Source organism: Mixophyes fleayi, chromosome 3, assembly GCF_038048845.1.
Source record: "Mixophyes fleayi isolate aMixFle1 chromosome 3, aMixFle1.hap1, whole genome shotgun sequence".
Taxonomy (NCBI): Eukaryota; Metazoa; Chordata; class Amphibia; order Anura; family Limnodynastidae; genus Mixophyes; species Mixophyes fleayi.
The window spans coordinates 63304581-63448759 of record NC_134404.1 but is presented as its reverse complement, the minus strand read 5'-3'; the positions used below and the strand labels follow the sequence as shown (position 1 = coordinate 63448759).

The 144179-nt window shown below is 41.8% G+C and overlaps 2 protein-coding genes across 4 annotated transcripts; one reads left to right on the top strand and one right to left on the bottom strand.

The window, feature by feature from the left end:
• The first annotated feature begins 77312 nt into the window (after positions 1–77312).
• On the top strand, positions 77313–105342 carry CEP63 (centrosomal protein 63). 3 transcript variants are annotated; one of them, XM_075201575.1, is made up of 14 exons: positions 77313–77525; positions 78656–78715; positions 79258–79435; positions 89351–89446; positions 90091–90207; positions 90546–90659; positions 92547–92759; positions 93304–93449; positions 94602–94851; positions 95996–96193; positions 98477–98563; positions 98818–98936; positions 100184–100245; positions 100365–100463. In XM_075201575.1, exons 2-14 carry the CDS (start codon positions 78672–78674, stop codon positions 100382–100384), a joined length of 1644 nt encoding a protein of 547 aa, XP_075057676.1. In that variant the 5' UTR covers positions 77313–77525; positions 78656–78671; the 3' UTR covers positions 100385–100463. The 3 variants fall into 3 exon arrangements, with proteins under 3 accessions (XP_075057676.1, XP_075057674.1, XP_075057673.1); XM_075201573.1 differs by lacking the exon at positions 100184–100245 and adding an exon at positions 104005–105342 and having other exon boundaries at positions 77319–77525; positions 92550–92759; positions 100365–100596; XM_075201572.1 differs by lacking the exon at positions 100184–100245 and adding an exon at positions 104005–105342 and having other exon boundaries at positions 77321–77525; positions 100365–100596.
• Positions 105343–108408: 3066 nt separating this feature from the next.
• On the bottom strand, positions 108409–138889 carry LOC142143601 (uncharacterized). Its single transcript, XM_075201571.1, has 10 exons — positions 138559–138889; positions 136812–136877; positions 130668–130742; positions 128258–128329; positions 126774–126856; positions 123940–124048; positions 120406–120523; positions 118359–118547; positions 113958–114148; positions 108409–113548 (listed from the first exon to the last, which is right to left on the bottom strand). Exons 1-10 carry the CDS (start codon positions 138671–138673, stop codon positions 111141–111143), a joined length of 3426 nt encoding a protein of 1141 aa, XP_075057672.1. The 5' UTR covers positions 138674–138889; the 3' UTR covers positions 108409–111140.
• Between the last annotated feature and the right edge of the window lie 5290 nt (positions 138890–144179).

Genomic DNA, 144179 nt, shown 5'->3' with positions numbered 1-144179 from the left:
ACACCCACATTTCTCAAAGACCATGCCCTCAATCACTAAGCTGCATTGCCTTTGGACATGGAAATCATTGCTGTTAGGGGTGTGCTGGGAAGATATCACTGGATGCCAGAGCCGTAACTAGACATTTTAGTGCCCTGGGCAAGACAGAACACTGGCACCCCCCTCCCCCTCTTGCATCTTGGTGGGAATAAATGCTGCCTCTCAGCGCAATGCACCACCAGAGGGGGTGCACATAGCTCTTTACAAGCACAGTGCCATTCCCCTACACTGTGCTGCGTTCTCCTATCTGTTCTGGCAGCTTTGGCTACTGCATGATGCTGCCGTTGTCTTAAGCTCAGTTGCTGCTTGTTGGGGCCCTGTAGAGATTATTAATGCTTACTAGACATGACCACCCTTTGAATATATTACTGATTTATTTTTTATAATGAATTACTTATGATTTTATAGTATTTATGTAGCATATATTTATTTAATCCCATAAAAACCCTCTCTCCAACCCCTGTCCCCCTGAATCTCTTTCTGTTCCCCCCCCCTCCATTCTCTCCAGCCCTTGTACTAAATTAATTACCTGAGGTCTCCTGAGCATCTTCTTGCTGTGCCTTCTTCCAGCCTCCGCTTGCTTCATCATCATCATCATCATCATTTATTTATATAGCGCCGCTAATTCTGCTTGCTTTCACGGTGGCTCCTCTCGGCTCTTTTACACTGACGGTGTTCTGACATCATTTTTGTACATCAGCGACGCTGCAGTGAGCAGTGAGCTGGTCGTCTTCCTCATTGTGCTGACTCACTGTCACTGGGCAAGTCCAGAACTATGGAGCCGCCCTGTGGCATAGACCACATTAATGTTTACCTGGAAGGCTGGGTTACCCATTGGGAGCTGACCCAAAACTCAACTCTCAAGTACATGTTAAATATACATTATGTGGTATAATGTATATTTCACATTTAGGCGATACTCACAGTGCCTGCTGCACACACCTGTCTCCTTGTCCTGGGTCACATTAGACCCCCTACATTCTTCCCTTGTAACATATGTCCCCTATTCTCCCCTTGGCACATACGTCACCCAAGAAACATCAACAAGAAACAGGACTAATTTTATGAAAAACCTACCTCTGCAATAGTGACATTATTCAGTACCCCATTCTTGAGACTCAGATAGCATTTTCCAGCACTGCATGGTTTGGATAACATGGACCTAGATAAAAGGTTATAATGAACGCAAGTTATTGCAGGAACATTGTGTACTCTGGCCACACGTGTATGCCCAAAATGACTGGCCACGTTTATTGTAAAACTCTGGCTGTGTTCCTTACAATCTGTGCCTGAGTGCTCTGTATACTGTACAAATATTGCAGGCATTTCCATCCAGAGGCAGTTGTTTGTTTTGGCAACACAATCTTAGTATTTTTCTACAATCAACAGTTTGTAACCCTGTTGCATACTAGATAAAAGTTGAGTGTTCATCAGATTGTGCTGCCTGAAAACACCAGTTAAAGGGCAACAAAGTAAGGTAAAGTCTATTACATATTTAGAAAATATTTGTAACTTGGTAGTTAGTGGTCACCAGGTTTGTATTAGGGATATCCTGTCCAATGACTGAATATAGGAAGGGAGGAATGTGGGAGAAAGGAAATAATTCAGTTTTGCAGCCTTAAGAGTTTGATTTAACTTAATTTTAAAAGCATTTACACACACACATATATATATATATATATATATATATATATACATACATACACAGTTGGCTTGAAAATCTCCTTCCAATTGGCTTGAAAATCTCCTTCCATGCTATGAGCAAGATTGTCCCTAGCAAGAAAGGGTTTTAAAACCTCTGAGTCTTTAGTGCACCTCACCAACGCAGATATATAGCAATACTCCAAAAACATACTAGTAGGTTAATTGGCTGCTATCAAAATTGGCCCTAGTTTCTCTCTGTGTGTGTGTTAGGGAATTTAGACTGTAAGCTCCAATGGGGCAGGGACTGATGTGAATGAGTTTTATGTACAGCGCTGCAGAATCAGTGGCACTATATAAATAAATGGTGATGATGATGATACTGTGTGTTAAATATGCATATTTGGTAAACTAAACTGCAGTGGACATGTCCAAAGAAGATCGCTGCTTTATTGTCATTGCAGCATATATCAATGTCACTTTAGTTAAGTAAATCACTTCCTGCAGTATTTTTGCCAAGTTTGAGTCTAGGGTGAATTGTTTTTTGCATTGGTTTATTTCAATCAAAAGGTTTTTCCCTTGTAAAACAGGTGCTGTGCTCTCTTGTATGCAGCCTAACATATGATATGTGTGTCTCAATGAGCTGTCAATGTTAACTATACTTCCTATCAAGTGAAAAGTGCAAATGAGCGCTCTGGATTCCTGAGTCAGGCACAAACCTCTTGCACTGTCACTAAATGATGCAACAGATGCACATTTACAAATCAGAGAAATGAATGCAAGTAAACAAAAAACGATGGAAAGAGAAGAGCCATCTACTTAGAAATAAGGTAAAACAGACAGAAGCAGCTGATAACAATAACATACCTATAATCATATGTAATTATTCTGAAACCCAATACCCAGATATAAACATGTGAAGGGGGAATGAAATTGACCGCAAGTTAATTTTTTTTCCACCGGGTTAAAAATAAAAAAGGCCCTGCGTGGGTTTTGACCCGCTGGCGTGACTATTTTTTCGCTAACCCCGCGTAAAAAATCATGCAATTCAATTGAAAACCAGATAACGCTGCCCCCACGCATTAATCATTGGTGCTTGTGAAATTTTAGGGTTTAACGTGGTCATGTATAAAAAAAAAAGGATTGGCATACATTTGCATACATTAGAATGCATTACACAACCTTTCTATTTTATAATATCTATATACAGTACTTTCTTTTAGGCATATTTTTTTACTTTACTATTTTTTACTATAGAATCATCTATACCATGTCAAAACACATTAGTACATACATATTAGTACAAAAAACATACATAAATATAATTAATTAGTGATTTTTGTGTTTTTTTTATTTTTATGGGTTTTTTTCATTCTTTTTTTAAAATAAAATCAACTTTTTCATAAGTTGCATAGTTTATCTTTTTTTTTCATTATTACATGATTTCAAACAGTTTTCTTAGGTTTTTTATGTTTAGTACACCCCAAAGATGTGCGAGATAAAACAGCATATTGGCCTGTTTAACGCACTGCGTTAAAAAACAATTGAATAGCTTTTAACGCGGCTGCCTCTCGCACACCCTATACTTTCAATAGATCTTCTACTTGAGCACGATAGGACCATTTGAGCAAAAAAAACCCGGTGCGATAAAAATTGAATTGAATAGCGGATAAAGTTAATGCGCTCCAAAATGAAGAAAAAACGCGTTAAAATGATTTAATACGGTGTAAAAAAATAAATTGCGGTCAATTGAATAACCCCCTAGGGGGTAGTAATTATGTATTAACTGAAGAGGAGGAAACCCTAATAAAAAGGGCTTAAAATGTTTCCCTGTGTGTAGTCTAAAGCCCTTTCATTTTTTTATTGACGTCCAAAAATTTCTTAGATAGTTATCTTTAAAAAAACAACAACAAAAAAACAGAATGAAGAGAATAATGTAGAAATATAGGATCTATGCCTAGAGCCCAATAAATTCAAGAAAAAATATATGTTTAATCCCATTCATATGAGAAAGGGTCAAATAGGGTCAAATATAAGTTTTTGGTAAACTAGTACTTGATGAAGTGGGAACATGGAATGATACTCTGAAGTATACTAATAACCTTACAAAGAAAGAGAGATTATCGATAGATTTCCTGATATCAAATAAAGAAATTGTAATTAAGCCCGCCGATAAAGGCGGAGCTATTGTAGTCATGAATCGATTTGACTACACGGAGGAAATTTATCATCAATTAAAGGGAAAGACTTATAAAAAATGAAGAGGTGATCCCAATAAAAGAATAGAAAAAGATCTTTGTGCTCTAGTTGAGAAATATAGAAAGAACATAACGGATGGAAATACACTTGATTTTATTATTCTTACTAATCCAAGGGTGCCATCTATATATGTTTTCCCGAAGATACATAAAAGTGTCACTGCATCTCCTGGTAGACCAATTGTAGCAGGGGGAATTCAATCACATCAAACCTCACTATGGTCATTTATTATCTGTTACAACCTCATGTTTTGGACATTAGATCTTACCTTAAAGATGCAAGAGATATTCTAGAAAAATTTAGTAAAATCACATGGCAGGAGGAGTGGTTCACAGTTGTTACATCAGATGTGTCCTCTTTATACACCATTATTGAACATGAAATAGATGTGAAAGTGATTAAAATCACCTTACAAAAGAAAGATATATCAGCTATGGGCACCGGGTTTGCCCCTTGCTATGCCAATATATTTATGAGTGTATGGAAAGATCAATATATTTGGAATGAGGAGGGGTGGGGGGCAAGCCTGGTGTCTTGGCATAGGTATATCGACAATATCCTCTTTATATGGAGAGGGGATAAGCAGTCATTAGATTCTTTGTCAACATTTAAATCAGAACCCCTTTGATATTGAATTGTCATATAACGTCAGCCAGGAATGTGTTAATTTTTTGGATTTAACCATTTACCATATATTAAAGATAATGAATTGCATACCAAGACATATTCTAAACCTAGTGACAGCAATTCATATATCAATGCGAATAGCCATCACCACCATAATTGGTTAAATAACATTACAGCTGGGCAATTCATGAGAGTAAAACGAAACTGTACTGAAGAGTAGGTTTGTGAAGAGCAAATTTCCAGTATGAAGACCTTATTTCTCCAAAAAGGATATGCAAGTGAAGTAGTGGAAGGGGCTCGTCAAAAAAATTAAAAAGATTGAGAGAATGTCATTACTACAATCTAATAATGATATGAAGAAGAAAACATCTGATTGCAATTTAGCATTAATTACACAGTTTAATAGATATAAGAAACATGAGTATGTTGTGTCAAAGCACTGGAAAGTGCTTTTGAATGATCCCTTTGTGAAAACAATACTACCAGTGTGTCACATGCTGGTCCCATAGACAGGTACCGGCACTGTTACCTTCCTCTCGTAATCGGTGATCAAGGCTGCTACTTCGTTATTCATCACCTGTAGTCTCTCCTGCACACGTGCTACCTGTTACCTTTACTATGACCTCCACCTGTTCTCATTGGTTCTAGCATGTTGAAGCGCTATTTAAACCTCCCATGGTTTCCTGTCCTTTGCCTGTTCTTCGAGTTACCCACTCTCAGTAGGATTTGGCTTCCTGAGATCTACTCACCTGTTGTCTGCTGTACGTCTGAATCAGCTATACTCATCGCTGTTACCGCTTGTTTCACCTGGATTCATCTCTGCTCCGTTACACCCTCATCTCTCTCCAGCCAGCTAATACCTCCATTACCTCGTTATTGGGATTGCTGCTGAACTACTGAAGCACGGATCAGCTAAGTTTCACTCCTCCGCTACTTCCACACATTGAACTGTTTGATGAACGGCTTGTTACACCTGTGCTCGTCTCTGCTGCTCTAAATTGCCATCTGGGGATCAACGTTCAACGCTGCTGCTCCTGCTACATTTGAACCGCTGCTGTACCAATACTCATTTGCCGCTTTGAATCACCATTCACGGATCAGCTAAGTTGTATTTCTCGTTATCTGTATTATTGAACTGCCGCGGTACCAATACTCATCTGCTGCTTTGAATCATCATTCCGGATCAGTTAAGTTCTATTTGACGTTATCTATATTATTGAACTGCCGCTGTGTCACGGGCACTAGGAGTCTTTACCCAGGGATCACCAGGTGGTAGGCTTACCAGAGCAATGTAGATGGTAATAGGGTACTCTGGTAGCTAGGTGATCACGGAACAGGAAACAGCAGATGATGAGATGCTCAGGAAAGTCTATGACTAGCAGCACTGGTAATATGGAGGTAATAGTACACGAGGAACTGTAGGACAAGGACACGTGAAGGTAGTCAGTGGTCTGCGATAGCAAGTTGTACCACTGCTATAGTGAGGAGGAATGTCCAACAGAAACGAGGAGGTGATGAGAGTCAGCGGTCTGCGGATAGCAAGTGGTACCGCTGTCTGAGTGAAGGAATGGAATCCAAGTGGAGGTATCCGGGGAGTCAGTGGTCTGCGAGAGCAAGTTGTACCACTGCTATGTGAGAGGATACTGGAACAGGTGATACTGGAAACAGGGATCAGTGGTCTGCTACTAGCAAGTTGTACCACTGAATATATATGTGAGGAGGTGCACGGGGAGAGACTGCAACACAGGATATACACAGGCACCTTATACACGATCCACAGTAACATGCACAATATATATAAATGACTGAACAGGTCTGCAAATATAGAAAGTCTCTTGAAGTAGTCCAGCACAAGTTAACACAGTCAATGATGGCAATAGACTCAGCGGATAGCAGACTCCAGAGGAGAACCAACACAGTCCAGCAAGATATGCAATACACCAGCACAGTCAATGAGAAGTATGCATACCGTGGTTCAGAAGCAGGCAGTCAGATAGGAGTGCAACGATACCTGAGCGGCAGGAGGCCGGCTGGATGAAAAGTCCCAGGATAGATGAGGCAGCGGTCTAGTAGGTGCAGCGCACAGATAAGTAGACCCACAGGGACACGAATCCACAGGAATCAGTAACACGTGGAACTGGACTCAAGGAGGGCCCAGGAGAGTGAAGATGATCCAGCAGAGGAGTAGTTGATGAGATATAAATCCAATGCTGACAGGAGGGTAGACCAGCGGGGCACGTGAAGGCGTGGAGAGCGGGTCAGCGGTAGATGGGTGATAGCGCGGTCAGCAGCAGCAGGACTCTGCGGTACAGGAGGTAACCAGTAGCAACCAATAGGTGTCAGTAGCGATGGAGCACGGGAGAGCAGAGTAGACCAGGAGCTGTTGATCACGGAGAGTAGCGAATGGCAATGAGAGCAGCAGTCTCGAGGAAACACAGGAGAGCTGAGAAGAGCCTGCAGTGCACAGGGGCAGCGGAAAGGAATCAGCTAACTTGTCACGATGATGAACACAGGCGAGTTGTAGGCTGGAGGCTGTAGTGCACGGAAGCAGCGGATAGACATCAGCTAACAGTCACGATGATGAACACAGGCGAGTTGTAGGCTGGAGGCTGTAGTGCACGGAAGCAGCGGATAGACAACAGCTAACAGTCACGATAATGAACACAGGCGAGTTGTAGGCTGGAGGCTGTAGTGCACGGAGGCAGCGGATAGGAATCAGCTCACGGACTTGATGAGGAACAGGTGAGTGGATGTAAAGTAACGGTTGGAGTGCACAGAGGCAGCGGGTAGGAACCAGCAAACAGTCACAGTGAAATATAATAGCGTGATGTGGATTAGAGGACTGTAGTGCACGGAGGCAGCGGATAGGAATCAGCAAACAGTCACAATGATAAGTAATAGCGTTGAAGTGGTTTGGAAGACTGTAGTGCACGGAGGCAGCGGATAGGAATCAGCTAACAGTCACGATGATACAGATGATGGTAGAAGTGGTATGGGAACCACAGAGGTAGAAGTGGTTTGGAAACCACAGGAATCAGCAGCGCTGAAAACACGAGGAATACAGGAACACCTTCAGAGACTCATAGGAAATGAGACTCCAAGATCAGGCAACGTGGTGTTGACCACAGGTGCTTAATATAGGCAGTGTTGCCTGATCTGCCAATTGAGTTAAAGGGACATACACTGAAGTATAGGAAAGGGCTGCGCATGCGCAGACCCTCAGGATGGAGGACGGCCACGGTTCCTAAATGTCCGGGAAGAGGCACTCACAGTACGGTGAGTGACAGTACCCCCCTTTTAAAGGTGGGCACAGAACGCCTGGAACCGGGCTTGTCCGGATTTTTGGAGTAGAACTTCTTCAAAAGAGCAGGAGCATTAAGATCTTCAGCTTTGATCCAAGAGCGCTCCTCAGGACCAAAGCCCTTCCAATGAACGAGGAAACGGAGGACTCCTCGCGAAATTTTTGCGTCTAGTACCTCAGTAATCTCAAAATCCTCCTCCTGATGAACTTGAACTGGCTGCGGAGCTGAGGGAGGATTTGAGAAACGGTTGATAATAAGAGGTTTGAGTAAGGACACATGGAAGGCATTAGAAATCCGAAGATTCTTAGGAAGAAGAAGTTTCACGCATACTGGATTGATTACTTGAATGATCCTATATGGACCAATAAAACGAGGGGCGAATTTCATAGATGGAACCTTCAAACGAATGTTTTTGGTAGATAACCAAACACGATCTCCAATTTTTACTGGTGGAATAGCCCGCCTCTTCTTATCTGCGAAAGATTTATATTTGATAGATGTCTTCTTTAAACAGGTTTTGACCTGAGACCAGATATTTTTAAAGGTCTGACAAGCAGTCTCCACCGCAGGCACTTGGGTGGGCGGGAGGGCAGGAAATTCCGGAAAGGACGGATGGTGACCGTAGACCACAAAAAATGGAGTTTTGGATGATGACTCATGGTACATGTTGTTATGGGCGAATTCAGCCCAAGGAAGCAACTCTACCCAGTTGTCTTGATTGGCTGAAGAGAACATCCTTATAAAAGTCTCAAGATCTTGATTGACACGTTCAGTTTGTCCGTTAGATTGCGGATGGTAAGAAGATGAGAGTGCTAATCGTATGCCCAAGGTTTTACAAAGGGCTCGCCAGAATCTGGAAACGAATTGTACTCCTCTATCCGACACGATCTCAGAAGGACATCCATGGATACGGAAGATCTCTTTAATGAAATGTTCAGCCAGAGTAGACGAGGAAGGCAAACCAGATAGAGGAATGAAATGAGCCATCTTCGAAAATCTGTCCACCACGACCCAAATAGTGTTATGATTCTTACTAGGTGGTAAGTCAGTAACGAAATCCATACTAATATGGGTCCACGGTTTGGACGGAACGGGTAATGGTCGCAGCAACCCTGCTGGAGTTCTGCGGGAGGATTTGAACTGGGAACATAGCTCACAGGAAGCAATGAACTCTTTGACGTCTCTCCTCATTGAGGGCCACCAGTAACTTCGAGAGAGGATCTCAAAGGTCTTGTGTTCACCGGCGTGTCCAGAAAAACGAGAGGCATGGAACCACGAAAGGATTTTCCTCCTTAGAGTAGAAGGCACGAGGGTCTTCCCAAATGGTAGCGTTTTGGTGGATGAAGCAGCCAGTGAGATACATTTGGGGTCTAGAATGGTATGGTTGGAAACCTCTTCTATATCAGAGGACATCACAAAAGCTCTAGATAAAGCGTCAGCTTTTTTGTTCTTGGCAGCTGGTTTGAAGGTTATTATTAATTCAAAACGGGAAAAGAAAAGAGACCATCTTGCTTGACGAGGGTTCAAGCATTGGGCAGACTGGAGATATGACAAGTTCTTATGATCCGTGAAGATCGTCACCGGATGGCGAGCTCCCTCCAATAAGTATCTCCATTCCTCTAATGCAGCTTTGATAGCTAGTAACTCCTTGTCCCCGATAGTATAATTCTTCTCTGCGGGCAGGAGGCCCCGAGAATAGAAGGCACAAGGATGGAATTTTTGCTGTTCCGAGCGTTGAGAGAGAATAGCTCCTAAGCCCACATTAGAGGCATCTACTTCCAGGAAGAAGGGGAGTGTCACATCAGGCTGTCGAAGGATTGGAGCCGAAGAGAAGGACTCTTTTAGTGTTTGAAAGGCTTGAAGAGCCTCAAGTGACCATTGCTTAGGATTAGCCCCCTTCCTAGTCAGGGCCACAATAGGAGATGCAATGGAAGAAAAGTCTTGAATGAAGCGTCTATAGTAATTGGCAAAACCTAAAAAACGCTGGATAGCACGAAGAGTAGTTGGCTGGGGCCAATGTAGTACAGCATTCACCTTGTCTGGATCCATCTTCAGGCCAACTCCGGAAACTATATACCCCAAGAATGGAATCTGGGGTAATTCGAATGAACATTTTTCTAATTTACAAAACAATGAATTTTTCCGTAGCCTGGAAAGGACTTCTGCCACATGTTGGTGGTGAGAAGGCAGGTCCTGTGAAAAGATCAATATGTCGTCCAGATAGACGACGACACATACATATAATAAGTCCCGGAAGATCTCATTGATGAAACCTTGAAAAACAGCGGGGGCATTACACAGCCCGAAAGGCATTACCAGATATTCGTAATGCCCATCTCTGGTGTTAAACGCTGTCTTCCATTCGTCACCGGAACGGATTCTGATTAAATTGTAGGCACCACGAAGATCCAACTTAGTAAAGATACGGGCTCCCTTGATGCGATCGAATAGCTCAGTGATCAGCGGAATGGGATACCGATTCTTGATAGTAATGGCATTGAGTCCACGAAAATCTATGCAAGGGCGTAAAGATCCATCCTTCTTTTTAACGAAGAAGAACCCAGCTCCAGCGGGAGAGGTGGAAGGTCGAATAAACCCACGCTGGAGGTTCTCCTGTATATACTCAGATGTAGCTTGAGTTTCAGGTAACGAGAGTGGATAGACCCGACCCCTGGGGGGAGTCTTGCCAGGTAGAAGATCGATCGGACAATCCCAAGAACGATGAGGAGGAAGACGTTCAGACTGAGCTTTATCAAAAACATCAGTAAATGAAGCATATTGAGGCGGGAGTCCCGGTGAGGTAGATGAGATGGAAGATTGCTGTACTTTGAGAGGAATGACTTGGGAAAGGCAACGATGGTGACATTCAGACCCCCAAGACGTGACTTGAGGGGTGCGCCAGTCAATCTGGGGAGAGTGACACTGAAGCCATGGAAGGCCTAAGACAATTGGACTAGTCGTAACAGGGAGGATTAAAAACGATATTTCTTCATGATGCAGGGCACCAATCAGAAGGGTTACTGGAGACGTACTCTGAGTGATGAGACCGTTGATGAGACGTGATCCATCTATAGCCGTCACAGTAATGGGTGTTTTTAAGGTAATCACTGGTAGGGACCATTGATTTACTAATGATTTGGAAATAAAATTTCCTGCTGCTCCGGAATCAATCAATGCCTGTGACTCAAAGGTTTTGGTAGCACAGGAAATAGTAACATCAAAGGCGCAGACTTTAGATTTCATGGACGATGGAGAGGACTCCAGGGACCCTAACTTCACCTCTCCAGAACTAGTTAGGGCCTGGCATTTCCCGATCTCTTAGGGCAAGAGCTGAGCATATGAGTGGAATCAGCACAATAGATACAGAGTCTATTCTTTACTCTTCGTTTCCTCTCCTCTGAAGATAATTTGGAACGTCCTATCTCCATGGGAATCACAGAGGGTGAAACTGGACGAAATTGAGGGTTAGAACGAAGAGGTGCTTTAGCAGAAGTTGTTTTCTCAGCCTCTCTTTCACGAAATCTCATATCAACACGATGGCAAAGAGAGATCAGATCTTCAAGTGACGAAGGAAGCTCCTGGGTAGTCAGTGCATCTTTAATTTTATCGGAGAGCCCCTGCCAGAAGGCGGCAACTAGGGCTTCAGTGTTCCACTGAAGTTCAGAGGCTAAGATCCTAAATTGAATGACGTACTGTCCTACTGTATGAGATCCTTGTCGCAGACGGAGGATGCTGGAAGCAGCGGAGGTCACACGACCTGGTTCATCGAACACACTTCGGAATGTAGAAATGAATTTGGCACTATCTTGCAATATTGGGTCGTTTCTTTCCCACAGAGGGGAGGCCCAAGCCAGGGCTTGTCCAGAAAACAAAGAGATAAGATAGGCCACTCTGGAACGATGGGTAGAAAAATTTTGAGGTTGGAGCTCAAAATGGACTGAACATTGGTTAAGGAAACCCCTACAAGTTTTGGGGTCCCCATCGTACTTTGACGGAGTAGGCAGGTGAAGCGTAGAAGCTGTAGACACCTGGGATGGCACTGGGGAAACGGAGGAAAGCACAGGAGCCTCAGTAGTAGCTGTCACAGTCTGTCCAGATGTTCCTTGGGAGGTTAACGATTGATAACACTGAAGTAACAGCTGTTGGCGGGCATCCTGTTGCTCCACACGGCTGACCAGATGCTGCAGCATCTCTTTGGCTGTAGGTTCCGTATCTGGGTCTGTCATGGCCTGATCTTACTGTCACGGGCACTAGGAGTCTTTACCCAGGGATCACCAGGTGGTAGGCTTACCAGAGCAATGTAGATGGTAATAGGGTACTCTGGTAGCTAGGTGATCACGGAACAGGAAACAGCAGATGATGAGATGCTCAGGAAAGTCTATGACTAGCAGCACTGGTAATATGGAGGTAATAGTACACGAGGAACTGTAGGACAAGGACATGTGAAGGTAGTCAGTGGTCTGCGATAGCAAGTTGTACCACTGCTATAGTGAGGAGGAATGTCCAACAGAAACGAGGAGGTGATGAGAGTCAGCGGTCTGCGGATAGCAAGTGGTACCGCTGTCTGAGTGAAGGAATGGAATCCAAGTGGAGGTATCCGGGGAGTCAGTGGTCTGCGAGAGCAAGTTGTACCACTGCTATGTGAGAGGATACTGGAACAGGTGATACTGGAAACAGGGATCAGTGGTCTGCTACTAGCAAGTTGTACCACTGAATATATATGTGAGGAGGTGCACGGGGAGAGACTGCAACACAGGATATACACAGGCACCTTATACACGATCCACAGTAACATGCACAATATATATAAATGACTGAACAGGTCTGCAAATATAGAAAGTCTCTTGAAGTAGTCCAGCACAAGTTAACACAGTCAATGATGGCAATAGACTCAGCGGATAGCAGACTCCAGAGGAGAACCAACACAGTCCAGCAAGATATGCAATACACCAGCACAGTCAATGAGAAGTATGCATACCGTGGTTCAGAAGCAGGCAGTCAGATAGGAGTGCAACGATACCTGAGCGGCAGGAGGCCGGCTGGATGAAAAGTCCCAGGATAGATGAGGCAGCGGTCTAGTAGGTGCAGCGCACAGATAAGTAGACCCACAGGGACACGAATCCACAGGAATCAGTAACACGTGGAACTGGACTCAAGGAGGGCCCAGGAGAGTGAAGATGATCCAGCAGAGGAGTAGTTGATGAGATATAAATCCAATGCTGACAGGAGGGTAGACCAGCGGGGCACGTGAAGGCGTGGAGAGCGGGTCAGCGGTAGATGGGTGATAGCGCGGTCAGCAGCAGCAGGACTCTGCGGTACAGGAGGTAACCAGTAGCAACCAATAGGTGTCAGTAGCGATGGAGCACGGGAGAGCAGAGTAGACCAGGAGCTGTTGATCACGGAGAGTAGCGAATGGCAATGAGAGCAGCAGTCTCGAGGAAACACAGGAGAGCTGAGAAGAGCCTGCAGTGCACAGGGGCAGCGGAAAGGAATCAGCTAACTTGTCACGATGATGAACACAGGCGAGTTGTAGGCTGGAGGCTGTAGTGCACGGAAGCAGCGGATAGACATCAGCTAACAGTCACGATGATGAACACAGGCGAGTTGTAGGCTGGAGGCTGTAGTGCACGGAAGCAGCGGATAGACAACAGCTAACAGTCACGATAATGAACACAGGCGAGTTGTAGGCTGGAGGCTGTAGTGCACGGAGGCAGCGGATAGGAATCAGCTCACGGACTTGATGAGGAACAGGTGAGTGGATGTAAAGTAACGGTTGGAGTGCACAGAGGCAGCGGGTAGGAACCAGCAAACAGTCACAGTGAAATATAATAGCGTGATGTGGATTAGAGGACTGTAGTGCACGGAGGCAGCGGATAGGAATCAGCAAACAGTCACAATGATAAGTAATAGCGTTGAAGTGGTTTGGAAGACTGTAGTGCACGGAGGCAGCGGATAGGAATCAGCTAACAGTCACGATGATACAGATGATGGTAGAAGTGGTATGGGAACCACAGAGGTAGAAGTGGTTTGGAAACCACAGGAATCAGCAGCGCTGAAAACACGAGGAATACAGGAACACCTTCAGAGACTCATAGGAAATGAGACTCCAAGATCAGGCAACGTGGTGTTGACCACAGGTGCTTAATATAGGGAGTGTTGCCTGATCTGCCAATTGAGTTAAAGGGACATACACTGAAGTATAGGAAAGGGCTGCGCATGCGCAGACCCTCAGGATGGAGGACGGCCACGGTTCCTAAATGTCCGGGAAGAGGCACTCACAGTACGGTGAGTGACAGTACCCCCCTTTTAAAGGTGGGCACAGAACGCCTGGAACCGGGCTTGTCCGGATTTTTGGAGTAGAACTTCTTCAAAAGAGCAGGAGCATTAAGATCTTCAGCTTTGATCCAAGAGCGCTCCTCAGGACCAAAGCCCTTCCAATGAACGAGGAAACGGAGGACTCCTCGCGAAATTTTTGCGTCTAGTACCTCAGTAATCTCAAAATCCTCCTCCTGATGAACTTGAACTGGCTGCGGAGCTGAGGGAGGATTTGAGAAACGGTTGATAATAAGAGGTTTGAGTAAGGACACATGGAAGGCATTAGAAATCCGAAGATTCTTAGGAAGAAGAAGTTTCACGCATACTGGATTGATTACTTGAATGATCCTATATGGACCAATAAAACGAGGGGCGAATTTCATAGATGGAACCTTCAAACGAATGTTTTTGGTAGATAACCAAACACGATCTCCAATTTTTACTGGTGGAATAGCCCGCCTCTTCTTATCTGCGAAAGATTTATATTTGATAGATGTCTTCTTTAAACAGGTTTTGACCTGAGACCAGATATTTTTAAAGGTCTGACAAGCAGTCTCCACCGCAGGCACTTGGGTGGGCGGGAGGGCAGGAAATTCCGGAAAGGACGGATGGTGACCGTAGACCACAAAAAATGGAGTTTTGGATGATGACTCATGGTACATGTTGTTATGGGCGAATTCAGCCCAAGGAAGCAACTCTACCCAGTTGTCTTGATTGGCTGAAGAGAACATCCTTATAAAAGTCTCAAGATCTTGATTGACACGTTCAGTTTGTCCGTTAGATTGCGGATGGTAAGAAGATGAGAGTGCTAATCGTATGCCCAAGGTTTTACAAAGGGCTCGCCAGAATCTGGAAACGAATTGTACTCCTCTATCCGACACGATCTCAGAAGGACATCCATGGATACGGAAGATCTCTTTAATGAAATGTTCAGCCAGAGTAGACGAGGAAGGCAAACCAGATAGAGGAATGAAATGAGCCATCTTCGAAAATCTGTCCACCACGACCCAAATAGTGTTATGATTCTTACTAGGTGGTAAGTCAGTAACGAAATCCATACTAATATGGGTCCACGGTTTGGACGGAACGGGTAGTGGTCGCAGCAACCCTGCTGGAGTTCTGCGGGAGGATTTGAACTGGGAACATAGCTCACAGGAAGCAATGAACTCTTTGACGTCTCTCCTCATTGAGGGCCACCAGTAACTTCGAGAGAGGATCTCAAAGGTCTTGTGTTCACCGGCGTGTCCAGAAAAACGAGAGGCATGGAACCACGAAAGGATTTTCCTCCTTAGAGTAGAAGGCACGAGGGTCTTCCCAAATGGTAGCGTTTTGGTGGATGAAGCAGCCAGTGAGATACATTTGGGGTCTAGAATGGTATGGTTGGAAACCTCTTCTATATCAGAGGACGTCACAAAAGCTCTAGATAAAGCGTCAGCTTTTTTGTTCTTGGCAGCTGGTTTGAAGGTTATTATTAATTCAAAACGGGAAAAGAAAAGAGACCATCTTGCTTGACGAGGGTTCAAGCATTGGGCAGACTGGAGATATGACAAGTTCTTATGATCCGTGAAGATCGTCACCGGATGGCGAGCTCCCTCCAATAAGTATCTCCATTCCTCTAATGCAGCTTTGATAGCTAGTAACTCCTTGTCCCCGATAGTATAATTCTTCTCTGCGGGCAGGAGGCCCCGAGAATAGAAGGCACAAGGATGGAATTTTTGCTGTTCCGAGCATTGAGAGAGAATAGCTCCTAAGCCCACATTAGAGGCATCTACTTCCAGGAAGAAGGGGAGTGTCACATCAGGCTGTCGAAGGATTGGAGCCGAAGAGAAGGACTCTTTTAGTGTTTGAAAGGCTTGAAGAGCCTCAAGTGACCATTGCTTAGGATTAGCCCCCTTCCTAGTCAGGGCCACAATAGGAGATGCAATGGAAGAAAAGTCTTGAATGAAGCGTCTATAGTAATTGGCAAAACCTAAAAAACGCTGGATAGCACGAAGAGTAGTTGGCTGGGGCCAATGTAGTACAGCATTCACCTTGTCTGGATCCATCTTCAGGCCAACTCCGGAAACTATATACCCCAAGAATGGAATCTGGGGTAATTCGAATGAACATTTTTCTAATTTACAAAACAATGAATTTTTCCGTAGCCTGGAAAGGACTTCTGCCACATGTTGGTGGTGAGAAGGCAGGTCCTGTGAAAAGATCAATATGTCGTCCAGATAGACGACGACACATACATATAATAAGTCCCGGAAGATCTCATTGATGAAACCTTGAAAAACAGCGGGGGCATTACACAGCCCGAAAGGCATTACCAGATATTCGTAATGCCCATCTCTGGTGTTAAACGCTGTCTTCCATTCGTCACCGGAACGGATTCTGATTAAATTGTAGGCACCACGAAGATCCAACTTAGTAAAGATACGGGCTCCCTTGATGCGATCGAATAGCTCAGTGATCAGCGGAATGGGATACCGATTCTTGATAGTAATGGCATTGAGTCCACGAAAATCTATGCAAGGGCGTAAAGATCCATCCTTCTTTTTAACGAAGAAGAACCCAGCTCCAGCGGGAGAGGTGGAAGGTCGAATAAACCCACGCTGGAGGTTCTCCTGTATATACTCAGATGTAGCTTGAGTTTCAGGTAACGAGAGTGGATAGACCCGACCCCTGGGGGGAGTCTTGCCAGGTAGAAGATCGATCGGACAATCCCAAGAACGATGAGGAGGAAGACGTTCAGACTGAGCTTTATCAAAAACATCAGTAAATGAAGCATATTGAGGCGGGAGTCCCGGTGAGGTAGATGAGATGGAAGATTGCTGTACTTTGAGAGGAATGACTTGGGAAAGGCAACGATGGTGACATTCAGACCCCCAAGACGTGACTTGAGGGGTGCGCCAGTCAATCTGGGGAGAGTGACACTGAAGCCATGGAAGGCCTAAGACAATTGGACTAGTCGTAACAGGGAGGATTAAAAACGATATTTCTTCATGATGCAGGGCACCAATCAGAAGGGTTACTGGAGACGTACTCTGAGTGATGAGACCGTTGATGAGACGTGATCCATCTATAGCCGTCACAGTAATGGGTGTTTTTAAGGTAATCACTGGTAGGGACCATTGATTTACTAATGATTTGGAAATAAAATTTCCTGCTGCTCCGGAATCAATCAATGCCTGTGACTCAAAGGTTTTGGTAGCACAGGAAATAGTAACATCAAAGGCGCAGACTTTAGATTTCATGGACGATGGAGAGGACTCCAGGGACCCTAACTTCACCTCTCCAGAACTAGTTAGGGCCTGGCATTTCCCGATCTCTTAGGGCAAGAGCTGAGCATATGAGTGGAATCAGCACAATAGATACAGAGTCTATTCTTTACTCTTCGTTTCCTCTCCTCTGAAGATAATTTGGAACGTCCTATCTCCATGGGAATCACAGAGGGTGAAACTGGACGAAATTGAGGGTTAGAACGAAGAGGTGCTTTAGCAGAAGTTGTTTTCTCAGCCTCTCTTTCACGAAATCTCATATCAACACGATGGCAAAGAGAGATCAGATCTTCAAGTGACGAAGGAAGCTCCTGGGTAGTCAGTGCATCTTTAATTTTATCGGAGAGCCCCTGCCAGAAGGCGGCAACTAGGGCTTCAGTGTTCCACTGAAGTTCAGAGGCTAAGATCCTAAATTGAATGACGTACTGTCCTACTGTATGAGATCCTTGTCGCAGACGGAGGATGCTGGAAGCAGCGGAGGTCACACGACCTGGTTCATCGAACACACTTCGGAATGTAGAAATGAATTTGGCACTATCTTGCAATATTGGGTCGTTTCTTTCCCACAGAGGGGAGGCCCAAGCCAGGGCTTGTCCAGAAAACAAAGAGATAAGATAGGCCACTCTGGAACGATGGGTAGAAAAATTTTGAGGTTGGAGCTCAAAATGGACTGAACATTGGTTAAGGAAACCCCTACAAGTTTTGGGGTCCCCATCGTACTTTGACGGAGTAGGCAGGTGAAGCGTAGAAGCTGTAGACACCTGGGATGGCACTGGGGAAACGGAGGAAAGCACAGGAGCCTCAGTAGTAGCTGTCACAGTCTGTCCAGATGTTCCTTGGGAGGTTAACGATTGATAACACTGAAGTAACAGCTGTTGGCGGGCATCCTGTTGCTCCACACGGCTGACCAGATGCTGCAGCATCTCTTTGGCTGTAGGTTCCGTATCTGGGTCTGTCATGGCCTGATCTTACTGTCACGGGCATTAGGAGTCTTTACCCAGGGATCACCAGGTGGTAGGCTTACCAGAGCAATGTAGATGGTAATAGGGTACTCTGGTAGCTAGGTGATCACGGAACAGGAAACAGCAGATGATGAGATGCTCAGGAAAGTCTATGACTAGCAGCACTGGTAATATGGAGGTAATAGTACACGAGGAACTGTAGGACAAGGACACGTGAAGGTAGTCAGTGGTCTGCGATAGCAAGTTGTACCACTGCTATAGTGAGGAGGAATGTCCAACAGAAACGAGGAGGTGATGAGAGTCAGCGGTCTGCGGATAGCAAGTGGTACCGCTGTCTGAGTGAAGGAATGGAATCCAAGTGGAGGTATCCGGGGAGTCAGTGGTCTGCGAGAGCAAGTTGTACCACTGCTATGTGAGAGGATACTGGAACAGGTGATACTGGAAACAGGGATCAGTGGTCTGCTACTAGCAAGTTGTACCACTGAATATATATGTGAGGAGGTGCACGGGGAGAGACTGCAACACAGGATATACACAGGCACCTTATACACGATCCACAGTAACATGCACAATATATATAAATGACTGAACAGGTCTGCAAATATAGAAAGTCTCTTGAAGTAGTCCAGCACAAGTTAACACAGTCAATGATGGCAATAGACTCAGCGGATAGCAGACTCCAGAGGAGAACCAACACAGTCCAGCAAGATATGCAATACACCAGCACAGTCAATGAGAAGTATGCATACCGTGGTTCAGAAGCAGGCAGTCAGATAGGAGTGCAACGATACCTGAGCGGCAGGAGGCCGGCTGGATGAAAAGTCCCAGGATAGATGAGGCAGCGGTCTAGTAGGTGCAGCGCACAGATAAGTAGACCCACAGGGACACGAATCCACAGGAATCAGTAACACGTGGAACTGGACTCAAGGAGGGCCCAGGAGAGTGAAGATGATCCAGCAGAGGAGTAGTTGATGAGATATAAATCCAATGCTGACAGGAGGGTAGACCAGCGGGGCACGTGAAGGCGTGGAGAGCGGGTCAGCGGTAGATGGGTGATAGCGCGGTCAGCAGCAGCAGGACTCTGCGGTACAGGAGGTAACCAGTAGCAACCAATAGGTGTCAGTAGCGATGGAGCACGGGAGAGCAGAGTAGACCAGGAGCTGTTGATCACGGAGAGTAGCGAATGGCAATGAGAGCAGCAGTCTCGAGGAAACACAGGAGAGCTGAGAAGAGCCTGCAGTGCACAGGGGCAGCGGAAAGGAATCAGCTAACTTGTCACGATGATGAACACAGGCGAGTTGTAGGCTGGAGGCTGTAGTGCACGGAAGCAGCGGATAGACATCAGCTAACAGTCACGATGATGAACACAGGCGAGTTGTAGGCTGGAGGCTGTAGGGCACGGAAGCAGCGGATAGACAACAGCTAACAGTCACGATAATGAACACAGGCGAGTTGTAGGCTGGAGGCTGTAGTGCACGGAGGCAGCGGATAGGAATCAGCTCACGGACTTGATGAGGAACAGGTGAGTGGATGTAAAGTAACGGTTGGAGTGCACAGAGGCAGCGGGTAGGAACCAGCAAACAGTCACAGTGAAATATAATAGCGTGATGTGGATTAGAGGACTGTAGTGCACGGAGGCAGCGGATAGGAATCAGCAAACAGTCACAATGATAAGTAATAGCGTTGAAGTGGTTTGGAAGACTGTAGTGCACGGAGGCAGCGGATAGGAATCAGCTAACAGTCACGATGATACAGATGATGGTAGAAGTGGTATGGGAACCACAGAGGTAGAAGTGGTTTGGAAACCACAGGAATCAGCAGCGCTGAAAACACGAGGAATACAGGAACACCTTCAGAGACTCATAGGAAATGAGACTCCAAGATCAGGCAACGTGGTGTTGACCACAGGTGCTTAATATAGGGAGTGTTGCCTGATCTGCCAATTGAGTTAAAGGGACATACACTGAAGTATAGGAAAGGGCTGCGCATGCGCAGACCCTCAGGATGGAGGACGGCCACGGTTCCTAAATGTCCGGGAAGAGGCACTCACAGTACGGTGAGTGACACGCTGTACCAATACTCATCTGCCGGTTTGAATCATCATTCCGGATCAGTTAAGTTCTATACTATTATTATCATTGTTTGAACTGTCGCTGTGTCAGTGATTCTACTGCTTGCTCTGAGTTACATCTATGGATCAGCTTAGTTCTAACTTTCCAATACCTTTGTCTGAACTGACGCTGTATCAGTGATTCATTTATTGCTTTGAGTTACTAACTCCAGTCCAGCTGAGTTCTACCTCCGTTACCATCTCTGTTGCTCTACTATATTCCCTGCAGTTACCATGAGTTACCAAATGTGGAGTAGTGTGTTGTGATCTATTATTTCTATCTGTCCAGGCATCATGTTCCCGTGCTTGCTGTTGCCCTGAGTTACCGCCTTCATTTAGCTACATTAGTGTCTATTGCAATATTCCTGTCGCATCATCATACTGCTGTTATCATTGAACCAAGTCTATTAGTTCCTGTATCCAGATTCTCTCCGATCATCTGTATCAACTTATTGTGTCCTAAGCTCCACCATTACCCTAAGCTCCACCATTACAGGAGTGGCAAAGTCCATATCCCCTTGCGGGGGTCACTGGCGAAGACCACCTACCCGTTAGACTCCGCACTCCTGAGTGGGTTCCATCTTGGCAGGAACAAGGGATCCTCTAATACTACTCTGAGCACAGTGAAACCCAAATTCATCTATAGAAAACCCCCGAGTTTGAGGGACAAGATTGTTAGAAGTGTTTTACCTAAGAAAGAAACAACTAATCTTGTAAAAACAAGAGGTTTTCATAGATGTGGCACATGTCTACCCTGCAGAAATATTAAGAGTAAAGATTCTAAGATTGTGGAGTATGTATCTACCACCACTGGGGTGAAATATCATCATCATCATCATCATTTATTTATATAGCGCCAACATATTCCGTAGCGCTTTACAATTGGGGACAAACGTAATAAACTAATAAACAAACTGGGTAAAACAGACAAAGAGGTGAGAAGGCCCTGCTCGCAAGCTTACAATCTATGGGACAATGGGAGATTGACACATGAGGTTAAGTATCCATTTTGCATCTTGGCCCAGCCAGACTGCAAAGGTAAGGTGACTCATAAGCTAAATGATCCTGTCACACAACAATGTTGGTCCGGGGGTAGTTGTCTTGTGTGAAATTGTGTAACAGGCTAAAGGTAGTGAGGTTAAGATGGTGGTTGAGGAATATTATAAGCTTGTCTGAATAGGTAGGTTTTCAGAGAACGCTTGAAAGTTTGTAGAACAGAGGAGAGTCTTATTGTGCGAGGGAGAGAGTTCCATAGAGTGGGTGCAGCCCGAAAAAAGTCCTGTAACCGGGAATGGGAGGATGTAATGAGGGTGGATGAGAGACGCAGATCTTTTGCAGAATGGAGTTGCCGAGTTGGGAGATATTTTGAGACAAGAGAGGAGATGTATGTTGGTGCAGCTTTGTTGATGGCCTTGTAGGTTAGTAAAAGTATTTTATATTGGATTCGGTAGAAGACAGGCAGCCAGTGTAGAGACATACAGAGTGATTCAACAGAGGAATAGCTATTTGCAAGGAAAATCAGTCTTGCCGAAGCATGCAAAATAGATTTTAGGGGTTTGAGTCTGTTTTTGGGAAGACCAGTAAGGAGGGAATTGCAATAGTCAATGCGGGAGATGATTAGTGCATGAATTAAGGTTTTAGCAGTGTCTTGTGTGAGATATGTGCGGATTCTGGAAATGTTCTTTAGATGTATGTAACATGATTTAGATATAGAGTCAATGTGGGGAACAAAGGATAGGCGTGAATCAAGGATTACACCTAGGTAGCGAGCTTGTGGGGTGGGATTTATGGTCATGTTATCAACAGAGATAGAAATGTCAGGTATGCTCTTGTTGGCGGGTGGGAATATTATTAACTCTGTTTTAGAAAGATTAAGTTTGAGTTGACGAGAGGACATCCAAGATGAAATGGCAGAAAGACAGTCAGTTACACGGGACAACACAGATGTCGAGATATCAGGAGAGGATAGATAGATTTGGGTATCATCCGCATAGAGATGATACTGAAAGCCAAATGAACTTATTAGATTTCCAAGAGAAGCGGTATAGATAGAGAACAGCAGAGGACCTAGCACCGAGCCTTGTGGTACTCCAACTGATAGGGGAAGCGGAGCAGAGGTGGCTCCAGAGAAATTAACAGTGAAAGAGCGATTAGAGAGGTAAGATGAGAACCAGGATAGAACTGTGTCTTGAAGACCTAGGGATTGCAGCGTTTGTATGAGAAGAGAGTGGTCAACGGTGTGAAATGCAGCCGAGAGATCAAGGAGAATTAGGAGAGAGTAATGGCGTTCAGTCTTAGCAGTGATCAGATCATTAACAACCTTGGTCAGCGCAGTCTCTGTGGAGTGTTGAGAACGAAAGCCAGACTGAAGAGGATCCAACAGGTTGTTTGTGGAAAGAAAGCGTGTGAGGCGAGTGTAGGCAAGTCTCTCTAGAAGCTTGGAGGGGCAAGGGAGCTGAGAGATGGGACGGTAATTTGAGAGAGAGTTTGGGTCGGAGTTTTGTTTTTTTAGAATAGGAGTAATCACTGCATGCTTGTATAGTGATGGAAAGATGCCAGTAGAGAGTGAGAGATTACAGATTTGAGTTAGAGGTGAAATGAGCACAGAAGACAGGGATCTACCAATTTGCGAGGGAATAGGATCAAGAGGACAGGAGGTAGAGTAGGAAGATAAGAAGAGCGTAGAAATTTCCTCTTCATTTGTGGGGTCAAATGAAGAAAGGGTGTCAGAGGGTAGTGGGAAGGAAATGAGCTGATGGCTTGTTGAGGAAGAGGATACCATTTCTAGTCTGATCTTGTCAATCTTGTCCTTGAAGTAGGAAGCAAGATCCTGAGCACTGATAGTAGATGGAGGGTTCGGGGTGGGAGGATTGAGAAGATGATTAAATGTATTGAAAAGGCGTTTGGGGTTAGAAGCCTGAGCATAGATAAGAGATTGAAAGTATGTTTGTTTTGCAGTGTCCAGAGCATTTCGATAGGAGTGGTAGACAGAAGTATATGTGAAGAAGTCATTAGAGCTTCGAGATTTACGCCAGTGACGTTCTGCTTTACGGGACAGTTTTTGAAGATTTCGTGTTGCTTTGGTGTGCCACGGTTGACATCGAAGTCGACGTGTAGTATGAAGTGTCGCTGGAGCCACTTGATCAAGGGCCGTTGCTAAGGTTAGGTGAAAATGAGGTACTGCCATCTCAGGGGATGAGAATGTAGAGATAGGGGAGAGAAGGTGTTGGAGAGAGGTGGAAAATTGTTGAAGATTAATAGAATTAAGATTTCTACGAGTATGAGGAGGCTTGGTTGAGTTAGACAGTAGAGAGGTTAGAGCAGTGGGGGTGAGAGTGTAGCTGATAAGGTGATGATCCGAGAGGGGGAAGGGTGTATTAATAAAATTAGAAACTGAGCATAGTCTAGAGAAAACAAGATCAAGGCAGTGGCCATCCTTATGAGTAGATGATTCAATCCACTGGGAGAGGTCAAGTGAGGATGTTAGAGAGAGTAGTTTGGAAGCAGCTTTGGAAGGTGGGTTATCAATGGGGATGTTGAAGTCACCCATGATGATGGTGGGGATGTCTGAAGATAAGAAGTGAGGGAGCCATGCAGAGAAATCCTCAATAAATTGTTGGTGTGCTCCAGGGGGACGATAGATCACCGCAACACGTAGGGAGAATGGATTAAAAATGCGAATAGCATGTACTTCAAAAGATGTGAACGTGAGTGATGGGACATTTGGTAGAACTGTGTATGTGCACTGTGGGGAGAGAAGTAGTCCAACCCCACCTCCTTGTCTGCCTTCAGGTCTGGAGGTGTGGGTGAGATGGGGGCCACCATGTGAAAGTGCTGCAGGTGAGGCAGTGTCTGATTGCATGAGCCATGTTTCTGTTATTGCCAGAAGGTTGAGGTTTTTTGAGAGGAAGAGATCATGAACGGAGGTAAGTTTGTTACAAACAGAGCGTGCATTCCAAAGGGCACATTTAAAGGACTTGGGAAGAGAGGGGAGACAGGTGATGTGTTTGAGGTTTGCTATAGAACGGTAGTGTTCTGATGTATGTGTGTGTGAGGAGTGTGGGGGACCTGGATTAGGTGATATATCACCAGCTAATAGAAGCAGAGTGAGCGAAAGATAGGCAAGGGGATTGTAAGATGTGTGGCCTTTTATCTTCTGGCGACAGGTGGAGGCTGTACTTGTTAGAGATAATAAATAGGATAACAGTTCATGGGTGTTAAATAGAGGTGAGTGGAGTAATGCAGGTGCAATATGAACAAATTTGTGTGTTGGTGGAGGGTTGAAAGATGACACAGTCCTAAAGATCATGCCATGAAATGAGACTAAGAAAAGCAATTTGTGAAACATTGTGATAAAAGGGGTAAAAGCAAAAAGCAAGGGTATTTTAAGAATTACCTCTTAGCAGTCTTCCATATAAATAGACAAGTAGTGCAGAAATAGGCTGTGGCAGATGCAGCTTATTGCTGGGAGTAAAATCAAGTCAAATGTAGTCCAATGTTTGTCCAAGTGTGTTGTCTAACTGTGCATTTTCGTCCACTTTGTGAGAAAATCCCACTTAGTGTAGAAATCACACACGTGTAACCCCACATACGTCTCCCCATAGAATGAAGCTAAGATGTAGTCAGTCTAATTTAGGAATACACTACAGATGTGCTAATTGGTCAGCTAATCAAAGGAAAAGAAAACATTTGTGGGAAAGGATAGAGGAGGCCAGATACCTATCATAAATTAGGCAGCAATAAAAGACTGTGCCAACCTAAGTTTAAACAGATAACAGTTTCCTATAACATACTTTTAAACACAGATTGCAGGGATGAATTTCACAGAATAATGATCAGAGTAGTAGTAGCAGCATGGATGAACATACTTTAAACACAGATTGCAGGGATGAATTTCACAGAATAATGATCAGAGTAGTAGTAGCAGCATGGATGAACATACTGGATGAAATATGAGATTCGGGATTTCATCACGTCATTCAAAGAATGTTATTTATCTGATTCAATGTATATGTGACAAACAATATGTAGGAAAAACTAGTCGATCCTTGAAAATACAGATTGCTGAACATCTCCACAATATAAAGAAGGGTTTTGCAAATCATTCCTTATCAGCACATTGTAATGAGAAACATACATGTAATGTTGAGTCTATAAAATTATTTTGTGGGATTAAACAAGTTAAGTAAAATTGGAAAAGTAATGATTTGGATGTTAGACTAGCTAGAGCTGAAATGGATAGAAATTTTAATCTAAAGACCCAAATCCCTGATGGGTTAAATACTGACTTAAATTGAATTAAAATGTTTTTTTTTTGCGTTTTTAAATATATGTGCCCATTGGAAGTTGTAATTATGTTCTATTAGGTTTACTGCACGGAACAATGGGGCTATGATAAAAAGTTTATGTATAAATATTGAATGTAGAATTTTTATTTTTTGGATAACGTCTCAAAAAGAGGACTAGTTATTATCTAGGAACAGAGATAACGAGAGTTGTTTTGTCAACAGGTATAACATATATCGGAGAAGTATTTTAACTTCGTTAACATTCTAAACCAGAGTCTGGTTAATGTTTTATCACGAGCACCCCCTTAATATAGATGGGAGGTATATATGAAGAAGGTTTTCATCATAAAGAAATTAATCTGTCAATATCGTTTTTTATGTATTTTATTGGGTTTTTTATGATGTATTGTATATATATATATATATATATATATATATATATATATGAGTAAGTACCTTACGATTCAATATTATATTGTTTTTTTAACCTTCTTTGAGATGCGTGTTTTTGTCCTCGGTGGGCACATAGAAAGCTTGATGTTTTTTATATTCATTTATGTAACAATTATGAATATTTGGTATGGTCTATGTATTTGTATAGAAATAGTATATATTTATTATGGAATATTATCTTTTTGAAGATTTACAAATAACAAATTGTTATCTGCTCTGTGATTGGTTGTTCCTGATATATATACCAACATCGGATGACCGAGTTACATTTACCTTGAAAAAGACCCCAGGAGTTGGGTCGAAACGCGTTGGTGTTCGAGCGGAGTTGTAAGATTCCCTATCCGGACGGGGATTGAGAGAAACATCAGATTAAACCCGGAACTGTTTTGACATAGTATTTATGCTGACTACGTCTCATGTCTCCGGTAGTAATGAATTACCTTATTATCTGAGGATATTGTGAATGTTTTTATTTCACCAGTTTAAGGTTTTTTATCAGTGTGTTTGCATTAAATGATCATTTAAAAGGTTAATATGCCAGATCGAGATATTGTCTTGTTTCATACATGATCCATTAGATACTGAGTTTGGAACTGAAATCAGCTGGAAGAACTAATGATTGACATGAGAGTAAAAGGAATTGAACTCTACACACAAGCAGCGTAAGCATATTGAATGGGGCGGCTGCCCCGATATTGATGTTTTTATGGTGAAGCACGTTCCACATTGCTGTGTTTGGTTTTGGTTCACACATGGGAGTTTGACTCCACATCACAAACACCATAAGGCTATACCTGTCTTTTAGAACTTTATGTGTGCAGTTCTATTAGTTAAAGCTGATTACCATTATTTTTCTCTTTTCTCTCCCTAATATATGAGATCATCGGGAGATCTGTCTTTCAGGATTTCAACTCCACATGAAACGATTTATGAACTTTTCCAAATTAAGACTTTTTGGAACTAAGCCGTTGTATACTGGACATACCTTTGTTTAATGGATTATTTTATCGATCAGTATTGTTATACTAAGATATGTGTTTCTTTGCGCCTGAGATACATATGGTTTTTGTCTATGTGATTCTAAGAAGCCTAATTATCCCCCTACAACCATTGTTATCAACAGGGAAAGTTCTTATTTTCATTTCACCCTGTATACTAATGGGGATAAACCCACCAGCGCAGGTATAGCCGGTAAAAGGCTTATGTACATAGTATGGTAACAATGCTTCTACCTCTGCAAGCCTGTTGACACTGTCTCAGAATGGCACTAACCCAACAAAAGTATTTAAATTAATATATTTTTTAATACAATAGGGCCACTGCATTGCCTAAAAGATGGACGAACTGATAGTATATCTACTGCTGTATTGTTATGTATAAACGTTTAATTAAAAAAAAAGAAGCTTTTATTTAACTTTTTCAGTAGTGAAGCTCAAGTCTAGGCTTCCAGTTCCACGCATGGGCCACCGTGCATGTCCAATAGAGTGTGAGCCTCTGGAGCAATAAGCCTCTCATCACATCATCATCATCATCATCACACCACGCTTTGTCTCACTCTGCTGCCAAGGTGATCAAATATTGTTAAATGCTGGCGGAAAATAATCAGACTGGTTGGATAATGATTCATTCAGTAATGAGATTTTGCATAATAAATGGAATTCACATATATAGATCAGACATTAGTATACATTGGTTAAGATGTAATTGGAGTGCTATAGTTTTGACTATTGTGGTTGATTGAAGCAGAGGTAAGTCGCGAGTGACTTTTTCAAAGGAGTGGAGCTGTAGACTGCCTTTGAGTGGTAGGGTCCGCTTCCAAATCGTACTACAATTTCTAGAGCGATGCTTACATATTGGTGCATATATTGTGCCTCTTGTTGCAGCTATATTATGCCAAGATGCGTCTGTCAATACACAGTTTTTGTAATTTTATAATTAAATGTCTATAGCACATGGCAGAAGTTCACATGGGAGCACTCGCTGGCAAAATGTTATGTGCCATATCTCTGCTTATGGTTATGGCCGACACCAGAGCAGGTTTTTTTCTGGAGCCCCACAAAATTGGTGCCCCTACAAATTAAATGGCCCCCCCTTGCCATGCGGCACACAACGCCCTCCTTATGGCGCAGCAGACTGGTGGCAGAGAGCTGTGTTTGCTCAATGCCGGCGCTCTGGCAAGGCCAGACCACTCTAACTGTAGGCACTTTAGTCCAGTGCTTGTCAGGCTTGCGCATGCGCGGCCTGATGGCAGCACGAAGGCTTCATGCAGGCAGAGCTATACATGATTTACATAACATCCTTGGTACTGAGTTAGTGTGTTTTGCTGCTGTTGTGAAACTGTACAAAGCCAGGTTATATGGACTGTTCTTATAGAGAGTTCTTGTTGAGAAATATTTAAAAGCAACATTTTCAAATGCTGAAATTCGTCTGACAATATACTTGGCAGTGGTTGAAGTGGGGGTGTGTATGGTGGTATACCATACCGCAACTTCTCCTACTACCTTAATTGTAAAATTATTAAATTGTATTCACTTACATTCCCATTTTATTTTTCATACTGCTTCTTCTAACATTCCGTACCCACTCTTCTAAATTTCTACTTCAACCACTGATACTTGGCAATAATTGTGTCAAACAGCAGTGGTGAATAGTCCTTTTCCAAGGTAGAGATAATGAAGAACAGACTGAGAACAATGAATCAAAGTCATATTTCATGACTCACATTAATGAGCACTGAACGTGATATACTGCATGTACTGGATTTCAAACATGTCATTGACATATTTGTTTCTTAGAAAGTTTGGAAGCGCAGTTTGTTTTAGTTTAAAAAACGTAAATTAAATAAGTAAAGGATATTTGGCAACTGTACCCAATTACAATCCGAATTCTCAGAATGGGAATGGAAATTTTTCAAGTTCACAATTTACATAGGGGCGCAACCGAAATTTAGGCCATCTAATTATTTGGCCCAATTATCTTACATGAGTTGAAGGTTAAATTAAATATATATCATAAAACTAATCAATTAACAAATAATTGAAAGTTTTATTCTTAAATGTTTAATATTGTAAATATGTGTAATTTAAGAAATATTCATGAAAAACTAAAGTATTGTGTAAAAGAGTATATACCTATAACAAATAGCATATACCTGCTATTAGAATACTGTAAATTGAGAGAATCCTCTTTTGGACTTTATATTTGCATTTTCATGGCCCGATAATTATTCTGGGGTCTATTTATGACCCTTCATTTTTTTCTGTAGAAACTTTTCAATCCTCATCGCATAGATGCGGATTGAAAAGTTTCTCATATGTATTAAAAATCAACACAGGAACAGCCGTTCCGAAAAACGGCTGCTCCTGTGAAGTCTTACACTTACCTAACACTGGATTCTTCTCTTTTCCTCCCTCTGCGGTGCTGATCGTCCCTCTTTCAATCCCTGTGCGCATGCGCCGACCGGTAAACTCGGGCATGCGCACAGAGATCCGTGTCTGCAGGAACCTGAAGCATGTGATGGAGGGATCATGTGATCCCTCCACACATGCGCTGTGCAGCTCTGCTCGTCAGAGCAGCGCTGTTTTCAGTGTAATGTTTCACTTATGTTAATGTACGCCAGCTTCAGATGGCGCCAGCTTCAGATGGCGCACATTAACAAGTAAAAAAAAGAGAAATACTTCACCTGCCAGTCTTTAATACAAAGCGTTACTGAGCACTCCCCATACATTGTTATGGGGAGTGCTCAGAAAAACGCTAATGGGTGCAAAGCAGCAGATATCTCCGATATCTGCTGCTATGCTAGATTAATACATAAGGATTTTAACGGTAAAGCTCCGAAAACGTTGTTTTCGGGGCTTTACAAGGGGGAAAAACTTTAATAAATAGACCCCTCTGTCCTTTCGTGACCATAGTTCATGTATCAACAAGAATACCTGTGACTCAGCACACTGTACTGCATACATGCCAACTCTCCCGGAATGTCCAGGAGACTCCCAAATTCCAGGTAGGTCTACAGGACTCCCAGGAGAGTAGGGCAACCTCCCGAATCTGCCCACTTCCTAGTGAATTGGGCAGCATTAGACCCGCTATGATGTGATTCTCATAATCGTGTCATTTTGACCTGCCCCTCGCTGTAAAATGATGCGCATACATCGTTACATCGAGGGGGCAAATTGATGCAATTTGTCAAGCTCCACCCCCTCTGCCTATACCCCCACCTCCCCTTCAGAGCAGCAACATATGCGGCAAGTATGCTCTACTGTAACCTAGCTTTGTATACAACTAAAGTGGAGAGATTGTGCAGCGCTCATGTACTGAAATTGGACCACTCATGTTGAGATGTTGTCACATAAATGGTGAGATTGATCAGAGGCGGAACTAGGTTGCTGGGGACCCCGGTGCAGGGAAGCGGGGAGGACCCGCTAGTTCCCTGTGCAGTGGGTCCCATTATCTCCATAACCCGGTGCACAGCACCTGCTGCATCAATGGTAGTTCTACCACTGAGCTTAATACTGCTCAAGACGTAATTGATCTATTGTTAAACTAGATGGTTTATATAGGAAAACTTGTTTCCTTAGGAGAGGGTCACTTATTTTTCGGTTATCAGATATTTGTTTAAATCATTCACATAACTGCACTCACACGTTCTTCTTTTATGTCACTCTATTCCCAGTCACATGACCACTGTGTGATCTCTCCCCTTTAGCTGTGTCTGATTCCAGGTTATGTAGACCCCCCCCCACACCCCTTCAATCACCTGTATTTTCATTAATGGAAGCTGTCAAGGACACATACTATAATTAAAAGGTTGGGTAAATGCAAATATAAATCCTGTTGTTTTACATTGTTCCAATAGAAGGTATATTCTGTTCATAATGAGTAATTACCCTTTTTACAATAAATGTATTTTTAAAAACCACCAGGACCAAGTGAAGATGAGTGGAATGGAGACATGACTGGATTATCTAGTAATAAGCAGGTTTTAAGAAATTACATTGGGAGAATAGTGATAGTGATCTAGGGTTTAGATAAGTCTAGCGGTTAATTTGTGTTAAGCAGGTTGGGGCTAATTAGTTGTTAGTTGAGACTGAACAACATATTGCAGTAATACTTTTCTTGCCTGACCTTGAATATATTGTATTGAGATTTTTGGATTGAGTATTGAGATGGTGCGTATTGAGACTTCGGCCCAATTGAGAGCAACTGTATTGGAGAGAGGAGAGTGGCTTCAGGCCATCGGATGCGGTTTGTATGCCATAGTACTGTATTGGAGAGAGAAGAGTGGCTTCAGGCCACCAGATGTGCTCTGTATGCCATAGTACTGTATTGGAGAGAAGAGAGTGGCTTCAGGCCACCAGATGTGGTCTGTATGTCATAGTACTGTATTGGAGAGAAGAGAGTGGCTTCAGGCCACCAGATGTGGTCTGTATGCCATAGTACTGTATTGGAGAGAGAAGAGTGGCTTCAGGCCACCAGATGTGGTCTGTATGCCATAGTACTGTATTGGAGAGAGGAGAGTGGCTTCAGGCCACCAGATGTGGTCTGTATGTCATAGTACTGTATTGGAGAGAAGAGAGTGGCTTCAGGCCACCAGATGTGGTCTGTATGCCATAGTACTGTATTGGAGAGAAGAGAGTGGCTTCAGGCCACCGGATGTGGTCTGTATGCCATAGTACTGTATTGGAGAGAGGAGAGTGGCTTCAGGCCACCAGATGTGGTCTGTATGCCATAGTACTGTATTGGAGAGAGGAGAGTGGCTTCAGGCCATCGGATGCGGTTTGTATGCCATAGTACTGTATTGGAGAGAGGAGAGTGGCTTCAGGCCATCGGATGCGGTTTGTATGCCATAGTACTGTATTGGAGAGAGAAGAGTGGCTTCAGGCCATCGGATGCGGTTTGTATGTCATAGTACTGTATTGGAGAGAGAAGAGTGGCTTCAGGCCACCAGATGTGGTCTGTATGTCATAGTACTGTATTGGAGAGAAGAGAGTGGCTTCAGGCCACCAGATGTGGTCTGTATGCCATAGTACTGTATTGGAGAGAGAAGAGTGGCTTCAGGCCACCAGATGTGGTCTGTATGCCATAGTACTGTATTGGAGAGAAGAGAGTGGCTTCAGGCCACCAGATGTGGTCTGTATGTCATAGTACTGTATTGGAGAAAAGAGAGTGGCTTCAGGCCACCAGATGTGGTCTGTATGTCATAGTACTGTATTGGAGAGAAGAGAGTGGCTTCAGGCCACCAGATGTGGTCTGTATGTCATAGTACTGTATTGGAGAGAAGAGAGTGGCTTCAGGCCACCGGATGTGGTCTGTATGCCATAGTACTGTATTGGAGAGAAGAGAGTGGCTTCAGGCCACCGGATGTGGTCTGTATGCCATAGTACTGTATTGGAGAGAGGAGAGTGGCTTCAGGCCACCAGATGTGGTCTGTATGCCATAGTACTGTATTGGAGAGAAGAGAGTGGCTTCAGGCCACCAGATGTGGTCTGTATGTCATAGTACTGTATTGGAGAGAAGAGAGTGGCTTCAGGCCACCAGATGTGGTCTGTATGTCATAGTACTGTATTGGAGAGAGGAGAGTGGCTTCAGGCCACCAGATGTGGTCTGTATGCCATAGTACTGTATTGGAGAGAGGAGAGTGGCTTCAGGCCATCGGATGTGGTCTGTATGCCATAGTACTGTATTGGAGAGAGGAGAGTGGCTTCAGGCCACCAGATGTGGTCTGTATGCCATAGTACTGTATTGGAGAGAAGAGAGTGGCTTCAGGCCACCAGATGTGGTCTGTATGTCTGTCACTCACCGGACTGTGAGTGCTTCTTCCCGGACATTTAGGAACCGTGGCCGTCCTCCATCCTGAGGGACTGCGCATGCGCAGCCCTTTCTATACCTCCAGTGTATGTTCCTTTAACTTAATTGGCAGATCAGGCAACCTCCCTATATTAAGCACCTGTGGTCATCACCACATTGCCTGATCTTGGAGTCTCATTCCCCATGAGTCTCTGAAGGTGTTCCTGTGTTTCCTTGTTTATTCAGCCCAGCTGATTCCTGTGGTTTCCAAACCACTTCTACCTCTGTGGTTTCCAAACCACTTCTACTACTGTGGTTCCCATACCACTTCTACCATCTACTGTATCATCGTGACTGTGAGCTGATTCCTATCCGCTGCCTCCGTGCACTACAGTCTTCTAATCACTTCAACTCTACCATGTATCATTGGGACTGTTAGCTGATGCCTATCCGCTGCCTCCGTGCACTACAGGCTTCAACCACATCCACTCACCTGTTCATGATTGTGACTGCCAGCTGATTCCTATCCGCTGCCTCCGTGCACTACAGGCTTCAACCTGCAACTCGTCTGTGTTTCATCATCGTGACTGTTTGGCTGATTCCTATCCGCTGCCTCCGTGCACTACAGTCTTCAACCTGCAACTCGTCTGTGTTTCATCATCGTGACTGCTAGCTGATTCCTATCCGCTGCCTCCGTGCACTACTGTCTTCAACCTGCAACCCGTCTGTGTTTCATCGTGACTGTTTAGCTGATTCCTATCCGCTGCCTCTGTGCGCTTCAGTCTTCAGTCCTTGTCAACTCTACCGTGTTTCCTTGAGTCTGCTGCCACTATTGCTACCCGCTACTCTCCGTGATCATCTGTTCCAGTTCAACTCTGCTCCGGTGTCCCATCGTTACTGCACCTGCTGGTTGCTATTGGTTACCTCCGTGTTCCCGCAGAGACCCGCTGCTGTTACTTCTCAGCGCTACTCATCCATCTACTGCTGATCCGCTCTCCACGCCTTCCTGTGTTCCCTGCTGGTCTACCTACCTGTGCGCTGCACCTGCTAGACCCCCGCTTCACCCATCCAGGGACTTGTATCCTGCTGGCCTCCTGCCCTTCAGGTATCTCTGCACTCCTGTCTGACTGCCTTCTCCTGAACCACGGTATGCATACTTCCCATTGACTGTGCTGTGTATTGCATACCTTGCTGGACTGTGTTGGTTCTCCTCTGGAGTGTACTATCCGCTGAGTCTATTGCCATCATTGACTGTGTTGGTTCTCCTCTGGAGTGTACTATCTGCTGACTCTACTGCCATCATTGACTGTGTTATCTCATGCCGGATTACTTCAAGAGACTTTCTATATTGGCAGTGTTGTTCAGTCATTTATACATTTATATTGTGCATATTACTGTGGATCAAAGTCAAGGTGCCCGTGTATATATTGTGTTGCAGTCTCTCCCCGTGCACCTCCTTACATATATATTCAGTGGTACAACTTGCTAGTGGCAGACCACTGACTCCTGTTTACAGTTTCACCTGTTCCAGTATCCTCTCACATAGCAGTGGTACAACTTGCTAACGCAGACCACTGACTCCCCGGATACCTCCACTTGGATTCCATTCCTTCACTCAGACAGCGGTACAACTTGCTATCCGCAGACCGCTGACTCTCATCACCTCCTCGTTTCTGTTGGACATTCCTCCTCACTATAGCAGTGGTACAACTTGCTATCGCAGACCACTGACTACCTTCACGTGTCCTTTGTCCATACAGTTCCTCGTGTATTATTACCTCCATATTGCCAGTGCTGCTAGTCATAGACTGTCCTGAGCATCTCATCATCTGCTATTTCCTGTTCCGTGATCACCCTGCTACCAGAGTACCATATTACCACCTATACTGCTCTGGTAAGCCTATCACCTGGTGATCCCTGGGTAAAGACTCCTAGTGCCCGTGACAGTAAGATCAGGCCATGACAGACCCAGATACGGAACCTACAGCCAAAGAGATGCTGCGGCATCTGGTTACCCGTATTGAGCAACAGGAAGTTCGCCAACGGCATTTACTGCGGTGTTACCAGGCGTTAGCCTCCCAAAGACCGTCTGTGCAAGATGCCACAACTACTGTTGATGCTCCTGTGCCTTCCTCCGTTTCCCCAGTGCCATCCCAGGTGTTTACAGCTTCCACGCTTCACCTGCCTACTCCGTCAAAATACGATGGAGACCCCAAAACTTGTAGGGGTTTTCTTACTCAATGCTCAGTTCATTTTGAGCTCCAACCTCAAAATTTTTCTACCCATCGTTCCAGAGTGGCCTATCTTATTTCATTGTTTTCTGGACAAGCTCTCGCATGGGCTTCCCCTCTGTGGGAAAGAAACGATCCATTGTTACAGGATAGTGCCGAGTTTATTTCCACGTTCCGAAGTGTATTCGATGAACCAGGTCGTGTTATTTCCGCTGCATCTAGCATTCTCCGTCTTCGCCAAGGATCTCGCACTGTGGCTCAGTACGTCATTCGATTTAGGATCTTAGCCTCTGAACTTCAGTGGAACACTGAAGCACTAGTTGCCGCCTTCTGGCAGGGGCTTTCCGATAAAATTAAAAACGCACTGACTTCACAAGAACTACCCTCCTCTTTAGAAGATTTGATCTCTCTTTGCCATCGGGTAGACCTGAGGTTTCGTGAAAGAGAACCTGAGAAAACAACTTCGGTTAAAACACCTCTTCTCTCAAATCCTCAATTTCACCCAGCTTCATCTCCGGGGATACCCATGGAGATAGGTCGCTCCAAATTAACTTTAGAGGAGAGGGACCGAAGAATAAAGAATAGACTTTGTATCTATTGTGCCGATTCTACGCATATGCTCAATTCTTGTCCCAGGAAATGCCGGCCTCTAACCAATACTGGGGAGATAAGGTTAGGGTTCCTGGAGTCCTCTCCATCTTCTACGAAATTAAAAGCCTGCACTTTTGATGTTACGATTTCCTCTGCTACCAAAGCCTTTGAGTCACAGGCATTGATTGATTCCGGAGCAGCAGGAAATTTCATTTCCAAATCATTAGTGAATCAATGGTCCCTACCAGTGATTACTTTGAAAACACCGATTACTGTGACTGCTATGGATGGATCACGTCTCATCAATGGTCTCATCACCCAGAGTACGTCTCCAGTAACGCTTCAGATTGGTGGGCTACACCATGAAGAGATTTCGTTTTTAATTCTTCCGGTTACGACAAGTCCGATTGTCTTAGGCCTTCCATGGCTTCAATGTCATTCTCCCCAGATTGATTGGCGCACTTCTCAAGTTACATCTTGGGGAGCTGAATGTCATCATCGTTGTCTCTCTCAAGTGGTTTCATTCAAAAGACAGCATTCGTCTATTCCACCAGGTCCTCCTCCACAGGATCCTTCATCTACGGATCTGTGTGATAAGGTTCAGTCTGAACGCCTTCCTCCTCATCGGGCGTTCGTGAAGTCATCGGACGTTGAAGATGGATCTCAGGAGTCATCTTCAAAAAGTCAAGTGCTGGTGGTTCACGGTCACCATCCGTCTTTTCCGGAATTTCCTGCCCTCCCGCCCACCCAAGTTCCTGCTGTGGAGACTGCTTGTCAGACCTTCAAAAATATCTGGTCTCAGGTCAAAACCTGTTTAAAGAAGACATCTAACAAATATAAGTCTTTCGCAGATAAGAAGAGGCGGGCTATTCCACCACTAAAAATTGGAGATCGTGTCTGGTTATCTACCAAAAATATTCGTTTGAAGGTTCCATCTATGAAATTCGCCCCTCGTTTTATTGGTCCATATAGGATCATTCAAGTTATCAATCCAGTATGTGTTAAACTTCTTCTTCCTAAGAATCTTCGGATTTCCAATGCCTTCCATGTGTCCTTGCTCAAACCTCTCATCATCAACCGTTTCTCGACTCCTCCCTCAGCACCGCAGCCAGTTCAAGTTCATCAGGAGGAGGATTTCGAGATTACTGAGGTATTGGATGCAAAAATTTCGCGAGGAGTCCTCCGTTTCCTCGTTCATTGGAAGGGCTTTGGTCCTGAAGAGCGTTCATGGATCAAAGCTGAAGATCTTAATGCTCCTGCCCTTCTGAAGAAGTTTTATTCTAAAAATCCGGACAAGCCCGGTTCCAGGCGTTCTGTGCCCACCTTTAAAAGGGGGGGTACTGTCACTCACCGGACTGTGAGTGCTTCTTCCCGGACATTTAGGAACCGTGGCCGTCCTCCATCCTGAGGGACTGCGCATGCGCAGCCCTTTCTATACCTCCAGTGTATGTTCCTTTAACTTAATTGGCAGATCAGGCAACCTCCCTATATTAAGCACCTGTGGTCATCACCACATTGCCTGATCTTGGAGTCTCATTCCCCATGAGTCTCTGAAGGTGTTCCTGTGTTTCCTTGTTTATTCAGCCCAGCTGATTCCTGTGGTTTCCAAACCACTTCTACCTCTGTGGTTTCCAAACCACTTCTACTACTGTGGTTCCCATACCACTTCTACCATCTACTGTATCATCGTGACTGTGAGCTGATTCCTATCCGCTGCCTCCGTGCACTACAGTCTTCTAATCACTTCAACTCTACCATGTATCATTGGGACTGTTAGCTGATGCCTATCCGCTGCCTCCGTGCACTACAGGCTTCAACCACATCCACTCACCTGTTCATGATTGTGACTGCCAGCTGATTCCTATCCGCTGCCTCCGTGCACTACAGGCTTCAACCTGCAACTCGTCTGTGTTTCATCATCGTGACTGTTTGGCTGATTCCTATCCGCTGCCTCCGTGCACTACAGTCTTCAACCTGCAACTCGTCTGTGTTTCATCATCGTGACTGCTAGCTGATTCCTATCCGCTGCCTCCGTGCACTACTATCTTCAACCTGCAACCCGTCTGTGTTTCATCGTGACTGTTTAGCTGATTCCTATCCGCTGCCTCTGTGCGCTTCAGTCTTCAGTCCTTGTCAACTCTACCGTGTTTCCTTGAGTCTGCTGCCACTATTGCTACCCGCTACTCTCCGTGATCATCTGTTCCAGTTCAACTCTGCTCCGGTGTCCCATCGTTACTGCACCTGCTGGTTGCTATTGGTTACCTCCGTGTTCCCGCAGAGACCCGCTGCTGTTACTTCTCAGCGCTACTCATCCATCTACTGCTGATCCGCTCTCCACGCCTTCCTGTGTTCCCTGCTGGTCTACCTACCTGTGCGCTGCACCTGCTAGACCCCCGCTTCACCCATCCAGGGACTTGTATCCTGCTGGCCTCCTGCCCTTCAGGTATCTCTGCACTCCTGTCTGACTGCCTTCTCCTGAACCACGGTATGCATACTTCCCATTGACTGTGCTGTGTATTGCATACCTTGCTGGACTGTGTTGGTTCTCCTCTGGAGTGTACTATCCGCTGAGTCTATTGCCATCATTGACTGTGTTGGTTCTCCTCTGGAGTGTACTATCTGCTGACTCTACTGCCATCATTGACTGTGTTATCTCATGCCGGATTACTTCAAGAGACTTTCTATATTGGCAGTGTTGTTCAGTCATTTATACATTTATATTGTGCATATTACTGTGGATCAAAGTCAAGGTGCCCGTGTATATATTGTGTTGCAGTCTCTCCCCGTGCACCTCCTCACATATATATTCAGTGGTACAACTTGCTAGTGGCAGACCACTGACTCCTGTTTACAGTTTCACCTGTTCCAGTATCCTCTCACATAGCAGTGGTACAACTTGCTAACGCAGACCACTGACTCCCCGGATACCTCCACTTGGATTCCATTCCTTCACTCAGACAGCGGTACAACTTGCTATCCGCAGACCGCTGACTCTCATCACCTCCTCGTTTCTGTTGGACATTCCTCCTCACTATAGCAGTGGTACAACTTGCTATCGCAGACCACTGACTACCTTCACGTGTCCTTTGTCCATACAGTTCCTCGTGTATTATTACCTCCATATTGCCAGTGCTGCTAGTCATAGACTGTCCTGAGCATCTCATCATCTGCTATTTCCTGTTCCGTGATCACCCTGCTACCAGAGTACCATATTACCACCTATACTGCTCTGGTAAGCCTATCACCTGGTGATCCCTGGGTAAAGACTCCTAGTGCCCGTGACAATGTCATAGTACTGTATTGGAGAGAAGAGAGTGGCTTCAGGCCACCGGATGTGGTCTGTATGTCATAGTACTGTATTGGAGAGAGAAGAGTGGATGTGGTCTGTATGCCATAGTTCCTTCACTGCACACTGAGCAGTTCTGCCCTCATTGCCTCAACCCTTGCACCCTGGGATTAGTTTGAGGCCCATCAGAGGGGACTCTCCAGGTGCCTTTGCGAAGCAGGCTCATGATAAAGCTGGTAGGTGTCCTAACAATAGCCACGGCCTGTGCAATGGGAGGACTTCAGGAACAACTATGACAGCAGACAGGACCAGTACATCCCAATTGTTTTCATCTCTTGGGATGTGCGTGGGAAAAGGGAATTTACAAGGATAAGTGTCTTCCCATTGGGTTGTTTGATTTCTTGCACCTATTTTCAAGCTTATAGTATGTTTTGGGAATGGGTAGTGAAAGGGGAGACAGGTATAAAATTGCTACAGGTATTTTTGGGCAATCTTTCATGGTTATACTAAAATTTGCCTTTAAGATAATTTCCATGGGACTGATTCCGAGCCGTTGCATTGCAAGGAGAACAGCAGGATACGGGCTCCACATAATTTTATTTGAATGCTGATGGAAATGATAATAAACATCTGGTTATTAGATAATTTATTGGGCACTTACAATGGGCAGTCGGTGAGGTAGATTATAATGTGTATATACATTTATTCATACATTGAGTTTTGGCTCATTCTTCTAGTGTAATAGGTCTAAGATTGGCCTTCAGAATGTCAGGAGAAGGATTGGACAAGGAACCTTACATTTTTTCCTATCGTGGAAGTGGTAAAGCTGTGGGTAGAGGTTTTTTTGTGACATACAAGTAAGTTTTCATTGTGATAGTGTGAGTGTATTTTTAGTTATTAACCATTTATATTTACCCCCTGCCTTCAAGTTGATGAGGCATTGGGTTCTCATACATGTACCAGGAGTTTGTATTGTCTTGCTTCCAGGCGGGCAAATTCCGTAGAATGTAGCCAGACACAGATGAAAGCGGTTAATCCTGTTCGGTTTAACTTTGGCAGATGGTTTACGGGAAGTAGTTGTGCCTGTGGGACGTTTCTTTGTGGACAGCACATGGTCAGCATACAGGACAGTGAGGCAGGAGTGGCAGTGCTGGATTGTGCAGGTAAGTGGATGTTCTAGCAAACAGGGGGCTGCTGCTTTGGTTTTTAGGGTATTTGTTTTGAAAAATGAGCATTACTGGTGATGGGGAACAAGTGCCTTGCAGCTTTAACTCTTCTTGTCAAGCTGCAGGAGATCTGGGAACTGACTAAGGACAAGCCATGACCAAGCCATACCAAGGACCAAGCCATGACTAAGAACCAAGCCATGACCAAGGACCAAGCCATGACTAAGGACCAAGCCATGACCAAGGACCAAGCCATGACTAAGAACCAAGCCATGACTAAGAACCAAGCCATGACCAAGGACCAAGCCATACCAAGGACCAAGCCATGACTAGGACCAAGCCATGACCAAGGACCAAGCCATACCAAGGACCAAGCTATGACTAAGAACCAAGCCATGACCAAGGGACCAAGCCATGACTAAGGACCAAGCCATGAAGGGGCATAGATGGGGTAAGATGAAGAGGCACGTATGAAAGGCCAGCCTCTTTTGATAGTCTGTTAGGAATGGGTTCTGTGTTTGGGCAAGTTTGTGCTTAAGTGGTTGAAGAAAAACCGATCCGGTTGGCCTGGGCTATTTAATGAGTTATTGCTGGCAAGCTTTGAGAAGTAGGTTATTATGGGATTAAACTGTTTGTTAACTAATTGCTTCTACATTTAATGATAATAAATGCCAATTTGTGTCCTTATCATGCATTTGAATCATTTTGTTGTGTGAGCATTACAGGTCACACCGTGTGGGAGCAAAGCAGATTCGATGCTGGACAGTCATGATTTCCTACAATTACACATATTTACAGTGTTAAAAATGATTTATTTGGTTTCATTTTTTATTTTTTATAGATCTCTTTTAATAATTAAAAAACGACTAGTAATGTAATAAAGTTGGTTATAAGATATAATTATACCTCACACTCTTGTGTCTTTAAATACAATGTCTCAAAGGATTAGAACATAGGATTAGTAATAAAGTAGCAGCTGAGTTATATTTGTTCTCAGTATCATACGTATTTCTCAAGAACATTATAAAGGAGATCAGCCTTGTGGTTATGGTAGATAAGAGACTAGGCTGGCTTTGTGGCATTCGTGGAATTTTTTGAAGGGGGAAGTGATTCTGTACTTGTACAAACCTTTGATCTCCGCATTTTCATGTACTGGTGAGAAATTCCACTGTTTTCAAGCATTTCCAGGCTGCACTGGTATTGAGAACGGAAGCTAAAACCAAGCCAAAACTGTGCTTTGCCAAAACAGCAACAAATATATAAAAAGTAGGTTATATGCACATTGGTGATGTACAGTGCATGCAAGAAGAACATGACGAAAGTGGTAATTAGTGGCATAGAAACAAGCCCCTCTTTATCCAAAGAGTGATCACATTATGGAACTTCCTTGAATAGGAAGTGGTGACGGGAGAGATCCAGAATGGGAATGTAAAGGTGTAATTGGAGAGGCCTCTTGCGAGAAGGAGAGTTATAAGAATGTCAAAGAAAATATGTTACTCTGCAATACAGCACGGAGATCCATTACAGCATCGCTAAACCAGTTTTATAGACCCATTAACCACGGCTGAGGCCTGGATGCAATTTTTGGATTTAAGTTATGCAGTAATCCCAAGTGAAGAATTTATATTTAACCCCATCAAACACCACAGAAAAGCAGCCTTGTTTTTCAGTTCCCCCTGTATTATTAGAATAGCTAGCGCCGATAGTAGTTTATTCAAAGGACAGATGTTTTAACATAATATTTTGAGAGAGGTACATCTGTAAGGGTTCTTGTCATTGGGAACCCCATTGCTATTGAGAGCGAAAGCCCATTGCTTTCTAGTTGATAGAAAAATGCAGATGATCACCTTCCTTTTAAGTAAAGCTGTGCATGAAGATTGAAATGCTAAGGGCCAGATTTATCAAACATTCTGAAAAGGAAAAGTGGAGGTGTTGCCTATAGCAACCAATCAGATTCTAGCTATCATTTATCTAGTACATTCTAGAAAATTATAGCTAGAATCTGATTGGTTGCTATGGGCAACACCTCTACGTTTACTTTTTTAAGGTTTGATAAATCTACCCCTAAATCACGTAACTGTTGTAAACTCACTGGGTATGAGCTTGTCTCCATTCTGATCAATTAGGTAAGAGCACAAAGAAAACATGATTGGGTACGACAGAGCCAAACTTGGATATTCTGAGCTTTCCTTGCAAGACTAATATAAAATAACATATCATCGATATATTTGACTAGAGTCACAGCTCCTATCATAATATTTTTTCAAAATTGGATATGGAATTAGTGGCGGTATATAAATAGCTGCTGATGATGATGACGCACACAAATGTGCAGAAGATGAAGGCACAGGGCTTGAACCACCTATAGTTGAATAGGGCATTACAAGGTTCGCCGTAATACAGATTATTTCATCCTTGTCTCTCCATACGTAGGCAAACTTGAAGTGGGAAGAGCCAGGCCGTTATGTAGCCAATTTGCATTGCCAACAATACAGAACTGTGATGTGAGGCTTCTGTTAAAACAATGACGAAAGACTATCATCATCAGCTATTTATATATATATTTATAATTCTGCAGTGCTGTACAGAGAACTCACTCACATAGGTGATATCAGTAAGACATCAGGTTATGATGTCATACTCAGCTTTACGAGAAACAAAGTTCATACATCCAATTTCTTTCAAATAACTAGTATTTAAAGCATACTTGCCAACTTTTCCTTGTTGGCTTCACAGAGATCTCGGGGGTGGTGGGCGTGCGGGGGCAGGGCTTGACTAATCGCGTCATTTTGGCCTCACCCCCCCAAACGATTTTGTCACAATTTTGGCTAATTACAGCAGGGGGTGGGGCTAAGATTACGCAATATTTGCGTCATTAAGTCCCGCCCCAACACTTATCTATTGCAGGGGCAAGAACCAGGAGGTTGCCCTGCTCTCCCGGGAGGTCTCCCAGAAATACGGGAGTCTACCGGACATTCCGGGAGAGTAGGCAACTATGCGTTAAAGAAAAGCAGCTAATGAATCTCTAGAGACTGAAGTGTCTTTTACATTTCTGTCTCCATTACTGAAGTCATGTTGTCTTACCTGTCAGTCTTTGATTACATCTTGGTCTCCATGAAAATGGCCACCTCCATAGGGATCAATACATGAACATAGGACACAATTTCTGAACAGTTTCATCATGTCACAGATGGCGATGCCAACCACGTCTTGTACTGGCTCAGCATCAGGGAGAATACCAGACTCTTCAGGGAGCGAGGGAGATCACCCCTATTTCAGGGAGTCTCCCTGACATTCAGGGAGAGTTGGCAAGTATGATTTAAAGGCTCAGTAAGTCCTGCATTTGGTAACATTTTAGGTTCTATAAATGCATATTTATATGCATTTGCCAACATTTAAAAATGCTTTCCTGGGACAATTTGCCGGTGAGCAGGTATATCCAAACATGTCATGTGGGGAACTGTCTATATTGACCTTCATGTAATATAAGTCACATCATGACTTTACTGAATTAGGCTGTAATGTTGTTTAAATGTTCCAACAAATAATTTTTAAAGGCCAGATAACAGGAACAGATAGTGATAGTGAATCACACACAATATAAGGAACCAGAACATTTTTATTGTACAGATGTTACATATTGAAAAGTAGGGACATTTCCAGTAGCAATGATTTTGAGAGACAAATCTTGTAACCCTGGCCCTGGGCCTGGGAATTTATGACTGTTTACAACTATGCAGATAGAGAAAAATGCACAAATGGATAAGCTGTGAGGTCTAATTTGTACATCTCTACCTTACATGTTGAAAGCGCTAGTTCTCACTGTGTCGGAGGAGAACTGCTATATTTAATATCAATTTAAATCTTGTCTAGACTGGTATCTGCCTATTACATGCCTGTGTAAATATTCCTACTCTTTGCATTTTGTAGCTTGGATTTATTAACAGAGAGAAATTCCTGAGCCGTTCTTTAAGGATGGTTTATAAAAATGTCTACAAGCATCTTCCAGTCTGATAAATCAGTTGCAGAGAATAGCGCAAGACACAGGGAGAATTCCTGCACCGAGTCTGCATTCTTCTCGCACCATAAACATATTCAGCCAAATGCTCTCTTGCTCAACTTTCCATATCACAATAGATAATACATACTTTTACACATCACCCCAAAACAGCGATTCGTAACTATTTCCTATGCAAGTGGAGAATCAGCTAAAATACCATCTGCTCCCAAATCCATATATAGCATTTGTAAATACTAACAGGGATATTTAGTGAGGTCAGATACGTCTCTCAAGGCATTCCACATCCCCTAGCAGCAGAAGACATCAGGCAAAGTGATACCTGTTCTCCCTGGGCATGCTGTTGGAAAATTACTTCTGTTGTGTCGTTGGCACAAGAGGTTTGATGGGGGATCTTGCAGATGTAATAATATCAATGTTTGAGTCAGTGCTACAGCAGCAGTGTCTGACTGGAGTACCATGTGCCCAGCCCAGGAATTTATCATGAGGACCCAACCGTAATTTAAAGTGCTGCAAATGGCAGACTCCTATTTTTTACATTAACCCTAAAATATATACAGTGCCAACATACACCTTGTGCCCAGCAGTGTACACATATATATTATTGTGAATGATGTCAGGTCATTGTGCCCAGCAGTGTACACATATATATTATTGTGAATAATCTCAGGTCACTGTGTCCAGCAGTGTACACATATATATTATGGGCACAATGACCTGACATTATTCACAATAAGTGCTCACATACATATTTCTGCCCAGCAGTGGCCACATACACATTACTGTACACATATTGGTGCTGATGCAGAGTTGGAGGCAAAATGGGAGTAACTTACTCTTTGGGGGAAAAAAGAAAAAAAAAAGGAAAGTGAGCGTCTTCCTGCCCATATGCAGAGCCGTGCAGTCCCGAGAAGCGTCCACCTCTACAGCATATACACCTGATTTTGATAAGTCATCAGCACATACATGCATCTGCCCTATAGCAGATGCAAAACACACATCTCTTAACAGGCGTATATGTGTGGTGTGACAGGACCCGCATTTGCAGTAACACGTCGTTAGTGTTCTCGCCCTGTGTTTACACACCTATTTCCTCCACGTCCCACCTCTCCAGATGCAGACAAGATTAATCACGTATTGGAGTATATGTGTTGCTTTCTGGACATATGAGATTTCACTAAAGAGACACTGAGCAACCTGGCATATGTCCCACTCTGCATGAGCCCCAGTGTGTCCAAATACATGCTGCACCCAGCAGTGCCCACACACACATTGTACACAGGGTATGGTCACAACATGTGGAGGCATTGCTTGTGTAATGTGGGCACATGCAAAAAATGTGTAATATACCACATTTAGCAGTTTCTCATTGGTTCCCTGCTCCCATCTGTATAGGTGCATGCCCCTGCCCCCACATTTTTCTGTGCACCAATGAGTGGGATTGTGTTTGCTGGGCAGCACGGTGGCTTTGTGGTTAGCACTTCTGCCTCACAGCACTGGGGTCATGACTTCAATTCCCAACCATGGCCTTATCTGTGTGGAGTTTGTATGTTCTTCCTGTGTTTGCGTGGGTTTCCTCCAGGTGCTCTGGTTTCCTCGCACACTTCAAAAACATACTGGTAGGTTAATTGGCTGCTAACAAATCAACCCTAGTCTCTGTGTGTGTGTGTGTGTGTGTGTGTGTGTGTGTATAATTGTGTGCTGTAGCTTGCTTATTCTACAAACTACCCAATACTGACCTAGTTTTGTCTTTGACCTTTCCTATATGCTTGTGACCTTCACCTTTTTGCTTTTTTTTTACATTGCACCAGTGCAGCCCATCCTGACCTCTGACATATCTCCCAACAACGTGTGTGCCCTGTCCTCAGATATACTCAACATCAGCAGCTGTCTAGCAGGGCCCACCAAGGGGCCACAGCCTGTGGGTGCTGCTCAGCAAAGTCCATCACCTCCTTTTTGCGGTCCCTGGTGAAGAACAATCACCCATTAGACAGGTGAACAGAGCATGAAAAGACTTCAGAATAGTAACTGATAGATCACTATGATGAATGCACTATCATTACTCACTGTACTGAAATAACACTAGGCGGATTAAAAATACAGAACGTCGTGTCTAGTGAATGTGATGCAAGGAAAGGCACAATATGTAGTCGTACAACGGTCAATGAGAATGTATCCTTACCAAATTCTGTTTGCAAACACGAGAAAGTTATGGAAGATGCTGGAACTCATCCTGCAGAAGTTCTTCCACAAGTGAATGAGAACTAGGAAACCTGGCCGCTAGCGCCTTAACAGGGCAGTCAGAGCCACAAAACGATTGTCAGTTGCATGTTTGATATCTACAAGAATCTCAGTCCAGTATTATTACAGATGCTAAGACAGCAAATTAATATGCTCTGTTGGCATCTACGGGTGTGTTAGTTGCAATGTCTTTTATCCTGGCTGGGCACAAGACTGGCACTTGCTATGTATAAACACATCTATGAATTTATGTGAGCTGCAAAGTTACAACATTGTTCTGACATGATTTGCCCATAGACAGATTGAATGCTTGGCTTCATTGTCTGTAGCGTGAACTGTGGATCAATTGTACGTGTTTTAGGTGAGCACAATTCATTTTAGAATACAAGTAATTTCTGACTAAATGAAGCCCCAGAAGTGTACTATAGAGTTTTAATGTTACTACTTATCAAGAATACGTTTCAACAGTTCAAAAATATCCAGGTTATTATTGCTTGGTTCAAATGTTACAAGATCCTCCACAGCACTATCCACCATATGACTCATCACGGCATTATCTATGAGCCAGACCTATTACTTTTTTTTTATACAGCAGCTTAATTATATAGTTATGCACTCAGATTTATTACGGCACAGTTTACCTGCCAAATGTCCCAAAAGCTGATGCTGATCTTCAGCCCTGTGTCTCCAGCCAGTTTCCCATTGTCATTATTATAGGTCATTGTGTGTGCATAAAACACATAGCCATATCTAAGGTGGTTTCCAGGTCCCTATGTGCTGCTAGGCACATCAGTCAAGGTATGGGTTCTTCAGCTCTGTATAATTGTGCTGTTTCTGAGTCCAAACACAAACACAGAAGTAGTAGTTCTGATCTCTCTCTTTAAACTTTGGTCAGTGTTACAGAAATGACACAGGGAGCTAGATTTACTAAGCAGCGGGTTTGAAAAAGTGGAGATGTTGCCTATAGCAACCAATCAGATTCTAGCTATCATTTTGTAAAAGGTACTAAATAACTGAAAGCTAGAATCTGATTGGTTGCTATAGGCAACATCCCCACTTTTTCAAACCCGCAGCTTAGTAAATCTAGCCCAGGGAGTTTTTTAAAGTTATGGTTTAATACTGTGTAAATTCAAGGGGTTATATTTACTAAACTGCAGGTTTGAAAAAGTGGAAATGTTGCCTATAGCAACCAAATAGATTCTAGTTATCATTTATTTAGTAAATTCTACAAACTGATTGCTAGAATCTGATTGGTTGCTATAGGCAACATCTCCACTTTTTCAAACCTGCAGTTTAGTTAATATACCCCAAGGAGTTTATTTGCAAGAGCTGCATGGTGGCACATTGGTTAGCATTGCTGCCTCACAGCACTGGGTTCATGAGTTCTCTTCTGACCAGGGCCAGATCTGTGTAGAGTTTATATGTTCTCCCCATGTTTGCGTGGGTTTCCTTCCACAGGCAAAAAACATACTGGTAGTTTCATTGGCCTCTGACAGAAAAGACCCTCGTGTGCATTTGTGTGTGTTAGAAAATTTAGAATGTTAGTGCCAACTGGACAGGAAATTATGTGACTGATTACACATCCTCTGTATAGTGCTGCGTTATATGATTGGCGCTATATTAATAATCAATAGTAAAATTACAAATTAATGATTCATGATTCCCTCTGAATTCATTCATTACTGCTGAAAATCTCTACTCCAGAGATTCAGGTTCTTCAGTTGATTGTCATACAGTGGAAAAAATGCTGCCTAACAAAGAAGTGACGTTCTGTGTGACAGATATTTGACTCGTTCAGTAGAGTTCTGTCCGCTGGTCTAAAGCTCTGACAACAGCGTTAGCGAGTGGATTGCAAGAGCATAATCCCTGGTGACCAATCTATGGATGTCTACGGCTACATCATTTCAGGTGCAGGTTTTACGAACATAGGTGCAGCTGGAAAATTGCCCATGTGACGTAGGGGAGAATAAGGTAGAGAGAGAAGAAAAGGACAAGCATTTCTAAACAAACAAACAAGTACCATGTGATTTCCTCTATTAAGCAGCTGGGCAATTACATTTTTGGCTGTCATTTTTTTTAACTGAAAACTGGAGCCACACCTTGGCACAGAGAGAAATCTGTTCTCAAAAATTACATGTGACAACATATTTTACTTAAGGTAAAACAATCCATAATATAATGTCAGACTCTCATACCCTTTTGCGAACACCAATAACCACGACTACTCGTCATTTACATCTATAGCTAGATATCATCAGCAGCTATTTATATAGCGCCACTGATTCCGCAGCGCTGTACAGAGAACTCACTCACATAAGTTCCTGCCCCATGGGAGCTTACAGTCTAAATTCCCTAATATACACACACAACAAGAGAAACTAAGGCTTTTAATAGCAGCCAATTAACATATTAGTATGTTTTTGGAGTGTGGGAGGAACCTGGAGAAAACTCACGCAAACATGGGGAGAACATACAAACGCCACACAGATAAGGCCATGGTCGGGAATTGAACAGAAGTGCTAACCACTAAGCCACCGTGCTGCCCACTAGATATGCTCACCCATAGGCAGAACTAGCGAGCTGTTGGCCCTGGTGCAGTGAGGCCATGAGGAGGGAACCAGGAACCCCAACCCTCTGCATCTGCCATGCAGGAGGCCCTATTATCTCCATAGGCCTCTGTGCACGGCACCTGCCGCACCAACGGTAGTTCCGCCACTGTGCTCACTGGTACTCTGTTGCCTCCAGGACTTTTGCACAGAGCTATTGATGTTTATTACTTAGGTATAGAAAATAGACAAAAATGGACGGAAGACAAAGCCACAAAACGAACCAAGGTCAGGAACCAGGCCAGCAAAATCAATACCAAACAGGCTAAGTCAAAGGAAACAGGGTCAGGAACCAGAAGGGCAGGAAAAACAAAATCATCAGGCTAAAGCAAGGACACACAGCACAAAGGTTAGGATTGGAGGTTCTCAATCAAAGTAAAAAATTCAGGCAAAAAACAAGCATAAAACTTAACAGTAGAAACGAGCACCCAACCGAATCACACACATGATAGTAATTGGTATGCAGGGTGCCCAGCTCTGTCACGTTACTGAGGCTCATGATAGGTGCATCTGTCTAGCAGCTTGTACCCCAGAGACAGCGTGCCCATGGAGCCCATCTTACAGATGACTTCCTAAAGTATTCACACTCTCAAAGCTATCTTATAACAATCATTATTTCCCAGAACCAAGCAGTGAAATAATAAACTTCGCCCTGGGAATAACTGATGGAGTATTATACAGAAATACAATTTTCAAAGTCCACTACCTTTGTGTTTACTGTGATTGTACAGTAGTATTCTTTTGATTTCAGCATCTTGCTTTTAGCCACCCCATAGACATCATTATGGTAGTAGAATTAGTTTGTTGATTTTTTCATATGGGCAGCACAGTGGCTAAGTGGTTAGCACTTCTGCCTTACAGCACTGGGATCATGAGTTCAATTCCTGACCATGGCCTTATTTGCGAGGAGTTTGTATGTTCTCCCCGTGTTTGCGTGGGTTTCCTCTGGGTGCTCTGGTTTCCTCCCACACTCCAAAAATATGCTGGTAGGTTTATATGGCTGCTAACAAATTGACCTTAGTCTGTGTGTGTGTTAGGAAATTTAGACTGTAAGCCCCAATGGGGCAGGGACGGATGTGAGCGAGTTCTCTGTACAGCGCTGCGGAATTAGTGGCGCTATATAAATAAATGATGATGATAGAAGCACTATTGTTGGTTTGCAGACCTAGATTGACATAAGTCACTGTACAACAATGGCTTTGTACATTGAATGTGACAAAAAGTACACAGCGGTTAAGTACTTCAGCACCCTCTGCTGTCAGAAGTGAGAATGTGCTTTGTGTAATTCTGGGAGAATGATGCACAAAGTCATGCATCATCTTAAAAAGTTTGGTATAGCCTCAATATCTGTGACCTTTTCATTAGCAATAGGATGTAAACAGTAGTCATATACTAATTGAAAAACAAACAATATTTTCTAAAATTCGGCAATCCATGTGCTGCAAAAAGAGAGCAAGGCTAATCCCAAAATATTTTTTAAGTACATAAACAGCAACAAAAATGAGACTTATAGTACAGGGTCACTAAAATGACGAAGTAGGAGAAATAATCTAGAAAAAAGAAAGCTGATAGTTTAAATTATTTTTTTTCTCTAAACAACTTCAAGTTCACAAAGGTGGGAAACATACCAGGGGGGAATTCAATTGCTGGCGATGTGGAATGCGGACATAGCGCCATGCACATTGTCGGCAATTATCGTAGAAATCTCCACTCATTTTTCCATACACCTCTATGGGCATGAGGAAAAATCAGTAAAGATTTCTGTCAAAATCTCCGCTGTGAAGTGACACTTCGTTGCTAATTGAATTCCCTCCTACAAAAAACGGGTTGTGTACAAATACCATATGCAAAATAATAAATGTTACTTGCCTAACACAGGATAAGGTATAGCAATACATTAATAAGATTAAGACAGATAATGCAAGTGGAAAACATTCCATCCATCCAGGTGTGCTAAAGGAACTAAGTTCAGTAATTGATGGGCCATGATTCCTTACATTTATGACCTAATCGAGTGAGAAGTGGAACCAATTTTTAATAAGGGAATAAAATCAGCACCTGTTAGTTATAGACTTGTGAGCCAGAATACTGTCGTAGGTAAATGATTTGAAGGTAATAAGAGGGATGTAAAAAATATTTTGATAAAAGTGTCACCATGGTTTCATGGTGCCTAACAGTTATGGTTAACAAAGCAAGTTTCATAGTGGATATTAGTAGAGAACTAACTAAAAGATAGAGGACAAAGGTTAGCGATAAATGAAACATAATTAGACTGTGCTAAACCATACCTCCCAACTGTCCCGATTTTAGGGCCCTGTCCCGCGGGTGGAAATGTTGAGGGAAGAGAGGTATGTAATGGGCAGCAGCCCTCTGGGGGGCGTGGCCACACCAACATCGCAGCATGGCCACACCTCTTTGTGACATGATCCCTGTCGAGGACAGACATGTTGCTAAACTTATTAGTGGTGTTCCACAGGGATCACTATTGGGTCCCGTCCTTTAAATCTTTTTATGTATCCGCTTGACATTTTTTTTAGTAAATGTTTTAATTTTCTATCTCTGCTATAAGCGACTATAGGAAATCAGCCTTATCACCACAGATAAATAAATAGGCCCCTAAGCAATGGTCATAATAAGCATAGCCCCAATCTTTCCTGACTGTTCTTCTCTTTCTCTCCTGCATACTTTGATACATTTCTCCCTCCTCTTTGTGCTTCATTCCTATTTTTAAATTCCTCTTGCCTTTTCCAGGCCCTCAGAGACCTGCTCATGAATTTAAAGCATTCATATCCACCAATGTTTGTTGCCATCCCGAAATACAGTTGCTATGGCGATCCAAATTCCACTCGTGCTGGACGCGATCCCAGATTCACTTCGTAATATCTCGAACGCCAGAGAAGGAGAAAGGAGAAGGGGCGGCGGTGGTGGTGGTGGTGGGGGAGAGAAAAATATTTAAAAACATAATAAATAGAACAAATTAATAAATGGCTCATGGGACTTTGTTTCATTTACTGCTGTGGTGTTTGGTTTATAATATTGCACATGTAATAGGCCAAGCTCGCCCTGGCTCTGCGTGTCCCAGGAATTCTTGTCATTGGTATGTGTACATACAGCGCACATATGGGACAAATTAAAATACCATCTCGTGCTCTCAAAATTAACCCATGTGGACATCAAGTAAAAGAATCCATTGTGCTCTAGGGTACTTTTTGAAAATATGCTGTTGTAGAGAGGGAAATGTGTACATTAAAAATATTTACATTTTTTGTTTCAATGTAATGCCGTAAAATTTCTGTTTCAGTTGACTTTTTTTCCCACATTGTTTTTGTGTGTTTGCTCAGTCGCTTAACAATCCAATATATATATATATATTTAATTTTCATATAATATCTATATACATCATTACCTATATTTATCTCATATCTATCCAATATATATGTGTCTATTATATATCCCATACCTACCTATATGTATTAAATATATTTGATCAATGTCATTTTCTATGCATCAATCTCATATTTTTCAATGTATTTATCTACAAAAAAGGATTTAAAATGTAGCAATGTAAATATCTGCACAGATAGAAAAATTGTAGTCTCAACTTCTATAAATATCATTGTATTTGCTATATGCATGGCTGGTCTTAGGAGATGAGTGTGTCACAATACACTACCACCGCAAAGTGCTACCAGTGCGATTTCTTACTTTATCGACTGGTGTTAGAACCCATTAGAAGGAAAGAGAATCTGATTAGAATTTTAAAGAAATTGAACTTGATGGACCGGTCTTTATTTGAACTGTACTAAATATGTATTTTTTGCATACGTTGAACAGACAGGCAGTGTATGTAGACTTAGAAAATGGTAGAACCTTATAAATTACTTCAACCAAGAGTTCAAACGTATTTCTAGCGCTCCTCTTCACACACCTGCTTCAATTAATTTACATAATGTGTCGGCTTTGTATGAATCTTCCACTTGAGGGCCATTTACTGTGACACAGGTACCTTTAAGATGGCGCTCACAAAGTATTTCTGGTATAACAGTCTTCTGTTCATTTTTAATGCCAAACAATTCTAAATGAACATCAATTTCCTTTTGGTGATCTGTATCACTAATCTAACACAGACCATCTGTAGACAGTCCAGCTTCTCTGGCATCAATCCTGTTCCTGACTGACAGATGTCAAACTGCATCCCCTCCCGAGTTTGACACAACCTACCTTCCCTATATAAATCTGAGTAAACAGGCTGATTAGATTTGCCTGTCTGTAAGGCCTCATTACAGCCACACTCCAACTCCTGCTCTGCTACACACATGGTAAGTTACTCACTTTACCACACTTTCCTCCCCCTTGTGGATTCAAGTTCCACAACGCAGACTCCACGGGGCGCACACTTTTTTTCATATTGGGGCATCAGTGTTTTTATGTTTGACTGTGAAGCGGAATGACTGCAGAGCTTCTTGTTTACCTTGTCATTGGTCTGCATCCACCGTAGTGGCGCATTGTAAGTGACCAGTGTGAACGCTCTACCCAACAGGTAATATCAAAGAGATTCTGTAGCCCATTTCATCACTATACATTTTATTTCTACCATAGCACACTCCTGATGCCAAGGAAGTAGTTTGCGGTTCAAGCACAAAACTGAATACTCTACCCCATCTCTAACTTTTTACAAGACAGCCTCCAAACCCGCACAAGATGCATCTGTTTGAAGGAAAAATCTTCAACTAAAATCTGAGGCTTGCCAGAGTTGAGAGGAGCAGAGCACAGATTGAAGATCTGAAAATGCTGTTTCAGCGGCATTAGACTAAATTAATCAATCTGGACAGCCCTTTTTTTAACATATTTGATAATGGAGCAACTCTAGTGGAAAAGTGTTTTACAAACCTTCTATCATAGCCCCAGAAAAGTACAGAGTTGGCTATTGCTGCCTAACACCAACACTTTATCCCTTGGTTGAAATTACTGGACCACTGCTGACCTGTCATAGTTTTCCCGCTGCCTTACTTCTGCCTCTTCTAGATATTGCCACAATACAGGGGCTATCTTAACCTCTCTTGCGTGCAGGCTACAAACTGCACAAGACTTGGTTCTCTTGATGTATATTGCTCCCATCCGTCTTTTACCAAATCCAACAGTCTTCTTGGCTCTCTCCCATACACAAATTTAAAAGGGCTGAAGCCTGTAGACATTTTGGCTAGCTGCCATATCGCAAACATGTTGGGCAGGAGGGTATCACAATCTCTTTTCATCTGTGCTACAACTTTTCCTAATATATGTTTCAGGGTTCAACTAACGTGTTCTACCAAGCCATCAGTCTGGAGATGGGAAACTGAGGTACGAAAAGCTTTGACATGTCTTTCATTAACTTGTCCTTCAGAATCTCCTTGACTATTCCAAAGCATGTGAACATCAGTACCAACTCTTTAGTTATGGTACTAGAGTGTATATTTCCTAGAGGTACTTCCTCCGGATAGCAGGTGGCATCGTTTACCACTACTATATGATGTCCAGCTGTTTACTTTTCCAGCTGACCAACAATGTCTATGGCAATGCATTTAAAAGGGACCTGCAAAACAGGTATAGGTATAAGAGGGGCCCAGTAAGCAGGTTTAGGACAGGTTCCCTGATAGACGGGGCATGAATGTCAATACTTCATAGCTGTCTCATATATCCATGGCCAGAAAAACCTATGAAACACCCGCTTGCATGTTTTGTCTTCCTAAAGATGACCATGCATATGTTTATAACACCACTGTGAAATGTATTTATGGGGCCAACAGATGCTCTATTTTCTCCACTTAGTGGGTACAGACCCTGTACAGCAAATTATTTTTAACTGCAATATAAATTGCAGCTCCAATAGATTGAGAAGTCTTTTCTACCTCATTAACCTCAACCACAGCTTTAAATGCATTAACTAAGGTAGCAATGTTGAGTTAATCCTGTGCAAAGTTCTACAGAGGAAACTCAACAGGCGCCATGTTTCAGTACTCTTAGCTTCCCCATAAGGCAAAACCTCCAAGATAGCTTTATGTTCTGTCTCTAGATCCAGTAGGATCTCCTCCTCAAAGTAGGGAAAGTCCTGTCCTAAAATGAGTGGGTGTGGTGGTTTTGTCACTGTGTTGGCTACTACAGTCTGTCATAGGTTTCGGTAGTTCCATGTAAGCAGGGAATTCAAACCCTTGGTAGTCGTTTCATCACAGTCTTGAGCAACACATTTACTTCGCAAATACACTAAAGCAAGCACTACTTTCCTGTCTGCCATTATGGTTACCCAGATCAATTGAGGCTTTCCTGTACCAGGTGCATAGCTCAGTAGTGCATGTAAACTGAACCAGAGCAAGACAGGTTACAGTCCATTGGTTCTTGTAATGTTGGACATTGGTCCTGTTCATGCATTCAAAACACTCCAAACCACTTATTTTCCGTGGTTGAGCCCTCTCCATTTGAGCACGCCCAGCCGCAGGGGGCGTGGTATGGACTTTGTCGGGAACAGCAGTAGTTTTGACATCTACTGCATAGTCCCAAATCTACCCACAATTGTGTTGTGACTTCATTAAACATTTGTGGGTGGGCTTTATATAACCCATCACTCCAGAGCTCTTTCAAGACCTTGGGTTTAAGTTTGGAGCCATTTCATAAGGAGTTAGTTAAAATATACAGTTGTGGCACAACTGGTCTCTCTCTCTCTCTCAAACTGCTAGTTATGGAACTGTTGAGCTCTAACTGCAGTAATAACTAATTCCACACAGCTTTTCAGTCTATACTCAATGCTGCTGCCATAGCCATAACTTAAAATTTTAGCACCTGGGGCAAGAAAAATAAATGCCGCCTGGCCCTCAATTTTAACCAACTGAGCATAAAATATTTATAAACTGCGCCCCTCCTTCAGCGTTGCACCCTGGGCAGTCGCCCCTCTCGCACAGCCCACCTTATATTCCTCTCTTGGGGCTCTACCTCTCCCTCTCTACCAGTTGCAAAACTGTCTCCAACAGAATGAAGCTCAAACTCCTCACCAACAAACACTCCTCTCCCTTACATCTCCAACCTCATTTCTACCCACCCTCCCATCTGCTCTGTCATCACCGCAGCCGCATTCATCCAATCTGATTACCTCTTAAAATTTCTGCCCCCAGGATTTTACTAATGCTTCTCCTGTCATGTGGAACATACTCTCACATCCTATTAGATTAGCCACTAGGCCCTCAAAATTAAATTCTTCATTGAAGCCTATCAGTCTTCCTTCACCAAACTCATCTGAACCTTTGCTTCCACCTTTATTCCCCTCAGTGCCATACTTCTGTGTCTCCCCCTGCCCTCTGGCGTGTAAGCTCTCATTAGCAGGGCCCTCTTTCCTTGTGTTTTCCTTCCTACCATTGCACCGCTAGGCCTGTCTCCCCAGTCGTTTCTTGAGCCCATGCTCATGGGCACAGGCCTACTTCATGCGGATGCTACTTACCACTTGTGCTCACTGTCTTTTCAATAGCTGGATTGGCGATTCTATGTTATCTGTTTATACTGTTAAGTTGTTGTTCACTGGTCATTGTATAATGTTGTATTGTGTAATTATGTACAGTATTATTTGTACATGGTTGTGCATTGTGTAATGCTGTTAGATATGTACTTAGTTCGCCTCCTATGTACGGAGCTGTGGACCATCTGTGGCACCTTATAAATAAAAGATAATAATAATAATCTCTTGCTAAAAGTGTCAGTAGTCCAAGGCCTCCATTGCAACTAAATCCATGTAACATAGAGCTAGACTCTCAGCCAACCATTCCTCTTGCCATTTTGTACATTTAATGGCCCGGGGGAGGGGAGATACACTGCTACACATAAATGGTAAGCTACTCACTTTGCCACACCATAACTACAAAATCGGTGGATTCACAATGTGTGTGTCTATGTCAGACTGTCTATCTGTCTTGTGTCCGTCCGTGAATACTGGTGTATGCAGGGCTGAAAAGAATTCAGGGCCCCGCTAAAACATCTTCATGGCCCCCCCCCCCCCCTTTATAGTTGAGCATGGCAAAAAATTTGCAGCGGCGCAAAAGTGTGTATGGGTGTGTTCATACAATTGGAAGTGTGGGCATGACGTGATGAAGTCACACCCAACATTCAGTGCGAACAGAGCAGGGAGGAGGGAAGAGGAATGCCAGCAGGATCATGATTTTTTTGTTGTTGTTTCTTTAAATACCCAGCTCCCCACTCCAACGAAGGACGGGGGGGAGGAGCAAAAAAAAAAAAGAAAAAAGATAACTATTTAGGATTAAAAAAAAAAAAAGAAGTCAGTACTAAAGGGCCCGGACCGGGCCCCCTGGCATGTTGGGGTAATTAGTACCCCCTCCCTTCTCGGCGGCCCTGGGTGTATGTATGTATCTGTGACCACATATACAACTCATGACTAAGTATGCATCTTTGTAAACACAATCCTAATTTAGCTGTACAATGGGAGGATCAAGCCAATCAATAGGTGTTGCTTGCTATGCAAATGTACCATTCTCTACTCAATGTGAAAACTAAGATGCTGATTGCTCATTTAAATATCGGGCTTGCACAAAGGAAGGGTTGAGAGGATTGACTATGCAGTAATCTATTCAGGTCTTTGGAGCTGCATACTGTAACTTTTCAGAGATGCAAAAACAGCCTCATTTCATCACTGGTTTGAAGGTCTTAAGTATAATTTATACTATCGTAAGTTTAAATGATATCGTTCTATACGTATATTGTTACAATGCAACACATTATAAGAATATACAGATGTAGCAACTTTACATTGACATTTGACACATCACATGCCATTCATTTCAATGGCACGCGTTGCATTAAATGTCAATTTAAAGTTTGCTATTAGATCTGTAAAAGATTCAAACTGAAAAAATTAACCCATGAATGAAACACATCCATCTACACTTATGTCCAGTGGTCAAAGTGGGCCGGTATACGGTGGTATGCCATAGCGATACTTTTTCTACTGCCTTCATTGTAAAACTGTCAAATTCCATTCACTTATCATTTTCCATACTGTCACTTCTGAATGTCCACGTCGACCACTGCTTATGTTCCTGGGTTTCTTAACATGTCAGTAAAATCTAGAGTAAATCACCGTATCATAGCCACCCTTTAAATGTACCCATCAAAGAGTTTTGAAAAATCATGCATTAATTGTAGTCTGAGCAAAAGCCAAACTGCAATGAAGAGTTATTAATACACATACTAGTGTTGAGGAAAATCAGATATACAGCTGTGTCCCTTCCACTGTATGTCATAAATAACTTAATCATTATTTAAATGAGCCATTGTGGTGGGCGAATGTTCCTGCGACACTTAGCTCATGTGATCATCCAGAGCCAATGAACTGAATGGAGGCATCTTGTTGATGGTATTGGGTTTCTCAGGAGCACATGCTCCCGCCAGTACATGGGCTGCTCACTAATAACCATGAATATGTATAACTGACCAGAGATAGCCAACTCAAGGAAGACATGTAATAATGTAAATATAGACGAAACTATAGAGCTGGAATACACATCTTCATCCGGGCAGATGAGCATGCGCAACAACACTGGAGTCCTTCAGCATCTGATGACATTTACATACAAGTTCAGCTTCCAACTGGCATTGTACACTGCAGAGTTCCAGGGGAGAAGTCCTGTAGTGCAGTGGTTGTACTGTGTGTAACCTTGTTACCCTGGCAGGGCTTCTAATGGGGGAGGAGGTGGGGTTATGGGGTCAAGTGGACAACCAAACATCAAAACTATGGTAAAGTTGATTTAATAAGGGGGGGTTGGCCAGAGGAACGGGGGCAGATGGTGCTTATCCAGACTTTGCACCCAAAAGTAATATATGTTTGCCAAGTAAGCAAGTATGTTACAAAAATCAATACTCGTACACGTCTGTTGTGAAGGGGCTCTCAAACATTGTATGACCCATCTTTCCCTCTAAAACAGACTTCATGTTTCAATTAAAAATAACAGCAAAAAGTTTTTTTCATACCCAAAACTTATGTTCTACAGAAATATATAATGAAAACGGTATTACCAAGTGCAACTCTACACCATAAGTTTTACTAAAAAACTGGCATTGCAAAAATTAACAGCTAAATAGCAAATAGAAGGTTGGCAATCTGCTATAGCCAGGTTAAAAGTCTTTGTTGAAAATGGTTTGTCAAAGAAAGGGTTACATACATACTGGCTGAAATTCCCCACATAACTCCCATCTTTTTACATAATATTTCTACATTCTTGCAGGCAACTGGAATGTTTACAGATAGCATAACTTGGTTTTTACTTCTTTTAGACTTAAAAGAAATGTATTTTTTTTTTTATCAGATTTCGTTTTTTAAAATATCCTTATCTAGGAATGTTTAAAACCACAGAAACATAACTAAAATCACTGATCACAAAGCTAAGAACGGTCAGGTTTCCTTATATCCTTGTTTTAGTCTACAATTGTACAACTTAATGTTTCATACCTTATCATCATCAGCTATTTATATAGTGCCACCAATTCCATAGCGCTGTACAGAGAACTAACTCACATCAGTCCCTGCCCCATTGGAACTTACAGTCCAAATTCCCTAACATACACACACAGAGACTAAGGACATTTTTTTACTAGCTGCCAATTAACCTACCAGTATGTTTTTGGAGTGCGTGAGGAAACCGGAGCACCTGAAGAAAACCCACGCAAACATGGGAAGAACATACAAACTCCTCACAGATAAGACCATGGTCAGGAATCGAACTCACGATCCCAGTTCTGTGAGGCAGAAGTGCTAACCACTAAGCCTCCATGCTGCCCACATACCATACAATACACAATACATTTTGTCACATTTACAAATACATATCTAACGTTTCTATGGGATCTATTTATGACCCATCACATTTTCTTCACGTTAATTATAATTTCATATCACAATATCGGATAGGAGCCTGTCCTGGAAGTCTATAGTAGAGGGATAACAATTGCAATCGCTGACCTGGCCTTTGCATAGCACATGCTCAGAATATACTGCTATAGGAAGGCGAGTACAAGCACAAGATCTACCGGGGAGGGAAGATTCCTTTCCTGTGATACTCTGCGCATAGGATAAAACGGCTAGTGCCATCTTCAGCAAAGCTTTTCGGAGCTTGGTAAACACCTATGGGGACTGCATCTGTGATGGCCGATGCTGGGACCGCAGCAGATATCTCCGATATTAGTTATAATACTTTAATCATGTCGGGATAAAAACCTTCGGAGGCTCAATAAATATCTTGTGGAGGCAACATCAATTATATCACTATTTTCATTTGGAACCAGCTATATATATGAAGCACAAGGTAATAATTCTGAGTGAATTTGTTGAATAAATGTTTTAGACCTCAAAAGGGCGACCTCAACTGTTTGTAGGCAACAGGGACACTTTACTATATATCATTTTTAGGGATAGATTTATCCTTCTAAAAAGAAAAAGTGGAGGTGTTGCCCATACCAACCAATCAGATTCAAACTATCATTTATCTGGTTCATTCTAGGAAATGTATAGAACGTGATTGGTTGTTATGGGCAATACCTTCACTTTCCCTGTTTAGAAGTTTTTATAAATCTGCCCCTTAGTTTGGATGCTCTGGTTCTGGTTCCTGTACAATGTAATGCCCTTTGGCTTCATAAGCTTTGTAAAAAAAAAGTTAAACAATTTGATAAACTGATTAAAGCGGAACCAATAACATATTTCAAATTCTTATTCAGATTCCCACGTGAAACCAGAATGACTGTCTATTCATGTTTTTACCCTTGAAAGTTAGTAAACTGAAGCTGCAATCTGCTAATGTAAAAGCCCATCGCGTTTAGCACCATCCATACTGCACACTGAGCAGGCGCGGGCTGGCAGATACCAGCCTGGGGGGTGCGCAGGCGGCCGCATCGCATGACACGGGATGCGGCCGCCTGTGCGCTGCTGCGGCCCTATCAATGGTGAGCCTAAGCGGCCCGGGGGGGGGGGAGCGCGATGCCCCCCTGCCTAGCCCGCGCCTGACACTGAGGATTGATTACTGACAGGGCTATTTACTAACAGTCTCAAAGAAGGTGCAAAACTGAACTAAAACCATAACGACCAATCAGAAATTTACTTTCATTGTTTAACTTGTACTTGCCAGATAAATGATAATTGCTGTTGGCTGCTGTGGTTTTAGTGCATATTTGCACCTTTGAGCCATATTATTAAATAATACGCACTATGTTCTTCTTCTGTTCTGGTGTAAATGACATATTGTTGCTTTGCCAGTGTGTGGCACGTATTTCTCATTATATTCTGCATTTTTCCATACTATTAGTGAAGATAAACAAACATGCAATCAACACACCCCACAGTTGCTCTGAAAAACAAAATTTATATGTTTCAATAGATGAGTGGAGCGGGCTAAAACAATAGTGGGCTTATTTACAGTTTGTACAAGAGAGTCCCCTTTTAGACGAACGAAATTAAATAGTGACAGTGTTGCATTCGTGTTTGCACTTACCTGAAAGAGTTAATGTGGGGTGTGGGTCTGGCCAGTGATGCTGAGGGGAGGTCCTTGTGGCTTTGTAGGCGATGCATTTCCTGGGGGAGTCACTCGGCTGGCAAAATCCCTCCCACCCACGCCAATTTTAAGTAAGCTTTAGTTTATAATGGTGGTTTAGCATAAAACCGGTTGGTAGGTTACAGTTTTGGTGGAGAGGAAGGCACTGTGATCAGCGGCTGATATAGACGGCTCTATCGTGATTGGTCGCAGGTATCTGTCCCCTTACAAGGCAATCGGTTACTCTTGTCCCTTCCGTGGGGAGGGGCCTCGCCCGACTCAGTGAGGGAGGGGGAGTGAGTAGTGAGGTGAGTGCAGTTTACTCTGACGCCAGGTTAGGGCCGGCCAAGCAGTGGGGTTTTGAGAGAAGTGGGTGGACTTAAGGCTATATTGCCATGTCCACGCTTGGTTGGGTTTTGCTGGAGCTGATCTTCAGTGCCCTTTCTCCGCCACCAGGTTTTAATAGGTTATAATAAAATAGTTTTTAGTGCCACTTTACTCAAATCTATGTGTCTTTATTTTATATACCGTAAATACTCGAGTATAAGCCGAGTTTTTCAGCACATTTTTTATGCTGAAAAAGCCCTCCTCGGCTTATACTCGAGTGACTGACCTGTGTCTCCGATCTCTCAGCTGTTAACTTCTGCAGTGGAACGCATGTGCTACACATACTGAGCACAACATATCAGTCAGCTTAGAGTGACAAAGGTCTGTTGCTGCTCCCACCACTACTTGACGTTAAAGAAAGCTTGTGTGCTATTATGGTGTGCCATGAGGATGAAATAACCATTATTGATAACTAGGGGACCCTCGTTCAATGCCTGTGCCCTTAGCTCCCAACCACAAGGGACAACCCGCTGTCTCCTCCTGGCTGGCGTCAGTCACAGAACAATGCACCCGGCCTCCTCCCCCGTCCCGCTGCCAGCACTCACCGTAACACGCTCCTGCACTGTTACTCTTGACACGATTTAAATCCCCCCCGGGGTCGCTGCTTTATATGCCGCTTCCGGGTTGTGCAGGTTGCAGGGGGTGGGGCCAGCTTGAGGTTGAGACCTCGTGTGGACGGAGTCCCATGATAACATATCACCGAGGCTCATCCATGTGTGGATACAAAACATTTTAACAGTGGACAGCTATGAAAGAGCCAGGTGGGTGATAACTTAGAGATTATAAACCTCTGCATCGGTGTTTGTATCATTTGCATTTACAGAATATAAACAATTGCATAATTTTTGGGTTTGGTGGCTATAAATAGTTTTTGTGTGTTTTTCTTTTTACTAAGGTGTAAGCATAGAAAATAAGCACTTCATAATAGTTTCCCATCCTCTTTTTTTACAAACTGGAATGTTTCCTATTTAATTTTCTTCTTTTTAAACAGCCAATCACCAAGTGGAAAAAGCTTTGCATACAATATAGATGACAGAAAGAGGCACAGTGTTCCTGCGATAATTGTACCGACAAGAAATGCCCATTGTCACACTCAGCCACTTACGCTCAACTCCTGTTTGTGTCTGTTAAATATACAAATGTTTACTTGACAAAAGCTAAACAAAAAAAAGTGGCTGAGTATATACATATATAGGTAGATAAATACACAGGGATAAATAATTTTAAAACAGAAAACAAGTATGCTTTCAATTTAATAACATAATTTCAGCATGTATTGATCAGTAGCTGCAGCATTTCCCACCCTAGGCTTATACTCGAGTCAATAAGTTTTCCCAGTTTTTTGTGGCAAAATTAGGTGCCTCGGCTTATATTCGGGTCGACTTATACTCTAGTATATACGGTAAGTTGTTTATATTATTTAAGGTATTGTGTAGAACGAAGAGCATACACAGTGAACTATTTAGATGCGTTTGCTCACTGAACTTTTTGAAGAAAGGACACAGGCAAGAATAAGTGTACTTATGTGTACATCAGGGGCGGGCTGGCCCGGGGGGCAGGGCCGCGCGGTCAGGTTGCTATTAGGGCCGGGGGGTAGGCTGGCCGGCCGCCCCCCGGATGCAAAATACAATACTTTCCACCGCGGCCGCATCTGATGACATCAGATGCGGCCGCGTCAGCGCACAGGCGGCCGCATCACATGACAGGGGATGCGGCCGCGTCATCAATGACGCGGCCGCATCCCTTTTCATGTGATGCAGCCGCCTGTGTGCCCCCCGGCCACGCCTCTCCCAGCCCGCGCCTGGTGTACATGTTCAAAAACAGTAGCGTCAGACATAGTCAGGCTTACACACATGTATACTTACGCCCCACAGTAGCATAGGGATGTGGGTTGATAGGGTTTGCATTAAATACGTATCTGCAGATGCATCTGTATAATTGTGTCACAGTTACATGGGCACACCATTATTACACCTGGCCTATGCTGATACGTCCTCATTCCGCTTCTCCAGGCGACTGTCAACAATAACCAAAAAATGTATATTGGAACATATGCATAAACGTTATTGGTGCACATGCGCAGTACGAAAATGCAAATCTTACACACACAAAAAAATACATATGTCCGCCTCTAAACGAGGGAGTGTTGTTACATTTCTGCTGTTTCAAATTATTTTGAGGAGTGTTTCTTCCATTTTTAGGATTTAATATTGGGAAAGGGGGTGGGGGGTAAGATATGAGCATTGTTAGGATAGTTTTAGAGGTTCAGTTCGATTTATGTGTATGCCTTGGGCTCGGATGGAAACGTAGATTCACAGGATGCAGGATTAAAGTTTGGCTTAGATTCAAATGACATTGGCTACTGATAGGTTTATGTAACAGTTAGAATTAAGAAAATGAATCAATATTAGTGATAAAATTGTTAGTTTAAGGTTAGTATTATCCTTCTTTTAAATTTTTACATTTTGTTCAGTTTCACAGACATACTTTGGGATCATTCTGGTCTAACAAATCTATTGAAATAGAGAATTCCTATATTTAAAATAATGGGACACTAGGGAGCTGAAATAAAAGTCATTTTAGGTCCTCTCCTATTCAGATGCCGTTACTGTGGAGTGTAATTGAGTGAAATGCCCCTTTACCCTCTATTAAAACACATCCATTTCCTCCTAAGGTTGACATTTGTTTCCCACAATTCCCTGCATATCTGCCTCCATTACGAATAAAAGTACTAAATGAAACATCCTATGGCATTATCAATTAGGAAAGGAGTCATTAATAGTTTAACTGACTCATTTCCCACTAAGCGGTTGAATAACTGAAATTAAATTCTGAATATAGCAGGAACACACTACAATGTTGTTTACAAACTAAATTTAACCCTATGACTCAAATACAATGACATTATCCAAACACTCATCTGTCTCTTTCTAATATTGGCAGATAGTTTTGTGGGGGGGTTTTCAATATTTTTTTCCTCTAAAAATAGTTTTCCTTGCATATTAACCAAGAGGCATAAAAAAGTAATATACTATGTAATTTCTGGAAAGAAACCTAATATGGATTTTCTTCATATGTACCAGGTACATAGTACAGTATGTAATACCCGTTTCCTGTAGTGTGACAGGAGCTCTCTGGCATCATATGTAAATGTTACCCTGAGTAACCTGTACTATGTCCCTTATAACCGCATAATCTCTAAACATTTGCCTATATTGCTAATAGGCCGCATTGTCCTCTTCTCCTGCAGTACACAACTACTTGATGTTACTTGCTGGTATGCTGCTTTAGGATCTCTCAATGGAGAACATACAGCGGCATTTTCATAAGTAATGTAGGCAAATAAGGAGGATAAATTTGCAGGGTTAAAAGTAGAATTAAAGATGGGGCCATTAACTTGGGATATAAACCTATTGGAGGTTCAGTTCTGCATTGGTACATAGTGCCTGTGTTCACTGCACTGTTAACCACCCTTTAGACCCAAAGCCAAAGGTCCTTCTATATTTTGGGTCTGATGTATTATTAAGACATCTATAGATTTCCAAACTCCTATTTCTGGGTGCAAAATTTGTAGTAACATTCTCCATGTGTATTATTAAATATCAAAGTGCTTTGTGACATTTATGGGTCCAGTAAGCCATATTTGATATTTCTTCGTATCAGAAAGTCTGCTGCACCACACACAAAACATTGTGCTCTGTAATAACCGGTTTAAAATTGCCGCTCTCTGAAATGTTGGGAGTATGAATACATTGTCCCCCTGTGGCAGTCTAAAGTTATTGCCATGTAATTGTCTGTAGTCACCCATCAATCACACTGTGGAGCTTAGTCAATAACATGGTACATGTGCTGTAATACACCTTCTAGCAGTCTAGTGTACTCCAACCAAACAAAGAGAACTGATCCTATGGGTTACAACACATGTTGTACTTGCACTTTTGTATTTATAAACCATATTGGGCCTGATTCACAAAGGAAAGGAAAGAAAAAAATGAGTAACTTTGCACCTTGGCAAAACCATATTGCATTGAAGGGGGAGGTAAATTTAAAATGTGGGGACAGATTTATAGTTAGTGTAGGACATGTCCCTAGATCAACTTTCAATTTCAGTGCAAAAACAAAGCTATCAAGTATTTGTGTGCTACATGAAAAATCAGCCAGTAATTAACTTGTTGGCAAAATAATAAAGTAATTTGCACCTCTTGTATTCTAACATGGTTTGTCCAGGAGAAATCTTACTCCTTTTTTTTTACCTTACTTTACTTAATGACTCAGGCTCATTGTGTATAAATCACAGATACGTTGTAACAATAATGCAATTGATATAAAATAATATAAAGTGCATATAAGAAAAAGCAACCATTCCATATGTGTTCCAAATTAACCGAGGATAAACTATGATCCATCTGCCCTCTGGTGGACTTTCTATGAATAAACATTAATACAAGAACCTTTTTATAATTTTCTTATCAATGATAATTATTATCCTTATTATGATCCCTCATGATGATTATTATTATCAATGAGGGATATGAATTTTAATATATATAAGTATATGGAATTTCCTTTTCAATCGTATGCACTTGTGTGATAATAAAAATGATAAAGGTCAGCATGAATACACTGGAAATTCAAGACCACAAACTGTAAACACCAACCTGTTTTAAACCTGAGAAGTAAAATAAAATATGTTACACATCACACGTGTTCCTTAACAAATTAAATGATGCTTTTTTCTGGCCATATCACTCACAAATCTACACTTTCCAATGTATTTATTTTTCTTACTCTGTGTCACTTGTTATGCCTCTTTAAGCTGATTTTGTTCAGAGCCAAAAATGAATAGCAAACAGTGAACGTCCATGCAACATGTAACTATAGAATTCATAAATGGTATCAGAGTCACACACCCAGAAACACAAAATAGTTCAGAGCTAAAAAATCATTCTTTATACAGCATGACCCTTATAACAGAAAAGCTTAATATTATATTTACACCTAATTGTAAAGCGCTATGGAATCTGCCGGCGCTGTATAAATAAATGCTGATAATGATGATAATACACCTGTACAACTCGGATGTAATAGCAATGTGAATGAACTACTGTATCTCTTAGAAACACTTCTGCATTAATACCAATAGATATTAATATTATTCTTGTTTATTTGTAAGGTGCAACGATGCTCCACAGTGCTGGACAGCGGGGGAAACTGAGCATACATAAAACAGAGACATACAAAATAGACCAGTGGTCGAAGTGGAAATTTAGAAGTGGGGGTATGAAAAATGTAATGGGAATGTAAACAAGTGAATGGAATTTGATACTTTTACAATGAAGGCAGTATGAGAAGTAGCGGTATGTCATACTACCGTCTACACCCCACTTCCACCACTGCTTACCTTTCAATTTACAAGAACTGTACCTTCTTATCTTTAACTAAACTTAGGTAATAATCATAACTAAAATGTCAAGAAGCTGCAGCTCATGGTTAGCAAGCCCAGTAATAAAAAAAACAACAGTCTCCTATCGCTATGTCACAGATCGTCTGCCACTACAGTTACTGACTGCAGCCCTCTATCTACAGAAACATATTAACATGGATTATTACATTCTAACACTTTTCATGTCAGTCTTCTGCATGCATCCCATAGTGCAGCATTTAAACAAGTCAGATCTTCTCATGATATATATCCCACCAGATTCAGGACAGTTGGCAGACTGTTCTGCTCTCTCCTACCTGTTCTTGTCACTTTCACCACCTTTGGCTGCTGGTGTCTTTAGATCAGTTGTTGCTTGCCTGGATCCTGGAATGTTGGGGACACTATCTGAAAAAAGAAATGGGTACATGAAATTTATAAAACTCCAACAAGTCCCAGTGTTAAATCAAAATAGCTCCCACATTTTATAATTAGGCCTCTCTCCAGCCCCAACGTTAAAATTAATAGCATACACATTAAATAAATAGACCTATTTCCCTCCAACCAGCCCCAACATTAAATTAATAGTTTTCCCATTTAAAAAAATAAACCTATTTCCCTCCCTCCAAACAGCCCCAGCAATAAATGAAATATCATTTACGTTTAATAAATATAACCACATCCCAGGCATTAAATAATTCTTAATCATATTTAATGATTAGACCTCATTTTCCCCAAACAGCCCCACATTCAATGAATAGCCCCCAAACCACCCCAGCATTAAATTAAAGGTCCAATCACCCCATCTTAAATTGATAAGCCCCACTATTAAATTAAATTGTTCCATCACCCCACAAATAAAATAGCACCCAATAATTAGCCCCCACTTTCACTCCACGATTAAATTAATAGCCTACCTCTAACATTATATTAAGACGTCCCCCCTCTTCTTTCACATATAATATAAACTGGCCCCTCTCACACACATATAACATAAATACACTGGTCCCTCATACACACACATAATATAAATACCCTGGCCCCTCACACTCACATAATATAAATACACTGGCCCCTCACATTCACATAATATAAATACACTTGCCCCTCAGACTCACACACATAATATAAATACACTGGCCTCTCACACATAATATAAATACACTCACCCCTCAGACTCACACATAATATAAATACACTGACCCCTCAGACTCACACACATAATATAAATACACTGAACCCTCAGACTCACACATAATATAAATACACTGAACCCTCAGACTCACACATAATATAAATACACTGAACCCTCAGACTCACATATAATATAAATACACTGGCCCCTCAGATACACACACACACATAATATAAATACACTGGCCCCTCACACTCACACGTAATATAAATACACTGGCCCCTCACACTCACACATAATATAAATACACTGGCCCCTCAGACACACACACACACACACACACACACACACACACACACACACACATACATAATATAAATACACTGGCCCCTCAGACACACACACACACACATACATAATATAAATACACTGGCCACTCAGAGACAGACACACACACACACACACACACACACACACAAACACACATAATATAAATACACTGGCCCCTCACACATATAATATAAATACACTGACCCCTCAGACTCACACATAATATAAATACACTGGCCCCTCACACACACACACATAATATAAATACACTGACCCCTCACACTCACATATTATATTAATATACTACCGCCCCTCCCCACATCTTACCTTGTTCCATCCATGAGCGCTGTGCAGTCTTCTTTCTCTCTTTACACATGGGACGGCACCTCTCACGTGCTGCACGTCCCATGTGACACTGAGCATGCCACTCATAGGGGAGGGAGGAGGGAATGGATCGTATGGATTCGCCGCCAATGAGAGGAGGTGGCTGGTTCCATAGAAGGGGCCAATACCTAGCAATAGAATCTAGGGACCGCCCCAAAACAGTCTTTATTTGTCCGGCCCAGCCAGCCCCTGCACCGATGTATCTGTCAGAGTACCAGTCACGATCTGTGCTCCGTCCCCCCCGCATCTCGCAACACCACCCACACCCCCCTGGACCTCTCCCTCCACCTATAAAGCAAAAGAAACAAAAAAATTGTCAGAGCCCTGGAACTGGAAACAGTCTGCGAGCAACATACTTGCTTGCTTGCTTTAGGACAGTACCAGTTTAGAAGTGCCGGTATGACATATCGTCTCATACCGGCAGATTTTGAGCACTGAAATAGGCAAGATAAATGCAGACATGAAAACAAAGGGTAGGGAGGGCCCTGCTCACGAGAGAGCCTCACTCTAACTGGATGAGGGCACTGCTGAGACAAGAGAAGCGAGTCTGGCTCAGAGTGGAGATTGGGACAATTGTGAGCGGTGATAGTCACTTTTCCGATTACAATTATCGCAACAATAGTTATAACTAACTAAAAATGGCGATTACTATAAGGGCGACATTGAGGAAATACAGATTTACCATAATTCAGATAGACACTATTTTCGACACGCCTAATAAACGGCTGCTATAAACTGCAACTGTACAAAACATCGCAAGTGTGATTCTCGTTACTACCAATGGCCAGAATGAGATTGTCGGTTTTAAGGCAGTAACGGCCGGCCTCACCGCCTGTATACATTATATATGTCTCTTTCCATAGGCAAATTGCAAATTATTTCAATGTGGCATCTCATAAATGTAATTTGGTGGTCTGTGGTGGTGTTAGGCTCAGTGAACTTCAGCTGCAGACGCGGCAGGGCTGCACCCAACCTCCTAGAGCAAAATAACGTTTGGAGGTGGCACTAAACCTATGCTGCATACATATGAACCCTGGAATAACCAGCTAAACCCAGACTACTCATGTGTTTCTCCTATAGCAGCCCCTTTTCCCTCAGAGCTCAACAGTATTCTATTGCCCCTAAGACTTCTGCACAGTTTTGGGTGTTTTTCGTACTAGGAACGAGCCTCTAAAGAAAACTAGGCAGCAGCACCTATTTTAAAGTGCCCATCTCACTCATAAAGAGCGTCCGTGGAGATCGAGCAGCCAGCAGGTATCAAAAGGAAGAATGCAGTGAGGCACACCAGGCGCCATATTTAACACGTGGTGCAGATTGGGTGGACAATTTAAAAAGATTAACTCTCCCAGCACAAGGTTGATTAAGGGGGCTGACTGCTGATATACCCACCACTACACCTGTGTAAAACATTGCATAAAAGGAGGCAGAGTGGTCCAGGTAAAGCACTACAATGTGGTGGTATATGTACATGCACTTGAAGGAATTGCCCTTATAAAAGCTAACTGAGTTCTGCTACCCTGCAGTCGCAATATACAGTTAGTGTTCAGGAAGGATTCTGCCAGAGCAACCATCAAAAAGATGTTGCAGCAGTGACATAATGTGCAAGAAAAGAGAGTAGTTCCAGGTGCCAGGGTCTGATGGTAGCAGCCGGCATTTTCCTTTGACTGTACAACTAGAGTAGTTGACTGGCTGGCTTGGACAAACAAAGTCAGTAGTAGTTAATAACAACTGAAACCAGCGGAACCCAAAAAAAGCTTGTTGGAGCAGAGTGGAGTAGAAAGCCTATCCAGTCACATTTCTAAAATGCAATTCACCCCTGCGAAGTTTGCTACTCCATTGTTTGTTTTATTTTTATGGTAAACACTGGCTGCAACTGTAATGATTAGTATTTGAGCCAAGATGATTAGCATCTATGGGCATAATATACTTGGTTTTTGGGAACTGACTTTTAGAAATGTGGATGTACACCGATCAGTCAACATTAAAACCACTGACAAGTGAAGTGAATAACATTGATTATCTCATTACAATGGCACCTGTCAAGGGGTGGGATATAGTAAGCAGCAAGTGAACAGTCAGTTCTTAAAGTTGATGTGTTAGGAGCAGAAAAAATGGGCAAACGTAAGGATCTGAGTGACCTTAACAAGGGCCAAATTCTGATTGCTAGATGACTGGATTATCATCATCAATTTATATAGCGCCACTAACTGCAGCGCTGTACAGAGAACTCACGCACATCAGTCCCTGCTCCATTGGAGCTTACAGTCTAAATTCCATAACACACACACACACAGACCGAAAGAGACTAAGGTCAATTTAATAGCAGTCATTTCACCTACTAGCATGTTTTTGGAGGGTCAGAGCATCTCTAAAACGGTAGGTCTTGTGGGATGTACCCAGTATGCAGTGGTTAGAACCTACCAAAAGTGGTCCAAGGAAGGGCAACCAGTGAACTGGCGTCAGGATCATGGGCACCCAAAGCTCATTGATGCACATGGGGAGTGAAGGCTAGCCCATCTTGTCCAATCCCACAGAAGGGCTACTGGTGACCAAATTACTAAAAATGTTAATTTTGGTTGTGACAGAAAAGTGTCATTGTTGCAGGCAAAGTACATCCCTTCATGGCAATGATATTCCCTGATGGCAGTGGCCTCTTTCAGAAGGATAATGCGCCCTGCCACACTGCAGACCATCTATGGGTTATGCTGGAAAAACAAGTCTGAGCCATGGACTTACAGGAGTTAAAGTATCTGCAACTAACATTTTGGTGCCAGATACCACAGGACACATTCAGAGGTCTTGTGAAGTCCATGCCTCGACGGTTCAGAGTTGTTTTGGCAGCACGAGGGGGGCCTACATAACATTCGGCAGGTGGTTTTAATGTATAGTAGGTATGTCATATTTTGGCACTACAAAATGTTTATGAATAGGAATCTGAAAGATCGTTTTTGTTTCAGAACTCAATCCTTAAACCAGCAATCCCATGAAAAAAAGAAAATTTTTTTTTAACAGAAATCACTAAAGCAGTCTATAAGAAGCATGCTAGTATTTCAATTTATTTTGTGTTTTTGTTAAGGCTACTAACAATGATTTAATATTCTAAATATGGCAAGCACAGTCACATGGCACATGTGAGTGAACAGAGAGGTTTTGGAACACCCCTCTGAGCTCTGTCTTGACTATGACATCCTCCTTTTATCCCCTCTGTTATCACATGACATTCTACGAGCCTCTGTATGTGTAGCAAACTATCTGTCTCTGTGTGTGGCACCCATTTTTGTTTGGCAATGAGAGCTTTTGAAAAAGAGATAATGATTTCTAGGATGAAACCTGAGAAATTATGTATGCCTAAAAAGTTACTTAACTTGCTAGTGAAATAAAAATAAATCTTCTGTGTTGGATTGCTGATTTAACTACAATTCATGCTACACAAGCCCAAGAATACAACACACACCGCAGCGCTAGTGTCTAATAGTTTAAGATTTTTACCACTGCATATACTGTTCATCATTTGTGCTCACAGTTATATAGGTGGTGAAAACATATAGTAGACCAAGAAGATTCCAGTAAAGAGGAAAGTGCCTGTCTTTAGTGTGAGCACAGGAGTTAAAACAAGCATCTACTTAAAGCAGAGACTTGGTAATATGACCTAAGTGCAGAGCATTGCTTGTTGATGGGAAAGTGAGGGCTTGTGAGTTTTTAAATGTATTTGGATTCCCTGATTCAATTGTATATTCTTTAAATAAAGTTATTTAATTCACCAAGTACAATAGGTCAGTAGTTACTTTCCACGTACATTTCTGTTGGGATTGACTGAGCTGAGTGTTTTCATACCCCAGATTCTCACTCACATGAAGATTTCATTTTCAAGGACACCAGCTGGTGAGTACCACTATTTGGAGGAAGCTGGTAGACACCAGAAGGCTATATAGACACACACACAAATCACAAGATGAAAGAAAGTGAAGAACATACCACTATTAACACATGGGACATTCCCCCTGCATAGTTGAAAGCTGTAAAGCAATTTAATACTGCTGGGTCAAGTCATTTCCTGAATAAAGATAATGCAGTGTGTTAAAATACCTTTCAAATATATTTCCCATTACTTATAACGGCATGTTTTGTTGCTGACCTAAGCTTAAAATAACATGATGAAAGGTTGTAATTGCATTATGCACTCACCAAATATGCATGCTATACCACTGAGCATGTCTTAGCAAGCCATAAAAAACAATATTATTATTAGTTACATTGTGGAAAATTAATATTAATACAAGACCTTATATAAGCACATTGCACTTACTTAGCTTAAAGAAGCACTTCCAGGTAGAGGAGTTTAAATACCCCAGTGAGCGTGGGTGGTGCGTTGAAAATCGACATGCAGTCGTGACAACATCTATACACCAGAATTAAAATAACCTTTATTTAGTTTGCATTAAAAGACTAAATTTGTCTATATAAATAAGAGAAACCAGCAAATTATTAAAATCTGTGAGTGTATATATTAAAAATCATACGCTGAGCAAATTCAACTACACTCATATATATTTAGTATTTTCGGTAAATATTCCTTTCACAGTAATATGAGAATACTGGGAGTGTTTGTATTAATGCTTAAATATGTCAAATGCTCCTCTTAATAAACAATATCGGGAAGTTGTTTTTAAATAACTGTCCTTGCTCTGGAAATCTCTTAACTGTATTGATCCTAATCTAATGTAAAGATGTATCAGAGTCCTTATCATTTACACATAGTAGTCTTATCAATTACACAGGACCGAGAGTATCTATAAAGGGATGGTATATGAATAACCTAAAGTTACAGCAGAGTAAGGCATGCTCAGAAGCCTGAGGATTTCAATTATGTGACAGGACAGTTAAGAAGTAAGAATGTGGCTCAGCAGCCGTATCGAAGTCTCTAACGCGTTTCGCTGAAGATTGTCTTATCAAGCATGTTGATTCCAGTTAAGTGGTAGCACCTCCCTTGCACATAAATATATAATATATCCATAGAGAGGATTATTTATGGAATTTTGATGGAGATAACAGTATAGCTCTATAGAATTCAATAATCTGGTGTGGTAGTAATATTTTATTTTTCAGGATTGATGACTTGTAAGATTTTGACTGGTCCAAATCCTGGTTAACTCATTCAGATTTTTTCGTTGGACTGGGGGAGATAAGTGGAGGAAAAATCAAATTGAATACCTATATGTTTACACAAGGATCTTTAAAATCAGATAACAGAATAAAAATCTTAAAAAATCTTGGCAAACCGAGTCCCAAGCAGAAATGTCAGTTTAATGTGGGAGAGTGAATCTGGAGCCAGGCTAAACACAGATTAACTGGACTAGTGGCTTAGGGAATGAAGAAAACTAAGATAGTATGCAGGGTCCCCACTTGGATCAATAGAGCAGCATGGAAACTGATGGTGGCACCAGGAATTCTGTTGACATCAATAGCGGTCAGGAAAACTGTGGGTTTTATTGGAAGCATTGGAAGCACCAGTTTGGATTCCAAATAACAGGCAATAAAATTTCCAGAAGCACCAGAATCCAAAAGTGTCCGTACGGATACATAATGGTTACCAAAATAAACAGATTATTCCTTGGAGCAGATTTAGAAGGAGAGTGAAATACAATTCCTAATCTGGCCACCCCTGAACTGGCTAGGGCCTGGCATTTCCCAGACGCTTAGAACAAGTGGCAATAAAATGGCTGACTCAGCACAATAAAGACCCAAATTGTTCTTGAATCTCCTTTTATGACAAGCGTGCACATCCCAGTTGCATAGGTTCTTCTTGGGTCTGAGAAGGAGGCAGAAAGCGTGGAGCCAATTTAATTGCCACTGTTCCTTTTCTTGGGAATTCTCAATGAATCGGATTTAAACCTTGTTACATAGAGAGATCAGGTCATCAAGAGAAGGAGGCAACTCAGGTGAAGTGAGTTCTTCTTGAAGTCGGTCAGAAAAACCTTGCCAGAAGGTATCCTGACGGACTGATTGGGAGCTTTGGAATAAAAGCAAAATGCTTGATGCTGCAGTAGATGCTTCTTCAGGCTTATCAAAAATCTTCTGGACCGTCTGTTAAGTGCTGTTAAGTAGAAGACAGTCATTGCTATCCCAAAGGGGAGAGGTCCATGTCCTGGAAAGCGAACTGATATAAGCAACATTGGCCCCCCCCCGAAGTTAAGTTAGCTGGGAGTAATTCAAATTGAGCTGCACACTGGTTTAAAAATCTGCTGCAAGTTTTTGGGTCACCACTGTATTCAGCAGGAGTGGAGATTCGGAGCGGTGAAGGCTCTGCCGAGGAGACGTAGCTTAAGGTGCAGGAGCAGATGGAACTGGAGCCAAAGTGACTAATGTGTTTTGTTGCCAGATGAGAGAAAAAGCCCTGAAAACATTGCACAAGTGGTCATGTGTCGGCATCTATGAATAGTTGGTATTTGCATACCAGAATGGCAGCAAGACACAGCATCTTCCTTGAAGATTTGATAAAGAAGCTCGCTGGACGCCGGGAGCAGTGAGTCTGGCATGTGCCAGTTGCTCTATATGAGTTTTATCATATTGATTAAGAAACAGCCAAAGCAAATCTGAGAAAAGATCACTGAAAAGTAATAGTCAATGCAAGGATATAGGAATAAGATTTGAAATATATGTTAAGCTGACCAACTCACGCTAAAGTCTATTATGTATTTGGAGAGTGCAGAGTATCCCTGTTTTTTGTCTATACAAAGTGGGCAACCCCCTCTTGCAGAGGGTCTATGTCTGTTTTTGCCTCTATATATATATATATATATATATATATATATATATATATATATACTGTATATTGAACATATTGCATCTCCACCTTCCAAGCTCCAGGGGAGATCTACAGGGAGGGCACCTGACATCACTGTTAAGCATAATCTTGAGCGATGTAGCTTATTCACTGTCGGTGACGTTGAATGCTGCAGTCCCTCTTCAGTCACAGGTTTTCAAATCTGGTGAGGAAATGGGGAAGGTGGGAAAGTGGCATGGAGAACATAAACAACGGGAAGGAGATATTCCAGTAATCTCTAAAATAAACATAACCATTATGTTTATTTTACCATTAACCACACAATTTTTTTTTGCTATTTGACTTGTTAAAGTTTTTCTGAACCAGAAAACAGTAGGAGGCACAATGTGAGGAGCAGGAAACACAGAGTTTCAGTTTTAATCAGTGGTCAAAATGGGGGCGTATACAGTGGTACACCATACTACTTCTCCAATTGCTTTGACTGTAAAACCATAGTTGCCAGCTTTTTAAATCTGTACTCCGGGAGATCGGAGTACAGATCATATGACAGAGGGTAGGAGAGGGAGTGACAATGTATATTCAAGGCCGTGAATTTCAGCATTTTACAGGGTCCAGGAGGTTTGCCTACTCTTCCGGGAGGACTCCCTGAAATTCAGGAGCCTCCCAGAAATTCCGCGAGAGTAGGCAAGTATCTGTAAAACTATCAAAATAAATACACTTACATTATTCATACTGCCACTTCTAATTTTTCACTGTGCTCAATGGTAAATTGAGCACACATGCAAGAAACAAGAGTATAGACTTTGCATATGTCATAAGTGAACAATTGTACACTATTCTGACCATCACTTATGCATTAGGGCAGACCACCTCATAATTATTAACAACCTCTAAGAACACATACAGCGTGAGTACAATCCTAATTATTACATTTGTATGTGTCCTGGAATCTTAACAATCTATTTGGTCAGCCTGTAGTTTCCAGCTGTGATAACACTGCCATCACCAATGCCTGTAAGCCTGCAACACTGCAGCCCGTCCGGTCTAACCCCGCCCTTTATATAGCAGCAACCCAGTTGTGACTACAAGAGCTCGAGCACTACGTTACCTCACTGTCTCCTCTTGCAGGCGCCATTTTTGCATGGATCGGAAGCCTATACTTAGTACAATCGGTCTCCTTGTAAATGGCCACTATTCTAACGTTCTGTGCAGACATTAACATACTGAAAGTTAGGTGTCCTGTAATTAGCGCTACAATATTTTAAACAACACTAGACTTATCTGGACGTCATTTATAGAGGACTGAAGGTTTATTGTTGGGTCTGATCCGGGGATTCCTGGACAGTTGTAGGTTAGTGTTATATTGTAGTCATAGTGTAATGCTCCTGGATTAGCAGCTCATTAACACCATCCCTGCAATGCTGGCTCATAATGCTTTGTACTTGTGAATCGGTTTACTCGTTGCTATCAATCTATTTTCCATAGTGTGGTAATACCCTGTTTTTGTTTCTTTCTGTTAATTCAACACATACTGTATATTAACCTGTCTTTATCTGAAGTAAATATTAATAAAATTATTTATTTTACATGAATAATCTAATTTTACCAGATTATTGGAGTTAAAGTGGGAAAAGTTGAAAAGTCTCATTGTGTTTAATAATATAAAATAGGTTTAGGATAACTTGATTTTCTAGTTACTGTGGAACTGCAGCACACCGCATGGTTGCCTGCATGTGACAGGCAGGGAATGTTGGGAGTTGTAATTTCACAGCAGCTAGACAACCACAGCTTGCTAACCTGTGGAATAAGTATAATGTTTTGTTTTCAGTGGACAGTGTAAGCCTGTTCTGTGTTCCCTTCGGGCTTATGGTGCTAAATTAACTTAGATCTAAGGCTGGATACACACTATAGAACATTTCTGATACAATATTGTTAATGATTTTACCAACGACTACAAAAAAATAGTCTAGATCAGCATGCTGATTCATGTGTACACATTAAACACGTTTAACATGATTTACCTTCAGAACTGCGCTCTTCATCTGTCATAATCATCAGCTGAAAAGATTGTGACTGTGCACACTCCATAGAGATCTATGGACACTGCCGGTCCTAAGTGCATACACATTGCAGAATTGGAACGACATTGTTCCATCGTTGAACGTCATTTTTAGTCCGGTTTAAAAATCAAATGATACGATGGAGTTTGGAATGATAATTGTTCCTCATTGCAGCGCACACACTCATGTGATATCGGCCCAAATGGTCGTTTATCGTGTGATTGGCCCAATAATCGTCTGAAAACATTGTAGTGTGTACCCAGCCTAAGTGATGCTTTCTAGTGTTTTTATGAACTTATGTATTGATTTAGGAAACTGATGCATTACAGTTATACAAGTAGTTGTGGTGCTGTAGCAGTAAACATATAACGTTCATTTCTATTTCATATTCCTTATATATTGTATTTTTTTGTTATTGGAGGCGTCCAGTGCCCAGGATGGAGGCTTTGTTACAAGAAATGCAGAAGAAGGAGAAGATAGGGTGAGAATTCATGATTTAGCATACTTAATATGTGCCTCTGTCCACGTATTGTTTGATATGGGGAGGAGGTTGGTGTTTTCTTCCTAGTTTGACTATACAGGCTGTTGTTTAAAAATATTTGCAGATATAATATTGTTCTGACTGCAATCCTATAATATATAAAAAAAACAGAAGTGTCACATATAATGACAGACTGTCCCGATGTCTCCTCACTCATGATTAGTGTGAGCCATAAATGAGGCCTAATGAAGCAGTATTTCAGGAGAAAATAGTAAAGTTTAATTTAATGAATGGGTGGTTCTAAGGAGATAGGAGGTTGGATTTTTTATGTGATGTTTGCACTCTTGCACAGTGTGTCACTTTGGATTTTTGCACACCTAGGTGCATTTCTTGTTGGCACGGCAGTCTATTGTGAGCAGCGAGTAGGCATGCACCGTGAAATGTGCTCAGGGGACCCTATAGGCGTGATGGTGCAAAACTAAGATGTTTTGCAGTGCACTTCCATTATGCTTTGTACATTATTATTCTTCTTTCTCTGACAGAACAATTTTTGGTTCCTGTGAATTGGAGCTGCAAGAACTCATGAAGCAGATTGATATCATGTTGGATCACAAGAAGTCAGAGTGGGAAGCCCATACTCAGACGCTCAACACTGTGCTACAACTTCGGGACCAGGAGCTCCGTTCTGCCAGAACACGAGAAGAATGGTTGAATCAGGAGGTAGAGAAAGGGAGAGTGCACGGAGGGGCCATACAGGATACCACTTTGTTTTCTGTGTACAGACAAAAACCCAGGGAAAGTTCCAGATTATAAGGATCAACTATTTAAGACTGCTAGCAATAATAATATATTGCAAGGATTATTTATAAGGTATACTAGGTTTATGCCTAGGGATGGCAGAGGCTGAGAGTGAGTATTTTTCTGTACAGTGCATATGTCAATCTTTTTCCTTAATTGGCAAAGAGGTAATAAGAGAATTAACTGATATTGGTTTAAATGAGGAGGTCATTGCTAAAGTGTGGTATATTTAAATTAGGGGGGTTTGGGATAATGTAAAGAATATGATTTTACTGGTTTGGGCTTAGGTAGGAGAAAATCCCAGTGGCACCTTTAAAAATACAAAACAGCTCATATTTTTTCCAGTTTCCCCAGCCCATGCATTAGTGGTGTCCTGTCCATAAAAGCTTATTGTTCATTGCATTGGATGGGTACCCTTAGAACTGCTTCCTGGCATTCCCACAATGTTCTATAAAGCTTTGTGGTTGCTTTGGTGAAAGTCTCATTTACACGTTCCATGTAGGCATTCCGAAAGTAATAGCCTGACGTTATGTGGTGCAAACATACAGCATGCTTCGTATTGTTCATTTGGCAGGTTTGAATAATTCACTGGGAAACCCCCTGACAGCATAATCATTAATTCTATGAGTGTGACTCTATGCATTAAGATTGAAGGTTGTATTTGGGACCACTAAAGAATGGAAACCATTGGAAATGGAGGACAGGTACAGTGTGTGGTGGGCACAGGCACTGGACTAGTATATCATATTGCTCATTGGCTGACTCATAAACTGTGGCCATTTTTAAGTGTTATCAGCTATGTTAGTATACTGTGCAACATATGCACATTACAAAGCCATGCCCTGCAATTTTATATATATTTTTCCCTATTAGCGGCTTGCATATTTTATACTATATTGTAAAAAAAACATGCATAAAAAAATCGCAGGACAACAGAGATTTTCTGTCTGAAACTAGTTCTATCTGTCTAGTGCAGTGAGGTTAGACTGATATACTACATCCTGTAAATTGATGCCTAGTATGTTGTAACTATGAAAAATCAAACTTCCAAAACACTTGTGTTGTAATCGCTAATAACATCCCAAGTTAATTTCTTTAAAAGTCTAAACGCAGCATTTCTCTATCCTACCACTGGGGGACACTGCGTTACCTTGGGGTATAGTAGGTGGGACTGGAGTTAGGCACTTATAAACTTGTTTGTTTCCCTGACTCCTCCCCCACTATGCCCCTCCTCTGTAGCTGACTTCAGTTGTTGTAAGTGCCTTCTGGAGAAAGGTCACTTCTGTATAGGCTCCTGCCTATACTTAGTTTAGCATTAGGTTTTCCTGTTTTTATTTTTGTTCCTTTTCAGGTGCAGCGCTGGACTCCATGCCAAGTCCCAGAGGAGTGGATAGTCCCAGTGATTCCTTCACTCTGAGTTCCAGCGCAGGTAAGCAGCTCTTCAGCTTGCTTCCCTCGCACCTCTGCCGGCAGTCTACCCCTAGAAAGAACGAGCAAAGGGGCCATGTTTTATTTTAAAGTATGCCTTTAAAGGCATCTTTATTTGGGGCATACATATATTTATTAATTTAGGCCTTATAGACGGCCGCGGCCATGTTTAAACATGCGGGCGGGAGTGAAGGTGTCTCAGCCTCTCCGCGCGCAGACTTGCCGGCAGCCTCCCCACCCCCTCCTCCGCCCCTAGACAACGAGCAGTGAGGGAGAAGGACAAGAATCGCTCTCTCAGGAGGCGATTACATTTGTCAGTGAGACCGCACGCACCCTGGGCACGGCAGCGCGGCGGTTCTCACTTCCAGCGGCTGCAGCCATATTAAGTATATGGGCTGAGCGGCGGTGATCAGAGGCGGCCATGTTAAGGGAGGGGAGTACACCTCCCCCTCTCTCTCCCTAATGGCGTGAATGGCGGCCATCTTGGATCCGGAGCATACACATCAGTGCATGCTGTTCCTGACTCTGCCTCTCTTCACCGGGTAATGTAGTATCATTTTTAATTCTGTTTTTAAACGATTGTCAGCCTGTTTGCCACACAGTCAGGACCTTTATTTCAGGACTCTATGACTGCTGTTTATATTATATGATTACCTATTAGACAATATGGTAGTTTCCTATCCTCCTGTGTCATATTTTGATTTTCAGGCAGATGTACATTGATATGGGAGTACATATCTGTATAATATTCCATATGTTGACTCGGGATGGACTTTTTCCATAAGTCTGGTAAAGGGAGTTCCGTATATATACAATCCCTTTTGCTACGTATAGCCTGTGTTCCCAAGTATTGTGGTTAACTTTTATACAGTTTTCCAAATATTCGGTATGTCTGAGGAATTACCTAAGGGGTAATAGACACGCTGTTTTATATGCTCTACATTATTTATGTGGCACAAAAATAATATACAGTGTTATGGTAGGCTGGTTGGCCTGTATTACATTGTGTATATGTGTGCGTAAATGTATATATGTATGTGTACATCAGGAGCTGGGGCTCATCTGATATATACACTGTTTTGAATACATGGTGTTGTGGGTTCAGTCTCCCTAATGGCACATATATATATATATATTTCAGGAACAGTGGGCAGCGTCCTCCCAAGACCCTTGGATTCGGGACATTATATCAGGGTGGTACATGATAGACCTGCTGGGTCCGGTACCACATCGTTTCTTCATAACCCCGTTACCCTGAGATCCAACAAGAAGACAGGCAATACAGGCTTGTGTCGCCTCTCTTCTTTCGCAAAGAGTCATCTGCAGGGTCCCAGACAACCAGAAGGGACAGGGGTTTTATTCAAATCTGTTTCTGGTCAAGAAGCCGGACCGGTCTTTTCGACCCATCTTAAACCTAAAGAACCTCAATGTGCACTTACGGGTGGACAGATTTCGGATGGAATCCCTGAATTCGATAATAAACGGCTTAGAGAAGGATCAGTTTATGGCTTCCATAGACATAAAAGACGCATACCTCCACGTTCCCATTTGGAGCGACGATCAGTCTCTCCTAAGATTCACAGTGGGGTCCTCCCACTATCAGTTTCGGGCTCTCCCCTTCGGCCTCTCCACAGCGCCGAGGGTTTTCACGAAGATCATGTCAGTGATGGCAGCGTGTCTTCACCTACAAGGAGTTCAGGTCGTGCCTTATTTGGACGATCTGCTCATCAAATCCTCCTCAGAGAATTGCTTACGTCATCACTTATCCCTCACCTTGGCGGTTCTCGAGGGCCATGGATGGCTGATAAACTTAAAGAAATCCCAGATGGTTCCGTGTCAACGCTTGGTTTTCCTACGGCTCATCATGGACACCAGCCAGCAAAAGGTGTTCCTTGTCTTCTCCCAGCCCCTCAATACACTTGTGCATGCGGCTGCTGGGAAAGATGGACGCCTCCTTCGAGACCATCCCCTTCGGTCGAGCTCATTCACAATGCTTTCAGTGGGATCTGTTGACGAAATGGTCAGGATCCCACCTACGCTTGGATCTCCAGAGGATCTCGCTGTCTCCAAGGGCGAGAGAATCGCTCCAGTGGTGGCTGATTCAAGATCACATGGCGGTGGGCAGGTCCTTTGCTCCATGGTCATGGATCATAGCGACAACAGACACCAGCCTGAGAGGTTGGGGGGCGGTAGTCCTGCACCTCAGGCTCCGTGGCTCTGGTCAGTTCAGGAATCAGCCCTATCAATCAAAACGTTGGAGTTGAAGGCAATTCTTTTAGCTCTTCGGGGGGCCCAGACTCTCCTTCAGGGCCACCAAGTCAGAGTTCAGTCCGACAATGCCACGGCTGTGGCATATGTCAACAGACAGGGAGGAACCAGGAGGGCAGCTGCAATGCGTGTTGCAGCTCAAATATTCCTTTGGACAGAACAGTACGTTCCAGCAATATCGGCGGTGTTCATTCCAGGAATAAAAAATTGTGAGGCCGATTACCTCAGTCGCAATGCGATGATGCCAGGGGAGTGGTCCCTCCACCCGAAAGTATTTCAGTCTCTAGTTCAGAGGTGGGGTCTTCCGTATGTAGATCTCATGGCCTCCAGACACAACAGGAAAGTTCACAGGTTTTGCGCAAGGGCAAGAGATCCCTTAGCAATAGCGGTGGACGTGATGTCCATGTCATGGGAATTCAGGTTGGGTTATCTGTTTCCCCCGATTACCATGCTTCCCAGAGTACTCAGACGAGTGAGGCAAGGTGGTCGGCCGGTGATTCGAATAGCTCCCTCATGGCCGCGTCGAGTGTGGTATGCAGACATAACATCCATGGCGGTGGGACAAGGATATCGTCTTCCGGCAAGAGACGACCTTCTTCTCCAAGGTCCTTTTCGTCACCAGAATTTACCTCAGCTCAGTTTAACGGCATGGCTGTTGAAGCCAGCCTCTGGAGAGCTTGGGGTTTTTCCCCCAGTGTAGTGAACACTATGCTGCAAGCTCGAAAACCGGTTTCGGCTCGCATCTATCATCGCATCTGGCGAGCATATATTAGATGGTGCGAAAATAAGTCCTGTCACACATCTTCCTTTCGTCTCCCCCGCTTGTTGGCTTTTCTTCAGGATGGGCTGGAAGCTGGCCTCCGTTTAGGCTCATTAAGAGTTCAGGTTTCAGCGCTTTCAGTTTTCTTTCACCTGAAATTAGCGGACTTGCCAGACGTCGGGACTTTTCTTCAGGGAGTCTTACATATTCAGCCTCCTTACGTTCCGCGTACAGCACCACGGGATCTCAACGTGGTACTGGATATGCTTAAAGGGCCTCCCTTTGAGCCATTACCTACGGCAGATTTTAGGTGTCTTACCTGGAAGGTCGTCTTTCTTTTGGCTATTGCATCTGCACATAGGGTTTCTGAATTAGGAGCTCTGTCTTGCCGGGAACCATATCTGGTTCTCCACGAGGACAGAGCGATTTTGAGAACCCTCCCTACCTTCGTTCCTAAAGTAGTTTCGGCTTTTCATTTGAACCAGGAAATTATAGTTCTGATCTTTTCATCTACTTCCAGTTCTGATCATCAGTCTATGGAAAAGTTAGATGTGGTTAGGGCTCTCCGCATTTATGTTAAAAGAACTTCTCAGATTAGACGTACAGATTCTCTGTTTGTTCTTTATGATTCTAATAAAAGAGGCTGGCCAGCCTCAAAACAGTCCATTGCAAGGTGGATTACGGCAACCATTAAGCAAGCTTACATAAAGGCTAACCGTCCTGTGCCAGAGAGACTTACGGCCCATTCCACCAGATCGGTAGGGGCGTCATGGGCAGTGAGAAATGTGGCTTCTGCAGACCAGCTTTGCAGGGCAGCCACCTGGTCCTCTGTCCACACCTTTACAAAATGTTATCAGTTTAATGTATTTGCATCTGCGGATGCAAATTTTGCTCGTAGTGCTCTATGAGCAGGGCTTTCAGAGTTGTCCCACCCTTAGGGGGCTGCTTTAGAACGTCCCCATGGTAAGCAGTGTCCCCCAGACTGGATGAAAGAGAAAAGAGGATTTATGTACTTACGTTAAATCCGTTTCTCTGATTCCGTCTGGGGGACACTGCGATCCCTCCCTTCTGCTTTTCTTCTGTGTGTTCTTGTTTGATTGGCCTTTTCTCCTTAGGCTTTTTAATTAACTGAACAGGAAGGGGCAGGGGGATTGTAGAGGTGAGGGGTCTGTCAGCAGTGCTAAACTTAACTAGCTAGGTGCCAACTCCCGCGCTCCCCTCCACAACCCCATGGTAAGCAGTGTCCCCCAGACGGAATCAGAGAAACGGATTTAACGTAAGTACATAAATCCTCTTTTTTAAATTATCTTTTCCACAGCTTAGCCCGAATGCCTCGGCACAGACTGCGGGGCTAGGGTCTACAAACAGGGGGCTCCCATTTCGGTGTCAGCTGTTTTGCAGACACAGGTCTGGTCTAAATCATTGTCGCTTCTGGTGGCCGAACACATTAAGGTGATTTTTAAATTTAAATTGGTACGTGAGTATACCCTTTTTCATGCTTCTACACACGTTTAAACTGTGCCGGTTAAGCACCCACACAGCTTATATCTGTCCGCTAACACAGAAGCGGCATTACGCTGTTCAGGTATAAAACCATCCAGACAAATATGCTGCTGTTCACCATCTTCCACAGATGGAGAGGATTTTATCTTTGACTGTTTCCACAGTCAATAAGGATGTAGTTCATTCCTCACCAGAGGATGTCTATCTCCATCTTCTTTTACTATCAAGAGGAATATTCTTGCTGATTACACTCACGAGGTCGATAATCCCAGCCTAAACTGTACACAGTTTTCGCATTTGCAAGACAACAGTCTATTCTTGGTTTTCAATTTTCAAACTAAGCCTTAGTGACACCCTAGTTGGGAAAATGTTTTTCCTCATATCTTAGACTCGGTGTCTGTCTTTTGTCAAAGACCAGGTAAACAGTAATATTCTGGCTATATTTTCACCTCCACTAATTCTCCAGAGTCAAAACAAGGGAGGTAGTCCCTGTTGGTGTCAATTCTGTGGATCTTCAGTTCTCTTATTCTGCTGTCCCCGGCGGGAGCAGACAAAGAAGTCCTCCTACACAGAGCAGGGGCTGGTAAAGGGGTTTATCTAGTGGCTTTCGGACAGAATAAGTGCTCTAGCCTTTATTCATGTTAAGGGTTAATTGGGTGGTTTGTATTCACCCAGCAGCATCATAGCTGGTAGGCATACAGCTATTCAGCTATAATACCTATAGTTGGCCACATGCTTACAGCACTTTGTTCCAATATCGGAACTCTCAGTTTGCACTATTTCAAATGAGTATCCAAAGGCTTCTGGCGGTAGGTGTGCTTTCTTTGTTTTATGTCTGCGACACCAGGCCATGATGTTTACGTGTTCTATCCGTTGATCCTCTCTGTTGATCTGAGGTCAGGGTGCCACATCCAGAGTCAGGCTTAGCCTTACAGGGGTGGTTATAGTTTATGTACTGTGGCAATCAGTTAAACATCCATAGGTTTGGGGACATTCCCCAGAGGTGGAAGTTATTTATTACACCCAACGCTTAGCTTACAGCTAGACGTTTTCAGCCAGAATTTTATACTTGCAGCCTCTCAGCAAGCAGCAGGGCTGCATTATTGGGTTCACAGGTGGTCACTTTGAGCCTACCCAGGTCTTTGCTTATTCTACCACACTAGAAGCGTTGGCTTATGCCTTATCTTCTAGTTTGGGGGTTTCAGTAGCTTCGTACCGAAGAACACGCTCATCTCTCTTCTACACCGTTCCAAAATGCTCCTGGCAGAATTTCCTTTCAGTAACAGCAGTTTCTGTTTTGCAAAATAGGATACCAAGTTTCTACTTGTATCTTTGGCTCTCCTTATTCGTAACATCTCCCATGTCTCAACAGGGAGATTCTCATCAAGGAAGGCTGCTTTCATTGTTTTGGACGTGCATAGCACCCCTTTGCACTGATTCACTAATTTACCTTTCGGGTGGTGCTGAGCCACAATGTTTTTATTAGTGGGTCAGTTGCTCTTCTTGTACAGAGGGTCAGAAAACCTGTAGAGATTCGGTCTCAAAAATGCAGTGCTGTTGCATATTTGTAGCACTTATGCAATTCCCGTATCCTAATGCAGGATAAGGGTCGACCTGTGTATGGTCGGAGGGGTGTTCCTTGTGCCATACTATGGGCCAAGCTAGACCAACTTATTATTATTATTGAGGGCCGAATGCCTTAGCAATCAATCCTTTAACAGGTGGAGTGGGTCACCTCAGGGTAATACCTTTGTGCTCTCCTGGTTAGATCATAGGGCTCTTTGAGAGGGAGCCCAGGTTCTTTTCACATGTTAACCTGTTTTCTCTATCGGCTCTCAATCTAATGACCCTCAGGTGGATTTGTCCATTGCCAAGTCGGATCTCCCTACAACTTAGGGGGTGTACAGGTGATTCACAGGTCCAATTTCCTCGTGGGGGTTCAAGAGTTTCTAGGAGGGGACGCATCCCAGCTAGTCTGGTGGTCCGCCGTGTGTCTCGCTAAGCAGTGTTCTACTGGTTTAGGGGACTTGTGTTGTCGTCCCTCTTTTCCCGGTTCCAGAGCGGCCCAGTCTCGTAGTTCGGCTCTTTGTTTTCATCATCTGGTTTGATGCTGTGGCGTTGGATGGCTATCCTTTTCGGCTAGAAAATACCTGCAGGGAGATGGTTGCTACCTTCAATTCAGCCGTTGAGCTTCTTCCTCAGCTGTTTTCTTTGGGCTAGAAACTATTCGATTGGTGTAAATTCCTAGAATTTCACACTCCCCACTCAGGAATCTTTAAAAGGTTTTCTTTACCAGCTGGCTTCAATTGGGTCTCCGCCCTACTTCTTTCAGCGTGCAGCTTCCGTGGCTCTCTGTCTAGCTCAGCGGAAGGTTGTTTTGCTTAAGCGGTTTCTTTAAGCTCAGCCCACCTTTGGTTGGTTGTAGATTTCCAGGGAGTCTAGTTCTCGTCTTCAGGAGGCTTGCTTTGGCCTCCGGTGACTCTCTGAATTAGTTAAGCTGTTAGCTCATGGTATGAGTGCTTCCTGGTATATATGTCGGGCTTATGTTGTTAACTCTCTATATGAGTGCTCCCTCAGATATCGCTTAGTTAGTTAAGCCGAGTTAGTTATCGAGTTAGTTAAGCCGTTAGCTCATGAAATAAGTGCTCCCTTGTTTATCTCTGAATGGTTTAAGCACTATATCAGTGCTCCCTTAGATATCGCTGAGTGGCTTAAGCTGTTGCATCTGTGTATATGGTGATCCTTTGTATATCATTGAGAGGATTGAGTTTTTAGCTCAATGCAGGCTGTTCTCTTGGATGTCACATCTCGTAGGGGATCTGGGGCGAGAGTGTGTATGGCTCTTCCTCATTTTCTTTACCAGAAACTTAGTGGCGCGTTGTACGAGACATTATTGGTTATGACAATTAGTGCCTGCATTCCACTGACACAGAGATTGTAGTTCATCATTCTTGTGCCTCTTCTTTTTGTGTAACGTTTCTCCGACGGGAGATAGTTTGTGCTCTTGTTCGCACAGTTCCTATTTAGGAATTTAATGCCCATTTAGCCTCTCTAACGCTAAAGAGCGTAGGAGGGACAGGGTCTAGGTGGTCTCCTGCCACTGCATCATGACCAACATTCTGTCTGTACCCCTCTGCAGGTTCCAGTGACTTTTACAGTGCACTTTCCAGGAGGGTTGCAGCTTTTTGTACGCCACAAAAGCGTCATTCAATGGCGCAGTTGTACAGAGTGGCAGCGTCTATTTCTGCTGCATATTGTTTCTTTGTTGCATGCCTTTGCATTCACAAATGCAGGGTTTTGAACACAAAACATTGCGCACAGCCGTTCCAGAGTATTCCCGCCCTTGGACACAGCTTTGGTAGCTCCCCAAGGTAACGCAGTGTCCCCCAGTGGTAGGATAGAGAAAAGAGGATTTTTACTCACCGTAAAATCAATTTCTCTTTCTACACTGGGGGACACTGCGTGCCCTCCCTTGCTCTGAAAGTAGTGCTGTCTTTGGTGTTGCTTTCTGAATTGCTTTTTCTCTCTTCCTGGCTTGGTTATACAAAACTGAAGTCAGCTACAGAGGAGGGGCATAGTGGGGGAGGAGTCAGGGAAACAAACAAGTTTATAAGTGCCTAACTCCAGTCCCACCTACTATACCCCAAGGTAACGCAGTGTCCCCCAGTCTAGTTAGAGAAATTGATTTTACGGTGAGTAAAAATCCTCTTTTTATGATACATGCTGCACACAGATTACATAGTAATGATTTGTTCATTAGACACTGGAGTCGCCCTGCAGGGAAATATAAGTTTGGGGAATTATTTGGAATGGAATGTTCACTCATGATTGAGAATTAGGCTTATTGTGATTCGCTTCTCTAATGAACATGTTTACAGATTAGGGCTCTGAAAAAGCAGCTGGTGGAGCAGGAGGAAAACAATCGCATTAAGACGACCGAGTACGAATCTCAACTGAAACACTTTCAGGAAGAGGTAAATGTCAGCAATCATTCTGCTCCTTGGCAGTATTGCGTATTACATAACTGCATAGATATTTACTATTTTAATTCCATTTTTACTTTAATGGTTTAAAGCACCATACATCACTAATTGAAAACATTTTAAATAGTATCTTTGTGTCCTGAAACACCCACCTCTTCACTATGCGAAGAGACTTGCTGGTGGAACACAGTTTGCTGACAGTAGAGTCATCTTTGACAGGTCAGCTTGTGAATGAGTCTCTATACAGCAACAAATGTGCGGTGCCCATCGCATTCCTCTTTCTAAAGAAAAGAGAACCACAGTTTTACCAGACTCCTGATGCCATCCTGCAGCGTTGGAATAATGACATAATGACTGCATTGCGATAGTCCTGAAACATTGTGGTCCCTGTACCTGCAGCCCAATCTCTAGTTTGGAATTGAAGCTCTAGATGACAACTCTGTCTTCACTACAATCTATACAATACTATGCAGAACATTATTCATAGTTATATCATATAATAAAAAAAAATGTTTCTTTTTGGCACCTGGGTTAAAAGCACTCTTTTGTTTAATTTTCAAAGCATAAGATATAGAGACGTAAAATTGAGTTGTCCTCAAGAGATGTCCAGATTGTTACATTTGTCTTTACTGCAGCTCAACAAGTTGAAGAGGACATATGAAAAGGTTCAGAGAAGACACCAGAGGTTGGATGTGAAAAACAGAGTTGAAGAGGAAAGGTTAGAGGTCAGCCGGCTAACACGCAGACTAGAGGTAAGAAAATGAGCAGGTTAGTCATAAATTCTGGGTATCCTGAATTGAGCATTTTACATTGAAATAAAAGGAGTTGGTATCCTCAAGGCCATACGGCGATATCTAATCAAATTATATAACTGTAATATTAGTAATTATTATTATGCATACTTGTCATATACTAAATTTAATTGCATAGTGAAGACTAGTAGCTTAATATTCCTGCGTTATGTATTCTCAATAGCAAAATCCGTTCTGGTAAAAGTTAGTGAGTATCTCGGCCTATATCACCATATATCACTTGTATCTCACCTAATTGTAATAAAATATAAGAGATTGAGCTTCAGGTTTTCTTCTAGGAATTTCGCCAGAGGTCTCTGGACTGGGAGAAGCAACGTCTTCTGTATCAGCAGCAGGTGGCAGCACTGGAAGCCCAGCGTAGGACCTTGGCGGAGCAGACTGAAACATACCAGGTAACTGTGGGTGAAGCTGACCTACCTGCCACTTTGTTCCCTCCAAGCTGGTTTTATGAAAGGGAATCTGTTTTATGTTTGTTTTAGATTATGTTGATATTAAATCTCCTTAAACCAGAAACAATCAGAGACTGTTAATGAACGGTTCCTGATGGATTGATCATTTCTGCACAGCATTCACTGTAACACTGTATATACAGTCGTCAGTACTTCTGCATCTTGTATCTCCCCTGTGAGATAGAGGCCTACTTGCAGGAGAGAGTCTTCAAGTAGGGTCTAAGGGCTAGATTTACTAAGCTGCGGGTTTGAAAAAGTGGGGATGTTGCCTATAGCAACCAATCAGATTCTAGCTGTCATTTTGTAGAAGGTACTAAATAAATGAAAGCTAGAATCTGATTTTTTGCTATAGGCAACATCCCCACTTTTTCAAACCCGCAGCTTAGTAAATCTAGCCCTAAGACTCAAATTAGTTCTCGCATGTAAAAAAACAATAGATAATCAACTTTATTTAAAATTGCTACCAAATGAAAGCCCTAAATGTCACCAAAAAAATAAAGCTCAGTATGATACCATTGCAAATTCTTATTTATACTTTATTTGCTCATGTGTATTTTAGGCTGAGTATACTTGTCCTACCAGCAGCTTCATTGTTTCCTAAATAACACTTTAACTGTTTAAAACCCATTGTTATGGAAGTTTATTGCCTCAAAATAGATCGGACAGTCCTCACATTATTGGGAAATAAAATGAATAACTCATAGAACATAAATGGAAAATAAAATTACATTATTACAGGTTATATTTTAAAAATGGTGCAAGTTGTTGTGTATTTCTGCTAAAAAAAAAAGATAACTGCTTCCAGCTTACATTAATATCCCTTCATGTGACATCTTTCACATTACTAGATTATACTCTTTGCGTTACATTTGATTATACTTTGCCCTCATGAACACGCATTGTTTTAAGGGGCTTTCCCCTTTAAAAATCAGTTCTTCTGAGGACAGGAGTACAGTACAACTCTCAATTGCAAGCGCAATATTCGTTTAGTCACATACTGTTTCTATTGCAAGTTAAAATAACAAAACTAATAGCATCCCTTATGGTGTTAAAGCACCTAATTAAAAATGATTACATTATTATTTTTTATTCAACGCACACCCACACACAATTTTATATATAACTTGTATTATGACACCTACTAGTAGACCTTAAAGTGCACATATTTGGTATCACTGTATATGTGTATATATAGTGTACAATGTAAAAAATAAATAGGGTCAAACCATAGTTAGGTGCTCCCCCTATTATTTCTAATTATTACCTGCAATTGAGGAATAAAAAAGACTATCTTTATTCCTGTGTGCTAACACATGAAAGTCCAGTTTGTTCCAAAAAAAAACTAACACTTATTTATGTAGACTTTGAAAATGAGGAGTTATTCCCACTGAAAACATCTTTTAGCGAGAACGTGAAACTCGATCTTATGGGGTGAAACATGTCCGATCTTGAACGGGTTAATAAACAAATCATTCAGATATTGCTCACCGTCCATACCAAGGCTCTGACATGAATGAATAATGGTTTGAAATAAACTCTTTTTACCTGTGTTCCTATAGCATGTTTTAGACACATTTCCGTGGGGAGTGAGTGCATTTTGTATTTGTTTTTCTATTGTTTTCATAGATGTCTATGTGTAAGGAACTTTTACAGCTCTAGAACAAACCTGTAGCCAATCAATGGATTAGAATGTTCACAAATTAGACCAATCTATAACCAATCAAAGCAACAAAATACCTGTGTATTTAAAATAATTATGTATCTATTGTAATTCCCACTTTAATAAAAAAAAATATATTTATGATATTTACCCGGTCGCTGAATCTGTAGCAGCAGTCGCAGAGCCGCAAACATATGTTGGAACAAACAAGTGTGGCTGGTCGATCAGAACTACAGCACCTCGGTGGTCAGCTGGTACGTGCTAATGACAATCTTTGTGCCAAAGAAGAGGAAGTTGAAAGTCTGAGATTACAGCTGAAGTCTGCTACTGCAGGGCAGGAGAGAGCAGAGCGTGAGCTTGAGCAAGCCCAGCAGACCGTAAAGGTGAGGGGTGAGCAGGACAAGCCTTCATCTAATTACTAACTAGATAATCTGTCCTAATAGAGGAACCTGCTATTTGTGGATAGAGTAAAGTAGCCCGTTATTGAGGCCCAACTTTGTGGTTTAAAATAAGGCAAAATGCAGTTTAAGGGTGAAGAGCTATGTATTAATAACTGGGGGCCCACGGGATGGATGAGACCCTCCACTGACAACCTGAATTAACTCTGGTGTTAATTTTATGTGTGTGTTATAACATAGATACAGCACTGTGCATGTAAATACCTGAATAGCACAGGTATACAGTGACATATCTATCTTTATAGAAATAGTTTTGATTATTAGTAAATATACGTTTCAGGTGTTCAGATGAGAAAATTGGTGGCGAACATTGTAAATATATGAAATTCACAATTATAATAATAATAGCCCAGTACATTTCTCACTAGGAAATGCCCTGAGGCTGGAAACAGCTGATTGCTATTACAGGTATCACTAGACAACATCACTGAGACCTTTCAGGAGACCTGATTTTCCTCTGACTCACCAGGTCCTTCAGGAGGAGAAAGCTGAGCTGCGGGCGACCATACAAGCTCACACTGACTTCCTTCAAGGGTCTAAAACCCAGAAAGATGAGCTACACAGGGAGATGTGCAGAATAAATCATATGCTGAGGGACAAGGAGAACAGCATCAGGTGATTCCTAAGCAGGGATGTGGTGTGTTAATGTAATGTATTGCTGCTATCCGCTCTCTTCTTATATCTACTTGAATACGTTCCTGACTATGGTTTACTTCAACTGCACCCATTGCCTATGCACAATAACGCTTATTGCAAATGTGCAGATACCCTAGGACAGGGGTAGGCAACCTGCGGCTCTCCAGGTGTTGTGAAACTACAAATCCCAGCATGCCTTGCCACCTATCTGCTGGTTATCTACTGGCAAAGCATGCTGGGATTTGTAGTTTCACAACACCTGGAGAGCCGCAGGTTGCCTACCCCTGCCCTAGGACATCATGTGCTTACTTTAGTGTTCATATGCCCATGTTTATAGTGGTGCAGAATTTTGCACTGTCTGAAGCAAACAAGTGAGTGGATTGAGGGGCATTCCTTTCTAAGTTCTCATTGGCCACTTAGATTTACACTTAAGTGGAAAAGCAATATTTCATATTGCAGGCAGGGTAGAGGATATTCATGTAGGGCGGTGTTCCCTATCTTATCTTATGTAAGAGCACAACATTTTCTTCCCTTGTATATGATAGCACATTCCTAGGCCCATTATGACCATTGTAAAAAAAAACATACAAACAAAAAAACAACAACTTGGCACACCGATGTAATAAAGACAGCATTGATGGCTCCTCCCTTATGCCTGCAGTATTTTAGGAGAAAACATGTAAATTAATAAAGGGGCTGTCCAAGCAGGTCGGACTTTGATTTGACATTTTTATTATTTATACCATGTGTCTTTTATAGATTTTTTTTTTATAATAATATACCCCCCAAAATCTGATTTTGGGGGGTGTTTCCACAGACCAGGAAGGGGGTCGTGCACCTTAAAATGGGGTTAGGCAGACAAGTAAGTGCACAAATAAAGAAGCTGCGCTAATCCGCATTGTTTTGTGATTCATAAATGAGTCTTCATGAAGGCAGTTATTTTGTGGGCGAATCAGTATTCACAACAAAGCAACCTACTGTGTATTCCCCCCTCAATTGGGTCTCCTCAATATTAGTCTTGACATCACCTCCTTGATGTCATTATTTCCTAGTTTGTTCTCTTGAATAGTGGTTCAGGTCACAAAATACAATATTAATTTAATATTTGTCTGTACTGTCTGTGGAGTGCAGGTCGTTAGAAGAAAGATTAAAAGAGGCTAGGCTATCAGATGGCCGGGAAGAGGTCGGAGTGATGAGCTCTCGGCTGTCGATCAGCCTTTTGAACGAGCAGAGGTTACAGGACGAAGTGACCCGTTTGGAAGACCATGTTGGGTCAGTGACGCTCCAGTGTCAGCAGCTCACCAAGGAAACGAGGGACAAGCAGGAATCTCTGCAACTCTTAGAAGAGGAACACAACAAATGCTGCACGGAGAATAAGAAAGTGAGTGAGCTGCTGCATAAAGTACTGAGTCTTATTTACAGCAGCTTTTCAGTGCTGGTAACATCCTTTATTTGAACAGAATTTGGAAATACATATGGAGATACTTTTCTTACAATGGAAAACTGGTGATGTATAGGTTCAACCTTGGACAACACCAACTCTAAGTATACACTGTAAACAAGGCAAGATAAGTGGGGCATAATTAAACTTGTAACTATTTTCTTAAAGCTACAGCTGAACGTGCTCACCGATACTCAGTTGCCCCTAGGTCTTTTACACAAAATAGTAGATGCTTAGTTTAAGAAGATACTGGCACAGGAAATATACAAGGCACTTAGGCAGTTCCCAATAAAACATGGTTAATGGCTGTGCACACAGAGAATACATAGGTTCAAATCAGACAAAGGCAAATCAAGGTTGAGGCAGAGGTCAGAGCAGGCAGCACACAACTGAACCAGGTTCAATTTCCAGACAGAGGTCAGGACAGGCAGCAAGCAATAGAATAGATCTAGACATGGGTCAGGGCAGGAAGTAAGTAGCAGAATCGGGTCCATAACCCACCAATATAGGTGCAGACAGCGCCAATAAAATACTCCAAAAGGAGCTAAGCCCCAGCAGCTGCATACGTCCGTATTTATCACCAGAATCGCAACTTTAAACTACCCGTCCCAACACTCTGACGCGTCCCTGGTAGCTGAGCAGTTGGCACGGAGGAGGAACTTGCGGTGGTGCATGCATGCACTCACCACTTGTAACAACTTAGTTTTGTGCATTTAATTAAGTTCCGTAAAATAAAGGTATAGTGATTTCTGTGTTTTACTGATCATTTTAGCAACCAGTGAACTAGTTAGCATTGCTGCTTTGCAGCACTGTGGCCTTGGGTTCAGTTCCAAGAAGGCTGCTCTCTCTGTGGCATGTGTGTGTGTGTGGTCCCCCCTGTACTTTACATGAGTTTATTCCAAGTGCTTCAATTTTCTCCCAATGTCCGGAGTGTACTAGTAGCTTAATTGGCTTCTGATTAAATTGTCCTGTGTGTTGGGGAACATAGGGCAGGACTGATATAAATGAATAAGCATTCTCTGTACAGTGCTATATTAGCTGTATATAAAGTATAGTAATATAATATTGTATTGTCTTCTGGCAGCTGAAGAGTCAGCTCTCCCAGGTTGAACTGTCATATAGCAGTGTCCTGGATGGGATGAAGAAGGAGATCTCGCAGCTGACTCAGGATCTGCACCAGCAGAGCATAAGTATTGCCTCTTCCAGCAATTCATCCAAAGCCTGGGAGAGGAAGGTCCAGGCTGAGCGAGAGAGAGCTGACCGAGAAGCAGCAGAACACAAGGTAGGAGCAGATGTTTGCTACACACAGTGGATACAGACATTTGCTGAACCAGGACTTGAAGAGGCAGCCTATACATTTACATTGCTGATTGTGCTTAAAACTAGATGGCTGCTCTTAGTTGGCAATATTATTAATTAGAGCACAAATTGCAGTTACAGGTTTTTGATTTATTTTTTATCCAGAAAGCTCTGAAAAAGTAACATTGCAGTAAAATGCTGCCACTAAATGAGAACCACTACTGCACAATGCCAGAGTCCGTGTGTGGTTAGACAGGGGTCATGTTTAAATGTAATTTAATATAGGCAACAGAAAGAACGCATTATCCTGGATTATAAAATACAGAATCCCATACCTCTCCTTGGACGAAGAAACGTTAAATATAAATGACAAAAGTGCAGAGCTCGACAGACGATTGGTGATGCTGTGCAGCTATTTTTACAGAATCTGACTTGTATTTAGTGACTTTGCATAGATAGGTGCCTTGGTAATCTTTGTATGTGGTGCAAAGTTTGCATCACCTGATGGGAGGAGTTGGCTAATAACACATCCTTTATTAAGAATTCGGATCGCAATATAGTGATCAAACATTAGTATCAATTGTCAGAAACGCGCTCCCAGCGCCCCTGACTTGGAATGTTCACTGTCCGGGGTTACAGAAGATTCCAGCGCTCAATATTTTGCTCACCTATCACACAGGTTATAGATTTGCTGAATCAACCTCAAACAGGGCTTTCACACCCATATACACTTATCAGGGCAATATGACCCCAAATACAGTCACACAAATCTACCTACTGGCACACACTATGCTCCTTGTTACACACAGGTTAGCGATGCACACACCAACATTCTGCTACACAATGTACACGCTGGCACACACTAGACTTGTAGTAAATTGTATTAACAATCCACACACAAGGATTCAAAGGGTTAACAGGGTTAAGCAATATTCTTCATAAAATGCTAATGGTTTCGTAAGAGTATCAAGAAGAAAACTTATTAAACTTTGCATGTAATATACAAAGGTACAGGGCATTTGGGTATTATAAAAAATATATATATAATAAATAAATGCAGTACAGCAAACTGAATGAAATTACAGAGGATAAAAGTTTCATATCCTAATCTGTGTGCCTGGGACAAAGCAAAATCAAATGGGCAATCCTTCAATTAGATTGCTCCCCAAGAGCTGACAGTTGTGTATTTAAGCAGGTTTCACAGGGAGAGCAGTCAGAGAGGCAGTGTATATGCTGATGTGGGGGAGGAAATGTCCCCTGGGTGTCAAGTATAGTTTGTCCAAAAATCTTTGCACTTCCATAGATTTTCTTGGACAGAACTCCCTCTTCACGCATATTTACATATCATATATGATGGAACAGTAGCCATCTGTACTTCACAAACCTTGTGTGTTTTTGTCCCTAAGTACAGAGTGGCACACTGATTTCCCACAACATGAAATATGAAGGTATGTACTTTGAAGTTCATCCACATCATCATCACCATTTATTTATATAGCGCCGCTAATGCCACAGTGCTATACAGAGAACTCACTCGCATCAGTTCCTGCCCCATTGGGCTTACAGTCTAAATTGCCTAACACACGCAGACAGACACACAGACTATGGTCAATTTGTTAGCAGCCAATTAACCTACCAGTATGTTTTTGGAGTGTGGGAAGAAACTGGAGCACCCAGAGGAAACCCACGCAAACATGGGGAGAACATACTAACTCCTCAGAGATAAGGCCATGGTCGGGAATTGAACTCATGACACCAGTGCTGTGAGGCAGAAGTGCTAACAACTTAGCCACTGTGCTGCCCACAAGATTGTATTGGCCTAAAAGGTTCTCTGGCTGCCTAGGATATGGTTTCCCCTAATTTATACCTAGTGGGTTTGTTTTTACAATTCCTTAATTCGACAGTCTACTCTAAGTAGGAAAGAACATGAATGATCATATGTTAAGTGAGTTTCCTGAAAGAATGTCTGGGCTCTGATGAGCTTAACCTAATTAGGTCCACTCTAAGTGGTATTTAACCACTTTTGTCTGAGGGGAAAATCATGTACATTCATATCTATTAATTTAATATTTCGAAAAAACACATGGTATTGGGTAGTTATTCTAGGGACTCATGATGGTTTGTCTGAACTGCTTGGATTTGTGGCATGAACCCCTTGCTATTCTAGTAGGGGAGGCTTGTTTATTGGGTAAATATGGCTCTAGAGTTAAGTTCTCTTTTTACATGACCTGATTCTCAGGTTACAACCCCTCCTACTCTTGTGTAGGTTTCCCTGGCAGCTTTGGAAACCTTAAAGGCGGAGAACCGGCAACTGACAGATATACTGGAGAAGCAAGAGCCGGATGTCCGTCTGGTAAGACGTGAGTGGGAACGTGCAAGTAGAGCATGTACTTGGCTCACTAAACTTAATCTACCTGCTCCTTTATAATAATTGCTTTTGACAGCTCTAGCTATATATTTTGTGGAGTGCAAGTTGGTCATCTGTTCTCCGGTGTTTGCGCTAAATTTAGAAATACCATCTACATTCTGCTTGTATTGCTTCCCCTTGCATTTTTATTCTATTTATCTTGAGAAAACCTTTGGATGACATGTTCTTTGCATTCTCAGGCTTTGGATAATCTGGAATGTGAGAACCAGACACTGCAGAAAGAATTATCACAGACAAGGAGAAATCTAGAGCTTGTTCTACAGACGAGACCATCTGATATTCAGAGTGCAGTGGAGAGGTGAGTGGCCTGGTACACTGGAGTCTTAAGCCACTCACTTTAGTGGGCCTCTTGTACCAATTTTGACTTCTATTTTATATACACCAGATGTTCAGAGTTAATGCTGCATGTTAAATACCAAGGTGCTCTGTACTGTGCATTGCTATGCAGTATGCCTTTGTAGTATCACATAGTGATCATTCTGTGCAGGGTAGAAAGGCCTGGATTATGATTTCCATTTCCACGATCTGCTTAAAGCCATCGGGTCCAATATGATTATTACAGAAGTGAGAAGAAAGCTGTGTTTGCCAGAGTCTTTCCAGAGACTATAATCCATTTGATAAAGATAATTATAAAAACTGGAATCATTGTTAAAGGATAGGTGTCCCAGCGGCGAGGATTTAAAAGAAAACCTTGCCTCCTTTTGATGTTATGGGCAGCCTGAAAGATCAAATGGATAAGACGATAGAGGGAATGCTTTAGAAAAAAAATAAAAAAAATAATCTCTGGATTATATATTGGACATTTCAGGAGTCTGTATGACTAGCAGAGAAGGTTGCAGCCATTTATAATTCAGCTAGAAGGACACTTTGATCTGCCATCCCCTGACCAGGATTTCAGCCACAGTACAGACCTTGTACACAGCCTTTTGAGGGATTACATTTCTGGTTCATTATTAGATAATGTATTAGAAAAGGCAGCAGATGAGACACAGGGACTCCACATCCAGAAGAGGTGATTCAAAGTAATAATAATAAAACATTTTTTGTGGCAAGCAGACAACAGTCTAGCAGTTTAAACACCTTTGCACTTAAGGCTATTTCTAGGGACTATACTATACACAGATAAACAGGCATATTTTCTTCCTACAGTAAGATATCTGTCCCAAATTCAAAATATCTGCCCTACAAGGTGACAGACGCACATCTGTTACATGGAGCAGACTTGTAGAGCAGAAATGTTGTCCAGTCTGCACAACTTTAACTAGAAGATGAATATTCTGGCAAACAAGGATTTATCCTTTTGCCATAAAGTTCTTCAGATGAATGTCCACGGATTGTATTTATGAGATCTGCTGGTGGTGCTGTGTAAGTGAAAATGGTGAATACTCTTACGCATACTTCTTTCCTTGTAGCCACCATGACTGCACCTTGACCCTTCCACCCCCTCCTAATAACAGTATTAATTATTACGTACTCGGTGGCCTGTGTGGTTAATTGCAATGGAGAGGGAGGGGTACTTAACCTGTCCACTTCCTGTACCCTCAGATGGATGGGCCTGTCAGTACTGATGGTGCTATCATGGAGGTTACAAAGAAAGACCATTATTGGTAAGAGTAATCACCATTTATTTTTCCTGCCTGTTTGTGAAAGGTAATAATCATTCCTTAAGGTACAAATTAGCTGCAGTCATGAAGAGGCTAATTGTGTGCTGCTTTCATCGTCACAGGAGGTCACAGGAGCTGCTGAGCAGACATGAAGAGGAGTTGAAGGCCCTGAATGAACATTTGAGCAGGGTGTCCCAGCGATATGAGGAGGTGCTGCAGACTGTCCACTCTCAGCAGGAAGCTGCCTTCATTCTGAAAGGCTTATGTAGGACAAGCTCTCTGGACTCGGCATCTAAGGTCTGCAAGGGAGATGTCCAAGATGAACATGTGGAGGATTCCTGCCTAGATGCCCAGGTGAACCTTGTGTCTGCAGTAGTAGGAGTAAAATGAGTAAAACGCTTCCATAGTTTAAGTATAGAGTATAACATTTAATGGTAACAGATAACGTATCACTCATGTGTAGGTGAATTTTTAGTACGGCTCGTTTGCACTACGCCTGAATGGTAACCAGCCGGCCAAGTTCTGAGGGCCACCTTGTTGTTTTGTGTTTTGAGCACACAAAGTAACCTATTCATTGGGCTAATAGCACTCTGTAAATAATGTGGTGGGACAAAGTTTATTGTACAAACTACAATAGACTGATACTAAACGGTTTTATTGACAACTTTGATTTTACAGTATTTTTAGATAAATGAACATTTGTGGTATAGTTGTATTGTGTTTTGTAAACTTGATTATGTAATAAATGTAACAGCCGTGAATGATTTATGTATCTATACGTGGGGCTTGACTTCCACCACATTATTTCCGGAGTACCATTAACCTGAGGAAGAGGTTACTTTTGCCGCCTTGAAATGCATAACATGGCAGCGCTCGGTACCTAGTTACCTTTCAGATGTGGTGGGGAGCAGCCATAAGTCATCATATGCTGTACTAACATGACATTGGAGTGTAAGTGATACTATCTAATTCTTCTCATTAAAAACTTGATCTATGGAATTCTTTTGTTCTCTAAGACTGTGCAAAATTCCTCAATATCTTACTTTTGGTAACAAGTGTTACCACCCTTTATATGTGGCTCCCAAATACATAATATTCATAGTTTGTACTTCCTCTGTGCAGCCTATGGCTCACCAGTTGTACTGGAAGTCCCATAATGTCCATTTAGGCACATACCACAGTTAGGTATGAACGTGTTCTGTACTGAGCTAGCGTAAATATCCCCATGACTATATAAATAAAGCCTTATTTTTATAGCACCACCATATTACAATGCAAACACACGCACTATAAATGAAATAAGTGACATTTTTAGCTAAATATGATCACTCCAATCATGTTCTGTTTCACTTCTCTTCAACATGTTAGGAGACAAAGTGACTGACAGCTTTGTAGACTTGCTTTGCAGAAGTACATTGTGTGGACTGCTTGATTCATACATGGAGACAGGGCTCCAATGTGCTTTTAAATTCACCCACTCTGAAACTCTACTTTTTTTAATTCTACAAGAAATTTTCCCTAATACTGTCATATACTAATTCTAGAATAGAAAGTAAACTAAATCTTAAAATGTTTTAATAAAGTAGAGAGTGAACTCTCCAATCTAACCGTTCCTTGGATGTCCTCTCTGGAAGTTCTTTAGTTTAGTTGCTCAGTGATCCTTCCGAGAAGGTCCAACATCAGCACATTGACTGTATAGCAGTAATGGATTTTGGATTTTGCAGCAGAGATGATCCCACTCACTTGTTTAGCTCGGCAGCCATGTGTTGGAATAAAAGATGAAGAAAGTGACCATTGTGGCCATACCCAAGCAGAAAAGACTGAGAATGTACAACAGAAAGAAGTCCATACATATTTTTGACTTACAGGTGACCTATATAGTGGAACAGTTATTAAACAATCATAAATTATGTTTGATAACCATATTATCATTAAGTGTCAACAATGCTATATTTGTTGCATTGTTTCTCCTTAACTAAAGATGGCCATTGTTCTTTCACTCCTATGAATCAGTTTGCCATTTTGGGAGGAAGGTCGTTCTGTAGTGAACACAGAGTGACTGATGGTATAGCAGACTTGTTTTGCAGAAATGTAATTTGTGAATCGGTAGATTCATTCACAGGGGAAGTGCCAGAGCTGTCAACAGTTTAAATGACAATGGGCTCTGCTTTTTACCCTACATCAGATCCAATTCTAGGCTGATCTAGAGCGCTTATATCACTTTAACAAATGCTGGATTGCGGCATTTGTATAAATGAAAGTGTCTCAGAGCTACTGTTTTTAGACAAAATTTTAACAACTTGTGCATTTATGGAGTTTTAATGTATAGTGACAGAATACAGGAGATACAAAGTGAAACATTATTTAATGCACAACACTTAAAATGTTGCAATTGAGAGGTCATTTTAATAACAAGGAACCTTGTAAGGCAGTTTTTATATCTGGTATTCAATATATTTGGGCCATTGGAGAGCAGAGAAGATAATAAAGTGTAACACGTGTAAGATACGTGTATGTTGTTCTACATGTATGAGAGATACAGAGTTCCACTGGAGATCCAGTCTGTAGTGTCAGTGTCTGTCAGTATCTGTATTATATGTTATTATAGAGCGGTTCTCCTATGTACAGTTCCAGCCGGACTGCTAAGGTGGCCTTTCACTGGGATCACTCCTCTGTGTAATAGATTATATATTCCCGTAAGGGTACGTTAATAGTCAATGAGCAATCATGTATCATGTAAGTTAAACTTAAAATAGAAAAGACTTATATTGTATCATGGTCCACCAGTATGTAAATAAACCATAATGCAATCAGAAATGTGATATCACTTTGGATACCAATATGATTGCAACAATCATTGTCATATAGTTAGTCAGTAATTGCATTTATACCATTGAGTTTTCATAGGATAAACCATAACAACACTATTACATAGTTTTATGGCTATGAACTAATAATATTTCTTTTACTTCCAGCATAGTATCCAATCATTGTGATGTAGCTAGTCCGTAATTGCATTTGTAGGATAAAACATAGCGGCATATAGAACCTATTAATGAAATTTGATGTGTATGGATATGGACCAATAAAGATGAGTAAGCCCCATGTGTCATATGAACATGAATGGTTTTGAGGGTAAACATAGTCCTGGCATTGCCGCTTTAAAACAGGAAATGTCAGTCTGCCTTTCGAAGTGACTTGAAGTTCAACTGCCGGCCCTTTCTGTAGTCGCAATTTATTCAAGCCGTGTCAGAAAGGTTGTGTGTGTGTCTGATGGTAAGTCTGTATTTCTCACGTCACCCTGTTAATCTTCGGAATATTTATGTCGTTGATGTCATTGTCGGCAATGTTAGTAGCAAAATAGTGACTACCACCCACTGGTATAGGGTATAAAACAGGAGATTGGAAAATTGGCTCTTCAAGTCCTAAGAGTTGCTGAACTCTTAGATAAAGCAAAGTATCACTCTTTCTTATACCTCTATATCCATGAATCTGCAGGTATTTATTACTTTCTACAGTGACTATTCCATGTGACAACCTTGTATTTTACATATTTTTTTACTATTTATATGTTAATATCATTTATGAACAGTTGTAGATACATATTTGTTTTATTGCCTGAACTAAGCTTTTTTTTTTTTTTTTTAACCTGGCTGTCTGCTCATTAATCTGCTTGCTCGTTCATCTCTCCAATTGTAAAATGCTACAGAATATGCTGGTCCTATATAAATAAATGTTAATTAATTGACTGATCGCTTGCAGCTTCCAATGCCGCCCACCTCCCCAGCCAATGCTGTAGCCTCACGGTTCCTGCAAGAGGAGGAGCTCCGGTCACAGGACCTACTTCAGCGACTGGACTCTCACATTGAGGAGTTGAAGCAAGAAAGTCAGCGAACAATTCAACACTTCACCAACTCCAGGTAGCCCACTGTGGAATACTACCTGAGCCGTGAGTATACATCTGGGGTGTGGACTCTCGTTTTGTCCACAAGATGTCAGCGGTGAGACAGTTTTTCACCTCTTGCAATGAGTAAACTGTAGCCCTCTTATGAGGCGCAAACTGTCTGTATTTAATCCGTTTGGATGTTTTTATGTCTTCCGAATTCAACTCTGGTGCACCCAGTACACAGTGTAAAAAGCCAAACCGCTTGAATTAATAAATATACAGTATAAATCAGTTATGGAGATCTGCCTCACATAGCCACAATGTGAATAGTCTGGCAGCTGGTATGGAAATAATATATGTTCTAATTAATGACCCAGGAATGGGTTTTACTTATAGTGTAATATATTGTGTTCCCACCTGACACATAGGACAGGCAGCCGTATTGTGGGCTAACCCAATGTGATATATAATAAGCTAGCTTGTCAGTTCACTAGAAGCCTGTGACGGAGTTCTTCCCATAAAATGACTTCCAACATATATGTAGGAAATGGCTGCAGTTCAGCTTTTAAAGAAATGTTCCACTTTAATATTGAGTTTGACCAACCTACCTTCCATATAAGAGTATATTTATGTAGGTCCCTCACTTCATTGTGTACTAGATCTCTCCTGATCCGGAGAGACCCAAGCAGCACTCAGTGGGATCGGTAAAGGTGCCGGCTTCATATCTGTCTCTGGCCCGGCTAAATACATATTATACAGAGGGCTGCAGCACAGTTACACTCAATATTAAAGAGGGAAAACTGCCATTTCTGTGTTTTCCTACAGTATTGCTTATTGCTCCATACAAGCTTACATTTGTCTATTCCTAGTCTTGTTTCTTTTTCAAACCATCTAAATTTCACCCTTTGGAATCCTTAATTCTGTTTTTATTCACAAGATATCGGAGAACTTTATTTGTGGTTTAGTCTGTGTGAGGACGTTTTTTGTGTTTTTTTAGGCGATAACTAAACAATGCAGTTCCCTGAATGTTTACAAACATTGTAATTTGCATTTGAATACATTTTAATTCTAGAAAATGTCCTATTTATCTATTTAGTAAAATCCATCAGTTGTGTTATATTTTATGCATTCTGTACACGTGTTTTAGCTCATGTATTGTATAGTTTTATTTAGTATGTCATTGTTAATTTATTTCTGTATAAACTGTGCATGTACTGCCTAATTTTAATATTAATATTCAAAATTTTTATATTTACACATTTTTAAATTTGAAATAAATTATATTAATTTATAAATTCAATTGTATTGTCCTTTTTATAAAACTATTGATTTCAGCTTAGATTATTGGTTCACTTTTATATGTTGAGAGCTCAGACAACTACTTTTCCTTTCATAAATAATGATTTTGATCTTTTTAGATATAGACCCACCTGATCTCTTCTCTAGGGACCAATGGCATTGTGTGGGCACTTCCACAACATTAACGAGGAATGTCTAGTGTTCGTAAGGTCTTGGTTTATATGGAAATGATAAGGCCGCATTCTTATGCATATTAATTCAGCCCAAAAAATGGCTGCGTTTATTTTGGCAAATTTGAAGAGCCTGTTTCAGGAACTTACAGAAGTGGTTCTGTGACTTGTGGAACCCTGAAGGTGTCCTACTTGCATTGTCCGTCCACTCTTATTTCTGGTTCTTGTGGTTAAACCAGTGGCCTCGCAGCAGTGTGCAGAGGCGGTCACATGACGCAGAAGCTGCTCTGACTTACCCTCTGCTTTCTAATAAAACCGAATAAGTGAGAGCAGAGCACAGATATGGATATCACAAGTGAAGTCTCTACATGCAGCCTGTTGCCTACCACTGGTTTAGGTTAATAGAAGAAAAAAAGAAAAAAGGTGTCCCTGCTTGTCATCTAAATAGTTGTCTTATTATAGTATTTCCTGGGACAATAAGGAGGTATAGGGTAAATTTATTAAGCTGAGAGTTTCCGGCAGGTGTGGAAATTAGAGATGTTGCCTATAGCAACATCATATACACACTCCGGCCCGCTCCCTGCGCTCAGCCAATGATCGCCGCCTCTCCTCCACTCTTATCACTTCTTCCCACTCCAGAATCCAAGACTTTTCCCATGCAGCCCCCCTTCACTGGAACGACCTCCCTAGTTCCATCCGTCTCTCTCCTACTTTGTGCTGCTTCAAACGTGCACTGAAAACTCACCTCTTCCGCATAGCCTACCAACCATCTACTTAACCCCTCATCTCCACCACTCCTTCTCCCTTCTGGCTCCCCTTGTGCCTGATTCTGTCTACCCTCCTTTAGGATGTAAGCTCACATGAGCAGGGCCCTCTTCCCTCCTGTCTCCTAACCTGTTCTTCTGCTCTGTGTTTATTGCAGCAGCCTGCCTGGAGTTCTGAAGTATTGGTATTTTTGTTTATTGTTCTGTACTGTTTCACCCTGTATAGTCTACTGTTTGTACTGTGTACGGCGCTGAGGAAATCTTGTGGCGCCTAACAAATAAATGATAATAATATAGCAACCAATCAGATACTAGCTATCATTTTGTAGAAAGTACTAAATAAATGATAGCTAGAATCTGGTTGCTATAGGCAACATATCCACTTTTCAAACCCACCAGAAATTTACCCCCTGGACTGTTGACATACCTCTTTACTTGCACCTAAAAGACAAAGCACACAGGTTTTTGTATAATCAAACTACATGCCATGTGTATGAAAACAGTATATAAACACCTATAAAAAATAAAATGGGAGAAAATATAATCCTATAAGTGTACCAAGAGTTGCCATCAGTCATGTATTAGCTTGGACATCCTGTCTTTAATCCATGTTAATTTTGTCCCGTACTGAGCACCAAGAGTCCTAACTCCTGCTGGAAATAAACACTAGGGGAAGACAAGGTGGATAAACTTACAGCAGCACATGTCCTTGGAGCAGGAGATTTAGTGGCCTTTTCCTTGTTCAGCATGCCTTCCACAATGTACTAGCACTGCAGCAGTTTTTGTATGGTCCAGGGCAAATCTTGGCACTCATTATCCCCCTAACATCACTCTGTAACTGACTTGGGACTCCACAAGACCAGAAATAATAACTGACATACTTTTATGCTTATAAATAGAAGTGGATGGAGATGACACATAGGATAATGTAATCCATTCTGTAAATGATGAGGATATTACAAGTCGGAGGATTGATTTCCATGACTACATAAGGTTGTAGTCCGATTTGCTGTTGTACAAATCACAGAAATCAGAGATGACTAATATCTCTAGAAATTTACAGTAAGGAGTTTTAATCCTTGTACACACATTTTTCTAATAAACACCAATTATAAACAGTGTTAGAACCACATCATTTATACAGAATATTGGTTGTATGTTTTTAGCTTTTATTTTAGTTTCTTTGTTGGCATTACTTAAAGTGAATTCTAGGGATATACCATCAGTTGATATGAGCCTTGTTATCAGTGATAGTCCTGGATAGTTAGTGTAAAGTAAATGAACATGAGTTTGGCATCATCTAGTTGACAACCTCTTCTAATATATACAGTATATTACAATAGGTGTAATGTTTGTGTACATTTAAAGTGTATGAATCCAGGTAACACTGTCACATTTACGTGTATAATTATTAAACGGGCATGTAAATAAGTGACAACGTAGTCTGGATGTATACATTCCAGATGTATACTCCTATGACCACAATGTGAACATTGTATACATGTTGCCATATATATATATATATGTATTGTGTGCATGTACTCTGTATACTTATAGAACATGTGTGCTCTCGTCGTACTCCTGTACCTGGTCTTCTTACCGTTAGCTGACACTTATTTTGGAGCTGGGATGTTGTCAAAGCGATCTGTCACCATCAAATAACATGTTATGATAATACTAAGGGCTAGATTTACTAAGCTGCGGGTTTGAGAAAGTGGGGATGTTGCCTATGGCAACCAATCAGATTCTAGCTGTCATTTTGTAGAAGGTACTAAATAAATGAAAGCTAGAATCTGATTGGTTGCTATAGGCAACATCCCCACTTTTTCAAACCCGCAGCTTAGTAAATCTAGCCCTAAGAGTTTGTTCTAGCAGTACATACAACTTTTTTAAAGCCGTCTACATTTCCAATCTAATGTCCCTGGATCTAGTATGGAAATAAGAGATCCAGGATCACTCCAGAGGTGTACTAAGAAATAAGAATTTTTAGGTAGCGGCAGGTGCACTTTTATTGAATTGACTCTAAAATAATATTGCAAAAAAAACGTTTTCACTTTTTCACATTTATTAATAAATAATACAAGGCAAGTACATTTTTATTTATAAAATATTGACTAAAAAAATTCAAACTTTAGAAACAAAAGCAAAATCTTGATTCTTAAAGGGACAATAAAATGATTTTCTATATTTCACCATGTTAAGGTATTATTATAAAAGTTGGCACAAGTTCATATTTTTGAGATTTTGCTTAGCTGTTTGTTTTATGCTTTTATGTTGTACCCAAGTGTCCAACATTTGACACGAGAGGCACTGTCCATTGAATGGCACATTAATTTTGCTCTCTTATAAGGAAATGCTCTCTGATGTACTTATGATATAAAAAAAACCTGACATTTATAAATTCTCAGAAGTGGCCAGACCAGAGGTAGGCAACTTGTGGTTGTCCAGTTGTTGTGACTGACAGGGGATTCTGGGAATTGTAGTTTCATGACAGCTGAACCATAGGGTTGCCTAAACACGAGCAAGACTTTTTCTGTTAAGTATTTCCAATCAAATATAAAATTGTTATTTCATTGCAAATTTATTAATATGTGCCTATGCATTTAACATGTTGTACAGTGCCCCTTATAAAATGCAGCACCTGGGCACCCAGCTACAGTGCATCTCTCCCCCCTCGCTGTTCACTACAATTGGCGTCTCACAGTAAACTATACCAAAGGTAGAACCAAGGTTTGCTGTTTGCAGCAGCTGTTGGTATTGTTGGTGCACTTGCTCATTTGGAGGGTAGAGTGCTAATCTCTTTTATGTTGCAACATCTGAACCAAAATAAAATGAACACAGAAGGTAAATACATGCAGTGTGTGTGTATGTATGTGTGTATGTATGTGTATATATATATGTGTGTATGTATGTGTATATATATATATATGTGTGTGTATGTATGTATGTGTATATATATATATATGTGTGTGTATGTATGTATGTGTATATATATGTATGTGTGTATGTATGTGTATATATATGTGTGTGTATGTATGTATGTGTATATATATATATATGTATGTATGTGTATATATATGTGTGTGTGTGTATGTATGTATGTGTATATATATGTGTGTGTGTATGTATGTATAACATATTATATATGACACATACTGTTTTGTGGAGTTGTCAATTGTCATTTTAAAGTATATACCAATCAGCTACCACAATAAAACATTGTGTAGCCTCCCCTGCTGCAGCCAAAACGGCAATCAGATTGAGATCTGGGGGATTTGGAGGCTAAGTCAACACCTTGGACTCTTTTTGTCATGTTCATCAAACCATTCCTGAACAATTTTTGCAGTGTGGCAGGGCAGATTATCCTGCTGAAAGCAACCTCTGTCATCAGAGCATACAGTTTCCATGCAGGGGTGTACATTGTCTGCAACAATGTTTAGGTAGGTGCTACGTGTCAAAGTAAATCCACATGAATGTCAGGACCCAAGGTTTCCCAACAGAACATTGCCCAGAGCATCACACTTCCTCCGCCAGCTTGCCTTCTTCCCATAGTACATCCTGGTGTCATCTCTTCTCCAGGTAAACGATGCAGATGCATCCAGCTGTCCACATAATGTAAAAGAAAATGTGATTCATTGCTCCTTAGTCCAGTTCTGGCGCTCACTTTGCCCATTGTAGGCACTTTCTGTGGCAGACAGAGGTCAGCACGGGCACTCTGACCAGTCTGCTGCTACGCAGCGATGCACTGAATTCTGACACCTTTCTATCACAGCCAGCTTTTACTTTTTCAGCAATTTGTGCTACAGTAGCTCTTCTGTGGGATTGGACCAAAAGGTCTAGCCTTCGGTCCCCGAGCGCTTTAATGAGCCTTGGGTGCCCATGATCCTGTCACCGATTCACCGATTGTCCTTTCTTGGATTACTTTTTGGTAGGTACTAACCACTGCATACCAGTACACTCAACAAGACCTGCCGTTTTGGAAATGCTCTGACCCATTTGTCAAGCCATCACAATTTTTCCCTTGTCAAACTTGCTCAGATCCTTACGCTTTCCCATTTCTCCTGCTTCCAGCACATCAACTTGAAGAACTGATTGTTCACTTGCCCAATATATCCCACCCCATGACAGGTGCCAGTGTAACAAGATACTCAATGTTACTAAGTTCACTTGTCCATGGCTTTAATGTTGTGGCTGATTGGTGTGTGCGATATTACTGGAGAGGAGAAAGATGTATGGAATATAGCGTACATTGAGCTGCCAATGAGGGATCACTTTAAAACGCAGGACAAAAAAAATACATATTTAAAACTGGTCATATAACAAACATACATGTAGTAGTAAACACAATCAGTTTCTTTAAAGTTATTAAGATCTGTCTTTCTACAGTTCTAATTGCAAAATTCAGGTCACACCGGAATTTTCTAACTGTTCATTTTGCAGTAGGATTGCCCGTACTGCTATACTTAAAGCATTAACATGTACATTAAATTATATACAATGTGATCTGTATTCCTGTCAGATTCCCCTGATAAAAGCACCAGAAAAAAAATGTAGAATGACAGTTGCGTCTGTGATGAAAATGATTTCTAAAATAAAAGCAGCAGAGCTATTAAGTGTTAATTGAAACCTTGTTTGAGTACAGGCATATGACCTATAAACATCTTTCAGTGTAGTGGATCATCCATATCTGGTTTTAGCACCTCTGACAAGTGTACTTATCAAGATGATTCATATTGTAAGGGAGCTGATGCTTTGGAAGGGAGTTTCTCCCTTGCCAAGCTAGGAGGAATATGAGGTTTCTATTAAACACTGATGACCTGTACCCTTCACCTGATAACTAAGCACCAGTGCATAATTCTTGTTCAGATTATTTGTCATTAGCACCTGAATGTCCTTGCTTCCAGCTGTGCTGCAGACCCCTTCCCAACATCCGTCTCGTCCCAAGATCAGAGGCCAAAAGTTCTTGCCTTTGACGGACACTGCTGCCAGTCCCCTGGCCTTTATTCTGAACTGTACCTCGCTGTTGGCTGGCAGAATACCAGTCCGTGGTTCCAGCAGTTCGTAACTCTCATTCCAAGCATTATATCTCATGGGGAAGAATGGCCACCGTATTTTTGTGTTAGAGCAGCAAAGGAGGTAATTACAGGCATAGTCATAAACATTGCTGAGGTCTGTTTTCTTCTTGGTGCATATCTTCAGCACATAGTTACCAGCTTTAGGAAGTTGGATCTGAAACTCTACCCGACCTTCCTTTTCCATTTGGAAAATGTACCTTCTCCTGGCATCTTCCAATGTGATGTCCTCAGAGTGGAGGGTAGCTACACTATGAATAGTTTCATCCACAGCAAAACTGACGCAACAGCGACCATCATCTGTATGAATTGTGGGCTCGAGGTGGGACGGACGATAAAGGCCCTTTTTGTCTGAGAGATAGCTAGGTCCAACAGGGTTGCATAGTTCAGGTGGAAGCAAAGGCCACTTCACTTGAGAATTAACATAAGAAATTAGATAATTACAGGCAAACTTGAAATTGCCCTGCTCAGATTCAGTATAAATCTTCAGAACATACATCGCAGCTTGTGGCAGCTGTATGTGAAACTCCACTCTGTTCTGTCTCTGGACTTGCAGAACGTGTCTCCTTTCTCCCTCTTCTGTTAACAACACATCTTCAGACTGTAGCCTGGCAAATATACCCATATCCTTCTTGAGTGCGAAAGACAGATGGCATCGTCCATCAGTTGAGTGGATGATTGGTTCTGTTTGGGAGGGCTGCAGAAGGCCCTTTTTCTCTGACAAAGATGTAGGCCCAACAGGATTCTGGAGTAGATTGGGAAATGGTGGCCATGCTGCAGTCAGGCTTGAACACTGTATAAGATAGCTGCATACAAACTCATAGTTCCCAGGTTGAAATTTGTTATCTGCATAGATTCTGAGGTCATAGGAACCATTTCTGGGAAGCTGAATGTAAAACTCAACCTGACGCTGTTTCTGGACTTGTAAAATATATCTTCTTTCCATTTGACTATTCCACTGGTTATCCTCCAAGTGTAGTGTGGCCATACAGCTCATATCTCTATCAAGTGAAAAACTTAAAGAGCATCGCCCATCTGGGCTGTTAATTACTTGTCCTAACTGTGATGGCTGGATGAAGCCTTTTTTGTCTACCATATTGCCAGAGCCTACTGGTATCTGTGGTATGACGGGAGCTTCTATACATGATGTCTCTATACTAGAACAACAAATCAAGTAATTACAGATATATTCAAAGTTGGCTGGAGAAGTTTTGCTGTTAGCAAAAATCTGGAGAACGTATGAGCCTGTCTGAGGTAGCCGGACATGTAGTTCTAAGAGCTGCCCTCTTTGCATCTGCGTCACATAACGTTTCTCTCCGCAATCATTCAGAGATACATCATCACAGAGAAGCGCTGTTAGAATTTTGATATCATCCTTTAATGTGAACGATATAGATGAATGTCCATTTGATGTATAAAGAATAGGATCGCGACAAGAAGGTTGCAGAAGACCTTTCTTTTCCATTAGTGCAGTTGGCCCAACCGGGTTTTGCAACTTTTTCGGGAAGGGCGGCCATGCCACCTCTGTATTTGTACATATGATAAGGTAATTACAAAAGCACTCAAATTTTCCTGGGCCAGTGGAACTGTGTATTTTTAAGGCATAGTGACCTTGTTCAGGAAGATGGACTTTGAACTCCACTCTGTTTCCTCGTAGGGTTTGAAGGACATACCTCCTCTCATCTCCAGATTTCACGTGATCGCTATGTAAAGTTGCTATGACAGCATTTCTTTTGGCTAGAGTGAAACCAATAGTACAGCGACCATCCAGAGTATTAATTACTGGGTCCCGGCATGTTAGCTGTAGAAACCCCTTTTTGTCAGTCAGCCAGCTTGGGCCAACTATAACATCTAGTTCCTTAGGGATCTTGAATACAGGATTTACAGATCCGCAATAAAGGATATATTCTACAACATTATCATACGTTTCCTTTGTGCTGTCATAAGGTTTGGTATACAGTTCCAGTCTGTGTCTTCCCGTCACTGGTGGATACACCTCCAGCTGCATCCCAGTTTTAGTTAGTGTCATTATTCCAGGCTTCTCGCTTTTATTTAGGGTGAAAGAAAAGAGTGCAGGAGACTGTCCCTCGATGGAAAATGTGGCCTTTCCATTAACTGTAAGAGATTGAAAATGGTGGTGTTAACTATATTTCATAACTATTCATTGTTTCACAATTCTTAGTTCATGTGTATGCAGTGAAAGTATTACTGCTATGAAGATTTCCCTATGCCCTTTAACTACAGTAACACTTATGAATATGTCTCATCACAATGTATACAAATGTAGGTGGGAAGAACTAAGTGTTATACATCTCTCATACTCCTCTACACCTCTCTGCTTCTACCAACTCACCTACTCCTCTGATAAAAGAAAATGCAAAATCAACCATACTTACCAATAGTGTCTCTCACTTCTATTTTTCTGTAAGTTATTCATCTCAGGAAACTATAGATGGAGCAAGGCTGAAGGAGAACTCCAGCAAACTCCGAGAGTCTTTTTATTACATTACATGTATTGTTGTACCTGTTTCCACTTGGAGATTCTCTGGATATGATGCTATCAGCCCAGCATTGTAGAAGCTGCTCTTCCGACACAAGCTCCCTTCAAACTGTTTGAGAGACAGGGGAACCTGTAGGAGCTGCCAGTTCTGGTTGTCGGGGAAATGTTCTTCTATGAAAAGTGCTGGATGGGTCAGGAAGTAGAATTCATTGTACCTGCACAAATAAAAGACCTTCACTGTCTGATGAAAAACAACTAAACTTTTGTTTTTTTTATAGCTTGATTGCTATTAAACCTGTAGGCACGTGGTTAAGTTTTTGCCCCTCAGTCATCAATATTTTTTTGTTTTTAAAAACAATATATTGCTAAGCGTTCTTGGTGTAAATGACATGGAGACATTATATATATTCCCTTCCATAGGTACTGAATGTTTAACACTTTAAATTTCTGCGCCAATCAAATCAAATGCTGTTGTCACCAACCTCTGAACATAACAAGTCAACAAAACACAAACCAAGGTCATTATTAATGTAATGGTATTGTATGTTAAATACTAATCAATATTTCCCGTCGATATTAAGTTTTCAGCTTAAAATAAAGGCTAAAGATTTCATTTAGCAACCAATTGGAGAACCAGGCAGTTAATACACAGTCTGCACAGTACTTCCTAAGAGTAGCGTTTATCTTTTTACCTCTAAATTGTGTTTGGAACTATGGATGTTCATCTTTGCTTTGGCTTGTAGCTATACTAAAATGGAGTGAAACAGCTTTGGTCAATAGACACTCAGTGCGCACAGAATAGCTAAGGATAAAACAATAACAATTTTAAAAATCAATAGAAGGAAAAACTATAAAAAATGATAGATTGCCATGGCACCCTTTCTCTGAAGTCCTAGTGGTGGACACTGCTAGACATAGGGGTATAGTATTATTATTATTATTATCATATTTTATTTATGAGACGCCACAAAGGGTCCGCAGTGCCTTACATAGAGGTTGGGCTAACAGTACAGGGTGACAATCCATAGCATGCAATACATGGCATACAAGGTAGTACAAAACAAAGTGCAGTAAGAGCAAAGTGCAAAATGCATAAACAGGTGCCAATTTAGCAGAGAGAAGTGCACAGGGCAAAGAAGGAAAAGTGAATTTCAATGTTTGAGATGGGAGGGGAAGGAGAGAGGTGGGGGAGTGAATAAAGAGATGCACCTGTGCCCAGTAGAGTGGGCAACATTTACAGAATCAGGGCAGAGGTGGAGAAAAGGAGGCACGGGAGAGGAGGAAAGGAGGGGGCAGGAGTCAAGTGACGAAATGGAGAGAAGAGGCGGAGGGCTGATGGCAAAGGAGCAAGGAACAAGAGGAGAAGGACAGGAGAAAAGAGGGCTCTGCTCAAGAGAGCTTACAATCTTAAGGTGAGGGGAGGATGGGGTGAGGGACAAGAACACTGAGGGGAGAGGAGCAAAGAAAAAAATATGGGTGAGGTATAGAAATGTTAGCTAGATAGAAAGAAGAGGGTTGGACGAGGGTAGCGTTAGGCGGAGGAGGGGTAGGCTAACCTGAACAGGTGGGTTTTAAGGGAACATTTAAAGTCTGACAGGCTAGGTGAAAACCTGATAGAACGGGGGAGAACGTTCCAGAGAAGGGGGCAGCACGGGAGAAGTTTTGAATGCGGGAATGAGAGGTGGTGACCAGATGAGAGGTAAGGCGATGGTCGTTGGATGACTGCAATGGACGAGAAGGAGTGTGAGTGGAGATGAGGTTGGAGAGATACGGAGCAGTGCAGTTAGTAGGTGGTCCAGGGAGTCAAGGCACTTACATGGTTAAAACTGTGCTTAAAACCCTATCATACCCCTCTCACAGGAAGGAGTACTCTGTTTTAGTTTTAGTGCCCACAGCAGTCAGGTATGTTTTCCAGGGCTCCTGCCCTGGATTTTATTTTATTTTTTAGCGATTTTTTTTTAAATTTTTTTACTTGTAGGGGGAACTTTTGCAGGGCTCAGGGATGCCTCCCAGGGGGTGGATAGCCTGCGGCCTTCCTCCACCCCGGGTCCCTGAGCCGGGGTGAATAGCTTTGAGAGCTATCTCACCCCCAGCATGTCCAGCTACTAGTTCATTCATATATTTTTTTTAAATCCAGTATTTTTATTGAAATTTTTTAAGATATAAACATACTAAACAACAAAAAGAAAAGAAAAACAATCGCATACATATCGGAATTAAATGACGGAATTTACAAGATTACATTAAAGCATAATAATAATAAATGTGCTATATTCATTCAGGATCATACATCGTAAATGCTTATACATAAGTATGTTACACATGCAGGGTTTATTACATGGACTCAGATACTTATTATAAGAACTGCGGTAGCCATACATTTAAGTAGATAGAGCATCTGTACTAGATGACATAGGATAGAATGGAGACTCTAACCATCTGTACCATATATTCTCAAATTCCTTCAGAGCCTGTCTGCTAGTATAAACAAATCTCTCGTGCCTTATGGTGGTATTGACCAGTGCCTTCCAATTTTTAACCGTGGGACTCGTCGGGGCCAACCACAGCCTCGCTATACACACCTTAGCCAACATCTATAACTGTGAAATGTACATTTTTGTCAGTTTATTAACTTTCCCCTTCAATCGGAGCCCATCATCATCGGAGTTCATTCATATATTTACATTGCTGGCACTAGCTGTCAGAGCTGACACCCGCGACCACGTTCCCCTCCCCCTAAGACGACAAGCAGGGGGCCAGTGAGCAGCCACAGCAAGATCTCCGTTGAATTGGAGAGTTCAGCTGTGGCTGCGCTTCACACAGGAGGGCACAATGAACGAAGCCATAATCAGATCATTTTGCAGATAGGAAGGGAAAGTATTGAATTCCTCCCCTGCTTCCTGTGCCATTATTGGGATACTAACGCCATCTTTACTCAGTGGAGCAGAACAGAATGCTGCTAATCCCCTCCATACAGGACAGGTTTTTCTTGTCCAAAAACGCTCTTTTCTGCCATGTGTATAAGAGTGTGTGTGAGGCTGCCATTCTCTGTGGCTGATTAAGTGAATACTATTACAATTATATCCATCTTCCATAGATTTAATATATTGTACATGTTTGCAGAGGCTGTTGAATATATATATGGGTCACCAGATATCATCATCATCACCATTTATTTATATAGCGCCACTAATTCCGCAGCACTGTACAGAGAACTCATTCACATCAGTCCCTGCCCCATTGGAGCTTACAGTCTAAATTCTCTAACACACACACACACACACAGAGACTAGGGTCAATTTGTTAGCAGCCAATTAACCTTCCAGTATGTTTTTTAGGAGTGTGGGAGGAAACCGGAGCACCCGGAGGAAATCCACTTAAATACGGGGAGAACATACAAATTCCTCACAGATAAGGCCATGGTCGGGAATTGAACTCATGACCCCCGTGCTATTTACAATTATCACTGGGCCCGTATTGTCATACATTTATAGTTAAAATGTATATCTATATACATTGCATAACTGATAAATTACTATTTATATTCTCTGTCAGAGCAGATTTTTTTATTTTCTGTGGAGAGATTCTGGTGTTATATATTATACACCATGACTGACAAAGGGACCTCTAAGAAAGGGACTGCTGCAAGGTCTGTTACGCATTATAACTGCAAAATGTAATGCTAAATTGTCTTGTGGACACAGGAGACCGTGTGTACAGCCTGTGAGGCAGAGATTCGAAAACCAGAGCCAGACCCGCTTTGTATCTACGGCCGTGGAAGAACCTGCGTAGCAGCGTCCTTTGACATCAACCTTAGCAGAGCTCACAAGGGTAATATCACATTATGCGGTAGGTCAATCCTCCAATTCTACTTTTACATCCCACCAGTCAGGTTCACAAGAGACCTCCGTCCATGGTTTGACTATGACCTCCTCCTCTCTGGAACACATACTGAATGTATCACAAAGATCTTCTCGTAAGCGTCACGTCTCATAGGAGGCTAGGGCTCTAGATTCAACTTCATCAAAGGAAGAGGGTGAAATTCACAGATATTCTGGTGAGGAGGATTCAGCTACCCTGGACGATTCATCCACTGTTCAGGGTTTAGATAAGCTGGTGCTGGGAGTCCAACAGACTTTAGGTTTTGCAAATCCAGAGATATCACCTGTCTCTGGTTTCTCGCTTTTTAAAAGGCAGATGAAACTGCTCATTTCCTTTCCTCCATCCTCTCAATTATTAGATATGATTGCATAGGCATGGAAAAGACCTGACTGCCATTTTCACAAGCCAGGAAAGTTTAGATCTCTCTACCAGTAGAAGTATTTGAGAAATAGGAGACTCTTCCAAAAGTAGACCTTCTTCTTCCACATATGAATCAGCTGTTATGTCTGTACATAAGATTTGCAGTTACAAATATTCACTTACCGAAAGTTAAATTTATTACTACTGCTGTCTGCAAATCCTGCTCCCCATGTAGTGTCTAGAAGATGCCATTTCTTGTTTAGGAAAACTGCGTTCCAGGCATGGTTCGTCTCTCCAGAGAACGTCTGACCAAGGATGTAGCAGTGTCCTTTAGAGTAGCCACCAATTTTCAGGCACTGTATCCCAGCCAGTCTGGAGATGAGTAAGATGAGTGTCTAGTTAATAACACATACCAATAACCTTATAATAATAAAGGGTGTCCACAAAAGTAGCACATGCACCTATGGAGCAAGACTACACTGACACCTGTAGACACAACATGAAAAATTACATCTACCACCTAAAGTCTATGGGGTATATTTACTAAACTGCGGGTTTGAAAATATGGAGATGTTGCTTATAGCAACCAATCAGATTCTAGTTATCATTTATTTAGTACATTCTACAAAATGACAGCTAGAATCTGATTGGTTGCTATAGGCAACATCTCCACTTTTTTAAACCCGCAGTTTAGTTAATATACCTCTATGACTACTTGAGATCCCGGTAATCCGTAAGGAATACAAAGTGTAATGTCAGAGATTCTTAATTACTGAGAGCTTAAGAATCAGTGCTTCACATTCTCCATTATCTTACTCTTTTTAAAATGTTGTTCTTTCTCATTCAACTAAAGGTTATGACAAGACACAGACACTAAGGGGCATATTCAATTCCGATCCGATTCGCGGTAACGCGCGTTACCGTGGAAAATGCGCACAACTGCCGGTAATACGGTATCGCAATAACGCGGATTTTCGTACGCAGCCCTATGGGCTGCGAACGAAAATCCACGTTATTGCAGTACCGCGGATTAGGTACGCGGCCGTTCCGGCGCGATCCCGCGAATCGGGATCGGAATTGAATATGCCCCTAAGGGTGGTGTCACACAGGCACTTTAAATGCTAGAGCTTTTTGATGACAGGTTGAAGTGAAGGGGGAAAGCTTCAACCGTGTCACACAAGAGCCATTAATTTGTGAAGATGCTGCATGTAATGTTTTCTGAGCTTAATCACTCTCATGAAATTGTGTGTGTGTGTGTGTGTGTGTGTATGTGTGTGTAGCGGGGGCTGGCGACATTCCTGCTTTATTTCATCCTTTCACCAAAGTAGGGATTGAGTGCTTGTATACATTGCTTTTCTAGCTGATAGAAGCCCTAACTTTTCAAACATGTGTGATGCATCTCTAACACCTTATTCACGCAGGTGTTTTAGGCCTGAGTGAGGTTTCCGTTAGGTTCCAGACACTTTGTACTGCAAGAGCAAGGACCATTGTTTACTGTGCTGAATGCATGTAGTTGTTCACATGTTCATAAAGGTACAATGAATCCAAATACATGCTCTCCTTATAGTAATAGAACTAATGAACACTGTGTTTGCACTAAATGAAGGCACAGTTGTGTTCAATTTGGAAATCCGTTGTGAAATTGGAACTCACATTGGCATATAATCCCTGTTTGGTTGAGCTCATGAGTCTAGTCATGGCATCTGTATGGAAGGCTCTACTGGGTTACATGGAATATGGGAAAATTTAGTTCACTCTACCTATCAAGCACCCATTAACCTAATATCTATCCTACACTCTGACTCTCAATTTGCCTTAGAAAAGTCCAATCACCATTATTTTCTGCCTCTTGAATGCTTTATCTGACTCCTCAACAGAAAGGAATTAAAAGCATTATTAGATCTTAATAATTATTGAAATCATGTCGCCCTAGTACATAAGTCAAGTCAAAGTAAGACCTGATACTTCAAAAGATACTTAAAGCAATTTTAAGAACACAAAGTATACACTATTATTGTTTGAAACAATAAACAGCTTCACTGCAACTTGTTTAATTGTTCAAGATAGACATAATACAAATGTTTCACTGTGATTTGTTCAACTTTGTACACATTCTCACTACTATTAAAATATTCCACTTGTTTGTAGGTGATATAAAAAAAATCACACTAGTGCTAACTATTTCACAATCAAACTCCACTGAGGTTCCCTCATCTACATTGCCTCTCACCTGCACATTTCCTGGAACAGACCAGCATATCCTTCACAGGCTCCCTTCCCAGTGAGAAGAATCTGGGCTGGGTCACCAGACCATTTGGACTTGTCCTCCAGACCTTCTAAGGCATACTCTAAAAGAGATGGATGTTATGTAACAATACTACTCTTTGCTTAATCCAACATAGTAAAGCGACCTCTATTTAGCAGACTATTAAGTAATGGGTAAACCATTGTTAATTAATCTGTAGAGGTCTTGTTGTTGGTGGATCTACAAATCCCAACATGTCCTGCAAGATCCTGGATTGTAATCCCACCACATGTTGCCTTTGGGCTAGATGAACGTTGCCTTTGGGCTAGAGGGTATGAAGTTGTGAAATTGCAACTATTATTTAGACTATAACTTCCTGTATAGCTGTAGTAATCACTAAACCAGTGGTCGGCGAACAGGGGTAAATTACCCCAAATGGGGTAAAAATGACTTTTCCGGGGGTAACCACACACTGCGGCTCCAAAGCGTTTTTTTTTCGAATAAATCACATGACCGCACGGCGTGACGGCTCCCAGCAGTCCCCTCTCCTGCTCTCTCCCACTGAATGTCGGGCGTGACGTTATCACGCCTGATGCCAATTTCAGTGAGGAGCAAAGACGAGCAGCGGCAGAAGAAAACAAGAGTAGGAGAACAGAAAAGAAGAAAAAAGAGAGAAAGTCAATAGAAAAGTAAGTAAAGTAACAGAGGCATATAGGGTGAGGGAAGTAAGAGAGGGGAAAACAAACTAAGGAGGCACATAAGGTGAGGGAGGAAAGAGAAGGGGGAACAAAAGTATGGAGGCATATATATATATATATATATATATATATATATATATATAATATATATATAGTCAATTGCATTATTATTAGATGCTAAACTAGAGCCTTGCACAACAATCAGGCCCCACCTGGTGTTCAATTAGAGGTGCTTTGGTGTTTTTTTCTCTTTTTGGATGGTTTTCCATTGGTGCTTAAATCCATGTGTTCATTTTGTACAGCTTTCAGCAAGTCTCATCATTTTTTGTATCTGTCCAAAATAATTTCATACTGCTTGTTTTGGGGGAATCTGACTTCTTTTGGAAGTTTATTGGAATAAATATATTTTCTATTGTGTTTTCATTTCATTTTTTATATATGAAACATAATGTCCTCGTAATTATAGCTATAAATACGACTTCTTGAAAGAGATTTATCCAAACCGTTTTTAGATTTTGTGGTATGATATGGTAATCATCATCATCAATTGCTGCCAGGCTGTGTACCTTACTAGCAGGATATATCATCAATTTCTGGGGGTACAGTGTGCATTACAATTAATTTCAGGGGTTACTGAACCCCGTTTCTGTGCTCTCTAAACGTGTGCTGAAGGGTTACAACTTTTCCAATCACTGTCTTTTTTACCCTTCAGATGACATTAAATTTTTGGATGTCAGCAGCTGCAAAGGCATTCCGAATTGCACATGAGGAGGCAGTCAAAAAGTTGCTGCCTTTTGCAACAACCTACCTTTGCGAACAAGGATTTTCCACTCTAACAAACATAAAAACAAAGCAGAGAAATTGATTGGACGCTGAAGACTGTATCCAAATTGCTCTGACATCAAAATGCCCCAATATTGATATTCTCGTATCAACAATGAAGCAGCATCATTTCTCCAAAACCTGAAGTTTTGAAGCTGAAGCTGATTTCATACAGGTTTGAAGTCAAATAATTAATAATATATGATTTCCTTAATTACTATTATTATTATTATTTCCTTAATTTCTAATCAAGGGGGTAACGTCGCCATTTCTAAATATATTTTGGGGTAAAAGGTAAAAAAGTTCCCTGACCCCTGCTCTACACCATAACGAAGAGCTACTGTACCTTTTCTTAGGAGATTAATGTTGGCACAATCTCATCTCTATCGTTTGTCTTTGCTATTGATCTCCAGTGTGGAAATACAGGGCCTGATTCAATAAGGAACGTTTATGCTGATACGTGCTGTATTTTGCATAAAAATGGCCAGAAAAGGACTTTATGTCATTGAGCACAAGAATATCTAATTCTACTTTGAACGCAGAGGTCACTTCTGACAGCCTACGATTTCATGGGCAGAGGGTGTGTGCATGTAGTTAATGCACAGTAAGGGCACCTAAGGGTCGAGCGAACGCAGCAGTGTTTGGTTCAAGCTTTGGGCATCTCTAAGGTACGTGTTTTTTAGTTGTATCACTTGCACCAGTTACAGGTCAGGTGTAAGTGCCGAACGATAGTGTTGACTGTCGCGTATGCATGATAGAACATGTGTTTGCAATCAGAAGTAACTGTAAATATGTTCAGTAGACATTAATAACATCATGATAAATGTATTTCATTGGAAAAAAACAACTTTTTTAAATGTTTTATCAGTAATAGCTATTATTAACAGGTGACAATAATTGAATTTTCTTTTTTTCGTGTGTGCGTTCTCCTGGCACTTTATATACCACATATGTATTGGAAGTACCCTGAAGTGTATTGTGTCTGTCTGCATACAGCAAGTGCCATATATACAGAGCGTAACTAGACCCGTATTTAACAAGCGACGTGTCTTCAGATCTGCTGCCAGTTGAATACAGACATGTATATGTCAGATTTATCTGCATCTTTAAAAAAACGCACAACACGGTCATTTTGTGTACCTTAATGAATCGGGCCCACAATCTTTTTTTCTGATGCTATATATTTGGGTTTGGGGAATTCTGATTATCTGAACAGAACTCAGCATCATATATAAATTTGTGACATTCATATCTGGAACAGGGGGTAGATTTATCAAACCTTCTAAAAAGTAATAGTGGAGGTATTGCCCAGAGCAACCAATCTGATTCTACCTATCATGTATCTAGTACATACTAGAACATGATAGCTAGAGTCTGATTGGTTGCTATGGACACCTCCACTTTTCTTTTTAGAAGGTTTGATAAATCTACCATAACGAGTATTTCATGATGTGCTGCCTCTAATCTTTGGAACTCCCTACCCCGTCTCACTCGACTCTCCCCTAACTTTCAGTCCTTCAAACGCTCATTCAAAACTTGCTTGCTTATCCTACCACCTCTTAACCATTCTATCCGTCACCACCTCTTCCTTGCCTGCCTTCTCCATTTTCTCCAGGTTGGTCCTAATGTCACTCACCACCCCTCCCTCTAGAATGTAAGCTCTCTCTACCTATTGTCCCACGTCTGTCTGTCTGCTGACTCCCTTGTACGTCCTGTTATGTCTTTTGCTGCACTCTGTGTGAGCCCCCATATCATTACTCACACTCATCTGTGCTACTTATATGTATTACCTCATCTATTTGTTACTTGCTTCTGTATCCGGCGCTATGTAATCTGTGGCACCTTATAAATAAATAAATGATACAAGCTTGAATACCAATTCCATCTACTTTAAACCACTGATCTTCCTCATTCTTCCAAAATAATCCTTTACCATTTTGACCTTTATAATACTAATATATGCTGAAATGTTGTAGTTTTTTTTTATCAGTGTTCTTACCTATGTGATGACAGACCCACATCCAGATGGCTCGGACTTTCTCCAGGTCTGTGCGTGCCACCTTTAGCAGGGATCTCACTAGCTCTTCTACTGTACTTGGTTTGCCCACCTGAACACAGACACATCATCATGCTGAGATATTAACAAATTATAACAGAATACTAACTGGAGTGTGACTTTGTTGCTAATACTATGATCAAAGAATTTCACACACTGTGTATTCTGAGAACCTAATCTAGTGGAATAATGCTAATAACATGACTGTCTTTTCAACATCTACACACCAACATACATATACTATTAAAGTAATCATATTTATGAAGTGTGCCATTTAGGGTCCTAGGGCCTGATTCATTAAGGATCTTAACTTGAGAAACTTCTTATTTCAGTCTCCTGGACAAAACCATGTTACAATGCAAGGGGTGCAAATTAGTATTCTGTTTTGCACATAAGTTAAATACGACAAAGTCTGAGCCTAAACTCACACACCCACACCCCCTTTGTAACTCCTAGGAAACCATTCCACTACATTTACACTAATGTATTTGAGCGCAAGGTGACACCTCTATCTTTCCACATAAGTTAAATACTGACTGTTTTTTTCATGTAGCACACAAATACTTGATAGTTTATGTGTACACTGAAATTTAAAGTTGATATTTGTGTGCTACATGAAAAAACAGTCAGTATTTAACTTATGTGCAAAATAGAATACTAATTTGCACCCCTTGCATTGTAACATGGTTTTGTCCAGGAGACTGAAATAAGAAGTTTCTCAAGTTAAGATCCTTAATGAATCAGGCCCTTATTTATTATCTAAGCCCTGATTGTGAGGATATGGCTGGTTTTTATCACAGCTTATTGTAATGTTAAAATCATAATTTATTGCTGCAAGTTAACAAATGAATATCGCTGGTGCCAATGATACTGGCCTAGGAACAGTTTTTACAGATATGTGCATTCGTCAGCCAATATGTCCAGATTTTCATTTTCACTAATGTGTGAAAAAATAGTTAGAGATAAAATCACGTGGAATATTGCAAGTGTAGCACTATTCTTAATTGTCACCTTTAATAATCAATTTGATGCCTGCTTCTGGCTATATGTAAAAGATGTACTTCAGCTGAGCTGTACAGTTTTGCTTTAATTTCTTAATGTAAAGCTGTCCACACATGCAACAATTTTATGAATTTCTTATTTTGAATGATTTATGTGCACATAATTTATCTTAATATATACCTGAGATCTTAAGGTTGTGCAGAAAATTGCTTAGGGCTCTATGTATTATTATTATCATTTATTTTTTGGGCGCCACAGGGTTTTCGCAGCGCCTTACATAATACGAACAGTAGACCATACATGGTAAAACATTACAGAACAATAAACACTAAGTACCAATGCTTCGGAAACTCTAGGCAGACATATGGAGTCGGTATGAAGACAGGAGGGGAGAGGGGGCCCTGCTCATGCGAGCTTACATCCTAAGGGAGGGTGGACAAAACAGGCACGGAGGGAGGCAGTGATGCAAGGGAGAAAAAGGGACCAGGGGAGAGGGGGGAGAACAAGCAGAGTGGATGAGGGGTTAAGTGGATGGTTGGTAGGCTTTCAGGAACAGGTGAGTTTTGAGTGCCCGTTTGAAGGAGCACAGATTGGGAGCCAGACGGATGGAGCGAGAGAGGTCATTCCAGTGCAGAGGGGCAGCGCGACAGAAGTCTTGGACTCAGGAGTGGGAAGAGGTAATAAGAGTGGAGGAGATGCGACAGTCGTTTGCCGAGCGCAGGGAGCGAGCGGGAGTATGAATGGTAAGGAGGTTAGAGATGTAGGGAGCAGTAGACTGGGAGAGAGCTTTGTAAGTGGTAGTAAGGAGTTTAAAGAGGATTCTGTAAGGGAAAGGGAGCCAGTGTAAGGCCTGGTAGAGAGGGGAGGCAGAGGAGGAGCGACGTGAGAGAAAGATAAGTCTGGCAGCTGCATTGAGTACAGATCGGAGCGGGGCGAGATGGGAGAGAGGGAGGCCAGTGAGGAGGAGGTTGCAGTAGCCCAGGCGGGAGATGATGAGTGCATGGATGATGGTTTTGGTGGCGTCTAGTGAGAGGAAGGGTCGGATGCGGGCGATGTTGCGCAGTTGGAAGCGACAGGCTTGAGCAAGGGATTGGACGTGGGGGGCAAATGTACTAATATACATAGATTTAGGAGCAGAGTGGCACCATATGTGATATTTCTTTATTACATACAGCACGACTATGCTCAAAAAGGAGCATTTTGTTGCACAGAGGAGGGGAAGGAGTGTTATATTACTAGGTGTCTCCTGCCATAACTCCGGCCTGACTCCTTCTCCGCCTCACAAGGTGTCAGAGAAGAGGCAGATATATAGGAAAGAGTGGAATTGTGCCACCTTTTCCTCTAAATATGCCTTCGTTCTTAGACTCCTTAATGGTGATTGTCCAGTCTTTCCACACAATCAATCAGCAATTCAGTTATTGTCAAGACATGTGTAAGTAGAATTGGACAAACATATTTGTGAATTATCTTTTAGATTGCATAATTCTACATCATTCATATAACACACATATGTAGAGCAATAATTGTATGAGCTCAGAGTATGACCTTTACCAGTAAATTGTACATAATTACAGAGCTCCAGAGTGTGATGAGCAGTTTCCTACCTTCGCTTTGCTGTGTCAGTTAACACACTTCATCTTACATTTGTTATTGATATAGTGTGTTAACATTCAAAAGATGAAAATCAGAGACACATTTGACCTAATAAAACGACTTCAATGACAGACATTAATAGCCAATTCAATAACACAATAAAGAGGCCTAGTGCCACATACCTGCACAGCATAAGAATCCAGTTTCTCAAGGTTCTTTAAGTTGATTGCCATTGTTTTGAGGCTGGATTTATCCCAAGGGTAAGCTAAAAAAGCATACAGTTTAGCAGCAGATGAATGTATCACACAAAAACTTATCTAACAAACCATTACAGAGAACCTCAGTGAATTAGCTGCAAATAATCAGACTGCTTTAACCAATTAACCATTTTCCAGTCAAACTCTTACTGCTGTCAGTAGGCAAATGATTCATATGACATTCTAACCATTATGCCTCATATTCGTATTTACAAATTGGAACCAAGAATAAAAAAATGGATGTATGACCTTTGTTTCAAATACTGTAGACACCTCAATCTTCCTGCTCAAGTTTGACAAGAGCCTCTTATATAACTACTCTGTGATATTAACATGTAGATACTCAGGTTGGCTACATGTGGGTCTAGCCGCTCGCACATCAAGCTTGACAACAAATGCAGAAAGTGGCAGAGCGGAATACTCACTGCTGCTGTTAACATTCTAATGCCTTATTGATTACAGGTTGTTCTACCCTCCCTCATTCTTCTTCTGCCCATCTATGTGTAACAGTGAATATGTGTTGTGAAGTTTGCCAAACCCATCTAACTGGATGCACAATTCAACTGTGCACAATTCTTGTGGCTCATTCATAGTACTAAAGCTAGTGCAGAATTTTAAAACACGTTAAATAAAGCCTGGACGTATAATAATAAATAGCTACAACCATTTTGTAAAATAATGGTGGGGATCATTATACTTTTCCAGGGCTTCTTGTCACCTTGGTCCCACAAGCGGCTGCACATTTGCAGAGAAACATCAGATTATGAGAGATCAGACCAACACTGTGAAGTGCAATAAGCCGCCTATGGTCTGACGATTCAAGCAGTGAATACAGTCTGCTCAGTATGTGACATCAGAGCCACTAGGAAGAGTGGGACATTTTCTCTTTTCAGGAAAGTCTGCTGTTGCCCACCACTGCTGTAAAGCCATAAGGATTAACACTTTAATACTTTCTGGTTGCAACATCTTCCTGACTGTTGCTCACTGTCCACCACACATATGATTAGAGCAGTGTTGGCTAACCTGTGACACTCCAGGTGTTGTGAAACTACAAGTACCAGCATACTCTTCCAGCAATAAGCTGCTATATATTGGCAAAGCATGCTGGTACTTGTAGTTTCACAACACTTGGAGTGTCACAGGTTAGCCAACGCTTAATTAGAGCATGACTTGTTCATTCATTTGGGGAATTACACAATGGGACATTTAGAAAAGTAGAGTAGAACGTTCGAATACTTATATGTGAAATTTACCATTTTGACTGTGGATTTTCAAGTAATTCCACTTTTTACTCAACTTTTCATAAATGTTGCCCAATGTGTTCACCTTTACACCTATGCAGAAATATAAGCAAGCAATAGAATTAATACAGATTGAGGCATTGTAGAGTTAATGCAGAGGCACCTTACCATAAAAGTCTTTGGCACTGGGCTGTGGCATCTGCTCCCAACTGCTGCCATTTCTAGTGGGAACTGGCATATCTGCAAGATATAGACAACATGTTCTAGTACTCACTGACATTCCAGTCCAGTGTAATTTAGAAAGACTTTAAAGTGCCTTGGCATATATCCCAGTGCAGTTGTGTGCATTATCAGTACACTACAAGCCATCTAGGAACTCTGTGATGATGTTAAGGTGCAGAATGACCCACGGAATGTTTTATAGGGACCCTTTATACTAGTCAAATGTGTTTATTTTATTTGTTATAGTAAGGAGATGCCACAATGCTGCTACTTCAAGATGAGTCATTTGGACACTTTCAGATTATTGAATACTAATGCTAGTTGGCATAGCCTGAGGAATTTCGTGGTTAGATCCATATGTTGGTATATAATTCAGATATATTGGAAATAGTAGAGTGCCTGAATATTACATCATCCCTAGCATGGAATAGAAAAATAGTGTGGTTATTATTATTATATATCTAGTGCCAGCATATTCCTTAGCACTTTACAATTGGTGACAAGCACAGTAATAAAACAAGGTATTCACACACAGGTTAAGTGGTAAAATGGTGCTACTCACAAGCTTACAATGTAGAGGAAAATTGTTTGATACATGAGATTATATCTCACATATTGCATATTAGTCCTATCACATTGCAATGGGAGAAAAGTACCTAGTGCGGCTGTATGATCCAGCCAAGGTTAAGAGGGTAGTTTGGGCATTTGATAAACTTGTCTGAGGCAGTGAGTTTTCCAGGGGACGCTTGAAGGTTTAGAAGCGAAGGTAAAGTCTTGTATGAGAGATGGAATTCCAGCCTAAAATAAGTCCTGCGTTTCATAAGTCTCAGCCACTAGATGACTGTATAAAAAGCCCTTATTACCCATATGAAAAACAAGGGGTCCACGGTTCAGCTTTCAGTGGAAGTGAAATCCCTCTGATTGGATTATACTAAGTAGTACCCTACTGATTACCATGTTGGTCATCTGGGTCACTGAGATGAGTGTCAAGGGGGAGCTCAGTAACTCCTTGGATTTTGAAAGCGAGACATTGTATTCCTAGCTACTAGCTATTCTTACACTGGCCAATGCTCCAGACAGCCGCACCTTTCAAACAAGGTAGTTGTCAGCTAATGTTGGCAAGAGTCCCAGATTTTTACTCTTCCTCAAAGAACTATAATCATAGCTATATTTTATGCTGGTAAAAGGCACATAATGCATCTTCCTCGCGGAATAGTCAAGGCTGATGCCGTCCTTTTCTTGGGCATATAAATGGATCCCACTTATTCTTTACAGTGGTATTGCTTCAATTCCTATAATCACCTTTAAGACATCACAATGGTGTTCCAGCCGGTAAATGGGAGGGCTGGTGCAGGGTGAAGTGGACAGCTTTATAGCCAGTCGTGGAAACTCTTCCCCTTAAGGTGGGCGATCTGGAAATTATAGTGTTAAAATGGTAACTTGCTAGGAATAATCCTGCAGATTGTGAATTGAATTCTCGAGTGTGAAGTTCTCATTAAAAGTAATTTTATTATGTTTTCTTTTCTGGATTGAAGTCTTAGAGGATACATTATTGGTCGGTCACTGGGGGACTAACAGCATTTTGGCCATTACCATGGTGCCCAGAGCGGTAAGCGGGCAAAGACCTCCCTGTTTCCAATCAGTGGTGAAGTATGACCTTGATAATGCATTTTTTTTTTGTGTATTGTAATTACTTTGAGCATGAAGCTTTCTGTGTATATTAGTAAGTGATCCATAGTAGATATTAAGTAATATGTTATATTATGTTGTTATTATGCTGTAAAGGAATTATTTTTCAGTGAACATGTCAGGCTAGAAAAAGTATGTGCTACTGGGGCGCCGATGTTCATTGTAGTTTTAAATCTCTACTGTTGACAGTGCTTTCCAGATTGCTGGACATAGATAGCAGGACAGTGCACAGTCACTGTGTATAGCCGTCATGTGGCTGTTAACTAAATGTGAATGGTCTATAAGAACAGTCCAATAGCAGATTTCACCGTGACGATCCTGCAAGAGGTCACAGCTGTCAAGTCATCATGTCTAGCTATCTACACACTCCTTCCCATAATAGTCTATTAATGTAAACAAGGAACTTGTGCTTCACTGACACTGGCCACTTCCTTCTGTATCCTTTGGGATAAATGTTACCAGCCGTCCCCTGGAATGTCATGAATGAGCAACAGGACCTATACAATATATACTAAACAGAAGTTCACAACATGAGGCACAATATGGAAAAAGAGAAGCCAGCAGTAGCTAGTCCTAGAGCTACCCACCAGGGATGGGGACATCCTGTACATTTACTTGACATTTCTAGGAAAAAAGCTATGTTCATAATCCTAAAAGAGGTTCTTACCTTTTGGGGTTGGAGGCTTGTTGAAGAGCTGGGGCTTACTATTTTGGGGATGAATTTCTACTCGGACATGACTTCCTGATACAGAGAGGAAAACGTTTAGATTTTGAAATTACGTACAGAAACATTTACATATATACTTTACACTAATGCACCATAAGGAGATTTCTTTAAGATAGTTTCACATATTCTAGCTGAAATTGACTATAATTTTCATCATGACCAATTTCCTGAAGCTGTCCAGTTAAAGGCTTACAACACTTTTGTTAAATTTGTAGCATTAATACTCCAAGGCTAGATGAAGATTTTTTTTCCGATAGAATCACCCTCTCTTACCTGCTACCCCTACCTGCCTGTTTTTCCTCTTACAATTTGCTTACTAGGAGCAACATTCAATCCTGGATACATATTATTATTATCATTAGTACAGGACCCACCTCTTTCTCCCTTGCTGCATTATTTTCCTAACGTGCCTAAATTCAAAGTCCCAAGATACGTGTGAGTCTGCATAGTACACAAATAGCGTATATTTCAGTAAGATATGCTTAAAGTGTATCATACGTTAAAAGTATATGATACGCTTTACGTAAATATACTCTATAGGCCAGGAAAACTATGCCGTACAGGAGGGAAGCAGGTACAACATATACACCTCCTACTTCCACGCAATGGGCAGATACCTCTAAGTCCTGTTTTAGGCAGGACAGTCCCTATATGTGGGCACTGTCCCACTGTCTCAGCTTTGTTCCGCTCGGGCTAGAATGTTGGGAGTAGATCGACTTCGGCGCACTGTAATGAAAGGGTATTTTGTGTATAGGAGAGGAGGTTAAGGGGCGGCCTGGCGCTATCAAAGTACTAGGCACTCCCCTGGGGGTTTAGCTATGTCCCAGTTGGGAAACAGACATGACCCCTTTTGTTGACTGTCCTGGCTTTGAAGGACTCCAGTGTTGAGAGGTACGCTAAGTCTGAATACAGAATTAGATGTATGCCATCTTACTGTGCATGCTCAGTGCTTATGAGTTGGACAATGTGGCTTTGCCTGCTGAAATGAATTAATTACAAATTTCAAAAGCATTAACAATATGTACATTACATTACAAGCTGTTATACTGCAATCCCGTATTACAATAACACATTTAACTAAAAGAAATTGGAGATTTATTAAGATTAAAATATAAACTGTGCAGACATAGAATACTAGTAGTATAAAGTGCAGCTGCCGTGGGTGATGTTCAGGCAGGGCCGGATTAAGGGAATGGAGGCCCCTGGGCTAAGGGGGCCTCCATTCCCCCGTGAGGGCCCCCCCGTGATCCGAGCTGCCCGTGCCCCCCCCCGTGATCCGAGCTGCCCGTGCCCCCTCCCCCCCATGATCTGAGCTGCCCGTGCCCCCCCCCCCCCGGCACTTACCTCCTTCTCTGGTGCGCTGTGTGCTCTTTACTGAGGAGATCTCGTGAGAGTGAGACTCACAAGATCTCCTCAGTAAGGAGACTACAGCGCGCGGAGAAGGACCGCAGTGAAAGTGCTCAGAAGCACTGATCGCGCTGGGGGCGCCCCCGACCCCGACCGATCAATACTGCTGCTGAGCACTTTCAATGGCCCCCTGGATGCCATAGGCCCCTGGGCTGTAGCCCAGTTAGCCCTATGGTTAATCCGGCCCTGTGTTCAGGTGAGTTGGTCATGGATTCAATATAGGAAAGAACAGCTGAATTGTGAGAGATGTAAATTATGTAAAATACTCCTAAAATATGCCGAAAAATCCATCGAAAATATGTCTATTGGTACATTTTGAAGTATTTAAAATATTGTTTTCTGTGTTCACCATCTAAGGATAAGTAGTGGAAGTAAAAATGTTTTTACCTTTTTTTTCCCCCCCCGTTTTTCTCTGAATTGCACTTTTTGTTAAACTAATCAGAGATTAAAACACAACACAATAATACAGAAATATATTTTTCCGTTTACTTCCTAATAGGTTTCACAAAACTACAAGTCTTCTTAAATGGCAATAAATAGCTGGGTAGAGTGAACGCCACTATCTACTGTCCTATTTCAGAACATCAAATAAGTTACCGTATATAGGGACTCATGTTAAGTAAGCAAATTGCATTCTTGGTGTATAATACACTTTTTTTTTTACTTCTAGGCAAATACACAAAGCTCCGAAACTAGTGATGTGTGTGCATGCTCAAATATAGAAAAGCATATTTTATGCCAAGAACGCAATTTGCGCTCAACTTAACATGAGCCCCACAATGCACTCAAAGTTCTTGCTAAATTAATAAATAGGATATGTTTGGCCAGTGTCAGTGAGCGCTTTCCTCTGTCTGCTGTCAGACCTGGCCATGTGATAACAGTGAAGATTCTGAGAGGGGACCCCATTGAAAGACTACATGTGGGCTGCAGCTTATCCAGGCTTATCCAATATCTATGTTAGGGAGCGGGCCCTTGATTAAATAGCAGTGTTGTCTAAAAACTGTAACAAAAAAAGGAAAGAGTGAACTTTTTAATGCTATTTTATTAAAGTTGCAATTCCATTTCAGTGGTTTGCTGTCAGCTTTTTTACAATTCTCTTTTGCAATCATATACCATTAGGTAAATCCCTGTACTGCAGTGATAATACAAATGAATTAATTACAACATTCTTAATTAAACATTACATTATGCACCAAATTCCAGGACCTTATGACTAGAACCCTTTTTAGGTGTTTTTCTGAAAAATCCAGTGACTAAAATCCAGTAACTTTACTCTGGATATTGCATATTCTCTGATATGTGCCCACATCTCTGCAGATAATTAATATTTATATTAGATAGTGTATTGACTGGCAATCAATTTAGGAATATTATGCGATGTCAGCAGATATAAATGTTTTGAAAATCCCTGAGAAAGTCCAAAAACAACAGTCGAAATGCCTTGGATTCATTACCACCATAGAAAAACCCCACTGAACTACAAGCAGAATCTGAGCATGTGTTCTATTGTACCTGTTCCATGTTCCAATGCGGCCATCTTGCTGTAATAAAGCCTAACAACTGTACATTTCTAAGCATGCACCCATAACAAAATAAACTGCCCTTCTAAGTACAAACCAAGCATATAAACAATGTGGGGCTCATGGGCTTTAAACATATTTGAGTTAATAGCCTAATACCAAGGCTGATACTATTTCTATGAGCTATACAACTTGTGAGCCTAAACATTGCGATTTTCCCCACAAGATATACTAATGTTTAAGTTATTTCACCCTTTTGAGCTATAGTCATTTATTTTGCATAACTACCTTAGGGGCACATTTATCAAAACTCGCAGAATATGAAAAATAGTTTTCAATCCTTATCGCATTGATAAGGATTGAACTATTTCTCATATTTATTAAAAAATCAACACAGGAACAGCAGTTCCGAAAAACTGCTGTTCCTGTGAAGTGGAAATCATACTTACCACGGCCTCTTCAGTTCTGAAGCAGCAAGCGATGAACGGGGCTCCTCTTCTGACTCCAGTGCGCATGCGCCGAGTGAAACCCTCGGCATGCGCACAGACATCTCTGCTCTCGCTCTGCAACTATAGTTGCAGAGAGTGAGCGGTGAGTGACAGGGAGGGATCATGTGATCCCTCCACACATGCCCTGTCCAGCTCTGCTCTTCGGAGCAGAGCTGACAGCACTGAAACTTTTCATTAATGATAATGTACGCCAGCTTCAGCTGACGTACATTATCATGTTTGAAAAGTTAATTACATTCATTGTTAAATAGCATTACTGAGCACTCCCCATGCATTGTTATGGGGAGTGCTCAGTAAAACGATAGGAGATGCAAAGCAGCAGAAATCTATGATATCTGCTGCGATGCTGCTATCATAAATAGCAAATTAGTGTTTAATCCCCGAAAACTGTTGTTTTCGGGGATTTTACAGGGGGGAAACCTTTCATAAATAGGCCCCTTAGAGCCATAACCTGAACGTGTGCTATATACATATCAGAGCTGTACCATTTAGCCCAATTCCCATACAGAGTTCGCTCTTGTTCTTCTTTCTATATTTTCCCTTTTTCCTCCTTTTTTTCCTTTCCTTTTTCCCTTTTTATTCTCTCTTTTCCCTGCACAAAGTCTCCACTTCTCACCCACTTACCTAGCTCATCCCTGCACACCCCAATAATTCTCTATCCCATCTCAACACCTCCCCATCACACAAATATCACTCTCCCCCCCCCCCTCACTTTACCTCTTTCTACCCTCTACAAGCCTTCACAGCTTTCTGTGACTAGCTAACATTGACTCATCCACTACTAAACCCCTTCTTGCCTCCGCCCCATCCACTTTACACCATCACCCCAAATCCTGCTAAATACACATTTTCTACTCCTCTGCTCTCACAACCAACTACACCGATCTTCTCCCTATACCCCCCCCCCCCCCACACACACACACTCTCAACCATCCCGTCTTTCTCACCTCTTGTTCCCTCCACAGGCAAACAAGACAAGATCCAGAGACAGAGACAACTACCAAGATAATAGTTACATACTACAAGTACAATTGATACACCACACAGGGACAATCGATACACTCTTCACTCCATCATGACCCTCACAAACAATCACAACCCAACACAGAACCGCAACATACTGATCCCACCTATCAAACCTGGAGAAACGAACCAGGGTGTACTTGTACCATAGAGTTAAGTGCACCCCCCCCCCCTTATTTATGAACTGCAATAGGTGCGGACCCCCCTTTTTCTCCCCCTATCACATTTAAACTAGAAGACCACATCGTGGTACTTGGAATTGCCCTGGAAAACCAAATTTTATTTAGGTTTTCATATTGGTGTATACATCTGTAAATAGACATGTTAAAAGAGTGAGGGTACATCAAGTCTTCATTACATGTGAATTAGAAGAAGTGCAGAATGCGTAACATTTCTAGTATAGGACAAGACTGGATCACCGCTGCCTCAGAGGTGATGTAAAAGTCATGTCCTTTTGCAGAAGAAAAAAGTCATGCATGCTTCCACAAAGCAAATAACCCCCCTAAATGCACGCTCTTTAACCCTTTGTTTAATATATATTACTATCACCCTGCAAAACAAGCTCTTGTGTTGCATGTTGGTACAAAAGTGGGTACACTCTAATCTGACCTTCACCCATAAATCCATTCTCTTCCCATTAAAACGACTCAATTAGGCACAAGTAGACACCACAAAAGAACTTTTTTGTTCCAGGTTTGCACTTTTGTGGTTTCAAATTACCCTTATTGTATGCAACTGTAGCACACTATTCAAGGGAGTAAGTTTTTGAGTATGCACAGACACAGGTTCATGTCCCAGTGACATTTAGGGAAGCCATATTTTCCCAGCAATTTATGAAAACTCTTCTACAGGTAAGACTCCCTCCAGGTGCTGCAGACTTTATAAGATAGAAGTCCAGGGAAGGTTTTAAATGTCACACTCTGAATATAAATTTGTATCACTAGCTTAGGGACTTACCTGCAGGAGAGGCCTTGACGCTGGCAGGTGAGCTTAACCCCAATGTAGCTATATTGTGCACAAAATTCTCCTTTATGTATATGCTGACACATAGTGATTTATATATTGTTTGTTTTTGAGGGCCAGACAAGAACTTTCTATTGGTTTTTTTGTATGCACATTGGTCTTATTTGTACTAGGCTGCCATCTCAAATGATTTTATTCACTTGTACACATTTCATTAATTGAAAGAAGCACAGCTTTTTCTCTTTCACTAAATTCTAGGTAAGATTCTAACTGTAACTTTTCTAGTACAGTTTCCTGCCCATAGAACAGTTTTCAAAAATGTCCCAGACTGAGTCCCGAAGCTGCCATAGTGACACCTAGCTTTGGTTGGGAAATTCGGTTTCCTTATCATACAAGAAGCTGACTGCATGCAGCTGGAAACATGTGCCAGTGGCACACCAACCTTAGCATGATATAAAATGAAAATACTCTTGTAGTTTTAGCAGCGAAGCAGCTATCAGCTACATAGCATTATCTACTTAATAGTCGGCTTTTAATTATTCCCACTGGTTACAGTTGGGTGCACGCTCTTGCTTTGAATATAGATAATGTCACATACTGGGTATATGGTTACCACTTACAATCTTGACCCAAGTAGAAGGAGAAAGTCAAGCATGACTTACCTTTACTCTCATAGCTACTGATCATGTGTCTCCCAGCAAGAGGCTTCCCTAGAGACGGTCTCACTGCTGGAGAGGATGTTAATCAGATGTCACTGGACTATGCATACAATGAATAATCATTGTACAGAACAGCAACAATAGACATGCACAGCGAATATCATTCATGCATATGTCAGCTGTGCAAGCAATGTAACTTGGGTGACATCTATGTTTTGCCAAATATACCACCATCAAAACCGAACACTGTAGTTTTGAGGAAAGGTTTATTAGTTTAATATAATAATAATAATAATAATAATAATAATAATAATAATAATAATAATCTAAACTACAGAATGGGTTGACCTTGAATTCAGGTCACAATTGTAACCAGAAAAAATGGTCTTTTATATCCATCATGGTGCTGGTAGATTAAGTTCTAAAGCTAAAAAGACAATAATGGGACCTATGACTTGGATACTTCCTCTGTACCTAATATCCTTGTTAATCACTAGACTCTAATATAAGCAGTGATTAGTGAAAAAGCTGCTAAGACAGTCACACAATTTATTAATTGTAGCTTGAGCGATTTTCAAATTAAGAATGCTGTAATGAATCCAGTTGTGTTATCACTGCAGTACAGACACAACGACTTGCAGAGCAGTACAAAAATGAGATGTCATTTTGCAGAGCAAGATTATTAAAACAAGGCACATTGTCAAAGGTGTTCCTTACTTTGTGAAAGTAACCATAGTTCTGATTTTTTGCACCAGCTCAGAGCTGCCGGAAATCAGGACTCGTCCTATGCTTTTAATGCAACTCATTTTGCAACTTCCATATGTACTTCAATGGAGAAATGAATTTCTAGGTACACTTCAAGCCTTTAAATAAAAATTAAAGGCAGTAGCGATGTCCTCTCACTATCATTGAATTAAACCATGCATGAGTCTGTAGCGAGCAATATTTTAGGAGACAAATGGGAAAGACTAATTTAATGAAAATATTGGCAAGATGTTAGAATTTTCATGAGACGTATTTGCACAGTGCACCTTTTCCACTTCCCTGCAAAGCTCTGCGCTCGTCTAGTTTGTGTCCACAGACTAAAAAGTAGGCGAAGTTTGCCTGTCGGACCATATAGGTGCAGTGGTGCTAAACCAAAGCAACTTGTGGTGGGCAACAAGTGCGCTTTGTATATTAGGTCCTATTTATTTATTTGTATGTATTTATTTGCAAATTAATGTTTATTTAATTTTACATATGCTAAAAACCTTTATTTTGTCGATTGGTTTTCCTGTAAGTAAATTCCAACAGAAGCTTTCATCAAAATTGCAGCCAAATCACACTCTCAAGCACCATGCAATTGCAGCAAAGTTGCAGTGATGTAATATTTGTTGCTTGTAATCTATGAGCTTACTAACATACTAAACAAATCACACCCATTGTATTTGTAACAAGTATTCTATATGTACATAATGTATACTATTCTATTTATGCTTGTTAACAATGTAATGTCTGCATATAGCAACCTAATAACAACTCCCATAAAAGCTGCAGTGATTAATACAGAATATGTTTTCTTTTACTTTTCAAAACAAGTTCCTTATTTTGCCCACATCAAAGATGGCTTCCCCAGCACTAGTGTCTGAGCAATTGACCATCTGCAGCTGTCCTCCTTTTCCAAGAAACAGTATGTTTAGTGCTTTTGTCCACACCATGCACGCCTACAAGCAGAGACGTTGTTATTATTACTGGAGTGATTTGTTTGTACCTTGTTTTTGGAGACCAGATTCCTCATCTTTGTCCTCTTCTGTCTGTTTGTCCTGAGATTGAACTATAAGCATCAGATCTATGCGTAACGAGCTACAGTCCTGCCTTATCTCCATAGCTGATAGCAATTACACACTGTACCGTCAGGGAACTGCTGCACTGGCTGTGTAGTCTTTCTGCAGGACAACAAGCAACCAGCTCCAGCTTTTACTTTCCAATCCTCTCTCCTACCCCCTCCCTACAGAGCCAATGCTAACAAATTCTGATTGCAGCTTCCAGCTTTCCATTAGCACCCTGGAGAAAGGGGACCCTGAGGATTCTGTACTCAGTTACTCTGATAACTGAGACCCCCTGCGGATGGGGTTTCCTCTCGTTTTCCCTGGGACATGGTTTAGCAGCAATTTGCACACCTGTTCTGCATTATGTGCCAGCGTTCTCTGGCTCAGTGGGAGCTTGTCGAAGAGAACCCTTGGGACAGTTGCCAAGATAAAACCTTATTTAAACTCTAAACTAAGTTCCTAATTCTTAGGCCTCTTGTGGTGTAAATAACATTTGGTCGGTGTATATTGTTTGCAAAATGATTATTAGCTAGGTAAAATATACTACTACAGAGATGATATGATGGCCAGGTTATACATTTTCAGGATTGTACCCTGAGGCTAGCAGGACATCCTGTGACTTGTAGTTCTACATCAGCCGCATGCGGCCTAAGCATGCTTGTAGCATTGAAGAATCGATACTGGGAAGTTGTTTTGAAAACTTGCTATTGAAAGCAAAGTGCAAAGATGAAATTTTAGAATCACAACTTTCTCGTATTATACAGAATACGCAGGATTAGACTGAAGGGGAGATTTTAAATACAGCCCTTCAGGATGTAGAAGACGTTTAAACACTAAGGGGTCTATTTAACAAGACCCCTCCAAAAAATTGTGACTAGAGCAAGTTAATGATGCACATCTCCCCAGCGACACTGGCCAGCAGCAGTAAGAGGAGTCTTACCGGTCACCACCAGCAGTGGTAAGAGGAGTCTTACCGGTCACCACCAGCAGTGGTAAGAGGAGTCTTACCGGTCACCACCAGCAGCGGTAAGAGGAGTCTAACTGTTCACCACCAGCAGCGGTAAGAGGAGTCTTACCGTTCACCACCAGCAGCGGTAAGAGGAGTCTTACCGTTCACCACCAGCAGCGGTAAGAGGAGTCTTACCGTTCACCACCAGCAGCGGTAAGAGGAGTCTAACCATTCACCACCAGCAGCGGTAAGAGGAGTCTAACCATTCACCACCAGCAGCGGTAAGAGGAGTCTTACCGTTCACCACCAGCAGCGGTAAGAGGAGTCTTACCGTTCACCACCAGCAGCGGTAAGAGGAGTCTTACCGTTCACCACCAGCAGCGGTAAGAGGAGTCTTACCGGTCACCACCAGCAGCGGTAAGAGGAGTCTTACCGTTCACCACCAGCAGCGGTAAGAGGAGTCTTACCGTTCACCACCAGCAGCGGTAAGAGGAGTCTTACCGGTAACCACCAGCAGCGGTAAGAGGAGTCTTACCGGCAACCACCAGCAGCGGTTAGAGGAGTCTTACCGTTCACCACCAGCTGCGGTAAGAGGAGTCTTACCGTTCACCACCAGCAGCGGTAAGAGGAGTCTAACCGTTCACCACCAGCAGCGGTAAGAGGAGTCTTACCGTTCACCACCAGCCGCGGTAAGAGGAGTTTTATACTTAACTAAATATTTCCATCATGCTTTCCTTCACCCCTTAACAGTAGACTAGGCAGTAGTAGTAGTAGAAGTAGTAGTAGGCATTTTAAATGCTAATGACAACCATGAATCCAGAAGGGTATGTGATGTATGTGTGGACCTTGCAATCTATCTTAAAATGAAGTTAAGATGGATATACATCTCTATCTAAGAGGCCTGTTTACTATTAGTCCCCCGATCACGTTAATAGGTCTGATTGTGTATTGTGGCACAGGGGCAACAATGCGATACTCAGCTGCCCCCGTGATACAGACCCAGGATTACAAAGAGTTAACTAACCATTCACAATAGTCCAGAAGCTAGAAATTTGGTTGTGCATGCAGACACTGATGAGAAGGCTATTCTCCTTCAGAAGAAACTGCCAGTCTTGTCAGTAGAAAGTAGAACTATGTATAATCCGCTTAGTGGTTGATGTGTTTCTTTCTTAATATTCTTGCACCTAATTAAAGTTATCTTACCACTATAAATAACAACACAAGACACTTGTTTGCTGAAATAAAAGATCAGAAATTTATTGAAAGATTAAATTTATTTAAATGGTGGCAAATATAAGCAGACCACACCAATAAGCTGTAAACTTTGAACCAAATATTGGAACACTTCTAGACATTAGAGGCCAAATCTACCCATTTGGCTCATTAGCTGAGGCCCGCCCAACCAAGCGGAGCCCCATAACCCCAAAGAGGTATTCTCACTAATTGCCCCATTAGGGGAGAGTGCCTAACGTGCCACTCAAATTTGTACTAATGGCTGCTGATTGGACTGCTTTCCACCACAACTAGGTTCCCACAGCCCAGGACCCTAAGCTCGCCACCAAACTGACCTCTCAAAGCCAAACAAGACAATGAAAAATCTGCTCAACAAAATAAGATACTCCCACATGCGACAAGTGCGCACCATCTGCCCTATAGAACTGCGTGAAACGAGCCTTGATTTCAAGGTAACTGAAAACTTTGCCCCCGAAATCCATGAATATTGTCCTCACTGCTCTATTAACTTTTTAGTGAGCCTTTTCAATACGAGATGGTTTATCAGCTCCTATCTGACCAATTTAAGTGTACTGCTGGCCAATGCAATTTAATGACCTCCACAACCATTTTAATATGAGCAATGAGGTCCAAACCTTTCAACTTACCCAAGTCGTTCCCCTCCAAATGAATTATCAGAACGTATGGGTGGCTAAGCCTCGCTATCAAAAATAATCTTTAAAAGTGACGCCCAGCATAGCCCTCTAAAGCCTAACCATCTAACTAAATTAGCACGAGGAAAAATGCTCGAGTCACGAGCGGGGCCACTTTTACTGGACCGAAATAAAAATGAATGGCCAACCATCCAAACTTTCTTGACATCCCGCCGTGCACCTGTAACATGGAGTGAGAGTAGACATAAAACAACAGCCAATCCAAAAAAACCATATAAACAGATAGATAACACAGCACCAGACGCGCAAAACACAGGATGATCCATACGGAGCTAAAACCGAAAACCTTGAGGAGCCACCAGCCAATCAGGGCCCCATTAGAGGCAAAATATTGGAAAATCCTTCAGTGCCTCCTTTTACAAAGGGGTCAACTTCGCAATTAGCATTAAAAGTAAGCTTAGAGTGCTACAGACGGCCAAATATACATTTTGAAACACTTTGGGCTAGATTTACTAAGCTGCGGGTTTGAAAAAGTGGGGATGTTGCCTATTGCAACCAATCAGATTCTAGTTGTCATTTTGTAGAAAGTACTAAATAAATGAAATCTGTTTGGTTGCTATAGACAACATCCCCACTTTTTCAAACCCGCAGCTTAGTAAATCTAGCCCTTTGTCTTCCATCTTCCCAAAGCCATAATATTCTGCTAACTGTAATCAACTGTCCTTATAATACTTCCCCAGCTATAGTTCCTACCTAAGCCCTAACACTGATTGACTGAGCCTCACCCAAACCTTCCATGCTAAGTTAACTCTTCCTAAGCTAAATATTTTTTCTCTTTATAGACAACCTCATCGATTATGCTACTTCGGGCAATTCGTGCCCTCTTTTTTCTTTCTGGTGCATAGGGGTTACTCTACAAGGAGTAATCAAATTTGTCTGGAAGGTATAAAAGGGCCTCAACCATAGTATCAGGAATCCTGTGTAACAAGTGTTTGAATAATGCAAATCATTCAAGGTGGGTTGTGAGCACATGGAGAATAAAGTGCACACAGCAAAGTCTGAACAGTAGCCGAAGATGTGACCTTTGTTGAATCTGATTAACTCTTACAGAGTAAGGCTGGGTACACACTACAGGGTTTTCAGACAGTTATGGGGCCAATCACACGATACATGAGTATTTGGCCGATATTGTATTAGTGTGTACACTGTTCCAAAGAACCTCGTAATGTTTCATTTGATTTTTAAATCAGACTAAAAATGTTGTTCAACGATTGAACAATGTTGTTCCAATTCTGCAGTGCGCATGCACTAACGACCGGCAGTGTCTATAGATCTCTATGTAGTGTCATGATCTTTTGAATATGACAGATGAAGAGCACAGATCTAAAGGTACATCATGTAAAATGTGGTTAGTGTGTACACAGGAATCGGCATGCTGATCGGGACTTTTTAGTTTTTTTTAATCGTCGGTGAAATTTTTAAGGATATTGCATCGGGAAAATTTTTGAATAGTGTCTACCCAGCCATGACAATGACTGTGCAAGAATTAGCATTGAAAGTTAACATTAATAAATGTATTGTTGACACTATATGCCATAACATTCCAGTAAAGGCTGTGCGCAGTGCGCCAAAACAATCATCTCTAGAGCATAAGGTTGTGTCATTTTAATTATCAATGGTATTGAAGTATTCAATGGCAAATTCATAACTTCTTATCATAAGAATCACTTTACTCCTGAAAGGAGAAGTTACACTATGCAGTTGAGACATACAGATTCACCTTCACTCAAACTTGTCTAGACCGTGGAATCAGCAAACAAGGTATTACGTTTGATATAGGAAACGTGTTATTCATGTAGATTTCCAGGAACTGTTACATGACGGATTTACATCTCCAGACAATCATGGTTCTTTTAGAAGTTTTCAGTACTTCAAATTCAACAATCAGAGACAGAAACAAATCTTGTTTTACAAGCTGGTTTATTATCGGAAAAAGCATGTTAAGAATACAAGACATAAATCAGAGTGTGTTAGTAAACATTGCTCTTAACTTTTTAATAAAAGGTACGGCCAACATCTTTCAGCCTTAAAAGTCAATGTAGAGTTACACACAATCCTGCTAACTCCTTGCATACTGTACAGTACATAGCAATTAGCCCGTGCTCTCAGTGCAACAATATATTCCTGCTTACTACAGTGATATCCTCCAACCTCTTTGAAACCACCTCTAAAGAAGACTGACCAGGCCTTTTCCCCCAGCAAATGTCACTGGGCATACAGTGAACTAGGGTGAGAAAACTTTACCAATTCTTCTTATAGTTATTGTGATTGTTTATATACCACACAGTGGGAAAATAGAAATTCAAGTTTACCATCATCATCATCAAGTTTATTTATATATAAATACAGAAGGGGTAAAATCAATACGGAATAATACATAAGCACAAGATAATACATGGCCACAATTCAGCATAATAACATAAATGTGAGTAGCTATCATAGTAAAAATACAATGCAGAGAATTAAAGCATGTGGTGCAGGCAGAAGGCACATCACCACTGTACAGTGTAACACATAGCAGGGGCATACAAGATAGACCAACAGACAAGAGACATGGGGTAGAGAGTGAGAGCTTACAGGGAGACATTAGGAACAGATGGGGCAGATGATAATGTGAAGGGAGGGCAAATGATAATGTGAAGGGAGAAGAAGGAGGGTTTTAGGAGGG

What these genes read in the sequence shown, in the direction of transcription:
- CEP63 (XM_075201572.1), top strand. Translation starts at nt 78,672, where the DNA reads ATGGAGGCTTTGTTACAAGAAATGCAGAAGAAGGAGAAGATAGG. An exon ending in CAGAAGAAGGAGAAGATAGG is followed by an intron (nt 78,716 to 79,257) that starts GTGAGAATTCAT and finishes TTTCTCTGACAG; the next exon opens with AACAATTTTTGGTTCCTGTG. An exon ending in ATTCAGAGTGCAGTGGAGAG is followed by an intron (nt 98,937 to 100,364) that starts GTGAGTGGCCTG and finishes TCATCGTCACAG; the next exon opens with GAGGTCACAGGAGCTGCTGA.
- LOC142143601 (XM_075201571.1), bottom strand. Translation starts at nt 138,673, where the DNA reads ATGGAGATAAGGCAGGACTGTAGCTCGTTACGCATAGATCTGATGCTT. An exon ending in GTGGGTCTGTCATCACATAG is followed by an intron (nt 120,524 to 123,939) that starts GTAAGAACACTG and finishes CATCTCTTTTAG; the next exon opens with AGTATGCCTTAGAAGGTCTG. An exon ending in CTGTTCCAGGAAATGTGCAG is followed by an intron (nt 118,548 to 120,405) that starts GTGAGAGGCAAT and finishes ACTCATCTCCAG; the next exon opens with ACTGGCTGGGATACAGTGCC.